The sequence below is a fragment of the Stomoxys calcitrans genome, chromosome 3, assembly GCF_963082655.1.
Source record: "Stomoxys calcitrans chromosome 3, idStoCalc2.1, whole genome shotgun sequence".
Lineage (NCBI taxonomy): Eukaryota > Metazoa > Arthropoda > Insecta > Diptera > Muscidae > Stomoxys > Stomoxys calcitrans.
In genome coordinates this window covers 125,306,466-125,450,644 of record NC_081554.1, presented here as the reverse complement: position 1 = coordinate 125,450,644, position 144,179 = coordinate 125,306,466, and the positions used below count along the sequence as shown (strand labels likewise).

At 37.5% G+C, this 144,179-nt stretch overlaps 1 protein-coding gene across 1 annotated transcript; it reads left to right on the top strand.

Annotated features, from left to right (window-relative positions):
- The first annotated feature begins 27,515 nt into the window (after nucleotides 1–27,515).
- On the top strand, nucleotides 27,516–140,661 carry LOC106095117 (homeobox protein H2.0). Its single transcript, XM_059364806.1, has 3 exons — nucleotides 27,516–28,075; nucleotides 139,767–140,365; nucleotides 140,422–140,661. The coding sequence occupies exons 1-3, from the start codon at nucleotides 27,523–27,525 to the stop codon at nucleotides 140,659–140,661; spliced, it is 1,392 nt and encodes a 463-aa protein (XP_059220789.1). The 5' UTR covers nucleotides 27,516–27,522.
- The last annotated feature ends 3,518 nt before the right edge of the window (nucleotides 140,662–144,179 follow it).

The following is a 144,179-nucleotide window of genomic DNA, read 5'->3' as shown; positions in this document are numbered from 1 at the left end:
CTTTATGAAAACGTTCTCTTCTATTATGAACTACTGGAACATATCATATTTTCATATAAATTACAATTAGTTCATACATTTCGAGCAAATATGTTCAAACTGTATTAACTTCGGTTCACAAATGGAAACATTATTGCAAATTACCCAAAATTTGACGAACATATATATGGGAGCTATATCTATATCTAAACCGATTTCGAGCAAACTTCTCATATAATGTGGTACTCGTCGATAAAAACGGTGTGCAAAACTTTGGCAAGATTGATCAAAAAATGGGTTTGCAGTGGCTCTAGAAGTGAAAATCGGGCGACATACATATATTAGAGCTATATCTAAATCTGAACCGATTTCTACGAAATTCATATATCGGGAATCACAAGCAAATCCTTCCTGCCAAATTTCTAAAGAATCCGTTAACAGATGACCATTTTATGGAATTTATACTGCAAATCGGACAAACATATATGTGAGGGCTATATCTAAATCTGAATCGACTTCTATTAAACTTCATAGGTGTTGTGGAAGTCGTCGAAAACAACGTTGTGCAAAGTTTTGGGAAGATTCGTCAATAAATGCGCTTGCAGTGGCTCCAAGAGTCAAAATCGGGCGATATATATATATATATATATATATATATATATATATATATATATATATATATATACTATATATATACTATATATATATATACTAGCTGACCCGGGCCCGCCCCGCTGTGCCTTCTTTTACTTTATATGGAAAAAAAGTTTCCTTGGAATATTTATTTTCGACAATTAAAGAGCTTTTAATGAAATACCATGCTACGAAAATATTGGACCAATAGTATATCGTTTGACTACTTGTTTAACAATATAAGTGCCTTTGTCCGAATCCCATATGACCTTTTTTGGTCTACGAATTTAAGTTTGGATGTAAGGTGTACTCCATTCTTTTCAGCCCGCTACTCTCATGATATCTGATTTAGGGATGTTTTCGGTGCTGAGGTGGTCCTCCAGGCACTTGACCCTGAAAAAATATCAGCATCGTGCTCTTATTTCAAATACCATTTATTTAAACCCCATATTGCCATCGGTTTAGAGGAGTTTACACGATGAGGCGTCCCACACATGGCCCAAAATATGTTATCAAATTCGTTTTCTAATCTTAAATACCACATAATGGCATGGTCGAAAAATGTTTACCCTTTGCGGGCTGTTTTGGGGAAGGGGTGATGCCCTTAATACATGCTCCTAAATTTGGATACCAAATTCGTATTCTACTCCCAAATACCTTTATTTGAGCCCCATTTTGCGATGGTCACTAAAAAATTGCTGCTTGTGGGGTATTTTGGGAAAGGGGTAGACACCAGAAAATTGGTCCCGAAAGTGGGTATCAATTCTTGCTCTACCCCCAATACCTTTCATTTAAGCTCCACATTGACATGGTCGGTAAATTTAGCCGATTCAGGGGTGTTTTTGGGGATTGAGGTGGTCGCCCAAACACTAAGCCTGGAAAATATATCAGCAACGTGCTCTATTCTCATATATCTATATATCATTTATTTGAACCCCATATTGCCATTGCCCTCAAAATTGGATATCAAATTCGTTTTCAAATCTCATTTAAACGAATTTATTGCTAAAGTCAGCAAATATGTCAGGTTTGGGGTATTAGCCCTAAAAACTATAAATATTTAGTTCCACTCTCTTTGCGACCCAAATTGTTTTGGTGAGCAAATACGTCCTATTTGGGGTTGTTATGGTGGTGGGACGTCCCCTAGACAGTTGGTCCCTAATGTTGATATCAGATACGTGGTCTACTCCCAAATACCTTTAATTTCAACCCCATATTTCCATAGTCGGCAAACCCCCCCTCCCTCCCCCCCTTCAGATATCAAAAATGTAGTACCCTATTTTCACCACGGGATCATTATGCACCATCTGTGAAAATATCAAGAAAATCGGTTCAGCTGTTTCTGAGTCTATAAGGAACACACAAACATACAAACAAACAAAGAAACAAACCTACAAACAAACACAAATTGATTTTTATATATAAGATATATACTGGCCGACAGACAGACGAACATAGCTAAATCGAATCAGAAAGTGATTCTGAGTCGATCGGTATTCTTATCAATGGGGGGTATCTCTCTTCCTTTTGGGTGTTTCAAACTAATTCACTAAGTTATAATACCCTGTACCGCAGTAGTGGTGTAGGGCATAAATACTCCCGGAAGGGAAAATTACATCCTTATTTGTAATCTGACACAAAAAAATTAGTATGGAAAACTAATTTTGGAGCAAATTTTCTGAAGATTATTACCATATATTTTGAGGACATGTCAGTATGAAGTTCATCAATCAAGTTTAATATAGAATTTTGTAGTTTACTGGGAATGAAAAATGTTATACTTGATCCTTTAAATATAGAAATGCACTTTAAGGCATTTTCAATGAGATCTTGTAATAGATGTACTTCTTTAAAAAACAGTACGCATTACTTTTTCATAAATTTCCCTTAACGAAACTAATTTCATTTTTATAAATTTTCTGCTTTTCCCTTAAAATTAAAAAAAAGGCAGGCAAATTACAAAGTTTGTCCGTTTGCATGGAATTGCAATCAACGTATTGTAAAGGGCTTAAGCGTAGGATTTTGTGTGTGTTTTTGTTGTTGGACAAGCATGTGTGTGTAGTGGTGTGTCGACCGGTAGCTGTTTGCTTTGTTATTTGGCAGTTTGCTATGTAACTTTATAAAATACGGTTCGTTAGAGAGCAACGGGAAAAATGTGACTAAATGTCATTGATAAGCACAAAAACAACTAAACAGGCATTAAGTTCGGCTGGGCCGCACTTGTGATACCCACCAACTTCGGTATATATGTAAACCACCTTTCGTCATAATCTGGTGAAAAATGCATTATTTATGCACAAATAGCAGCTGTATCCCAATATTGGGTTGCCCAAAAAGTAATTGCGGATTTGCATATAGTCGGCGTTGACAAATTTTTTAACAGCTTGTGACTCTGTAATTGCATTCTTTCTTCTGTCAGTTATCAGCTGTTACTCTTAGCTTGCTTTAGAAAAAAAGTGTAAAAAAGTATAATTGATTAAAGTTCCGCAATTACTTTTTGGGCAACCCAATATGAACCGAACTGAACCATATGGGATCTCAAAGCCAGACATAAGTCACTGTGTCAAAATTTCAGCGAAATCGAATAATGCATCTGCCTTTAATGGGGCCAATACCTTAAATCGTGAGATCGGTCTATATGGCAGCTATGGCAGCTATCTGAACCGATCTGGTCCAAATTTAAGAAAGATACCAAGTAGCCTAACACAACTCACTGTCTCAAATTTCAGCAAAATCTCATAATAAAAATGGGGCTTTTATGGGCCTAGGACCTTTAGTCGGCAGATCGGTCTATACGGGGCCCATACCAAGATAAAGTCTGATATAGCCCTTCTTCGAACTAAGCCTGCCAATGGACAAAGAAAGAACCTGTACAAAGTTTCAGCTCAATATCTTTATTTTTAAAGAATGTTGTTGATTTCAACAGACAGACCGACTGACGGACATGGCTAGATCATCTTAAATTTTTAAGACACTCAAAAATATATATACTTTATATACCCCCATCCTTCGGTGGTGGTTAAATAAGACAACAAAATGCCATTTTTTTAAAAGTATGACTATGAAATCAAATTAAGATGTAGACGGAAAATTAATAAATCGTTGCGGCAGTCTGATTTGGCTTTTGAAGGTGCATAATTCGAAAAGAAATTCAATTATTTTACTGAAAAAAATATCTTTTGATTTTCTCACTAAATTTACAGATTAGGTGAGAATAAATATATTTTTTACAACGACAAGTTACAACCACCACTTTTTAGACCCACCCATAGAATGAGGGTTTACTAACCTAGTACATAAAAGGGCCGAAAGGGTCTTGCATATGGCATATGACTGGGCTAGACCCAGAGGTCTCAATGTTAACAAAGAAGTCTGAAATTTGCCTGTTAACGAGGAAGACAAAGGTGAGCGAATTTAACACACCACGTTTCCTCAATAAGACGATTTAGATATCGGACAAGGTCAACTACTTAGGTCTGATCTTGTCACATTCAGGAGTGTACTGAGAAGGCTCACTGATGTTGGGCACTATGTAGACGGGCCGTAGGCTCGAAATGGGGCCTGAATCCTAGGAAAGTGCACTGGCTCTACAGGAGCGTGATTTGACCAATATTTACTTACGCGTCAGTAGTTTGGTGGACTGCAGGTTCAGAGAACATGTTGTCTTGGCGTAGGCGGAGCGATGAGGACCACGCCCACTAGGGCACTGGAGACTATTCTAGATATCCGACCCATTGACATACAGCTTAAGTGTGAGGCAGCCACTGCGGATATGAGACTTAAGGCGATGGAAGAATGGATTGAGGATGGGAGCAGCTCATACCATCGCGGAATAATCGAAGCGACGATAGGAAACCTAGAAGGATGGGAGGAGGTTTCCGATCGGATACCTGAGATGAAACTTAAAGTTGAGTGCGAGGCACTGCTGCCATCGCCACAGTCTTGAATTGACGGAACCCTAGTATTGCCATCTGGAAGATCATGTTACACGGATGGATCAAAGCTAGAGGACAGAGTGGGCCTGGGGGTTTGCATTGAGAACCCAGAGACTGAGATCTGTTTTAGACTGCCTGGCCAAAATACGGTCCTATTTAAATTATTTTAATTGTGTTATAATTACGTCAACTAATTGTTTTTTATGTTTTGTTTTCATTTTAGACATTCTAGGCGGCAAATCAAAACGACAAGTAACATTAGTTTTTTCCAGCAAGCATATATCCAAAGTATACGGATAATAACTCATAATTTTTGATATATATAAATGTTTTAGATTATTTAATTATAAATGCCGATGAAAATTAAAGTGCAAGTGTTATTAAGCAATTAATATGTATTTTAGCTTGACTTAGAAATTAATAACCATTATTCAAAGTTAACTTTTTTAATAATACTTTTAAACTAAAATTTATTACAACATATTTGTTAGCTGTGGTTAAATTATTCGTGGAAACGAGTTATTTATACTATCTAATGCAAATAAAGCTTTACTTTGACCTATTCTACTGATACCTATTACAACAAACAACAAATTTTGCCCATGAACATTCCACTAAGAAACAAGGGCAAACTTCTCACACATCAATGAGTGCAGTCCGATTCAAGTTTAAGTTCAATGATAAGGGGCCTCCTTATTATAGCCGAGTCCGAACGGCATGCCGCAGTGCAACACCTCGTTGGAGAGAGTTTTACATGGCATAGTACCTTACAAATGTTGCCAGCATTAGGAGGGGAAAATCACCGCTGAATTTTTTTTTTTTTTTTTTTTGATGGTCTCGACAAGATTTAAACCCAGACGTTCAGCGCCCTAGGTGGTGGCCTCCTGATGCGTTGATATTCTTTTGCACAAAACAGGAAAGAGATTGGTTTTTAAGAAATTCATAACTATTTCCAAAATTATATGTAATAAATAAAGGATTATCCTACAACAAATTTTTATGAAATTGGTATTAAAAAGCTTAAGAATTTTCCTTGTAATTATGTTCGAAGTATGTGGAAGTTAGTTCAGATATCCCAACCTCAAATTTAGTTTGAAAATTTCACTCGCATATGGCTAAAACCAGTAAGGAAAGGCAAAATTCGGGCGGTGCCGACTTTAAAATACCCTACACCTACCCTATATTTACAAAGTGGGAGCTATGCCTCATTCTGAAACAATTTTGATGGACCTCGCCGGATGTTTTCAAACGGGTTGTTAAACGATCCGTATCACATTTCGAGCAAATATGTTCAAACTGTAATAACTACGGTTCACAAATCCCAAAATTTGACAAGCATATATATGGGAGCTATATCTAGTTCTAAACCGATTTCGAGCAAACTTCTTAGATAATGTGGTACTCATCGATAAAAGCGTTGTGCAAAATTTTGCGAAGATTGGTCACAAAATGTAATTGCAATGGCTCTAGATGTGAAAATCGGGCGATATACATATATGACAGTTATATGTAAATATGAACCAATTTCTATGAAATTCATCTATAATGTCGAGAGTCAAGAGGAAATCCTTCCTACCATATTTCGAGAGAATCGATTAACAAATGACCATTTGATTGCAATATTAATGCAAATCGGACGAGCTTATATATGGGAGCTATGTCTAAATCTGAACCGATTTCGAACAAAGTTAATAGACATTGTGGATGTCGTCGAGGAAAGCGTTGTACAAAATTTTGGGAAGATTGGTCAATAAATGCGCTTGCAGTGGTTCTCCAAGATATATATATATATAATCTGATCCGATTTTGATGAAATTAATGTAATGTCGAGAGTCATTTGAAAATCCACCCTGCCAAAAATCGGTTAACAAATTATCATTTTATAGCAGTATTATTGCAAATCGGACGAACATATATATGGGAGCTATATCCAAATCTGAACCGATTTCTATGAAATTAGACGGTAAAGTCGAGAGTCATAAAAAAATTCTTCCTGCCAAATTTCGAGAAAATCGGTTAACAAAATTCCATTTTATTGCAGTACTACTACAAATCGGAAGAATCCCATATATATGGAGCTGTATCCAAATCTAAACCGATTTTTTCGAATTTCAATAGGCTTCGCCTCTTGGCCAAAAACATGCCCATACCAAATTTGAAGACGATCGGATGAAAATTGCGACCTGCAGTGTGTACACAAATTAACATGGACAGACGGACATAGCTAATTCGAATCAGAAAGTGATTCTGAGTCGATCGGTATACTTATCAATGGGTCTATCTCTCTTCCTTTTGGGTGCCACAAACTAATTCACTAAGTTATAATACCCTGTACCACAGTAGTGGTGTAGGGTATAACAAGGGATTTTGCATACCATAAGGAACAAGTAAGAGCGTGCTAAGTTCAGCCGGGCCGAATTTAATATACCCTCAACCATGGATCGCATTTGTCGAGTTCTGTGCGCGGTATCTCTTTTTAGGCAAACAAAGAATATTGAATAAGAACTGTTATGCTATGGGAGCTATATCAAGTTATAGTCCGATTCGGACCATAAATGAATGCTGATATTGTAGAAGTCATTGTGAAATATTTCAGTTCATTCGGATAAGAATTGCGCCTTGTAAGGGCTCAAGAAGCAAAATCGGGAGATAGGTTTATATGGGAGCTGTATCAAGCTATTGATCGATTCAGACCATATAAGACACGTAAGAAGGTCATGAGAGAAGCCGTTGTACAAAATTTCTGCCAAATCGGATGAGAATTGCGCCCTCTGGATGCTCAAGAAGTCAAGCTCCAAGATCGGTTTATATGACAGCTATATCCGGTTATGTACAGATTTGCACCATATTTAGCATAATTATTGGAAGTCATAACAATATACGTCATGCAAAATTTCAGCCAAATAGGATGAGAATTTCTCGCCCTAATGACTCAAGAAGTCAAGATCCAAGATCGGCTTATATGAAAGCTATATCAGATTATGAACCGATATGAATCATACTTAACACAGTTGTTTGAAGTCATAACAAAATACTACATGCAAAGCTTCAGTCAAATCGAATGAGAATTGCGCCCTCTAGGGGCTCAAGAAATCAAGACCCAAGATCGGTTTATATGGCAGCTATATCGAAACATGGACCGATATGGTCCATTTACAATTCAAACCGAACTACACTAATAAAAAGTATTTGTGCCAAATTTTAAGCGGCTAGCTTCGAAAGTTAGCGTGCTTTTGACAGATCGACTTAAAATGACATGACGATCAAGAATATAAAGGGTGATTTTTTTGAGGTTAGGATTTTCATGCATTAGTATTTGACAGATCACGTGGGATTTCAGACATGGTGTCAAAGAGAAAGATGCTCAGTATGCTTTGACATTTCATCATGAATAGACTTAATAACGAGCAACGCTTGCAAATCATTGAATTTTATTACCAAAATCAGTGTTCGGTTCGAAATGTGTTCAAATTTTGACAAATTTTGTTCAGCGATGAGGCTCATTTCTGGTTGAATGGCTACGTAAATAAGCAAAATTGCCGCATTTGGAGTGAAGGGCAACCAAAAACCGTTCAAGAACTGCCCATGCATCCCGAAAAATGCACTGTTTGGTGTGGTTTGTACGCTGGTGGAATCATTGGACCGTATTTTTTCAAAGATGCTGTTGGACGCAACGTTACGGTGAATGAACACATTTCGAACCGAACACTGATTTTGGTAATAAAATTCAATGATTTGCAAGCGTTGCTCGTTAGTAAGTCTATTCATGATGAAATGTCAAAGCATACTGAGCATCTTTCTCTTTGACACCATGTCTGAAATCCCACGTGATCTGTCAAATACTAATGCATGAAAATCCTAACCTCAAAAAAATCACCCTTTATATACTTTATGACGCATATTTCAAGGTGTTACAAACAGAATGACGAAATTAGTATACCCCTATCCTATGGAGGAGGGTATAATAAGAAACAAGAACATGATATGGTCCGGTTCGGACCACAATTAAATTTTATGATGAGCACCTGTATAAAATGTCAGCCAATTCGAATAAGAATTGCGGCCTTTGAGGGCTCAAGAAGTATAATAGAGAGATTGATTTATATGGGAGCTGTATCATTCTATAGACCGATTTAGACCATAATAAACACGTGTGTTGATGGTCATGAGAGGATCCGTCGTAAAAAATTTCAGGCAAATCGTATAATAATTACGACCCCTAGAGGCTCAAGACGTCAAGATCCCAGATCGGTTTAAATTAGCACAGGTGTTGGAAGTCATAGCAAAACACGTCGTGCAAAACTTCATTCCAATCGGATAAGAATTGTGCCCACCGAGGCTCAAGAAGTCAATACCCAAGATCGGTTTATATGGCAGCTATATCAGGTTATGGACCGATTTGAACTATACTAGGCACAGTTATTGGATATCATAACAAAACACGTCGTGCAAAATTTCATTCCAATCGGTTAAGAATTGCGCCGTCTAGAGGCTCAAGAAGTCAAAACCCAAGATCGGTTTATATGGCAGCTATATCATGTTATTGACCGATTTGAACCTTAGCACAGTTGTTGGAAGTCATAGTAAAACACGTCGTGCGAAATTTCATTCCATTCGGATACGAATTGTGCCCTCTAGACGCTCAAGAAGTCAAGACCCAAGATCGGTTTATATGGCAGCTATAGTTTATAAACCGATTTGAACCATACTTACGACAGTTGTTTGATATCAAAACAAAACACGTCGTGTAAAATTTCATTCCATTCGGATAAAAATTGCGCCCTCCTAGAGGCTCAAGAAGTCAAGACCAAAGATGGGTTTATATGGCAGCTATATCAAAACCTGAACCGATATGGCCCATTAACAATACCAACCGACCTACACTAATAAGAAGTATTTGTGCAAAATTTCAAGCGGCTAGCTTTACTCCTTCGAAAGCTAGCGTGCTTTCGACAGACAGACGGACGGACAGACGGACGGACATGACTAGATCAACATAAAATGTCGCGACGATCAAGAATATATATACTTTAGGGGATCTCAGACGAATAGTTCGAGTATTTACAAACAGAATGACGAAATTAGTATACATCCATCCTATGGTGGAGGGTATAAAAATGTGAAGCGCCAAATCATGGAAAATGTTTTACCATTTAGTCCATTTTTATTTAATTTGGGTTCATTTATATTGAGTGTAGAAAAAAAGTGGCTTCATAAAATTTAGAGGGCGGAATTTTAAATTCATCCCGCATAAATTCAATGAAAAATGTTTCCAATAAAGTTAAAATCTTGTATGCTTTCCACAGCGATTGCCAAACACTTGGAATTATTTCTTATTGTAAACAGAACCTACGAGTATAACAGTATAATTAGAGCCATAACAATTTTAGTCGCGCTTGGTTTGCCAGAGTCGAATCTTTTCTATGTTTTGCTCACAATGGATGGATTTATTAACAGGAACTAAAAAAGTATCTACATTGGTAAAGTGCACATTTTTGAGATATTAAATCAAGAGAGCACGATGGCCCTACACATCGTAACATGGATCGATTTTATCCATCCACATCAAAAGAAGTATTTATGCAAAAAAAGTTTGAGCGTCTACTTTAAATAGGTCGAAACTCTGCGTGATATTGAAAAAGACGGATGGACCAGGCTAAATCGACTTCAAATTTCATGACGATAAAATGTCGTGACGAAACGGTGTCCAGAAAAAGTGAATAAATTTATTAAAGCAAGGCCCGCTCATTTTATTCAGAAAGTTCACTTTACCTAGGGGGAAAAACAAGGTTTATTATTTCCAATTAAAACCTTACCTTGCAGAAAGTGGAAAGGCATTCTCATTTACCAAAAGTGATGCAAGACGCGTAGATTTCAGAGGGTAGAAATCTACTACAAATCCTAACGACCAATGTAGGAAATTATTGCCTTTGACCTAGAGAAGGGAGCGAGAAATAAAAGAAAGACCAAGTAATGTTTAGAGACGGGTAATTTTAATGTCACCTTCCTTTGTTGTTGTGTGCTCGGCTGTCGTTGATGAAAGAGGCCGAGTCGAATATAGTTAAGAGGACAACAAAGTAAAATTGCCAAGCTACAATATAGGATTTCCAGAGATGGGAAAAGTTAGTTAAATTCCTAATTTATTGTTCAACAAAGTTGAACACATTGATTTATTTATTTACGTATAGGGGAGGGTTATTGACCTTGCTAAAAAAGCTAAAGAGACAACAATAAGAAAAAAATTTCACATCCCAACTATGACAATAAACTAAGAATACTATTTGGCTTATTTTATGAAGACGAAAGATGTCTTCATCGCCCAGGACACTACGAAAGATAACCCACCCTCTACTCTTAATGAATTTCGTGTCCATTGGATTTTAATATTCAGTTCCCTAAATCGGTCTATCGGAATTTATCTTCGTGGTATTACTTTACCATATTACCATTTGTTTTGCGACGCGCCATTCCCATATCCGAAAATATGATCCACATATTTTTAGTTCATTACAATTTTATTCAAAAGAAACTCTTAAATCCAGTTTTATTTTAAGCTAAGGAAAAAATAATAAATCTACTATATATTTTAGTATACAAATAATAAAACAGTAAATTGAAATTGTGCTCATTCGAATGTACCTAGAGGTTACCATATACAACAAGCAAAATGGCGTTAAGTACGGCCGGGTCGAACATTGAATACCCACCACCTCGGGTATATATAAACCACGTTTCGTCAAAATCCGGTGAAAAATGCATACCTTATGCCCCAAAGCAGCTATATAGAAATATGTTCCGATTTGAACCAAATACTGATAAGTACAGGTAAAAATAAACCCATCTAAACCATATACGACACGGATGTCGAAAAGCCTAATATAAATCACTAAGTCATCTTGTAAATCGGATTGTTTGCAGAGTTGCATTTTTTAGCGCGACGCTCCTCTATACGCTCACTCTGTTCAGGCCTTTGGCGTGCTTTCGACAAGCAGACGTACATGGCTAGATCGACATAAAATGTCATGACGATCAAGAATATATATGCGAAGGGGACATGCTAGTTATTGATGAATAAATAAATACAGATATCGTACTTTACGGAGTCTCAGACGAATATTTCGAGGTGTTACAAACGAAATGACGAAATTTGTATACCACCATCATATAATTCCTGTTAATTAGTTCCTTTATGTTAAAAACATAACTTTGAACAAAAGTGAATAACTCAACAGCGCTATTCACAATCTTTTAATCCGAAAGTGCGAGGAACTATTCAATTATAATGATTCACTGACCTGCAATTGGCATATGTTTGTTGTTGTTTAAAAAAAACTGGCAAAATATAGAGACTCTGGGTGGATCGGGATGATATGACTTCTGTGATTTTATTAGACTAATAATTCTTTGCGAGTTTTAACCATATGTTGTCATATACAGTAAGATCAGAGAATACCTTTCTGTTGCGAATAGACCGCCGCACGTAAAGTCAACAACGATTTGGATAAGTGTAAATTTTTTTTTTGTATTATGATGTAATATTTCGCACAGATTAAAATAACCCTCAGTCATCTTTTAAATGCATTAATCACCATTTATCACAACGATTGCTAACTTAGTTAAATTCGCCAAATATAATAATATTTGACTAATTAGCAAAATTTTACTTTTTTCAATTTTTCTTGAAAAAAAAAATTAATTTTAATATTTTCCTCAATTCTAGAGATATGATTGACCAGCAGCGGATGTCAATGAGAGGACGACTCTTTTATGTCGACTCACATTTATGCACCCACGACTCACGTTTACGTACGAACGACTCAGGAGACACTCCCGCACAAAATCCCAAATCACGAGGCACTCATGAGTCACGGTTAAATAAATACATTTCCGTGAAGTGTATAATAATTTTGTTTTTCATTCGTCTCAAATCCTACAGCATTTGAACGTACGAAAATTAATATATAAAATGTATCAGTCCGCATAACCAGGTGTTTTATCTTTTCTTTTTTATGCACCTGCAAACAGATTCATACGTTGAAATAACGCATGATTTGAGAGCATGCAAAAAATTTTGATTTAGTTATTTCTTTAACCTTCAATCTTGATCTCCTCGTGAGTGTCTCGTGAGTCGTGATGAGTGTCGTGAGGATGATTTCACATCTCACGCACAGAGAATTTAAAATCAATCACGGTAATGCACGATCATGTGATTGGATTTTGGATCTCTCGCACAAAGCATGTGACTCACGCGTGATTCACGCGTTGGCAAAAAAAAACGATTGAGTGTTGGCGTTTTAAGCTAATACACATAGGACTATTTCCAAAGGATGGCTTGTTTGTTCATCATATCCGCACTGAGGATTACACCATCTGATGCACTGAATTTAATGCTACATCTAATGCCTCTGGACATTGTGGGGAGGCAAATAGGTGCGACGACTGCTGTAAGGCTAAAGGAGATTTCTCTTTGGTCACGTGGCGGCTACGGACATTGTGTTATACTTGATACAATAGAGTATGGACTACATATTGCCTGAGCCGCTTTTTGATAAAATACAAGTAAAAGCGTGCTTAGTTCGGCCGGGGCGAATCTTGGCAACCCATTACTATGGATTCTGTTAAAAAATTATACAAAATAAATTTTGTTGTAGGGCATAATTTTATTCTACATACCAAACTTCTTTCGAATCAGCAAATATTAAAGCTTCTAGGAACCGAGCAAGGATGATCGAGAGATCGGTTTACATAGGAGCTTTATCAGATTATAGATTTTTGCCGTATTTGGCACACTTGTTGGAAGTCGTAACAGAACATTCCAGGGACTCAAGAAGACAATTTGGGAGATCGGTTTATATGTGAGCTATATTTAAGTCTGAACTGATATAACCCATTTGCAATTCCCAAAGAAATACGTCGATATGAAGTATATGTGTAAAACTTCAAGCGGCTAGCTTTATGCTTTCGACCTCTATCGAGATTTCAACAACGGACGGATATGGCTACATCGACTCAGAACGTCGAGAAGATCAAGAATATATATAGACTTTACGGGGTATTAGACGAATATTTCGAGGTTTTACAAACGGAGTGACTAGATTATTAGTGAAAATATGAGATGTATATGAGAGCTTTATCCAAAACATAACCAATTTTTTCGAACATGGACAGACAGACGAACGTAACTTAATCTAATTAGAAAGTGGTTCCGAGTCGATCCGTACATTTATCAACTGGTCTAACTGTTTTCCCTCTGAATGTTACAAGCAAATGCACTAAGTTTTAATACCTTGTACCATACCTTGTGTAGGATTTAAATATATCATTTTCGATTGCTTGAAAAGTCGCGAATAATCGAATAATTGCACTATTAACCGAGTGTACACCCTAGTCATAACAGAAGCCATTGAACAAAATGGGATAAGAAAAACATAATCTAGGCGATCAGGAAATCTTATTGTAAGGCTGGTTTATATTGGAGCAATGTAACATCATTAATTGAATTGGACCGTACTTGCCAATGCTCCGCTGACGATATGTTTGTGGGCAATGTTGCTTTAACCAGTCTTGAACACATTTTACTTTTCTTTTGTATTAAATTCGATGAATGTAAGTGTTATTTCAAGCAAGTAAAGAAAATGTGTTTGAGGTCTGAGGATGTCAACAAATCAAACTATAATCAATTCCAATAAAACCAAACAAATTTTAACATACAATATAAGTTGCTCTTACATATGTACGTACATATGTATATTATGATGTTAATTTCTACACAACAATAAATGTACCTATAAATATACATGGATGCAAACATATTAGACTAGAACAAAACCAAAGCAATGTTTATTGTTGTGCGTGACAATTGTTTATTTAACATACAGGGTGGCTGATGAAAGCCGCTACCAAAAAAAAATGTAATAACTTTTTTTCTATTTAATAATAATAATTTAATAATTAATTTAATTAATTAATTAATTAATTTAATTAATAATAATTTAATAATTAATTTAATAATTTAATTTAACATGAATAAAAGAAAAATGTATTCCATACACCGAAAAAAAAATGTAGCAATATTCATCATTGTAGCAATATTCATCAGCCACCCTGTATTTGTTTTTTTCTTAGCAGTTGCGTACAAATTTATAGCTCAAGCAATTGTAAACAGGACAGAAATATCTTCATGTAATGGATATACCAAAATGTTTTGAAAATGAATGCCCAACCCCAAGACTTCGGAATATTTCAAATAACTACAGCTTTTTCTTTTTCACTTATTTTTTTAACTTATCAATTGTATATTATATAATATTTTTATATTATATTTAAAATGGAAACTGAAACGACATATACATGTGACCTTTCGATACTCAACCGATTTTTCTACAAAACCGACCTCGCCATATAACTTTTTGGTCTCCTACAAAAAGCAATTCCTATCCATATGAAAGATATGGATAAGGAGATATTTTTGTTTTGACCTGCCATTATCCTATTTTAGTTTCTGCTTGTCGTTAAAACCCTTGCAAGAACTTCTCAGCAAAAACTCTCATTACCAAATAACCAGAAAGGTAAGCTCATTCAAAAACGAATTACTACTTATTTTTGTGCATCGTTTCTAAAAATTTTTTAAAGCCATGTCCTAGAAGGAAAATCCTTCCGCGCAAGCATACCAATAGTTCAAAAATAAGTATTTATGCCTAAGCATACAAGTTGTCAAAAAATAATGACATATAATAATGTTTCTCTTTCGAGACGAGCTCAATGATCGAAGATGCAAATGGAAAAGGAAAGCCAAAGATAGCAACACACACCAACCACTATGGGACGCGTTTCGTCTTCGGTTAAAAGACTTTTCAACCATATTAGGTGTGATGGCTTCAAGAGCCGTGTGTTGGTATGTTGTATTTGAATCGTACTAATAGCGAAAAGGCATCTATGATACAATTACCACATTTACCAAACTCAACAACCCTGTCTATTAGCTGTACTTGTCCTAATGCATGTATTTTTGTGTAATGACAGATATTCTTTCGGTGACAAATTACACTTCTTCCGTACTACACATGATTTTGAACGTCGCTAAAAAATAATTACTTAGACTCAAATATGTTCGCTCCTTTCCCCACACCACCACGTTCTTTATGCTCAGTTTCTTTGAAGAAGACAAATTTTTTATGAATAATTCAAATTATAAATGAAACTAAAACTTTACCTTCATCGCAGCCGAGAGTTGAACCAAGAACCTTCCATTTTCATCCACATTAGCTAACAACAAAAAAGCAAGCTTCGATTCTATGTCATCAAAGATGGCCCTGCTTTTGTGTTTATGTTTGACATATTCTATTAATAAGCACAATATTCTAACAAATGGGAGTGATTCGAGTAGTTTAGTGGCACAGAGCGTACATCAGAAGATTTACAATACAAAGGTCCCGAGTTCGAATCTCGGACCAGCAAAATGATTTTTAAATTTTTTATTCCTTTAAAATTACGCTCACAGCATGCGGAACAATATTAATAACCCCACAGTATTTCCCTCCTAGTGCTTCTAAGTGGTGTCGCATTGCGGCAAGCCAATCGGAATCGCCAAATAAATTAAGGTTCCTTATCATTGAGTTTAACCTTGTAACGGACAGCACTCATGGGATATGAGATAATTTTGCCCGCAGTTTCTTAACGGCATTTTTATCAATACCAAGGTTATAATAATGTTTTTTTCTATTATTACAAATAAGTGCTTATTCTTGAGCTTCATAAAATGTTGTATGTAATGACGTTTGTACGAACGGTAACACAGATTCCTGTTGATAACTCGTTATATTTTAGCAGCTTGTAAATCTAAGGATAACGAGTTCTCCATTATTTTATATGCCAAAAATAATGGCATTAACTTACCAAGTTTTTGCTGGGTTGTCAAATGCTATCCATTGGGAAGGGAATATATATGTGTAAGATATGGCCAGGCCAAACTCAACACGCTTTTATTATTATAATATGACATAAAATTGCTGCTATTTAACTAAACCTTAATGTTTATCTGTGCTTCGTTCATGCTGAGTGTACGCAAGCGGTTAACTAAAAATATCTCCTATATCTACGTTTGAGAACTTTGAATGTAACATGGGTGTTGACAGAATTGTTTAGTTGTACACAAACAAAATTTCAAGTACCCGTTACTCTGCCCAATAATATGGGAGCAACCGTTTCCCGCTTAATTCTTATAATTATTTTGTTTTGTTAAATTGACACAGCCACACACAAGCATACTCTCCTCCCCCAGGTGGTAGGGGCACATGAGGCGAGTAAATCGAATATCAAATAAAATATGCAAGTTATCGCAGAGCTCAAGAGCAGCCAAGCAATAACAAAGCAAGTATTTTTGAAACGAAATCATTAATTTATTTGTTATGGCATTCACTTTTGATCATAATAATTAAATGTTGGTCTTAAAATAGCCCCAATAATCCATTCAATATTCAACACAGCCCCCCTTGGATTGCTCATGGCTAATGAACAATTGCATAGATATTTGGCCACACTCATAAAAAATTAATCAATACATACCTATATGTGTACAAGCATATGTAGTGTAGCTTCAATCTATGAACAATATCTATGATAGATCGCCATCGATCATTACTCACCAACCAATGTGCAATCATTTGTCCAATGTTCATTCGACGACGCCTCGTCAATATGGTGGTCGATTACAGTGAATGAATACCATTTGTTGTCGTTGCTTCGTGGAACAGAGTAAGGAGAGAGAACAACTCAGCGAGTGTTGGGGCAAAATAAGCCCCGCCTTAGGTTGGAGAGTATTCCGTATGGCTATTGGTGATCATTTGTGAGAGCTCTTCACATGCCATATGCTTTCTTCCCTCTACTTATCTCGCACCCATGAGTACACGGTGGGTGCTGGTCATATCGAACAACAAACGCATACGGTGGTAAAAAACAGCGATAGTAATATTGATCACTTTAGATGTGGGAAGTAAAATCTTTTAAACCGTACGGTGCACAATTGTTCAGATTTGAATTTTACTGGCCACATATCCAACTTTTTGTCATCATTGATTTCTACAATTTGAATTGAATTCTATAGTAATCTTTATGAAACCAAGACTGTCAAAAAATTAAAAGAAGACAAACATTTTATTGTATTTAATTTAAGTAAATCATGACAGTGGTTCAAAAGAAAAGAAGTAAAAACGTATAAAGATCGGCCGGTCCGAAATTTGGATAACCTCCACTTGGAAATATATGTATAAGATAACCACATTAACCTAGTATGGATATCAAAGGGCCTTACACCACTCACTAAATTTTAGCGAGTGGGGAGACCGGTGTATATGGCAGATATTTCCAAATATAGTCCAATATATATATATATATAGGCCTCTCGTAACACAACACAACGCTATGCCAAATTCAAGCGAAATCGGGTAACAAATGCGGCTTTAGTGGGCCTAAGACAGTTTGTGGGTAGTTCAGTCTATATCATAATACAGTCCCATGTAGTCTATCTTCGTATTTAACCGGCCTATGGACAAAAGAAGAACTGTGCAAAGTTTCAGCTTAATATCATGATTCTTAAAGACAGCAAAGATATTGCTAGATTCTCTTAGAATTTTACGACGATTAAAATATATAGGGTCGGAAATGGTTATTTCTATGTGTTTCAAACGGAAAGACAAAATGAGTATACCACCATCCTTCAGTGATGGTTTAAACTCTTGATTAAATGATTTGAGCAATATAAAATGTTCTGGGTATTTGTTTATGACGGCAAAAGTTTTCATAAGCATAATCTTTCTACAGGGCAAGTTACCGAACATCTTGAGGCTTTAACTTTTAAACAACTGAACCGATTTATATGATTTTTTTGCACTAGCTCTTATGTGACCATGTCGATGTATACGATTTACCGGGTTCTCTAACGAAGCGCTCCATAATATGTATATCTGTCAAACAATATATGACTGCTACATGATATTAGATTCATTGACAGCTCATTACATGGTTTACAAGCCACCAAAAGTATTTGCTTCTGAGTTTATTTAAAAACCAGTAGGGAAAGACAAAAGCATGGGAGCCAGGGACGTAGCAGGGGTGCCCAGGGCAAATAATTTTTTCAAAGGCAAAATTTCAATAAATCATGTTTTAATAGGAATTTCAATAAAATATTCTCAAAAGACAAGTACATTTTTATAAACACTAAATTTCAAAAATAAAAATCCAAAGGAATTTTAGAGATTTTTGAAATTTTTACTAAGGACAAAATTAAAATTTTCTTTTTTGAGATTTTTGACAACTCTTTTAACAGCAACACTCTTAAGCTATAATTTTCTCTCAAATTTCAAAAAATTTATTTTTTTAAAATATTAGAATTTTTTTTCTGTTGACACAACTTTAATTAATTTTTTTCTTAATGAAATGCAACTTTTCTGGGCAACACCAAATAATTTTTTCTAACGACAAAGTTATTATGATATTTTCTAAAGACAAAATGCTTTTGAAATACAGCATAATAATAACATTTTTCTATTCACAAAATTTTAATGAATTTTTTTGAACACAAAACTAAATTTAATTTTATCCAAAATTTCAATGAAATTATTTCTAAGGTCAACATTTTAATGAAATTTTTCTAGAGACAAAATTTCAGTAAAAAATTCTCTAAAATAAAATGTTGGCATATGCCCGGTTCTCTCTAAATAATTATTTTTTTTTTGGTAACGTCATTTAAATATTTCCTGAAGACCAAATTGTGCAAAGGCTGGTTTTAAATCACTATTTATATGAAACTTTTCTGAAAACAATAAAATTCTTCTACAAACAAAATTTTAATGAAATTATAAAAAAAGTCAATAACATTTTTTTCTTAAAGCAAAACTTTAATGTAATTTTCTCTAAAGACCAGGTTAGGTTGAAAAGAGGGTGCAGATATTAATCCGCCCCATGCAACTATGGACATACACCTTAGCCAGTTATCGGCTTGCTGTGCGCTCTAAAAACCATAAAGTAACCTCTAAAAAGAAAATTTTAAATTAGGAATTCCGTGCTACTTACAAAATCTCTAATTGTTTTCATTACCACTCCCCTAAGTTGGTTCATGTCTGGTATTGTGACTCCACCTAAGTGCCGGTATCTTTTAGACGCGAAAGCCGGGCAATGACAAAGGAAATGCTCCAACGTCTCATCATCTTCCCCACATGCTATCTTGGTCTTTAGAGACCAAAATGTAATAAAATTTTTTTAAAGAATAAATATTTTAGATTTTTTAAGCAAAATATTATTGAATTTTATATTATTTCTTTGAATTTTATTATATTCATGTAATATTCTGAAAAAAAGGTGTATAAAAAAATTTTCTCGAGAGGCAAACATAAAACTAAATTTTCTCTATGGCGGAAGTAGACCAGTCAAATTCCCAAAATTTTGAGTTCTATATTATAGGCATAAAAGCATAGTCATATGCTTTTATGGTTCTAAATCTTCTTTGTTATACCCACCACCGTAGGACACATCGAAATATCAATTTCCGACCCGTCAAAGTATATATATTTCGGATCGTTGTAAAATTCTAAGACGATTTAACGATGTCCGTGGGTCTGTCCGTCTATCCGTCTGTTGTAATCAGTCTACAGCCTTCAAAAATTGAGATATTGAGCTGAAATTTGGCACAGATACGTCTTTTTGATGCACGATGGTTAAGTTCTTGAACGGGCCAAATCGTACCATATTTGGATATAGCTATATAGACAGATCTCCCGATAAAGGGTCTGAAGCCCATCAAAGCTTTCTTTCTTACCCGATTTCCCTGAAAATTAAAACAGTGGGTTATTTTAAGCCTCCCGACATCTGACCTTAATATGGATTAGTTCGGTCCACATATAGATATAGCTGCCATATAGACCGATCTCACGATAAAGGGTCTGAAGCCTATAAAAGCTTTGTTTTTAACCGATATCGCTAAAATTTGAAACAGTGAGTTATTTTTAGCCTCCTGACTCCCGACTTAAATATGGTTCAGATCGGACTATACTTAGATATGCCGATAAGGGGTCTGGAACCAATAAAAGCTTTATTTATTACCCTATTTCCCTGCAATTTGAAACAATGAGTAGGTTAAGACCTTTTAACATTCGACCTAAATATGGTTCAGATCGGACTATATTTAGATATAGCTGCCATATAGACCGATCTGCCGATAAGGGGACTGAAGCCCATAAAATCTTTATTTATTACCAGATTTCGCTGTAATTTGACACAGTGAGTTTTTCTGAGCCTCGCGATATCCGACCTTAATATGGTTCAGATCGGTTTATAATTGGATATATCTACCAAAGAGACCAATATTTTGTTCTAAAAAATTGAATAGTGACATATATATTAGACCACTCAATGTCCGTGCCGAATTTGGGTGCTGAAATTATCCAATTTTCACCGGATTGTGACGTAATGGGATTTACGCGAGGTAGTGGACATGTTTTTTCTTCAAATATTAGCAAATTATAGGCACATGGAACAATATTTTTATGCAATTTTTACCCTATCTATCCAAAAAGGATTTTCGGTCGATTTTAATGAAATTCGAAGGAGAACTTAATCGCGTCATTCCCACTCTGTTCGAGTGAGAAGTATTTTATGAAAATATATAGCATTTAAAATCGATTGTCGAAACCGGGAAAATATCCTGTGGGAATCATATAGCCAATGTGAGACTAATTAATATTAGCGCAAAATATAAATTTTTGCAGTATTTATCAAAAGCAAAAAATCGTCATCAAAATTATAGCCAGAGCTAAAAGTTCCAAAATGTTGGATACTGAACATTCACTTTGATTTTTAATATAATAACTTCTAACATAGAAGCTTTTATTTTCTTCTTACTATGTGTTTTACAAATCTCAAAAGGAAGGGGGAAGTAACTTTTGCAATGGTACTGTGGCGAGTAATCACTGAATATGAACGGCGTTCGAGATCTATTAGCGTACATGCGATACAGTTTTCAAATTGGCAAACAGAATACAAGAGCGAGCCAATCAAGTCAAGAATGTTATTTTTGCAAAAAGGTGGGTCGTCAAAACTGTTACAAGTACAAGACTTGGAAGGCTTAACAAGGAAACGCATTCAACAGAATAAATTTGGCTCAAGAGAATTTTTGTTCAAAATCGGTGAGAATATGAAATTGTGTTGGATGGTTGATTTAGGAGCATGCAGTTAGCGAGAAAGAGTTTTTCAAAGTACATCTAGAGAAAAGTTGATACCATTCGTGCTCATTTCAGTAACATACGGTATTGGTAGTAAACCAACACCGTATGGTACAAAAACAATAACGGATGGCATGGATGAAACATAAAATGATTAGTACCGTTTGATACTAGCCTTATTACCGAACTGGTATAGGTTTTAATAACAACCTGTTATTGGTTTTAGCACCAAACTGTTATTGGTTTTAGTACCAAACCGTTATTGATTATTCCACCCCCTAATGAACAAAAAACAAACACAGGCCATTGAAAATAATTTGTTTCTAATTTTTATTTCGATTATCTATGTTTATAATTTCAAAAAGTAATGTTACACCATGACCGACCTCAATTCTTTGTATTTAACAATTAATTTCATATCCAGTGATTCCCAGAAGTGGTTTTCATATGAACAGCATCGTTTTTCACAAAAGAGACTATCATGTTTTTGATGTAGTGCGTCCTTAGACTTTGAACCAATGATTAAGGTCTTCCAGATAAACATCCTCCGCAGCTAGACAGCTACACACGGCAAGTGCAAGATTCATAATTAATTCAGGAGCTATAGGCGACTCGGAACAAAGTTTTTCTGTACTGAACCATATCAACTACCAATTATTTAATTAAACCCATTATCCACAGGATACGAGGGGACTCACGGAGACACCGGAATCTTGGTGATGTTGATGTTGATCGAAGGTTTATAATTTCGGAATTTATGGTGAAGGAATCCTTGAGGAACTTTATACCATATAAGTTACACGGACCTGATGGAATATTTCCGGCGTTACTACAAAAAGAGACAGACTATCTGGCGCTCTGCATGGCCAACATTTTCACAGCGTTCCTAAGACTTACATAGACAAGAGTGGTATTTATACCCAAACCCGGCAAGGAAAGTTATGCGACGCCAAAGGCCTACAGACCTATAAGCCTTACGTCCTCTCTACTCCAAACCATGGAACGCATTGTGGACACCATGAAAAAGAGTAGGACAGCCAGCGAACTGCTCAAAAACAAACAGCATGCCTATGTCAAGGGAAGGTCGGTGGAGATTGCCCTGCACGAGGTTGTGCATATAATAGAAGAATCCTTCGATGCCAAAACGTACACACTGGCGGTATGCATTGACATCGAGGCGGCTTTTAACAATGTACGGACCGACACACTGATTCAATCCTTAGACCAGTACCGGTTGGACCCGGTTCTTAGAGACTGGATAAACCATATTCTAAGGAACAGGTGCATAAATTGTGTGTCCCATGGTATAAATATAAGAGAGAAAGTGGCACAGGACAAGCCATAGGGGGCATTTTATCGCCACTCCTATAGGTGACCACCATAAATGACCTATTATGGATGCTGACTGAGGATGGATTTGAACCCGTCTGCTACGCAGACGATGTTATAATATTTCTAAGGGGTAAGGATCCGAACGAGCTATGCAGAAAGGCCGAAAGGGTCTTGCATATGGCATATGACTGGGCTAGACCCAGAGATCTCAATGTTATCCCAGAGAAAACTGAAATATGCCTGTTTACGAGGAAGACATAAGTGGGCCAATTTAACGCACCACCCTTTATCAATAAGACGATTTTGATATCTGAAAAGGCCAATTACATGGAAGCGTCACATTCAGGAGCGTACTGAGAAGGCTTACAGATGTTGGGCACTATGTAGACGGGCCTTAGGCTCGAAATGGGGCCTGAATCCGAGGATAGTCCACTGGCTGTACAGGAGCGTGATTACACCAATACTTACATACGTCTCAGTACTTTGGTGGACTGCTATGGAGAAAAAGTGCAACACAAGGACCGTACAACAGGTTCAGAGAATAGCATAGGCGGAGCGATGGGGACCACGCCCACTAGGGCAGTGGGGACTATTCTAGATATCCAACCCATTGAGATACAGATTAAGTGTGAGCCAAGCACTGCGGCTATGAGACTTAAGGCGATGGGAGAATGGATTGAGGATGGGCTCATACCATCGCGGAATAATCGAGGGGACTATAGGAAACTTGGAAGGGAGGGAAAAGGTTTCCAATCGGATACCTGAGATGAACCTTGAGAACCCAGGGACTGAGATCTGTTTTAGAGCACCTGACCATAATACGGTCCTGCAGGCGGAGATCCGAGCGATCACGGAATGCATTAAGTGGTGTGGTATTATCGCGACGACGTCGACTATAAACATCTTTACGGATAGGAAACAGGCCATAGAGCAATAACAATCAGGACGGTTAGATCACAAACAGTCTTGGAATGTAAGAAGGATATTAAAGCCTTCTCTGAGGATGAAACGATCCACATCGCTTGGGTGCCGGGCCATAGCGAAGTAAGGGCAGACGATTTGGCAGTGAAGGCCAGAGAACTGCCGTCAATAAACTTGGTGATCCCGAAGCCTTTCGGGTCGACGCAGTCCGAGTTAAGGGCGTGGTTGACGAATGCGCATGTAACCATGTGGAGCAGCGAAACCATCGCTAGGATAGCGAAAATCGTATGGGGAGATCCAGATCGTGAGAAGACGAGGCTATTACTGAAAGATAGGATGATGGAGGTGAGTATATCTTCCGTATAATAACGATACACAAAAAATTGTGGGATCTGGGCTTTAAAAATTTTGAACTTGAGGGGTTTTCCAATTTTTTGATAAAAAACTGCCTATTTTAAAGTACATATAGCGCCCTTTTGGTTCACATAACTTGTCCAAATTTCACTTAAAACGTATCTTCAATATGTTATTTTCATGTAAAAAAAGAAAAAAAAAATAAGGTATTGAAGCAAATTAGTTCAATAAGTCTAATCAACGAAAATACTTTTTTTGACCAAATGTACAAAAATACGGCTTTTTACATTTTTTGACTTCCGAAATGTATAACTTTTAGCTGAATAACCAGATATGGACACTTGTCAAGGCAAAATCGTTGTAAGCTTTGTCACGAATCCAAATCATGCATAAAATAGATAATTGAACAACAAATGCCTTCGCAAATTGCAACATACAAAGAAGATCTCGGTCAAAATCGCGCAAAAAAAAATTAAAGTCGAATATCTCCGAAACCAGTGGAGATATTGTAGACGTCAAGCGGACTTTTTGTAAGGATTTTCGTGCTCTATCCGGTAAAAAAAAATTGAAAACCAGACCATAAATAAAGATTTGGCAGCTCAAATGTGTTTCGAAATACCGAGTGACCAACTTTATGGCCCTGGCAAAAGGCGCCCGGACAACCTATGGACTAGAAATTTGCACACGATGTCGTTAACATCTCAGCTCCAACCGTTCTTACACGGCATATTTTTTACTAGTTTTTTTTCGATTTTCTCCCACTGTGCATTGGAGCATTTCCTATGTCATTGCTCGGCTTTCGCGGCTAACAGATACCGGCACTGAGGTGGGGACACAATACCAGATATGAACCAATTTAGGGGAGTGACATAGAAAACAATTAAGGATTATGTAAGTAGCACGGAATTCCTATCTTAGATTTTCTTTTTTGAGTTTACTTTTTTAGTATTTTGAGCGCACAACAAGCCGATTTTTGGCATATGTCCATAGTGGCATAGGGCGGATTAATATCCCAATTCCAATTTTGCTGTGTATTTTTCTACTCTCAATACCTCTTATTTAAACACCACGTTTTTGTTTAGGGGTGTGGTGGACACCCAGAGACTTGGTCCTAAAAGCGAAAGTCAATTTTGAGCTCTACTCCTAAAAACCTTTCATTAAAGACCCATATTACCATAGTCGGTTGATATGTCCAACTTCAGGCGTTTTCATTGGGGGTGGGGTGACCCATGAAACACTAAGTCCCACAATAGGATATCAGATTCGTTTTCTGCTCTCAAATACCTTGAATTTATCCGATAGGAGGCTTTTGTGGGTGGGCACCCCACTGCAGATTTTGCTACCAAATTTTTGTTGTTAGGTTACTGTAGGTTTGGTTAGGTTGAAAAGAGGGTGCAGTTATTAATCCGCCCCATGCTACTATGGACATTCACCAAAGCCAGTAACCGGCTTGTTGTGCGCTCAATTTGAGCCCCATATTTTGATGGTCAAGTGTTAGGGGTGGTCCCCCTAACACTCGACAATTGGATATCAGATACGTTTTCTTATCCATAATACTTTTCATTTGAGTCCCATATTGTCGTGATTGGTCTAAAAATACGTTTGGTAGGTTTTAGGGTGGGGCGGCCCCCCTAGGTACCCCATACGAAATTTAGATACCAAATTTTTATTTTTGGGGTACTATATGAGAGCACACAAATTTTCGCTTAAATCGCACCACCCATCTCCCAGATCTGACGCTTCTGAAAATTAGGGTAAGGGGGAGGGTCCGCCCCCCTTCAGACATCAAAAAATTTAGTACCCTATTTTCACCACGGGATCCTTATGCACCATCTGTGAAAATTTTAAGAAAATCGGTTCAGCCCTTTCTGATAAGGAACACACATACAAACAAACCAACAAACAAACACAAAAAGGTTTCACAGCCTACTAATAACTATTGGGTTCAATGTATACGTATACTTAATTACTTGAAAACAACTTCAGACTATAAATTTAAGCTGAACAACCCCAATCAACATGAATAAATTGGATACGCTGATGCGAATTGGGCGGAAGAAAAATCTGATAGAAAATCGAACAGTAGGTGAGTTTTATATTATAATGGATATATATTTATAATGGAGGAACCATAAGTTCGACATGCCAAAAACAATCACTTGTGCCGTGGGCACGCAAACATTTTGATCGTCGACTATGGACGCACTAACGAGATTTTGCACAGTCACATATAGCACGCGTAAGCCACAAAAATCTAAAAAATCATGTTCCGCACTTCATTTCGTTCACACAGTGGCTGTCTAATTCGCCAGATGCCAATGCTCATTTGAGACAGAAATGAAAGGACTAAAAACATTTCAGTATGAATGCGCTGAAGGAAGCCATTGTACGGGAATGGGCCAAAGTACCGGTAGATTACATTCGTGCAGTTTGGAACCCGTTTTTAGACCGACTCAGATTAATAGTCAAGGCAAAAGGTGACCATATAGAGCAAAAGTGAATGGATTATGGAATTTATATTACTTGCACAATCAATCAATAAAAAATATTTGCACACAAAAAAATGTGATTGCTTCAATTGGTAATACTTCGAGCTATCTTCCCTGCATAATGATTAAAACAAAAATTACGGGACTCAAAGAAATGTATTCGATTATAATCGAATTAACACAATCTGGCATACATTGTCCCACTGTGGCCATGCCAGTGATAGCGATGGCTGCTGCAGAGATTCCCCATGTGCAGCAACTACAATCACAACAACCAGCAACAATCTCAGTTTGTGTATCAATTTGTTGTATACACAGAACCCCCAATAAATGAACGAATCGATCGATGATCGCTGCTGTAGGCATTTCAGTGCGTTGTGGGACGTCTCACAAATCGATTTGATCTGTTGAGTAATACCAGCGAAGCGGAAAACCAAAACGGAATTTTATTGAAATTGTGATACAATCGGATATTGAAGTTTCATTGGCGACGGCAAAATCAAAACAGAATTTGGAGACAAATTTTACGAATTAAATAAATAGTGAACAAGTGATGAAATTGCATATAGGAAAATTTTGTAGAAAATTCTGAGTGAAATGATATCAAAGCAACAACAAAATATGGCAATTCTTGATGATGAAGTTAATTTTGTGCAAAACTCCAACATGCAGGAAATGCCTACAAATCTAAGTTTGGATAAAAATCAACAAAATTGTGATAGCCCAGTGAAAAATCAAGATCAAACAACCCATACAATCCAAAATCTTGTGCCCTTGGAAGATTTCAGTGATAAAGAGAAAATCGAAAGCATCAATGAAAATGTCCCCCTGAAAACAAATTCAAATCAGGATGAAATGAAAGAATTTTCCAATGAAACTAGAATTCAGCTTAGTTTTAGTGTTGACCGTTTGTTAAGCAACAAAACTTCACTAAACGAATCTTCTCAACAGCATCATTATCATAAAATCTCCACTCAAAGTAGTGATGACAATAAATGTTGTAATGAATTGAATAACAGCTACTCATGTTGCTCCCTGCCTAATTGTCTCGTGAATACAACAACGGTAAATTCCTCCGCGTCGTTGCGTTTTCCTGCTGAAAATGCCTTTCAGAATACCGAGGATATACATATGATGACCTCTTCTCAAAATGTTATGGATTTTAAATCAATTGTACGGCCAACACCGATGAGAGCAATGGGAAATAATTCCGATCAAGGTAATTTGCCATAAATGTCGTTTGTGAAATTAAACAAATTCTCACCTTGGAGTCTCCTGTGGCTAAACAAAATCGCAGGAGCAAAAAGTTTGTTTTTTAGAAACAAAAGCCATTCGTTTCATGTATAAATCACCAAAAACTCAATCGAATCAAAAAACTAACCACAAATATGCATACTCGTATAAAGAATTTTCTGTAAGTCCGTCTGAAGTCATGCTATATATAAGGGTAGATAGGATTACGTTGCAATTCATCATTTGCAATCACAATAATTAAGAAATTTGTTGAAAATAACTTAGGAGTTCGGAAGATGGCGTGATTCTGAAGACCGCCACACAATGACGCCATGCGCCCAATGAAAGAAGAACGAATGAAGATATCCGCTTGAATTTTCCATAGTTACTTCTTATTAATGTAGGTCGTTGGGGATTGCAACTGATGCTAGGATTCGAATCCACGTGCTCAGCATTATGGGCGGACATGCTAAACTCTCCGCTATGGTGATCATATCGATTGGGATATAGCCCCCATGTAAACCAATCCCCAGATATGATTTCTTAAGCCCCTAGAAGCTTGAATTTTTAACGATTTGGCTGAAATCAGGTATATGAAGGAAGTACATCAAAAAGGTAAATAAATAGATATAGCCCCAATATAAACCATATCCCGGGTTTTGACTGTTGGGGACTCTAGAAGGATCAATTACTTGGCATGATATCTACAATACAATTCAAATAGAAACTAATATTTTGAAGCAGAATTTTTACTTATAAATTAATTTTGGGCCTTGCTTATGTTTATGTATACTCTTTTAAATTTTAAAATAGATTGTGCATATTGAAAAGGCTATCAAGTTCAATTTAACGTTGTCACACAATTCTAACACAAACTTTTACCAATTATAAGCGGATCACAGTTGGTATTTCAAACTCTTCCAGAATATATTGGGATTTATTTCGATTTTATGATAATACATTGATACACAATTATATTAAAAACCTTCCATGTTGTTGGAATGATTTTTGCCATTGGACGTACTTATCAATCACTGGTTTTACGCTTAAATACGCAACCTCTCTCTCTCTAGTAGGAGAGACATAATAGAATAATTATTGGTCCGCTAAAGTCAAGGCTATTCGGCGGATAGCCCAACTTGTTTTAGCCGATATGTGAGAGCGCGCGTTGTCATGGTGAACAATGATCCGTCTTCTATCGTTAATTTTTCGAATTTCTCCCAAGCCTTTATGCAATCAAATTGTGTTGTACAACTAAGAATGGACCGTCATGCGGTTCACAGTGTTGCCAAATCTAATAAGTTTGCGCAATTGAGGAATCCTAGTAGGTCCAGAATCTGTTCCATCGAGCATGTCATATTTTGAATTGCTTGCAAACAGTCCTTTATAGGCCGATTGGCTTGACTGTAAAACCCTACAAAAAACGTTCCGAAATGTATATTATATCTCTAACGGTTTATAAGTTATTAGACCTACAATAAAACTTTTTTGAAATTTTAGTCAAGGTATCGTTAGTATTTCTGTAATTGTGGGACTATTTATGAACCGATTGAATCTTTTTTACATCGTTCGAAGGGTTGCAATATTTTCTACGAGTTAAAAAATGTTTATGCCAATTGTTTGTTCCTATTAAAAGTTATAAAAGTTATTCGCTTCAGAATCTAAAAATTCCGAAAAAATTAAAATTTGGTTCTTTTTTGTACAAATGTAAATTTATATCCTTCATAAATTTTTATTTCTTCCAGTATATGTTATTTTCTTTTTCGTATTTTAAAGAGGACTAAATGTAGATGCGAACAATGCTGGAATACTCCCGATTTGGCCAACCAATGTATATGTTAAGGCCGTGCCAAAATTGACAATTTTTAGACAAACAATTTTTCCCCTCAAAAAAGTCTATCAGCCTATTAATGACTATTTGGCAAGCAATTCAAAATTTGACATGCCCGAGGTGACCAACTTTCAAGCCCCATAGATCAGCCTCTGGACCCCAAACTTTCGATTTGGAAAACACCTCAACATTCGTTTCGTTCAAAAGCTATAGAATTATTTCCACCACTCGTCGATTTGGCAACACTGGGGGTGCTTAAAAGCAACACCACCAGTTTTGCCAAAGAAACAGGAGACCATTTGCCTCGATGTGCTTCTTCCACGAACAACTTTCGTAGGTTTCGGCCCGTCTTCGAAAATCCATACGGTGGATTGTTGTTTTGTTTCCGGTTCAAACGCATAGATCTATTGTAAACGTGATGGTATTTTTTCATCGTAGAAATCGATCATCCTCGTTCGGTTCCTAGAAGCTTTGTTTTTTGCTGGTTTGACAGAAGTTTGGTGTGTAGAATATTTTTCGTTGAAATGTACCATTTTTTGATAAAAAAAAAAACAAGTAAAAGCGTGCTAAGTTCGGCCGGGCCGAATCGCATTTGTCGAATTCTTTTCCCGGCATCTCTTCTTAGCCAAAAAAATGATAAAAGAAAAGATTTGCTCTGCTATTAGAGCTTTATCAAGATATGGTCCGGTTCGGACCACAATTAAATTATATGTTGGAGACCTGTGTAAAATGTCAGCCAATTCGAATAAGAATTGCGACCTTTGGGGGCTCCAGATATATATAGGGAGATCGATTTATATGGGAGCTGTAGATGGCTACAGACCTATTCAGACCATAATAAACACATATGTTGATGGTCATGAGAGAATCCGTTGTGCAAAATTTCAGGCAAATCGGATAATAATTGCGACCTCTAGAGACTCAAGAAGTCAAAATCCCAGATCGGTTTATATGGCAGCTATATCAGGTTATTGAACGATTTGAACCTAATTTAGCACAGTTGTTGGAAGTCATAGCAAAATACGTCGTGCAAAATTTCATTCCAATCGGATAAGAATCGCGCCGTCTATAGGCTCAAGAAGTCAAGACCCAAGATCGGTTTATATGGCAGCTATATCAGGTTATGTACCGATTTTAACCATACATAGCAAATTTGTTGGATATCATAATGAAACACGTCGTGCAAAATTTCATTCCAATCGGATATGAATTGCGCACTCTAGAGGCTCAAGAAGTCAAGACCCAAGATCGGTTTATATGGCAGCTATATCAAAACATAGACCGATATGGCCCATTTACAATCCCAACCGACCTACACTAATAAGAAGCATTTGTGCAAAATTTCGGCTAACTTTACTCCTTGGAAAGTAAGCGTGCTAGATCGACATAAAATGTCACGACGATCAAGAATATATATACTTTATGGGGTTCAGACGAATATTTCGAGTAGTTACAAACAGAATGACGAAATTAATATACCCCATCCTATGGTGGAGGGTATAAAAATTATTGGGATAACCAACAATTCCATAACTCATGAGCTAAACCTTAGTTTTTTAATAGCAATCCTTCAAAATTAATAACATTGTACGACACCAGTCGATTTTTCCAGTTTAGTGGAGTAAAAACAAGTAAAATAGTGCTAAGTTTGGCCGGGCTGAATCTGAATTGATTTTGCTAAATATTTATACAAAATAAAATTAGTTGAAAGGCATAATTTTATTCGACATACCAAACTTCTGTCAAACCAGCAAAAAACAAAGCTACTAGGAACCGAACAAGGATGATCGAGAGACCGGTTTACATGGGAGCTATGTCAGGTTATACACTGATTTAAACCGTGTTTGGCAAAGTTGGAAGTCGTAACAGAACACCGCATGCCAAATTTCAGCCAAATTGGACAAATATTGCGGCTTGTAAGGGCTGGAGATATGGCCCATTTGCAATCCTCAACATCGTACATCAATATTAAGTATCTGCCCAAATTTCAACCGGATAGCTTTAAGCTATCGTGATTTCGACAGACGGACTGACATGGCTAGATCGATTCAGAACATTGTGACTATCAAGAGTATATATACTATATGGGGTCTTAGATGAATATTTAGAGATGTTACAAATGGAATGACTAGATTAGTGTATCGCCATCCTATGGTGGACTTGGACTTGATAGGTCGAGTAATGCTGGTTAGGTTTAAGTGGCAGTCTGCCATCAACCTTACTTAGACGTTTTCGTCCATTGTGATACCACAGGAACAGAAGAAGCAAAGAAAGCTTTACAAAGCCCAACAACTTGGAAATCTAAACATCCGCTAAATCAAACAAGTTCTCAAAGAAATGAAAACCTAAAGCGGAAACCCGATATTCTCACAGCTTCTGCAGAAGTCGTTACTGCCAACCTTCAGTCGATTAGACAGTGACCTGTCATGACGGACACAATGTCTGAGACGTCTGTTATTGCCATTGACAGCAAAGCGGTAGATCTCTTCAAGTCTAGATTAGCCCACATAGTTTTGGAGTGCTCACAGCCCCCTCTTTGTGGCCATTCATAGATCCCAAGCCTCCCGTAATATATCTTTTAGTAAGTAAGTTTTTAATAAACTTTAGGGAACCCAGCCAGTAATATTAATTGTTTATTTCCAGGCTGGCTACTACTAAATCTTCAGTGCATAGCGACGGAAGAAGAAAAACAGTTAGGCTACTCATTGCAAGAATACAGGCTTTATGTCTCCCATTCCACGTACCCTTGAGTAGTTTACATCCCGGAATTCTTAGTCCACGAACCATTCCTCCACATACCCATGGTTCCTGTATAAGAACCACACCACGTCAAATCCCCCTGCCATCTGGAGGACCTTAAGTTGCGCCGAAGCGGCTTTACGGTGGTGAAGATTTATCTGTAGAAACCGGACCATATTCAGGATTCAGAACTTCCACCACTGTTGTGTTAGCCTAGTCTTCGGATTCTGCCAGGGGTTCATCCTCACAAAATTCATTAGATCCTGTACGCATCCAGGGACAGTTGAGAAAGCTGTGGAACCACTCTTCCTCAGAACACTGAACACTTGCGGTGTGGACGATTCCTCCTTAGAGGCTTCACTGGCTGCTGCCGTCGAAGTACTTTTTGAGTTTCGTCCTTCCCCGCTTGCGCACACCAAGAATTCAGCAACAACTGCGGAGTCGTCTCCTGATTCCCCAACCCCACCGCTTCTATAGACCTTCACTTTCAACTTGTTGGATCCGTAGGATACAACTCCTTCAGACGGAGTTTAGTTCGAATACTGCATGTCTCCGGTCACCATCATCCTCATCCAATCTACCAATCTTGAAGTCGGTGTTTAAAGATTGGCATTAAATTCCTTTAGTTTTCCAAGACAATTGGTGTTTCCTGAGCTTGAAACTTATAAAGCATCTCCCGTATTGCAAATTTTGCCCATGAGCATTCCATTACGAAACAGGAGTAAACTTCTCTCATATCAACGAGTGCTGTCCGATTCAAGTTTAAGCTCAATGATAAGGGGTCTCCTTTTTATAGCCGAGTCCGAACGTCGTGCCTCTGTGCGACACCTCTTTGGAGAGAAGTTTTTACATGGCATAGTACCTCACAAATGTTGTCAGTATTAGGAAGGGAAAACCACTGTTGAAAATTTTTTCCGATGGTCTCGCCAGGATTCGAACCTTAGATGGCCTCCACATATCCCTCGTATTAGAGTATACAATTACCTTTCAAACAAGTTACACATTTGCCGAGATCCGGACGAACACTGTTATTATGCACATTTTACACACAATTTACAGTCTACAACTACAGTTTAAAAACATTGGCAACATATTCTTCAATTTGTTACCCTCAAGAGCTTTATCCATTTGTTTCATTATAATACACTTCCAACTTCATTTATGATATGCAAATGTTTTTTTATACCCTACACCATAGGATAGGGGTGTACTAATTTCGTCTTCCGTTTGTAACACCTCGAAATATGCGTCTAAGACCCTATCTTATATATAAAAATCAAATTGTGTTTTTTGTCGATTTGTTTGTTTGTTTGTGTGTTCTTGAAATTTTCACTGATGGTTCATAATGATCCCGTGGTGAAAATAGGGTATTATATTTTTTGATGTCTGAAGGGGAAGCGAACCTTCCCCCCTACCCTAATTTTCAAAACCTACCAAATATATATATACACCAATCACGACAATATGGGAATCAAATGAAAGATATTTAAGATTAGAAAACGTATCTGATATCCAAATGTTTGGGGACCACCCCAACCCCCAAAACCCCCTAAATCGGACATATTTACCGACCATGGCAATATGGGACTCAAATGAAAGGTAAGTGCGAGTAAAATACGAATCTGATATCTAAATTTGGGACAAAGCTTCTGGTGGTCCACCTCTTCCCCAAAACACCCCCCAAACAGGACTTTTTTACTGACCATGGCAATATGGGGCTTAAATAAAAGGTATTTGAGTGTAGAATACGAATCTGATATCCAGATGTGGGCCACGTGTTTGAGGGGCCGCCCATCACCGAGAACATCCCCCAAAGAAGACAAATTTACGACCATAGCAATATGGGGCTCAAATGAAAGGTCTTTGGGAGTAAAGCACGAATCTGATATCAATGTTCGGGAAAAGTGTTTATGGGTCCAGCCCACCCCCATAACACCACCCAAATATGAAGTATTTGCTGACCATTGCAATATGAGACTCAAATAAGAGATATTTTAGAGTAGAACAGGAATCTGATATATATTTTCAAAGCCAAGTCAAAGCCCCTCAACCCGGTCATGTTTGCCGACTATGGACAAATTGAGCTCGAATGAAGGGTATTTGGGAGTAGACCATCACTCTGACATCAACATTCGGGTCCAACGTCAACAACGGGGTAGAGCAAAAGTTGACACCCACTTTCGGAACCAATTTTCTGGGGGTCTACCCTTTTCGCAAAATACCCCACAAACAGATATTTTTTACTGAACATCGCAATATGGGGCTTAAATAAAGGCATTTGGGAGTAGAATACGATACGGGCCAAGGGTCTGGGGGACCACCTCACGCCCGAAAACACCCCTAAATCAGACATCATGAGATCGGACTGAAATAAAGTATTGTAAGAATGGAGTACACCTTACATTTAAACCTAAATTCGTAGACCAATCATATGGGATTCAGAGAAAGACACTTATATTGTTAAACTGCGATATACTATTTTCGTAGCATGGTATTTCACTGAAAGCTCTTTCATTGGCAAAAATAAATATTCCAAGGAAAATGTTGTTCCATTTAAAGTAAAAGAAGTCGCAGCGGAGCGTGCCCGGTCCAGCTAGTAAAGTATATATATTCTTGATCGTCATGACATTTTAGGTCTATCTTGCCATGTCCGTCCGTCTGTCGAACGCTTGGCCCAATGACGTCGTCGGCATGTAAACCGTACCAAACAGTTGTTTTTTGTTGTTGAAGAGTTAATTCGTGAAGCACATGTGGATTTTTTCCTGACCGATAAGGCATATTCTGCTTTTAACGAAACCATTAAGCCAAAAATGAGCTTCGTTAAAATTAAAGTGAACGATCTAAAAGTGGCGATCACAAACTCCGAATTTCGGTAGTGAATTTGAATTCGTGTACTTTTCCATGATGAAAATGTTGCGTTTACTGAAGTAATTGACAGTGACATCTAGTTTATTAGTTTAGGAGTGCTTTCACATTTTTGGTTTTTTTTTTTGTGGCTAGACTAGGCCCCTTGACAAGTATACCAATCGACTCAAAATCACTTTCTGATTCGATATAGCTATTTCCGTCTGTCTGTCAATATTAATTTGTGAAAAGTGTAGATGCCTATGAAATGATAGCAGCTGATTTAAGTGCGACATTCTACACCGTAGACTTGGGACGGTGTAGGAATTGCAACATTTTTCACACTATGTAGGCAACACCATTACAAACGAAAACTAGACCCAGTGGTGGGATTAAATTTTTTGAGATGAACGAACAAAACATTTCGATTTCATTGCGACTAATAAATATTTTGATGACAATTTTTATTTTGTTAAATATTGTAAAAATTTATAAAAAAAAATCATTTTTCGTAAAATTGTTAAATAACAAAAGCATCATGTGTATTTATTTTATGTATTAAAATGAAAAAAAAACCATAACAATATCAATACTTAAAAAAATTCAAAATCTCAAAAAGTTGTAAATTTTTCCCCTAATTTCCCCTAAATTTCCATAAAAATATATACTTTAACGAATTTTTTATAAATGCGTTCACATTGGCCACTAAATTACTATACAAATATATATTCCATTTTTGCAGGAATTATTTCTAAATCTCAAATAAATCTATCAATAAAAGTACCATAACATGCAATAGTTTTCAAGAAGTGTGTATGGATGAGTGTGATGTGCACATTCATACACACTTTTGCTTGTATGTACGCAGTTAAACGGACAGGATTCGCTTTGGATTTAGTTAAATCCAGATCAAAAAAATTTCAATGTAAAGGTGCTATTATTTTTCTAAAGGTAAAATCTTCAATTTTACCTTTAGAAAATAATTTGAATTAAGATTTTTTTTTTAAATTTTTTCTACAAAAAAGAATTTAGTATAAAATGCTTCCGTTTGAGGAGACATGTGCAAAATTTGTCTCTAGAACAAATTGCATTAAAATATTTTCTTTTGAGAAAATTTCATTAAAATTTTGTCTTAAAAAAAATAATGATGGCCCAGGCTTAGGCCAAATTTGTATGTGTCTATGAAATAAGTCCCCATTAAATAACCCCCCAAAAACGAAAATTAAGTCCCCAAAATGTTATATAGAAAGTAAAAACAACTATTTTGGGAAAGTTATTTCGTTTTTTGGTGATTATCCTAATATTAATTTTCTCAATTTCCTCAAATATGAAAGAACCCCCAAATTAAATTCTTGGGGAGTCATTTAATTTGTATACCCTGCACCATAGGATGGGGGGTATACTAATTTCGTCATTCTGTTTGTAACTACTCGAAATATTCGTCTGAGACCCCATAAAGTATATATATTCTTGATCGTCGCGACATTTATGTCGATCTAGTCATGTCCGTCCGTTTGTCCGTCCGTCTGTCTGTCGAAAGCACGCTAACTTCCGAAGGAGTAAAGCTAGCCGCTTGAAATTTTACACAAATACTTCTTATTAGTGTAGGTCGGTTGGTATTGTAAATGGGCCATATCGGTCCATGTTTTGATATAGATATAAACCATATAAACCGATCTTGGGTCTTGACTTCTTGAGCCTCTAGAGTGCGCAATTCTTATCCGATTGGGATGAAATTTTGTACGACGTCTTTTGTTACGACATACAACAACTGTGCGAAGTATTATTCACGTCGGTTCATAACCTGATATAGCTGCAATATAAACCGATCTTGGGTCTTGACTTCTTGAGCCTCTAGAGTGCGCAATTCTTATCCGACTGGAATGAAATTTTGCACGACGTGTTTTGCTATGATATCCAATAACCGTGCCAAGTATGGTTCTAATCGGTCTTTAACCTGATATAGCTGTCAGCTGTCATATAAACCGATCTTGGGTCTTGACTTCTTGAGCCTCTAGAGTGCGCAATTCTTATCCCATTGGAATGAAATTTTGCACGACGTGTTTTGTTACGACATACAACAACTGTGCGAAGCATTGTTCACGTCGGTTCATAACCTGATATAGCTGCAATATAAACCGATCTTGGGTCTTGACTTCTTGAGCCTCTAGAGTGCGCAATTCTTATCCGATTGGAATGAAATTTTGTACGACGTGTTTTGTTACGGCATACAACAACTGTGACAAGTGTGGTTCAAATCGGTCTATAACCTGATATAGCTGCCATATAAACCGACCTTGGGTCTTGACTTCTTGAGCCTCTAGAGGGCGCAATTCTTATCCGATTTGACTGAAATTTTGCACATAATGTTTTAATATCACTTCCAACAACTGTGCGAAGTATGGTTCAAATTGGTCCATTACCTAGTATAGCTGTCATATAAACCGATCTTGGGTCTTGACTGCTTGAGCCTCTAGAGTGCGCAATTCTTATACGATTAGAATGAAATTTTTCACCACGTGTTTTGTTATGATACCCAACAACTGTGCCAAGTATGGTTCAAATCGGTCCATAACCTGATGTAGCTGCCATATAAACCGATCTAGGATCTTGACTTCTTGGGCCTCTAGAGAGCGTAATTCTTATCCGATTTGCCTGAAATTTTGTACGACGGATTCTCTCATGACCATCAACATACGTGTTTATTATGGTCTGAATCAGTCTATAGCCCGATACAGCTCCCATATAAATCGATCTCTCTATTATACTTCTTGAGCCCCCAAAGTGCGCAATTCTTATTCGAATTGGTTACCATTTTACACAGGTCTCCAACATATAATTTAATTGTGGTCCAAACCGGACCATATCTAGATATCGCTCTAATAGCAGAGCAAATCTTTTCTTATATCCAGTTTTGCCTAAGAAGAGATGCCGGGAAAAGAACTCGACAAATGCGCTTCATGGTGGAGGGTATATAAGATTCGGCCCGGCTGAACTTAGCACGCTTTTACTAAAAAAGTTAAGTTTTTAGTGATCAAAGGCGTAGCAGTGAGCTGTAGTACGTCATAGATCAAACATATAAAAAGGTATTAAATTCGCCGGGCCGAAAATTTTATACCCAAATTGCAAATTTTGCCCATGAACAATCCACTAAGGAACAGGGGCAAACATCTCACATATCAATGAGTGCATTCCGATTCAAGTTTAAGCTCAATGATAAGGGGCCTCCTTTTTATAGCCCAGTCCGAACGGCGTGCCGTAGTGCGACACCTCTTTGGAGAGAAGTTTAACATGGCATAGTACCTCACAAATGTTGCCAGCTTTAGGAAGGGAAAACCATCGCTGAAAATTTTTTTCTGATGGTCTCGCCAGGATTCGAACCCAATGTGGACATGCTAACCTTTTCGCTACGGTGGCCTCCATATTATACCCACCACCACGTATATATAAATATAAAGGGTGATTTTTTAAGAGCTATAGTAAAGTTAAAAAAAAGCACATAGAATTCAGAAAAATGCATGAATTCTTTCTTTATATAAATCGATAGTACGGTCCATATAATTTAGTGTTTAAAGATTATTCCATGCAAATGTTGATCGTAACTGCGCCTCAAATGATCCATCCGCTTAGTCCAATTTTGGAATACTTTTCCAACATTTCGACCGGTATTTCATGAATAAATTCTTCAATGTTGTATTTCCAAATTTACAATTCTGCCTATTTACGTATCTATTGAGCCAAAAATGAGCTTCATCGCTGAAGAAGAAGAAGCGCGCGATGAACTTTGGTAGCAGTAATGAAATTCAATAATTTGCAAGCGTTGTTCGTTTGTAAGTCGATTCATGGTTAAATTATAGACCGAACTGAAGATGTTTGACAGTGAAACAAACCACGAAACCCTGCTGAACACCCCCGCTAAAATCAATCAAAATTAGTCCAGATTTAGATAAATTCAATGATTTGGCCGAATTTGAACTTACAGTGTAATGGCCTTATTCACAAAACTTAATGAAGCCTTAAAGTGTTTATTTGAGAGTTCTGTAAAGGAAATCTGCTAACTTAATCTATTTTAAATCTACATTGAGATTTGTGTATACCGGTATAAGTGTATAGTCTAAGATACTTTCCCTTGTTTTACATTTGCAAATTTGTCCATTGACATTTCATTTAGGAACAGGGGCAAACTTCTAACATATCAATGAGTGCTGTCCGATTCATGTTTAAGCTCAAGATAAGGGGCCTCCTTTTTATAACTGAGACCGGACGGCGTGCCGCAGAGCGACACCTCTTTGGAGAGAGACCTCTTTGAAGTTTTTACATGGCATAGTACCTCACAAAACATTAGGAGGGGATAACTGCCGCTGAAAAATTTTTTCTGATCTTCTCGCCAGGATTCGAACCCAGGCGTTCGGCGTCATAGGCGGACATTCTAACCTCTTCGCTACGATGGCCTCCCATAACGTCTCCTCTCCCATATTTGGAGAGGAGATGTTATTCGATATATATCAACAAACGAAAATTTACAAAAATGTCGCTTACATCATTTTCATGGGAAGGCCTCGATATTACCTCGTTAAACTAATCATGATTCATTTATTCATTCACCTATTCACAACAATGGGTATGCATCAACAGCAGATATTTCAAATAATTTAGCTAAAGCGTATGCAAATTGTCTTCATCAGTCGATAAACAATGCGAAGCACTTAATTTGTATGAAATGGTAACAGAATATAAAATTGTTTCATCTTTATTTGCAATGCTGTGTGGCACCACTGCAAGGCGGATCCTCAAAGATAAATATTTCCCCACATTGAATGCATATCATCAGCAGTCGTAACCGAGTAGTGTTACAACAGTAAACCATTGAACGATGAGGAAGAGTAGCCGCCAGTGTTAATTATATTGATCCACATCATATGTGGCCATATTGTGGGGATTAGGAATTAAACTATCGAGAAAAATACCATTCGACTGGCCGACCGCCCAATTGTCGAGACCACCAAACTGGACCAATTGGTTATAATGTTTCAATTTGACGATAACAATGGAATTCTTAAACAACAACATTTGTAGAAAAAGAAACAACAACCTAAATTCAAATAAATGTCTTCCTGCTGTGCGGACATCAAAGAAGATCTTTAGCGTTTGTTTCACTTGGAATTGCTCACAGAGAAAAATTGCTGGCAACAAGATCGCCTGAACTGTTCCTTCGGTCTGCTAATGAGGGATGTTTGTTTCGATTGCCTTACTTCAATGCTTCCACAGTTGTGGTTACACACATTTCTCGCTACATTCGATTTTGTTTACTCTATTCTATTCGTTTTCATAAATAATCAATAGAATATCATACCTCCTTATTATTAAGACATCAGTCCACTTGGTTCTTTATTTGTTTCATTGAATTGTGAATTGTGGTTGCTCTTGCTTGGTTACCACCACAAATGGGTGGCTAGGTGGAGGTATTGGAAGCGGTGAAGTTTTCACCACTTGCAGAAATAAACAATATTTTTATTGCCTCGAAAGAATGTTATCAAACATTTGTGGCAGTTTCCTGTACGATAGAACCTCATTGGAATATTATTATGACCAAATGAAAACATTATATGTTATGATTTTGAACTCTGTATTTTTTGCCACAACATCATTTCATTGACTTAGATATACCTTCACTCGTAGGTATGCACTTCCGCAGGAAAAAATTGTTGCCAATCAGAAAATATTTGAAAAAATAATAAATTGGATAATACTTATACGCGTAACTTCAAATTGTAGATCCAGCCAACAAAACTTTTTGGAGGGCATCATCTAAGAAAACAATCTGTGTAACAAGACATGTTGGTTTACCAGCGCACTTTATGAAATTATTTATCTACATATATGAACTAAAATTGGTATCGGATGACCGTACACATATTTGTAATGACAAATTGCACACAGCTGAGAAAAACCACACTCCACCTAAATCTCAAGAGTCAAATTGTAATATTACGTCATATAAAATTAATATCAGATTGTATAGAGGGTGCCCCATAGAGCCTTACTTTTTTGAAAAAACTCTCGAATAGAGGGTTTGGCGGAAAGGGGAGCATCTGGAGAGGGAAGTCCCAAAGTTTGTTTCTTTTTCCAGTCAGCTGCTCATGCTCTGGTATATTTCTAATGGTCGTTCACTTGTTGCTACGCAACGTGCCTTCCGCGCTCACTTTGAAATTACTCCTCACAGACTCGATCCTAGTCGTTATTTGATTCTGTCGGGGGTTAACTCTTTTCGGGAGTGTGAAAGTGTCGCTATGCTCAGAAATGGACTTCAACTGACCATCAGAACTCTAGAGAATATCGAGAGAGTGAGGCAATATAGGGATCTAAAAGTCGATTTTCTATTAATCGACTTGTTGAGTAAAGTCGAAAAGTCAAATCGACTTTAACTGTTTAAAAAAGTCGAAAAATCGACTTTGAAGTCGGAAAAAAATCGAAAAAGTCGAAAAATCTAATAAAAATTCGGAAAGTTGAAATAGATTTTGTTTAAGATGGATTTTTGCCGCCGATTGTTTTGACCTTTTTATACCCACCACCGAAGGATGGGGGTATAATAATTTGTCATTCCGTTTGTGACACATCGAAATATCCATTTCCGACCCTATAAAGTATATATATTCTTGATCGGCGTAAAAATCTGAGACGATCTAGAAATGTCCGTCCGAAATCACAGTACAGTCTTTAAAAATAGAGATATTGAGCTGAAACTTTGCACAGCATTATTTTTGTCCATAAGCAGGTTAATTTCGAAGACGGGGTATATCGGACTATATCTTGATATAGCCCCCATATAGACCGATCCGCCGATTTAGGGTCTTAGGCCAATAAAAGCCACATTTATTATGCGATTTTGCTGAAATTTGGAACAGTGAATTGTGTTAGGCCCTTCGACATCGTTCGTCAATTTGGTCCGAATCGGTCCAGATTTGGATAGAGCTGCCATATAGACCGATCTCTCAATTTAATGTTTTGGGCCCATAAAGACGAATTTATTGTCCGATGTTGCCGAAAATTCCGACAGAGTGTTAATTTAAGCCCCTCTACATATTTCTGCAATTTGGTCTAGATCGATCAAGATTTGCTTTTAGCTGCCATATAGACCAATATCTCGATTTAAAGTCTTGGCCCCATAAAAGGCGCATTTATAATCCGATTTAACTGAAATTTGACACAGTGACTTATGTTTAATATTTTGTTATACACAATCGAACAATGACTTCTACTTATTAGTATTTGGTCCAAATCGGAACATATTTCGATATAACTGCTATGGGATATAAGGTATGCAATTTTCACCGGATTTTGATGAAAGGTTGTTTACATATATACCGAGGTGGTGGGTATCAAAGTTCGGCCCGGCCGAACTTGACGCCTTTTTGCTTGTTTTACCTACGGTTGCAATAGTTACAAAAGTGATCTGTGCAGCGAAAAATACCAAAAATTTCTCGGAATGGAGCGTTTTAAAAAAGAAAGTCAATAAAATGTGTGAACAATGTGGATATCAAATGAATATCTTCCAAAAAGACATATTGGACGTTCATATCAATAAGGGGCTTAAATGAAAGCTATTGGGGATTAGATCACAAATATGATACGAACAAAAAAAAAACCCAAAAGAGCATATTAGTCGATCATCGCTATATGGGACTCAAATAAAAGTTATTCGAAATCTATTGAATATGGCGTTAGCATTTGTGTACGAATATCTAGATGGCGCTTTACCTTCTAAAACCTCGTAAAACCACCTCAAACAGGTTAATAGAGAGTAGAAAACGAATCTGATATCCGCTTTTGAGTCCAAGGGTTTGGAGGTCCCACAATACACTCTAAACCGTAGATATTTACCGATAATGCCAACATGGGGCTAAATTAATGATATTTGGAGCGAAATGTATGAGGGGCTATCCCACCCCCAAAAATTACTCCTCATTGCCTTTAGTTACCTGAAAACAAAAATTTGGTAACCATTGTTCGGGTAGGTTGCCGGGTTCCCATAACGACAATATGGGACTTAAATGAAAGGCAGTTGAGAGCAAAAAAGTTAAAGCGCAATAAATTCGACCGCGCCGAATCTTATTTACCCTCCACCATGGATTGCATGGTACAAAATCTTTGAATGAATTTCCCAAATTCTTAGGAGCTATAGCAAGTTATGTGCCGATATTGACCGTGCTTGTAATGTCTGGTAAAAGTCATAAAAAATATCATGATCACAATTCCAGTCAAATCGGCTTGTGATTGCGCCCTCTATAGACTCAAGAAGTCTATTCGGTCGATCGGTTTATATGTGAGCTACATCAAGTTATGAGTCAATTTAAATAATACTTAGCGTAAACATTGGTCGAAACTCTGCATTCAAAATTTTAGGCCAATCCGATAGTAATTGCCCCCACTAGAGACTCACGAAATCAGATAGAGCGATCGGTTTATATTGGAGCTATATCAGGATATGGACTGATTTGGTCCATTCAAATTCCCATCTGACCTAAGCTCATTAGAGATATTTGTGCAAAATTTCAAACGCTTAGCTAAAATTGGCTTGTCGAAAGTCGGCAATTTGTATACCCACCACCGTAGGATAGAGGGTATATTCAGTTAGTCATTCCGTTTGCATCACATCGCAATCGTCTTAAAATTCTAAGACGATTTAACGATGACCGTGCGTCTGTCCGTCTGTTGTACTCACTCTATACCCTTCAAAAATCGAGATAATGAGCTAAAATTTGGCATAGATATGTCTTTTTGATGCAAGCTGGATAAGTTCTTAAAAGGGTTAAATGAAACAATATGTGTATATAGCTTCTATATAGACCGATCTGCCGATAAAGGGACTAATGCCCATAAATGATTTATTTTTTATCCGATTTCACTGAAATTAATTACCTGATTTCGCTAAAATTTGAAACAGTGAGTTGTTTTGAGCCTCCCGATATCCGACCCTAATATGGTTCAGATCAGTTTACATTTGAATATAGCTGCCAAAAAGACCAATATTTTGTTCTACAAAATTGAACAGTGACTTATATTTATTAGACCACTCATTTATTTATTAGACCACTTTCGTGCCGAAGGGGGTTTACATATATACCTAAAGTTTGGCCCGGCCGAACTTTGGATACCCACCACCTCGGGCATATATGTAAACCACCTTTCATCAAAATTCGGTCAAAATTACATACCTTATGTCCCATAGCAGTTATATCGAAACGTGATCCGATTTGGACCAAATACTAATAAGTACAAGACATTGTTCAATTACGTATAACAAAATATTGGTCTTTTTAGTAGCTGTATCTAAAAATAAACCGATCTGAACCATATACGACACAGATGTCGAAAAGCCCAATATAAGTCACTGTGTCAAATTTCAGTGAAATCGGATTATAAATGCGCCTTTTGTGGGGCCAAGACTTTAAATCGAGATATCGGTCTACATGGCAGCTATATCCAAATCTGGACCCATTAGGGCCAAGTTGCAGAAAAATGTCGAAGAGAATAACACAACGCACTGTCCCAAATTTCGGCAAAATCGGACAATAAATGCGCCTTTTTTGGCCCCAATACCTAAAATTGAGAGATCGGTCTATATGGCAGCTATATTCAAATGTGGACCTATCTGGGCCAAATTGAAGAAATACGTCGAAGAGCCTAAGTAAACTCACTGTCTCAAATTTCAGCGATATCAGACAATAAATGTGCCTTTTATGGCTCCAAAACCTAAAACCGAGAGATCGGTCTATATGGCAGCTATATCCAAATCTGAACCGATCTAAGCCAAATTGAAGAAGAATGTCGAAGGGTCTAAGACAACTCACTGTCTCAAATTTCAGCGATATCAGACAATAAATGCGCCTTTTATGGCTCCAAAACCTAAAACCGAGAGATCGGTCTATATGGCAGCTCTATCCAAATCTGGACCGATTCGGACCAAATTGACGAACGATGTCGAAGGGCCTAACACAACTCACTGTCTCAAATTTCAGCAAAATCGGATAATAAATGTGGCTTTTATGGGCATAAGACCCTAAATCAGAAGATCGGTCTATATGGCAGGTATATCCAAATCTGAACCGATCTATCCAAATTGAAAAAGCATGTCGAAGGGTCTAAGACAACTCACTGTCTCAAATTTCAGTGATATAAGACAATAAATGCGCATTTTATGGTTCCAAAACCTAAAACCGAGAGATCGGTCTATATGGCAGCTATATTCAAATCTGAACCGATCTGGGCCAAATTAAAAAAGGATGTCGAAGGGCCGAACACAACTCACTGTTCCAAATTTCAGCAAAATCGGATGATAAATGTGGCTTTATGAGCCTAATACCCTAAATCGGGGGATCGGTCTATATGGCAGCTATAACCAAATCTGGACCGATCTGAACCAAATTGAAGAAGGTTGTCGAAGGGTCTAACACAAATCACTGTCATAAATTTCAGAGAAATCGGATATTAAATGTGGCTTTTATGAGCATAAGACCCTAAATCGGCGGATCGGTCTTATGGGTTCTATGTCAAGATATAGGCCGATATAGCCCATCTTCAAACTTAACCTGCTTATGGACACAAAAAGGCTCTGTGTAAAATTTCAGCTCTATATCTCTATTTTTAAAGAGATATAGAATCTTAGATCGTCTAAGATTTTTATGCTGATCAAGAATATATATACTTTATAGGGTCGGGAATGGCTATTTCAATGTGTTGCAAACGGAATGACAAAATGAATATACCCCCATCCTTCGGTGGTGGGTATAAAAAATAGTTAAAAAAAATTTTATGAAAATACTACGTCAATACAAATGCTCTAAATAATAAATGTATGAAATTCCATCCAAATCTGACAAGGGAATCGAGGGTCAAGCGTTAATGGATTAGGACCGTTCAATATGGCAGTTAAATTTAAATAGGGTCCGATCTGGCCAAGTTCGGTTCGGTTATCGGAAGGCTCAATAAAACTGTATTAAATTTCAGCGAAAAGAAAAGAGCTAGCCGTTTGAAATTTCAGCGAAATCGGATAATAAATGCGTGTTTTATGTTCTCAAGACCCTAAATCAGGACATCGGTCTTTATGGCAGCTATATTCAAATATGGTACGACTAACATTGTACACTCAATATTGAGGTGTAACTGTATCGCAATTTTAAGAGCTTTAGCCTAATCCTCAAAGAAAGTAACATTTTTAAAGTTTTAGTGCCTAAATGTACGATTTAAAGAAAAAAACCCTAGTCGGCCAATATATACGGTTAAAGTGTAAATATATCGCAATTTTGAGATCTTTACCTCCATCCGTAAATAAAGTACCATCTGTACATTTTAGGACCTAAATGTAAAATTTCCAAAAAATCTTCTAGTCATCCGGTACATACTGTCAAGATGTGTAAGTATCCTAAATTTCAGAACTGTACCTCAGTCTGAAAAGAAAGAACGATTTTGTACGGTTTTGTACCAAAACATATTGCCAAGATGCACCCCAAATTTCAGAACTGTAGCTCAGTCTGAAAAAAGTACCATTTTGTACGGTTTAGTACCAAAATGAACGACTATCCAAAAAAACTTTAAGTCGCCCGGCACAAACTGCTATGATATACCTGTACACTAAATTTCAAAGCTGTAGCGCAGTCTGTAAATTAAGTACAATTTTGAACGTGTTAGTACCAAAATGTACGAATATCAACAAAATCTGTAGTTCAATCTATAAAGGAAGTAGCAAATAGTACCAATTATAGCATTAAAGTAAGACTTCTTCCACTCTTGGTACGATCGATTTCAGCATTTCGTGTTTGGTACAGCTTATCGATTTTTTGTCAAGACTACGATCATTTTTACCAAGTTATTTAATTTTTTTTTTTGTACGTTTTAGTACCAAAATGTACGAATATCAACAAAATCTGCTAGTTGCCCGGTGCATATTGCCGAGATGTGCAGATTTCAGATCTGTAGCTCAATCTATAAAGAAAGTACCATATATTACCAATTACAGCACTAAAGTACGTTTTCTTCCACCCCTGGTACGATTGATTTCAGCATTTCGTATTTGGTACAGTTTATCAATTTTTTTGTCATGATCACGATCTTTTTTATCAAGTTATTAATTTAAACCTTCTCCGTTCACTGTAAATGTAAATAAGCAATTTCGTACTATATAGTACTTTTTGGTACCAAAATGTACGATTTGAGAAAAAACACTTAGTCAGCCAACATATAGTTTTTAGTTGAACATACATGATAAACTTCAGAACTCTAGTTCAATCCGTAAAGAAAATACGAATGGTACTAAATACGGTACTAAACGTCCGTTTCTCCCGTTTCCAGTGCTATTTTTCATATTTTTCTATCTACCACCTTTATTTTGCAACAACAATCACTTAAGGCAAATTTCGAAGTTCTAGCTCTACCCGTTCGTCCTATTCAAAATTCACCTATTTCGTACCTTTATGGTATTTTCTAGTTCTTTAATGTACAAAATTCCAAAAACCTTTTTTGGCCTCCCGATATAGTTTGCCATAGTGTACTAAAATTCAAAGATCTAGCTCAATTAACAAAAGAGGTACCAAAAAGTACCAATTGCGATACTCAAAGCACTATTTCTCCAGCTTCCTGTATGATTTTAGGAAATTTTTTCATTAAATCTTAGTTTTTCGAGGCGCTCTTTTATTTGAGCAAAAAACATTTTCCTACCCCTCTCCGTTCGCGCTGGGCAAACATTAGCCATTTCGTACTTTTTAGTACCTACAAGTACGAATATCACCAAATTCCGTCTATGAGGCAAAAACAACATTCATGTAAAGTTTCGTGATTCTAGGTTTGTAAAGTTTCTAAATACAGATTTGGCCCGTTCAAGAACCAGCGTATGGAAAATATATGGATTTGTGGCAAATTTAAGCTCAATATCTCAATGGAGCCGTAGCGTGATGAATATACCCTTCATTCCAATAATTTAACGCACTTAAATTATTGCGTTAGTTTAACCCCCTAGGTTTTTAGTGGTCATGCCACAGAATTTTCTGTTGCCAAGCGTGATAAGCAAATCCGTTGCTTTAATCGACTTTACATGTCACAAATCGATTATTTGTAAAGAAACAAACAAAAGCGTGCTAAGTTCGGCCGGGCCGAATCTTATATACCCTCCACATGGTGGATCGCATTTGTCGAGATCGCAGTATCTCCTTTTAGGTAAACAAAGAATAATAAGGATTGTTATGCTCCAGTCCATTCGGATAAGAATTGCGCATACAAGCCGCATTTTTGTCTGATTTGGCTGCACGTAGTGTTCTGTTATGACTTTCAACAACTGTGCCAAGTACGGTCCGAATCAGTTTATAACCTGATATAGCTCTCATGTAAACAGATCTCTCGATCATCCTTGTTCGGTACCTGGAAGCTTTAATTTTTGCTGGTTTGACAGAAGTTTGGTATGTAGAATAAAATTAAGCAATTCAACTAGATTTATTTTGTATACATATTTAGCAAAATTCATGGTGGTGGGTTCCCAAGATTCGGCCCGGCCGAACTTAGCACGCTTTTACTTGTTTTATTTACCAGCCTCAAAAAATAAAAATCACAGACAAGTTATGCGACAGTTATAAAACACACACCATGCTGAAGAATACTGGTTTTCTTACTCATACATTCTCAAAAAAAGTAAGAAAGATGTGACTTAGTATTATTCTTAAGAGCCAATTTTGTGGCAAAATATCGAATCGGATAAATGACTCTTTTTGGCCATTAGATATATTAAAAATAAGTGTGAATTTCGCTTTGCTGCCATTTATGTAATTCAAGACTACCGTTTAAGAAAAAATGCAAGCGAATTTTAACGTCATCGTACTAATCGAAATGTGAAATAACTTGGGTTAAAAAAAAACAATGCTCGGTAGAAAAATCAGAGATATATCAAAATATGTATTTATGATGCGAATATTTAATAATCCAGATTCTTTCCCATAGAAATAACTTTTTTTCTTGTGCAGTTTCAGTTTAATATAAAAGCGGGATTTTTTCAGAAAAGAGATTTTCACTTAAGCGAATTCAATTGCAATGAATAAAACCAAAAATGTATGGGATTTTCTATCAAGTTTCACTTAAGCAGGTTTTTTCACTAAAGCATATTACAGTTATGCGGTCTTGACTGTATATCTAGATTTGAACCGATTCCAACCATACCTGGCACATCTGTTTAATGTCATATAGAACGTCACAGCACAAAGTTTCAGACAAATCGGATAAAATTTGCGCTTTCTATAGGCCTACGAAGTATAATCGGGAGATCGGTTTATATGGGAGCTATATGTAAATGTGGACCGATATGGCCCATTGATAATCCCAACCTATGTACATTAATAGGAAGTATTTGAGCCAAATTTCAAGGGCCTACCTTTACTCCTTTGAAAGTTAGTATGCTTTCAACGGAAAGACAGATAGACGCACATGGCAAGATCAACTTTAAATATAATGGCGATAAGAAATATATATACCTTAAGGGGTCTTAGACCAACTTTTCCATGTGTTACAAACGGAATGATGAAGTTGGTATACCCCCATCCTATGGTGGAGGATATAACAATAACTGAAGTACTTTTGCATTTATTGACTTTTCATATAAGCTAGTTTCTCTGACGCACACTGTATATAAAGGATGATTTTTTAGCTATTAACTTTCTGGCAACACTGGTATAAACAGCCAGACACGTTTCGTGTTTTGTTGCACTGTCAAACATCTTCAGTTTGGTCTATAATTAAACCATGAATCGTAATACAAACGAACAACGTCTGCAAGTTATTGAAATTTATTATCAAAATGTGTGCTCTGTTAAGAAAGTTCATCGCGCGATTCTTCATTTTTGGCTCAATGGGTACGTAAATAGTCAGAATTGTCGATTTTGGAGTGAAGATCAGCCAGAAGCATTGCAACATCTACCAATGCATCCAGAAAAAGTTATTTTGGTGCGGTTTATGGGCTGATGACATCATTGTACTGTACTTCTTCAAAGTTGACATGAATCGTAACGTAACTGTGAATGGTTAGCGCTATCGTGAGATGATATCCAAATTTTTTTGACCAAATTGCAAGCGCTTGACTTACAGGACATGTGGTTTTAACACCACGCGTAATAGCACTTATTGATAGGCGAGTTCGGTGAACATTTTATTTCACGTTCGGGACCGATCAATTAGCCGCCTAGACCGTGCGATTTAACGTTTATAGACTATTTTTTTGTGAGAGTTAAAGTTTATGTCTATAGAGAAAAGACCGCTTCAATTGACGCATTGGATAACAATATTGAAGCATTTATTCGTGAGATTCTGGCCGAAATGTTGAAAAAAGGATGGATGGAGCATTTGAGGCGCAGTCACGGTCAACATTTGCATTAAATAATCTTCAAACATTAAATTATACGGACCGTATTATCGATTCAAATCAAGATTTCATGCATTTTTCTGAGTTTCATGTGTTTTTTTTTTTTTTTTTTGAAAAACTTTCCTATAGCTGTTAAAAATTCACCCTATATATACAATTTAATCAAATCGATTTTTATACCCACCTCCATAGGACAGGGGGTATATTCATTTTGTCATTCCGTTTGCAACACATATTTATTTCCTACCCTTAAAAGTTTTTAATCGGCTTAAAATTCGTAGACGATATAACCATGTCGGTGTGTCTTTCTGTCAGTTGTAATCACGCTACATCACAGGGCTCTTAAAGACGACTTGATTCTCACGCGCAATAGAAAACAAGTCAAAATTTCTTCTCTTATTAAAACCCAACTTATCCAACAATGCCAATAGCAACAAGCACAAAAATCTTTTGCGAAACTCTTGCTCTTCGCACGACGATCAACCAACGCACAGTGGGAGAAAATCTAAAAAATAAAATTTGGAATTTTTAGGGCTGAGTTAGCGAGATTGTGAGCAAAATAGAAAAAACTGAAATTTGGAATGGTTAGAGCTGAGTTGTTAGCAAGATCGTGAGCAAAATTTCTCCCAACGCACAATGGGAGAAAATAGAAAAAACTGAAATTTGGAATGGTTAGGGCTGAGGTGTAAGCGAGAACGGGCGCCTTTTGGCAGGCCCCTCTGTAGTTCGAAAATTTGTTGGGGCTGCCAAATTCTTCGTTTGTGGTCCGATTTCAAAATTTATTTATGCTGAATAGTTCTGAAATATTCATTTTCTCCACTGGTTTCGGGGATATTAAACTTTTGATCTTTTTTGCAATTTTGACCGAGACTTGCTTCATATTTTGCAATTTACGTAAGCATTTGCGATGCGGGTTTCATTTTTATGCATGATTTGGATTTGTAACAAAATTTACAGCGGAAAATGCCCACATCTGATAATTCAGTGAAAAGTTATAAGGTTTAGAAGACAAAAATGTGAAAAAGTGTATTTTTTGCATTTTTTTGGTCTTATTTTTGCAAAGAGGACATATTGTAGATGCTCTAAAATGAAAAAATGTCATCTTCAAATAGGCAATTTTTAATAAAAAAAAAAAATTGGAAAAATCGCTCCAGTTCAAATTTCCAAAGCCCAGGTATGTCACCTAAACCCATGCAAAAAATTTTTTGCACCTAACAATATTTGTAGCTAAAAAAAATGGCAATTTGAAAACCGTCTCTGCCCGAAAGGGGTATTATGGGGATTTTTGTAAAAAAATGGACGTTATTAAGATATCTCTATTCGTCTAATTTTTAGAACTTTTTCAATCTGTAGCAGAAATTTGCATTTTTTCCCGTATTTGTTGTTTTTACACATAACATGTTTTCCATATTCCTACCTCTGACATTCATATCGAAAATAGGGGAAAAATTTAATTTATCTGAAAACGGAAATTCAAATTGAAAAAAAAAAATAAAGGAATTAAGATATCTAAGCAATTCTTTTTGAATTATGCAAATATTGCAAAATCTAAAAATAAACCTTCCCCCGAACTTTTTACAAAAATCCCCAAAATACCCCTTTTGGGCAAATATGGTTAAGTCTTTCAGTAAATTTGCTGTGGCGGCAACAAATATTATTAGGTGCAAAAACATTTCTTGCATGAGTTTAGGGGACATATGAAGTAAAAAAGAAAGTGCCCAATTGGTGGATCTAGACTTTGAAAATTTTTGATTCAAGGGATTTTTCCAATTTTTAATAAAAAATTGCTATATGTAATGCAATTTTGAAACCATTTTTGACAGAAAGAGGAATTTTGGGGATTTCGAAAAAAAAATCGGACAGAATTTGTTTCTAGTTTTTTAGGACTTTTTTATCTGCAAAATTCAAAAAAAAATTCTAAGATATCTCTATTCATTTTTATACCCTCCACCATAAGATGGGGGGTATACTAATTTCGTTATTCTGATTGTAACTACTCAAAATATTCGTCACAAACCCTATAAAGTATATATATTCTTGATCGTCGTGAAATTTTATGTCGATCTAGCCATGTCCGTCCGTCTGTCCGTCCGTCCGTCCGTCTGTCTGTCGAAAGCACGCTAACTTCCGAAGGAGTAAAGCTAGCCGCTTGAAATTTTGCACAAATACTTCTTATTAGTGTAGGTCGGTTGGTATTGTAAATGGGCCATATCGGTCCATGTTTTGATATAGCTACCATATAAACCGATCTTGGGTCTTGACTTCTTGAGCCTCTAGAGTGCGCAATTCTTCTCCGATTGGAATGAAATCTTGCACGACGTGTTTCGTTATTATATCCAACAATTGTGCCAAGTATGGTTCAAATCGGTTCATAACCTGATGTAGCTGCCATATAAACCGATCTTGGGTTTTGACTTCTTGAGCCTCTAGAGTGCGCAATTCTTATCCGATTGGAATGAAATTTTGCACGACGTGTTTCGTTATTATATCCAACAACTGTGCCAAGTATGGTTCAAAACGGTCCATAACATGATATAGCTGCCATATAAACCGATCTTGGGTTTTGACTTCTTGAGCCTCTAGAGTGCGCAATTCTTATCCGATTGGAATGAAATTTTGCACGACGTGTTTCGTTATTATATTCAACAATTGTGCCAAGTATGGTTCAAATCGGTTCATAACCTGATGTAGCTGCCATATAAACCGATCTTGGGTCTTGACTTCTTGAGCCTCTAGAGTGCGCAATTCTTACCCAATTGGGATGAAATTTTGCACGAAGTGTTTTGTTATGATATCCAACAACTGCGGCAAGTATTGTTCACATCGGTCCATAACCTGATATACCTGCCATATATACCGATCTTGGGTCTTGACTTCTTGAGCCTCTAGAGTGCGCAATTCTTATACGATTTGAATGAAATTTTGCACGACGTGTTTTGCTACGATATAAAATAACTGTACCAAGTATGATTCACATCGGTTCATAACCTGATATAGCTGCAATATAAACCGATCTTGGGTCTTGACTTCTTGAGCCTCTAGAGTGCGCAATTCTTATCCGATTGGAATGAAATCTTGCACTACGTGTTTTGTTATGATATCCAATAACTGTGCCAAGTGTGGTTCAAATCGGTCTATAACCTGATATAGCTGCAATATAAACCGATCTTGGGTCTTGACTTCTTGAGCCTCTAGAGTGCGCAATTCTTATCCGATTGGAATGAAATTTTGCACTACGTGTTTTGTTATGATATCCAATAACTTTGCCAAGTGTGGTTCAAATCGGTCTATAACCTGATATAGCTGCCATATAAACCGATATTGGGTCTTGACTTCTTGGGCCTCTAGAGGGCGCAATTCTCATCCGAATAGACTGAAATTTTGCACATAGTGTTTTAGTATCACTTCTAACAACTGTGCTAAGTATGGTTCAATTCGGGCTATTACCTGGTATAGCTGTCATATAAACCGTGCGCTAGAGTGCGCAATTCTTATCCGATTAGAATGAAATTTTGCACCACGTGTTTTGTTATGATATCCAACAACTGTGCCTAGTATGGGTCAAATCGGGCCATAACCTGATGTAGCTGCCATATAAACCGATCTTGGGTCTTGACTTCTTGGGCCTCCAGAGAGCGCAAATCTTATTCGATTTGCCTCAAATTTTGTACGACGAATCCTCTCATGACCATCAACATACGTGTTTATTATGGTCTGAATCGGTCTATAGCCCGATACAGCTCCCATATAAATCGATCTCTCTGTTTTACTTTTTGAGCCCCCAAAGGGCGCAATTCTTATTCAAATTGGCTGACACAGGTCTCCAACATAATTTAATTGTGGTCTAAACCGGATCATATCTTGATATCGCTCTAATAGCAGATTTTTCTTTCTTTCTTTTCTTATATCATTTTTGCCTAAGAAGAGATGCCGGGGAAAAGAACTGACAAATGCGCTCCATGGTGGAGGGTATATAAGATTCGGCCCGGCCGAACTTAGCACGCTTTTACTTGTTTTTATTGAAATCTTCGCCGATAATTCTTGGTCGAATTTGAAATCGCGATACGGATAGCCAGTCAAATGCTTCTAGGAACACCACACTTTTGCTAACTTTGAAATGTTTTATTTTTCTATGCTATTCGTTGGATAGAAAGCATTATTAAACAATAGTCTGAAGCCGAACAATATTCTGCAATGGAATCTCAATAAAATGCTAAGACCGAAAAAGGAAAACGCAAACAGACAAGGTTTGGGCTATTAAGCAGAGCAGCGAAAACTTATGTCACATGTGGCCAGGGGTTGCATTTATGGACGATTCTGGACTCTTGGCTGGTCGAATATTCTGGTCCTCTTTCGTTGATTGCTCTTTTCAATTGAATCAATTTTGTTTAGGACACTCCACGGTTTTAGACAGTTCAAATTAAAGAACCAGTAAGGAAAGGCAAAAGTCGGGCGGTGCCGACTTTATAATACCCTACACCTACCCTATAGGTACAAAGTGGGAGCTATGTTTTTTCTGAACCAATTTTAATGGACCTCGACGGATGTTTTCAGATTAAACAATCCGTATCACATTTAGAGCAAATATGTTCAAACTGTAATAACTACGGTTAAAAAATGACAACGTTATTGCAAATTACCCAAAAATTTAAAGGGTGATTTTTTTGAGGTTAGGATTTTCATGCATTAGTATTTGACAGATCACGTGGGATTTCAGACATGGTGTCAAAGAGAAAGATACTCAATATGCTTTGACATTTCATCATGAATAGACTTACTAACGAGCAACGCTTGCAAATCATTGAATTTTATTACCAAAATCAGTGTTCGGTTCGAAATGTGTTCAAATTTTGACAAATTTTGTTCAGCGATGAGGCTCATTTCTGGTTGAATGGCTACGTAAATAAGCAAAATTGCCGCATTTGGAGTGAAGAGCAACCAGAAGCCGTTCAAGAACTGTCCATGCATCCCGAAAAATGCACTGTTTGGTGTGGTTTGTACGCTGGTGGAATCATTGGACCGTATTTTTTCAAAGATGCTGTTGGACGCAACGTTACGGTGAATGAACACATTTCGAACCGAACACTGATTTTGGTAATAAAATTCAATGATTTGCAAGCGTTGCTCGTTAGTAAGTCTATTCATGATGAAATGTCAAAGCATACTGAGCATCTTTCTCTTTGACACCATGTCTGAAATCCCACGTGATCTGCCAAATACTAATGCATGAAAATCCTAACCTCAAAAAAATCACCCTTTATAATGTGGTACTCGTCGAGAAAAGCGTTGTGCAACATTTAGGCAAGATTGGTCAAAAAATGCCCTTACAGTGGCTCTAGAAGTGAAAATCGGGCGATATCCATATATGACTATATCTAAATCTGAACCAATTTCTAGAGAGAGAAAAGAAATTCCTTCTTGCCAAGAGAATCAGTTAACAAATGACCATTTTATTGCAGTATTATTGCAAATCGGACGAACATATATATGGGAGCTATATCCAAATCTGAACTGATTTTTTCTAATTTCGATAAGTTTCGTCTCTAGGCCGAACAAGTAAAAGCGTGCTAAATTCGGCCGGGCCGAATCTTATATACCCTCCACCATGGAGCGCATTTGTCAGTTCTTTTCCCCGGCATCTCTTCTTAGGCAAAAAATGATATAAGAAAAGAAAGAAAGAAAAATCTGCTATTTGAGCGATATCAAGATATGATCCGGTTTAGACCACAATTAAATTATATGTTGGAGACCTGTGTAATATGTCAGCCAATTCGAATAAGAATTGCGCCCTTTGGGGGCTCAAAAAGTAAAATAGAGAGATCGATTTATATGGGAGCTGTATCGGGCTATAGACCGATTCAGGCCATAATAAACACGTATGTTGATGGTCATGAGAGGATTCGTCGTACAAAATTTGAGGCAAATCGGATAAGAATTGCGCTCTCTGGAGGACCAAGAAGTCAAGACCCAAGATCGGTTCATATGGCAGCTATATAAGGTTATCGACCGGTGCAAAATTTCATCCCAATTGGGTAAGAATTGCGCACTCTAGAGGCTCAAGAAGTCAAGACCCAAGATCGGTTTATATGGCAGCTATATAAGGTTATCGACCGATTTGAACCATACTTAGCACAGTTGTTAGAAATGATACTAAAACACTATATGCAAAATTTCAGTCTAATCGGATAGGAATTGCGCACTCTAGAGGCTCAAGAAGTCAAGACCCCAGATCGGTTTATATGGCAGCTATATCAGTTTATGGACCGATTTGAACCATACTTGGCACAATTGTTGGATATAATAACGAAACACGTCGTTCCAATCGGATAAGAATTGCGCACTCTAGAGGCTCAAGAAGTCAAGACCCAAGATCGGTTTATATAGCAGCTATATCAGGTTATAGACCGTTTTGAACCATACTTGGCACAGTTGTTGGATATCATAACAAAACACGTCGAGCAAAATTTCATACCAATCGGATAAGAATTGCGCACTCTAGAGGCTCAAGAAGTCAAGACCTAAGATCGGTTTATATAGCTTCTAGAGTGCGCAATTCTTATCCGATTGGAATGAAATTTTGTACGACGGATTTCTCATTACCATCAACATACGTGTTTATTATGGTTTGAATCGGTTTATAGCCCGATACAGCTCCCATATAAATCGATCTCTCTATTGTACTTCTTGAGCCCCCAAAGGGCGCAATTCTTTTTCGAATTGGCTGAAATTTTATACAGGACCATATCTTGATATCGCTCTAATAGCAGAGCAAATCTTTTCTTATATCCTTTTTTGCCTAAGAAGAGATGCCGGGAGATGAACTCGACAAATGCGATCCATGGTGGAGGGTATGTAAGATTCGGCCCGGCCGAACTTAGCACGCTTTTACTTGTTTAGACAAAAGATTGCCAGACGCGCAAAATATAATTTTTTAGCCCAATCCCTACTTTCGTTTTTAATTCTACTACACCATAAACAAATGTTGTCCTAACTTTAAAGTTTTGAGCCAATGACGATGAACTTAATTTAAATATGCCCAATTTTCTACTATTTAAGGAAACTTTTCCTTTGGAAAGAAAAGTTTGTAATTGGACTTTTCAAAATGAGTATCATTCAGAGATCGAAATTCGTAACAATAAGTTGAGTCCTTTAAAATAGGCCAACGAAATAACCCACGATGTGAAAAACCCCAAAGTAAAAATGAAAATTAATGAAATGTATAATCCCAAACATAAATGAAATAAACCCTAAATCAATATAATCAAATAAATACCTAACTTATGGAAATAATGTACAAATTAAAAATTAAATACAGTCCAATGTTCTGGTTGTTACTTCACTATGAAACAATCTCCAAACAAAACAATTTATGAAATAATACCCAAATAAATGAAACAACACCTAGATTTTAATTAAATTCACTATAATTTATTTATTTTATCACATCCACTAAATCAGACGTGTTCTCAAAGAAATGAAACCCTAAAATGGATTTGTGTTCACTGTGACCACTTTTTGACCTACCTGATCACTTCGCGCGTGATCCTAAAGATTTCCAGTTCCCCTGAAAAGTGAAAGGTGCAAGGATCTCTGCTTAATACACACTTCAGTGAGCGGCTCAGGCAATGTGAAGTCCACACTACCTGGAACATCAGGCATTGTATGAAGGATAACACTGTGTCCATAGCAGCTACATATCTAAAGAGATAGCTCCCTTAACAATGTCCAGAGGCATAACGTGTAGCATATAACTTAGTGCATCAGATAGTGCCGTCCTCAGTGCTGCTGTGATCCACAAACAAGCCGTCCTTTGGATCCGGCTGAGTATTGAACAGTAGGCAAACTTTTGAAGTACCGTCCACCAGACCATAACACCATATAGCATTATAGGTCTGACAACTGCAGTATATATCCAGTGTATGACACACGGCTTAGACACCCCTACCCTCAATAGCCACCGCACCAGCATACGCAACCACTTTTACACCTTTTTCTTCCAGAGACAATAATAATTGTTAATGGCAATATTTCAAATTAGTGGACACAGTACATCACCTTGAGGAGTTCCTCTGCCAACCCATATTTTTAGATCTACAGATTCCAAGCTTGCCGTAATGGATTTATTAGTAAGTAGGTTATAAACTAGCTTTCTTACGGTAGTGTTGATGCCTAGAAACACCAACAGCTCCTTTATAATTGAAGTCAGGTTTTCATTATAAAAGCACCCTCAATGTCAAGAAATTGTACCGATGTATAATCCTTGAAAGCGAGAGACAACGACAATTCAAGAAAGGCGACAGGACGACATAGGCAAAAGCCGAGATAGGCGAAAGAGCAAAGATCCCTGGAGGATCTTTGCCCTATAATATGTTTCTATCAACATTTGTGAGGTACTATGTCATGTAAAACTTCTCTCCAAAGAGGTGTCGCATTGCGGCACGCCGTTAGGACTCGGCTATACAAAGGAGGTCCCTTATCATTGACCTTAAAACTTGAATCGGACTTCACTCATTGATATGCGAGAAGTTTGCCCTGTTCCTTAGTGGGCAAAATTTGCAAAATATTTTTTACTGAAAATTTTTTATAGCACAAAATGTTATTATTATGAAAGACAAAATTCTGAAAACTATGGTTCAAATACCGTTGAACATTGTTGTTTGAAGAAACAATATTGTTGGTAAAGAGGCAGAGAAGACTTAATATTTGAACACTAAAAAGAATTTTTTGTGCAAGTGCTTAGCTCTACTCCTTTAAAAGTAAATGTTCTTTCGAGACAGACGGACGCACATGACTAAATCGCCTTAGAGTGGCAAGACGTTCCATAAACTGATAAAGCTCCCCTATAAACCGACCTCCAGATTTTTCATTTTGTTTTCATTAATCTTTAGTTAATTCGATCATCAATAACTTGAAGTGTTTGTACATCAATAACAATTTTGTGTTATTTCTCATTTCTCCATGACGGTAATTAAGTGCAACTATGTCCGCACGAATATTTACATCTCAAGCACACTCTCTCACCTATAAATATCGATGCAGCGAGTGCTCAACACCCACAGCAATGCATTTACATACACACCCATCATGAAACAACAAGCACTTGTTCATCTGTGTTTATAAAAACATCAAACACAATTATACAAGTGCAATATCGTTAGTGGGTGTGAAGTACATATTTGTGCGCTCAAAAAGACAAGAGCCACTGTGCAAGTTAAAACCGGAAGAAGATGATGAAGCGTACAACTACAGGGCGGGCAGCACTATGGCACTGTGTAATGTAACACATTGCCAGGTAATTGGGGTTGTGTTTACACAATTGGATGTAGGTGTATCGTATGTATGTATGTGCGTTCACACACTCCCGCTCAAAAACTCGTTAACTGTAATGAACCGACAATGATGACGAGGATAATGTTAATGAGAATGATAAACACTTGAGGTGAGTTGAGATGGGTTGGGATATTTGGTGCTTGGCATCTTTGATGGCAAAATTGTGTCAGAAAACAAAAACCAAATGCCAACATGGCAACGAAGAAATTAGAAATGGACTTAGGTTATTACAAGGACACCCTATTATATGGCTCAATTAATATAAAATACAAGGAATAAAATTGGTCCTCATCTAAGAAGTTGTATTTAGTTGGCAGACTATTTTAAAAATTGAGCAGATCTTTCGAATTTTTGTACATTTTTTGGTGTGGAATATGCAGTTTCAAGAAAGCTACATTCTGAATCTATTGTGATTTATTGATTCTATCGGAATAGGATGGGACATAACCAACGTTGTCGTCCCAATTTGGCTATAGAATGGCATATCCATATATTAAAAGAGTGATTTGGATTCCCACTCCAAAAGTGGTTAAAAGAAGACATTGGAAATAACTTTATAGGACTGCTTGCTAAATCTGAACATTTCGATGCACACCATCGAAGGAAAGTATATATTAATTTGTGATTTACTTTGTAACACATCGAAATATTCATTACCAACCACAGAGGTTATATATATTCTTGATCATCGTAAAACTCGTAGACGATATAGCTGTGTGCTTCCGTCTATAAGTTATAATCACGCAGAAGTCTTTAAAAGGATTTTTTGCTAAAATTTAACAATTATTTGTATCTTGGATTCTCGATGCCAGGAATGGTCCATGTCGGTCCATATAAACCGATCTCCTGGGCTCACAAAAGGCGCATTTATTACCGAATATCGCTCAAATTTGGCACAATGATTTGTATTGGGCGTCCGATATTATTGCAGAGTATGGGGTATGTCGGACCATATATGCGAACAGCTGTCATATAGAGCGATTTAAATCGAAATCGTATTCATTACCCGATTTCGTTGAACATTAAGCTGTGTTAGACCCCTCGATAACCGTGCTAAGCATGACCATTTCGAACCATTATTGGATATATGTAACTGCAACATTAAGAGATTTCCCGATTTAGGATATTGGGCATAAAATGCGCATTTTAACGCTATATCGACGAACTTCGAGCAAGTTGATTGGAACCCATGAACTTCATTATTTTTATGTTGCTGACCTATTGCGTGTTTCTACTTATCTGATTTCCTATCTTCATCGATTACAAGTCTATAGACAAAAAGACATCAATATAACATTTTAGCAAAATACATCAGAATGGCATATTACATCATACACCCACAGTCGAACAGAAAAATCAGTATAGCTAGATCGTCTTTGAATTTTACGACGATCAAGGATATAAATAACTTTAAGGTCAGAGATGAATACTTTGCTGTGTTCTAAACGGAATGACAAAACTAATATACTCCCGTTGGGGGCCTTTTTCCAAAATCAAAATTCAACGAAATTTTTATTGTTAACACAAAACTTTCCTTCGGCCCGGCCCATGGATGGTTTTTTCAATGAAATGTTCTTTAAAGACAAAATTTCAATAAAATGTTTCTTGAGTCAAAATTTCAAATAATTTCGTTTAAAGACAAATTTCCGATCAAATTTTTTCTAATAACAAAGTTTTAAAATATAATTGTTTCCCCTATTGTCTGTTTTTTTATACCCTCCACCATAGGATGGGGGGTATAGTAATTTTGTTATTCTGTTTGTAACTACTTGAAATATTCGTCTGAGACCCCATAAAGTATATATATTCTTGATCGTCGCGACATTTTACGTCGATCTAGCCATGTCCGTCCGTCAGTCTGTCGAAAGCACGCTTACTTCCGAAGGAGTAGAACTAGCCGCTTGAAATTTTGCACAAATACTTCTTATTAGTGTAGGTCGGTTGGCATTGTAAATGGGCCATATCGGTCCATGTTTTGATATAGCTGCCATATAAACCGATCTTGGGTCTTAACTTCTTGAGCCTTTAGAGTGCCCAATTCTGAAATTTTGAATGAAATTTTGCACGACGTGTTTTGTTATGATATCCAACAATTTTGCCAAGTATGGTTCAAATCGGTCCAAAACCTGATATAGCTGCCATATAAACCGATGTTGGGTCTCGACTTCTTGACCCTCTAGAGTTCGCAATTCTTATCCGATTGGAATGAAAAAACCAGTTTTGTTATGATATCCAACAACTACGCTGAGTATGGCTTAAATCGGTCCATATTTTGATATAGCTGCCATATAACCGATCTGAGGTCTTGACTTCTTGAGCCTCTAGAGGGAGCAATTCTCGTCCGATTTAACTGAAATTTTACATGAGGTGATTTGTTATGACTTCCAATAACTGTGCTATGTAAGGCGTAAATCGATATAGAACCTGATATAGCTGCCATATAAACCGATCTTGGATCTTGACTTCTTGAACCTCTGAGGGCGCAATTCTCATCCTGAATCGATCAATAGCTTGATACAGCTCCCATATAAACCTATCTCCCGATTTTGCTTCTTGAGCCCCTACAAGGTGCAATACTTATCAGAATGAACTGAAATATTACACAATAATTTCTACAATGTTCAGCATTCATTTATGGTCCGAATCGGACTATAACTTTATATAGCTCACATATATAAAGTAATACACATATATAAAGTAGTCCTAATATTGGAACATCGGACAGTGCAGGGATGGTAGTTTCATTACAGCCTAACGAACAGGGATCCGATAGTGGAACCATTACCGACTTTCTCAAGATTCAGAAGACTAGGATAGGAAAATATCCTAATATAAAAAGATAAAGCAGTGCAGTGACGGGAAACTCAATGCAGCCTAAAGACGATGATACCATCACCCACTTCCAAGAAGCCCTTATAATGGAGGACCAATGATTGAGGTCATCCAGATAAGCCTCCGCCGGAGCGAGACAGATACACACGCTCTGATGGAGAAAACCTGCAAGGGCAAGATTCATATTGCCTTAATTTGAGAGATACGGACGTCCCGGAACAAAGTTTCTGGGCTGAACCATATTAATTACCAATTATTCTATTCTAACACCGGTACTCGGCCGAGGACCTGCGTTATTTGTCAAAAAAAATTAAATTATATGTTTTCCCCAGAGTTTTCAATGTCGGACGCAACAGGAATGAGACAGAGAGACGGTGTAGCATACCAGGTATCACTTTATCTGCCTTTCGATTCTCCGATACCGCCACCCACGTTAGAGCTGCAACGGCTGGTGAGGAAGGCAATACAGACAAGAAATGAGGTACTAATAGGGTACGATGCGAACTCTCAACACATTTCGTGGTGTAGTACCAACATAAATAAGTGGGGACAAGCCCTGGCAGAATTCTTGAATAATAACGACCTGATAACTAAATATTGGTAACTCCGCAAACTTTGTTAATAGGATTAGGGAGGGGATTTTAGATGTGACAATATGTTCGGAAAATCTGGTTGGTCGATGAGGTCTCCAAGGAGCACCCCAACTCCTCCTCTGGTCATGGCTACATCAGGTTTAGCATAGCACTGACAGCGGCAGATCCGATAAGTTTCCGTAATAAGTTAAAAGCCATCTGGCCAAAATTCGGAAGACTACTCAGAAGAATTGGGCAAGATAGTATAGGTTACCCAAGCATAGAAGACATTGACGACAATGTCAACAGGACTACGACTGCAATAGTGGGGTCTTTCGAAAGTAGTTGTCCTCTTCGACAAAGGAAATCACCCCAAGAAAAACTCTGGATGACCGGGGAAGAGGTCCGCAGACTTTACAACAGAGAGAAATCCCAGAAGTTTACTGGAATGTGAACTACACACGGCTCAAGGAATACAACAAGCAAAACGTGCCTCCTGGAAGCTTTTCTGCGACCAGGTCGATAGCGTTAGTGACGCCGCCATAGACGACATGGGAGTGAGAGCAGAGACTACGGAGGACATGTTGAGGCTTTTGATGAAAACTTATTTTCCAGAGTATACGACGGGACTCATGGAGACGCCATGAAATGTATTGTGGACACCATGATAAAGAATAGCACATCCAGCGAACTGCTCAAAGAGAAGGTCAGTGGAGACTGCCCTGCCAAAGGTTGTGCATAAAATAGAAGAATCCTTCGATGCCAAAACGAACCCACTGGTGGTACGCATTGACATCGAGGGGGCTTTTAACAATGTGACACATTGATCCAATCCTCAAAAACTGCATAAACCATAAACACATAAACACAAGGCACGCCACAGGGGGCATTTTATCGTCACTTCTATGGATGACCACCATAAATGACCTATTACGGATGCTGACTCAGGAGGGATTTGAATGCATCTGCTATATAGACGATGTTATAATACTTCTAAGGGGTAAGGATCCAAATCAGTTATGCAGAAGGGTCGAAAGGGTATTGCTTATGGCATATGAATGGGCTAGACCCAGAGGTTTCAGTGTTAAACAATGCTAAAGACGAAGGTGGACCAGTTTGACGCACCACGTTTCCACAATAGAACGATTTCGATATCGGACAAGGTCAAATACTTAGGTGCGATCTTGGACAGGAAACTGATTTGGAAATATCACATTCAGGAGTGTACTGAGAAGGCTCACAGATGTTGGGCACTATGTAGACGGGCCGTTGGCTCGAAATGGGGTCTGAATCCGAGAATAGTACAATAGCTTTACAGGCGTGTGATTAGACCAATACTTACTTACGCCTCAGTAGAAAAAGTGCACCATAAGGACCATACAACGGGTTCAGAGAACATGTTGCCTTGGCATAGGCAGAGCGACCCCCACCAGAGCACTGGAGACTATTCAAGATATCCGACCCATGGCATACAAATTAAGTGTGAGGCAGCGACTGCGGCTATGAGACTTTAGGCGATGGGGAATGGATTGAGGATGGGATAAGCTCATATCATCGCAGTATAATTGAGGCGTCAATGGGAAACCTGGAAGGAAAGGAAGAGGTTTCCGATCGGATACCTGAGATGAACCTTGAAGTCGAGTGCTAGGCACTGCTGCCAGCGGAACAGGATTGGATTGACGGAACCCTACTGAACTTTTCATTTGTCATTGCCCGCCTTTCGCGTCTTACAGATTCCGGCACTTAGGTGGGAACACCATTCCAGGCATGAACCAACTTAGGGGCGTGATGTGGAAAACAATTAAAGATTTTGTAAGTAGCACGGAATTCCTAACATGAATTTTCTTTTTCGAGGTTACTTTTTTAGAGCTTACAACAAGCCGATTGCTGGCTTAGGTATATGTCTATAATGGCATGGGGCTGATTAACATTTGCATCCTCTTTTCAACCTAACCTAAATTTAGTTGAAGGCGTATTTTATTCTATAAACTCATGGAACAATTAAAAGGTAGCGCCATTAGCACAACAACAAAAATATATCTCCAACGAAACTACCGTGAGTGGCAAATGCCATAAATAGAAGTGTCAAAGTGATTTTAGAAATAAACTTTTTTTTACAGCTTATCTTCAATATAATACTGTTTTTTGCTTATGTATGGCATATCTTATCAAATAGAACATATTATTAAGATTTTGGAAAAAATCGCAGCTGTTTTATTAAGCCTTTGACGTTTTGATTTACTGGAATAATAAAACAAAAATAAAAAGAATTATACTCATATGTTCGCATGAACTCACCTTATAAGTGCATCCTGCTATATGACAAACTTCTGTCAAACCTGCAAAAATTAAAGCTTCTTTGAACCCAACAAGGAAAATAGAGAGACCAGTTTAAATGGGAGCTATATCAGGTTATAGACTGATTTGGACTGTACTTCGCACAGTTGTTGGAAGTCACAACACAACACTATGTTCAAAATTTTAGCTAAATCGAAAGAAAATTGCGGCTTCCAGGGGCTCAAGAAGTGAAATCGGGAGACCGATTTATATGGGAGCTGTATCCAAATCTGAACCGATATGGCCCATTTGCTAACCCCAACTACAATCAATAGTTAATATGCTACATCAATAGTTAATATCTACCCAAAATTTCAAGCGGCTAGCTTTACGCGTTCGACCTCTATCGTGATTTCGACAGACGAACGGACACGGATAGATCGGAACAGGATGTCGAGACGATCAAGTATATATATACTTTATGGGGTCCTAGATCAATACTTCGAGGTGTTACAAACGGAATGACTAGATTAGTATACCCCACTCTTATGGTGAAAAAAGAAAAGAAAAAAAAACAAGTAAAAATAATTTAATAATAATACATAATAATAAAAACAAGTAAAAATAATTTAATAATAATAAAAATAAGTAAAAATAATACCTGAACATGATCGTTCATTACTCTCTTGTATTCCCTCCACCATAGGATGGAGATATACTAACTTCGCTACTCTGTTTGCAGCACCTTGAAATATTGGTCTAAGATCCCATAAAGATGGGGGTATACCCCCATGAGATGGGGTCTATCTGTCTATTTGTCTTTGGAAAGCACGCAAACTCTCGAAGGAGTAAAGCTAGGCACTTGAAATTTTGCACATATACTTCCTATTAGTGTAGGTCAGTTGGGATTGTAAATGGAAAATATCGGTTCATATTTATATATAGCTCCCATATAAGCCGATCTCCAGATTTTACTTCTAGAGCCTCTAGAGAGCGCCCAAACTCTCGAAGGAGTAAAGCTAGGCACTTGAAATTTTTGCACAAATACTTTCTATTAGTGTAGGTCAGTTGGGATTGTAAATGGAAAATATCGGCTCATATTTAGATATAGCTCCCATATAAGCCGATCTCCAGATTTTACTTCTTGAACCTCTAGAGAGCGCAATTCTTATCCGATTTGGTTGAAGTTTTGTAAAGTGGGATCTACTATTGTCTTTAACATCCACGTCAGGTATGGCCCGAATCGGTTTATAACTTAACATAGTTACAACAGCATAGCAATTCTTATCTACTATCCTTTGTTTGCCTATAAAGAGATATCGGGCAAAGAACTTGACAAATGCCATGGTGGAGGGTATATTAGATTCCGCACGGGCGAAATTAGCACGCGTTTACTTCTTATTGTTGTAATAGTTGTGTTTGGGGCTTCAACAGTGATATTTGTTTGTGAAAATTTCAAGACTTTTCCAATTTTATTTGGAGTAGAACTAGCGTTGTTAATAAGTGATATTGATCATTTTCACTGTTTATTGTTTGTGCGTGTATCTAGTTTTACGTGGTATAAAATTTGCCTGCATATTTATAATCTACAAAACTACTGTGGTACAGGGTAGCACGAGTAGTTTAAATGCAGACACTGAGCCCGTATTCGTGCAAAGAGTAGTCTAAATGTTTTTATTCTCCCGTCGCTATGAACTGAGGATTCAATAGAAGCCAGCCTTGAAATTAATAAGTCATATTACGGTCTGACTTTCTTATATATGGCACACGATTAAGATGCCGCCTTCAAGCCTTAAGTTGCTTGTAGAAACCGCTTTTATAGGGAAAAATAGGGAAGTTCGGATATCAACGCAATCAGAGAATATCAACTGAGGAATAGTGTGTGAATGGGAAGTGTTGGATGACAACAGATTTTCTGATTATCGTTACATTAGCTTAAGCCTTGGGGAAATTACTGCAGAAGTGGTCCTTCAGCTAAACGAAGAAAGCCGGACTAATTTCGGTACACACTGCACTACTATCTTCTTTTAGACCTAATAAGGAAGCAGAAACCAAGGCCCTGAATGACTCGCTTATGTCAGCATGTCCTAAAGCCAAACCAAGGGGCAAATTGCGAGCGCATGATGGACCCCAGAACTGATTTGTCTAAGAAATAGCTGCAAAAAACTATTAAAATGGGCGAAAGCCACAAGTGCATCGCACGATCTGGATGTCTCTAAGGCTGAGCCATGAAAATACAGGACGAGCTAAAAAAGGCTCAGAACAAATCCTGAAAGGAATTCTGCAGCTCCGTGGAGGATTGATCTGAGGCCTCTAGTCTAAGAAAGATCCTATCCTCGTGACCTATTGTACATATACTAAGGGCAATTTTCCAGAAACAGCCCTACACGACGACACGATAGTGGCCGACATCGAACTCTCTTTCGGTGTCAAGAAATAAACAGTGGTAGCATTTCTTGACATTGAGAGTGCTTTCATAACGTAAAAACAATGTGAATCGTGACAATATTGAGCTCCACTTTACCGTTACGAAGTTTATTAAGAACTTATTTACATAAAAGAGGGGTCAGCAAAGGAACACTTTAAGGAGGTTACTGTCTCCTCTACTTTGGAATATAGCCATTAACAATATATTATTGTCTCTGGAAGAAAGGCTCAAAAGTTCCTTTAAAATAAAATAAATAAATAAAAAAAAAAATGAAAATAAAATAAATAAATAACATCTAAATGAGTCTGATGGCAGACTGCCACATATACCTTACCTAAGTTAACAATACAGTTCGTCTATAATGCTTTCGGCTCCAAACCACTTCTTTCCAAACCATAATGAAATATTATTTAAAGATGTTATTAAATCAATTTCCTTGTATGTATTTACAAACGAAACAAATATATGTGGGCATACTATTATTTCGTAATTTGATAGTTTGTTCCCTGTAGTTCGTTTTACATTCGAAATCTTAATATATTACTTAGCTTTTGTAAATTCACAACATCATATAAACCCCTCGGTGTGATTCTGTCACCAAAATATCCCACTGTGACAATATTCAATTACGCAAAAATGGCTATAAACACCACATATTAAAAATGTTTTAAAAGATAACGACAGGTAAACGTATGCGTTTCAAAGACAAGTCGCTTAAACATGTGTGATGACTTGCATCCACTTATTAACCTTTACCTCACCCACGATGGTGGTGGTCATTGGGAGAGGAAATTTATGGCAAAGTATGGAGAACTGCATGCCAACAGGTAAATAAACTGAAATGCCAGATTGTATGCCAATACATAAAATTCAATTTAGTGTAATATCAACAAATAATAAGGAGCCATATAAAAACTGAATGGATAGAGCAAAACTATACAAAAACAGGGTTGCAATTGTCAACATTCTAAATTCAAAAAAAAATCCATTGTGCAAATTTGCATATATGCCCAAAAACATTCCATAAAGGAACAGGGGGAATATTCTCACATATCAAAAAGTGCTGTCTGATCCAAGTATAAGCTTTTTATGTCATGCGATGGCAATGATTCGAATTGCTTCAGCACTCACCTAATTCGTCAGATGAAGCTCCTTGGGATTATTTTTTAAGATTAGATGTCGATATTTATTGACATAGTACAACAAGACGAAATATCGTATAATTGACTGCACTAGAATCAAAAGCGTTAACAATTCTAAACATTATATAATAATTTTATAACGATTTAGCAGCCATAATGAGGCCGATCAATTTATTTTTTTATTTTCCTCTATTGGATCTTGCAAATTGTAAACGGTAGCGATAGGGAGGTTCTTGTGTATTGTATGTATTATTGTATGCAGTTGCAATCAGGGCTGCGGAATCGAGTAATTTAAACTCAACTCCGACTCCAGGCAACTTGCTCGACTCCAACTCCTACTCCGAAGTCGACTCCTCGCACTTCTTTTGTAACACCTCGAAATATTTATCTTCGAGCTTAGAAAATATATGCATTCTCAATCGTCTCAGCATTCTATTCAATGAAAATTTTTCTAAAGACATAGTATCGATTCTATTCAATTTGTATACCCACCATAGGATAGGAGGTATATTCATTTAGTCATTCTGTTTGCGACACATCGTGTATATTCTTGATCGTCGTCTGGCCGTACGTGTACGCTACAGCTTTTAAAAATTGTGACATTGAGCTAAAATTTGGCACAGATCCGCAGTTTAAGTTTTGAACGGGCCAGATCGGACCAAAATTTCGAAATAGCTGCCATATAGACCGATCTGCCAATTTAACCCTGCCATAATCCGACCCTAATATGGTCCAAATCGAAACATATTTTGATAAAGCTGACATATAAACCGATCAGCCCACAAAGGGTCTAAAGACCGTAAAAGACGCATTGGTTATCCTATTGCGCTGGAATTCGAAACAGTGAGTACTAAGACTACTACTGTACTAAGACTTTCGAAATCCGACCCAAATATGATCTAGATCGGACTATGCCTAGAAATAGCTGTCGTATAGATCGATCTGCCGATTTAGGGTCTTAAGCCCACAAAAGCCGCATTTATGATTCAATTTCGCTAAAATTTTAAACTAAGACCCCAGTCATCCTACCCGAATATGGTCCGGATCAAACCATATTCAGATATAACAGTCATCTAGACTCATCTGAGATTGAGAATTGTATAAGATTTCTCGCGATGTGAATCAAATATGATCCAGACCAACCCATTTTTGGATATAACCAAGGATATGGCCACGGAATTATAATAAACTAGGATTATTAAAATATCCATATTGGTGAGAATTCAAAGTTCGGCACGGCCGAACTTAACTCTTGTTACTTGTTTTTAAATACAAAATTTTAATAAAAACTACAATTTTGAAGGCCTTTTTTTTAAAAAAATTTTCAATGAAATCTTTTTTTCAATTTTCTATAGACAAAATTTCGATTAAATTTTATCTAAACATAAAGTTTCGATCAAATGTTCTATAAAGAAAAAAAGTCAATCAAATTATTCTCTCAAAAAATGTATATGGTCAGATCCAATAATATCTGGGATAAGATAAAGTTGGATCTAATTAGATCCAAATGAGTCTGCCATAACCAATTATATATAATTATATCTGATGCTATATATAACTATATCGTGTAGAAGATATAACTCGATATAGGACCAGATATGATTGTCTCTGCAATATATAATTACTTCCAAAGAGATATGCTATATATAAATAGATCTCATCTTGGATATAATTATATCTGGCCTTAGATATCATAATATCTTTTGCTATATAAATGTATATCTTGCGCTACAAATAACTTAATTTGGTTCTTTCAGCGTTTTAAAGAAGAAATACCTTAATGTTATTTTAAATTATAAAGCAAATAATACATATATATATTTGTAATATATTAGTAATCCTAAAGTATTAGGCATTTTACTAGCAAAAAAAACTGAAAAATACAAATTAAAAATTTGATATTTTAAAATCATGTAATGCATATCAGGATAGGTACAGGATGGCATAAAACATTGTGCATGTTTAAGTTATGGTGCCCAGAAAGTTGGAGAAGTCAAAAGTGGTCAAATTTTCCACCATGTATCAATGATATGGATCTACAACATTCTGTTTGTAACTACTCGAAATATTCGTCTGAGACCCCATAAAGTATATATATTCTTGATCGTCGTGACATTTTATGTTGATCTCGCCATGTCCGTCCGCCTGTCTGTCGAAAGCACGCTAACTTCCGAAGGAGTAAAGCTAGCCGCTTAAAATTTTGCACAAATACTTCTTATTAGTGTAGGTCGGTTGGTATTGTAAATAGGCCATATCGGTTCATAACGTGATATAGCTGTCATATAAACCGATCTCGGGTCTTGACTTCTTGAGTCTCTAGAGGGCGCAATTTTTATCCGATTTGAATGAAATTTTGTACGACGGATTCTCTCATGACCACCAACACATGTGTATTTTATGGTCTGAATCGGTCTATAGCCCGATACAGCTCCCATATTAATCGATCTCTCTATTTTACTTCTTGAGCCCCCAAAGGGCGCAATTCTTATTCGAATTGGCTGACATTTTACACAGGACAAGACAATTGAATTAGTTACTTTTAGCCGATCATATAATAAGCGAGTGTTTGGCTGAGTTGATAGCGCAAATGACTAGCAAATGAGAGGAACAGTGTTCAAACTCCACTAGCGGCAAAAAGACTAATATTGAAAATGGGAAAATAAAAGTTTAATTAAAAACAACAACTTTTAAATGCATATTAAACAAAAAAAACAACATCATTTTTTTTTTAATTTAACATTTTATATCCAGTTAGATATTTTTTATATAATTGCATCTGATCTAATTAAATACAATTAGATTCCATTATATATAACCATTTTTCGGATCCAATTATATCTGGCATCAGACCATATCAACTTTTTTTTACTCGGGGAAAGACAAAACTTCGATCAGATTTTCATTTAATACAAAATTTGCTATGAAATTTTCTCTAAGACAAAATTTCAATGATATTTTTTCTAAACACAAAATTTTAATCAATATTTTTCTAAAAACAAAATTTCAATAAAATTTTTCTAAAAACAATACCATTTTTTTTTAAATATTTCAATGACTTTTTTCCAAATACAAAATTTCAATGCAATTTTCTTTAAAGACAAAATTTCAAAGTAATTTATTTCAAGACAAAAATTCAATGAAAGTGTTACTAAAGACAAAGTCTCCATGATTTTTTTTTTTTAAATGCAAAATTTCAATGAAATTTTTCCCAAGTACAAAATTTCAATGAAATTTTCTTTAAAGACCAAATTTCAAAATGGTTTTCTTCAAGGAAATTTTCAATAAAATTCCTCCTTAAAGCAAAATTTAAAATTTTCACATACGAAATATCATAAAATATTTAAATAAAAACCGGAAAGACCACGAAGTTAAATAAAAAAAAAAAAAAAAACAAGTAAAAGCGTACTAAGTTCGTCCGAGCCGAATCTTATAAACCCTCCACCGTGGATCGCATGTGTCGAGTTCTTTTCCCGACATCTCTTCTGAGATCGGTTTATATGACAGCTATATCAGGTTATGAATCGATTTGAACCTTACTTGACACAATAGTTGAAAGTAAGAATAAAATACGTCATGCTAAATTTCAGCCAAATCGGATAGGAATTGTGCCCTCTAGAAGCTCAAGAAGTCAAGTCCCCATATCTGTTTATATGACAGTTATATCAGGTTATGAACCGATTTGAACCATACTTGGCACAGTTGTTAGATATCATAACAAAATACTACGTGCCAAAATTCATTCAAATCGGATAAGAATTGCACCCTCTAGATGCTCAAGAAGTCAAGACCCAAGATCGGTTTATATGACAGCTATATCAGGTTGTGGACCGATTTGAACCATACTTGGCACAGTTGTTGGACGTCATAACAAAACACGTCGTGCAAAATTTCGTTCCAATGGGATAAGAATTGCGCACTCTAGAGGCTCAAGAAGTCGAGACCCAAGATCGGTTTATATGGCAGCTATATCAGGGTATGGACCAATTTGAACCGTACAAGACACAGTTGTTGGATATCGTAACAAAATACTACGTGCCAAAATTCATTCAAATCGGATAAGAATTGCACCCTCTAGATGCTCAAGAAGTCAAGACCCAAGATCGGTTTATATGACAGCTATATCAGGTTGTGGACCGATTTGAACCATACTTGGCACAGTTGTTGGACGTCATAACAAAACACGTCATGCAAAATTTCATCCCAATCGGATACGAATTGCGCACTCTAGAGGCTCAAGAAGTCAAGATCCAAGATTTGTTTATATGGCAGCTATATCAAAACATGGACCGATATGGCCCATTTACAATAATAACCGACCTATACTAATAAGAAGTAGTTATGCAAAATGTCAGGCGGCTAGCTTTACTCCTTCGGAAGTTATTGTGCTTTCGACAGACAGACGGACGGACGGACGGACGGACATGGCTAGATCGACATAAAATGTCACGACGATCAAGAATATATATACTTTATGGGGTCTCAGACGAATATTTCGAGTAGTTGCAAACAGAATGACGAAATTAGTATACCCCCATCCTATGGTGGAGGGTATAAAAAAAACAAAATTGAATACAAAAGTCCAGTATAAAAATATCATCGTCTAAACAACCTTTTGAAACATTTTCTTTTTATTTTGTTCGCAGTTGGAGTCGAGATAATTTTCTCGACTCCGGGAAAATTTGCTCGACTCTGACTCCGCAGCACGAATGGTTTTCCATTTTGATTTTCTGTCCACAGCAGATTTAAACTTCTTGCTGTAATACTCGTATTTGCAAATTTGCCCATGAACTCAAACTTGTCAGTTATCATTGCCTGCACTCTGATTCAAGATAAGCCCAATGCGAGGGACTCCTTTTTATAGCCGAGTACGAACGACGACTACTGTAGGAAGAAGTCTTTACATGGCAAAATACCTGACAATGTTCCAATGTTAAGATCTTTGGTTGTGGTCTTCCAAATCTTGAGTAAATGGGCTTCTTGGGAGTAGGTTATGGTATCATCGTCTGCTCCCTGTGTGTTAGGCGGCATTGAGTTCTCTGTCACTGCACTGCCTGATATTTCAGAATTAGGATCTTTATCCATCCTAGTCTTCCTTATCTCGAGAAAGTCGTTGATGGTTTCGTCGTTGGGTCCCTGTTCGTTAGGCTGTGTTTGGTCTCTCGCCCCTGCACTGCCTGATGTTTTAGTATTAGGATCTTTGCTTATCATAGTCTTCCCAAAATTGAGAGAGTCAGTGTTTGTCTCGTCGTCGGCCCACTGTCCGTTTGGCTATATTGAGTGTCCCGCCACAGCACCGCTTGATGGGTCAATATGAAGATATCTGCCAACCCTAGTCTTGAAAAAACGGTCTGATCCCGTAGTATACTATGCCTTTAGTCTTAGCCAAACTTGTCACGGGGACTTGATGAATGGATAACCACCCATTTCTCCACGACCGAACCTTAGTTTTGCTGTTTTAGGACTTCCATCATGCGTCTCGCCGCAATTTCGCCGCCCACATCCTTGATGAAGACCATCGACTTTGTGAGCTGTCCACCTTTCTCAAGGTGGACCCTTGCGCCCCAGGGAGTGTGAATACTTCCAACGAACTTTTTGACGGTATCAATACATTCCGCTCGCGTAAAGCGCAGCGTTAAGATGTCCCATCTATACTCGCAGCTCATAATTCATATGAGTGGACCGCCTTCAGAGTTCAACACATGTTCGTTAACCCATTCGTTTACCAAATGCCTCACCAGGGCCGATATCGATAACTGCATAAGTCATCTCATCTCTGTTGTGCTTTCTTGCCACTCCGGCGTAAGAGGGCGGATCCTTATCTTTCTCAGCAGCCATCTTCCCCTTCCGTGATGGCTGTGGCATCCTTTTGGAAGTCACACTCCTTCGTTTTGCACCGGATCTCTTTCCCCGTTTGTTTGTGAGCTTAGCAAAGCCATCGCTCACTTCTGCCGTCATCCCGCTATCCTTATCTCTCGATTCGACTGCGATGACTGTTTCATTGACCTTGTCGCTGTCTGAATCTGAATCAGAAACACCACCTTTACTTAAAGGCTGGGAATGAACTGTACATCCCTCTGGTTTATCAGTCTCTTCCTCTTTCGTTAGTCTGACGACTGGTTGTGTGCTTGAAGCATTACTCTTGACTACAGGTGCCAAAGCACCCATACCTATAGAAGGGGAGGACAACATGCTACAGTCTCATGCCACCACCACAGCTGTTGGTACTTTGGAGTCCATGTTGAGCACACTCCTGAAAGGCTTTAACATTTTTCGTAATAGGTACCTATTCCGAGATAGAAATTGTTTTCGGTTGCTATAAGAAAGCAAGGTAATGTAATTATAGGTAGTAGGAAGGAAGTACATAGGAAGTTGGTAAGTAATTGTTAGGTATATAGTAGGTGGATAGTGATTTTAATATTTCATTAATCTTAAACGATATTACACAGACTTTCGGTCATAATTGTTGTGCTTTTATAGCCTTTTACAGTAATTATTTTTACTAATGACAGTAAATGAAAGTAATTTTATTGTAATGAAAAGAGTTGGTTACGTAAAACAGGAAAAAAAAGTTAGAGTCATATTTGTAATTCGTTATTTTTCATAATATTTCAATTATTTTTTTTTTTTGGTCATCGATGTTGGCAAAATTAAATATTGATATTTCTGAAATTATACCGATATTTATTAACTTTGTGATAAACTAGATTTGATGGTGTTTACATTTAAATCTCGATATAAATTATTTATAAGAGAATTGTTTAAATATAAATAAATAATATCCTCTTAATCGTATTTTTAGAGATAAATATTATGATTATATAGATACCCATTTGTTACTTAAACTATTGTATATTCTTATTTAAAAACTTGTCTATACTAACTGTCTATTTGAGAAATATTTTTTCTATTGAACCAAAATTATTAAGCAATTCAATAATAATCTAAAAATACAAAATAAAAACCTTCATTTGAAGGAAAATGTGATTAGATCTCTGTACACAGAAAAAAATAACTCTAGAAAAAACCAACTACCAAATTTGTATGTGAAATTTTAAATTCTCAACGAATTTTAGCATTGAATCGAAGACATTATTTGCTGAAGTACATATGTATGTAAGCCTCAACCAGATATTTAACAGACAAAATTATTGAAATTTTGTAGACTTTCAACAAATTCTTTAGTTGAGGTAGTTGTTAAAATAGGCGAACTACCATGTAGCGCACAAAACTCCCATGCTATTCATGACTTGCAAATACAGGTCCGAGTGACCCGGTCGGTCAAAACAAATTGAATTTTTTTTTTTCCGGTAAATTTATTTTGGAAAATTCGGCATAAAAAATATGAATTTCGTATTCGACAAACAATTTTTGGAGTGGTTTTTACTTTTTTAAATTTAATTAATTGAGACACTTATTACTATGCAACAGTACTTATTGAGTTATTTCATCACAAAGAAGATGATGTCGGTAGGCTAGTGATGCGTGCAAGACTACCAAGCTTGTGATCATGAGTTCAATCGTCTGCGGCACCAAAATTATAAAATTTTGTTTTTAAGGGTAATAGTAGAGAAAGTGATAGAGAAAACCCCGAGAGCAGCAGTAAAACGAACGAGACTAAGCAGCGCGAGCCTAACAAAGAAAATAATAAAAACACCACTAGCCGAAGCAAAACAAATACGGCGGGCTGGTATATGGATTTTTGTCTTGCTTATGGATATATTGTTGTTGTTGTTATATGTTGGCTTGCAAAGCGTGCCTTCCAACAACAAATTTCTGGCAATTCGGTGGTCATGAAGATCAAGAGTCAAGAACCCAGAGCCCATCCAGCGAATCGTAGCCACCAAATATCATGCCGTCGCTTTGGTCTGTCAATGAAAGTAAACTTTATCAACGAAAGTTCAACACCTACCCTTATATTTAAGAACTAAAGGGTTATTTTATAAGAGCTATAGTAAAGTTAAAGTTAGTGTTTGGATAATTTCGTTGTGTTTTTCAAACCTTTTATTGATGAGCATAACCACTGAGGTGATACGTATTTAGAGAGTCGAGGTGTTTCGAAAGTGCTTTCAATGAAGGGATTATAAATGAGATTTGAAAACGGTATCAAATATAGTCAAAAAGGTATTTTTCCCTCAAAAAGTACTGCTTTTGCTACAAAATGGGAATCGCCACTGGAGACCATCGTTTCAGATAGGTAAGCATAGCTTAGCGCATGGGACGCTTATTTAATTGGTCTATGTCAGCGATGGGCAAATACACACAATATTGCACATTTTGTAAACTTGGATAAGAACATAAACCCATGGGCTTGGAAATATTATCCACACTAACACAGATGCCTAACGCCGGTCTGGACCTTATGTGAAAACTGTACACTCAACCAAATTTGTTATTTAAAACAGAAAAAAATGTTGGCTAAATTGGCAGTTTTTGTCTGCGGAAATGGGAAAGCAGATATAACTGCTGGTTTATTAAACATAGAGCTGCTTTATTAGCAAACATTTCTTACCGCTGTTTCAAGTAACTAAATCTACTGTTTTATGTATACAAGTCTGCTGAAAAAAAAGTGTATGCCACTTTTTAAGGTTGCCTGTTACTTTTTTGAATACATAAGATTTTTTTTTAGAAATTTTGTTGGAAGAGATGATTTTAATTTGTGGAATATTACTGTAAAGAAGCTATCTGATCCATCCATTGGTATACAAATGTTGCTGAGCTAGCTCGCAATTTTTGTTATTGCTCTACTAATATACACACGACTGGCATGGCCTTTTGTATCTAAATTTAAAGAAAAAAGATTATGGAGTATATACATTCAGTGGTGATTATAAAAATCCACTGAGACACACATTTATATATGTGTTGACGCGTAAACCGCTGCAACATCTCGCCGACCAAACGGCGACACTTTTTGAATCGACATGGTCGTTCTTTATGCTTCTTCTAGTTCTTTTTCGCTTTTTTTTTTGGAACTACTCTTTTCTGTTTTGTGTTTTCGGGTCTCACAGGTAGATTTATTAAGCTTAGGTGCGGAAAAAGAAAAAAATAAATAAAAGACTTGAAACGTTCACCCTTCAACCGTGTTTTGCTTTGTATTACGGAATCTACTCTTGCCTCAGAGGCTGCCAAAATTATTCCCGTTACCCAGGAGCTGTTCCAGAAACCCCCAGGCCTGAAGTTATTGTTTTGTTTTCTTTATTAGGTCGGTTACCTTAAGGACCACCTGTAAACAAATCTCCCCAACACGGAAGATACAGAAAACACTAGCTACAATAAAATTTCATAATGGAGCATATCATACACCAAATCGTTTAAAAATACGAACCCCCGGACAATTCAAATGATACTGATTTTATTAGCATTCATTCCGATAAATGCTTCTAAATAATTACAAAAACACGTGCCAGAGCTAGAACCATGGCTCCGGAAAGGAGTCGTCAACTCTGATCAAAAGCACTCATTAGACTTTAGTCTTCTCTAGATTCAATAGGGTTTAGATTTGTAAACTTATTGTCATTTTCCTTTTATGAAATATTCAATAAAATATAATAAGGAAAAAAAATTTAAGATGACCGGACGTAAACTGCGATTTGAACTTTGTACTCAAATTAACATGAATTAGACAGACGGACATCCTTTAACCAAATCAGAAAGTGATTCTGAGAGGGTCAATATACTCATCAATAGGTATATTAACCTGACTTCTGGGTTCTAATACTTTTTACCATACTTGTGGTGTAGGGTATAGGAATATACTCAAATAAGAAGTATTCAAGGTTTCCAACATAAAACAAGCAAATAAACCTTAAACCATTAACGCTGAATGTAAAAAAAAATACCGAACAATAGAGAAAAATAATAGGCTTCGTAATGCAGCATATGTCATTGTATAAAGTGAATGAAAGAAACTAGTGAAATTAAATTGTTCTTGTCATATAGGCTAATATCTTGTCAAATAGCAATATCTAGAAATTGTAGCCCAGACCGAACAGCATGCCGCAGTGCGTGGAGGGGATAACCACCGCTGAAATTTTTTTCTGGTGTTCTCGCCAAAATCAAATATTGTCAAATACTGTACTTATCTTAATATTTACAATAGTGCAGATGGATCATCGAAATAGATTTCCAAAATGGATCAGTATAAACTCACCATATTCTTCTTTTACTTAATCAAAACTAAGAACTCCAAACTTCTTAAATTATTACCATAGTTTGCATTGAATACCTTTGCCATCATCTGTGGTTTTTGTTTGGACATAATGATCCTCATTAAACAATCAATGAATAATACTGTCAGTTCAAGAATACATTTCACTGTTTATAAATATTCCAGGTTTTTAACTTTCAATCTCCCTACTGCGCACTTTACCACAGCCAACAACCATCAATTGAGGCAATATTTGTTCCAATGAGTTAAGATATTCAGCATCTCGTTGTGTTTCCATTCCATTTACCTTTCAATTTTCTCCTGGAAATCATTGTCCGCGCTCATTCTTTGTTATTACGTTCATTTTCCAAAAATAAATACATATAAGAAATATTTGGTATTTTTCACTGTATTGATTTATAAACATAAATATTTATTTGAACAATCTTAAACCAAGGAGCTTCAGCAACATGGCCCAAAATATTGAAAGAAAAACACCTCACTTCTCATTAAAATACATTTCTCATCGATTTATGAAGAATATGATGATTGCTTATTAAAACACAAAGCAAATATTTTAATGAGTTCATTCGCAAACAATCATTCAGTTGTACAGTGGAGCGAATATATAATCAAGAAAATCTCTCGAGAAAATACTAAAAAAAAAAACGAAAAATTTAGTCATTCTACATTGACTCGTTTTGCTTATGTCGTTTTGAAAAACTAATTGAGATGTTTTGGAAAGTGCACTTTTTCACACTCCAACATAATTGTTATGATGCACTATTGTAAAAATCTATTTTTTCTTGTTTTATCTGTAAAATTTTGTTGATTCTATATATATATATTTGTTTTTTTTTTTTTTTTGAAAAAAACCGATTTTTATTTTTTAACATTACTCAACACTTTGTTTGTTTAGTAAAATTAAGGCATTTATTTGGGCTCACATGCTTTGAATGACTCGTTTTTGTGGCAAACGAGTCGTTTTGCCTTTATAAATTGTAAAGAGAAAACGAGTCGTTTTCAGAACATTATGAGGAAAACACGAGTCGTTTGCTCAAAACAGCTTTGGAGTGAACATAGTATTAAGTAAAGTTTATGTGGCAGTCTGCCATCAGACTCACTTAGACTTTTTTCGTCCACTGTGATTGGACTTGTTTTTCCTAATGCTATGTCTACATAGACTCGATTTGCTTATGTCTTTTTGAAAACCATCTCAACATTTCACACTAGTTGAGATGTTTTGGAAGTTGCATTTTTTCCCACTCCAACATAAATATTATGGCGCACTATTATTAATATTTATTTTTTCTTGCTTTCTCTTTAAATTTTTGTTTATTTTATATTTTTTTTAACACAATTTAGGCATTTATTTGGGTTCACACGTTTTTAATTGTTTGCTTTTGTCTTCTTCGAGTCGTTTTGCCCTTATAAATTCTAAAGGAAAAATGAGTCATTTGCGGAACATATTATATCCAAATTGCTTGAAACAATGGGCCAAAGAGAAAGTCACAACAATTTGCCTAGCCAAAATGTCCATAGACATTAGGTGTAGCATTAAATTCAGTGAATCCGATGGTGCCATCCTATAGATCCGGCTGAGTATTGATCAGTAGCTGGACTTTAGAAGCACGGTTCACCAGACCACAACAGAATACAGGATTATAAATCTGACAACTGCAGTATACACCCAGTAAATGGAACATTCCCTCCCCCAAGGAGACAGGTGCTACTGTATCTCCTGCTGAAATAAACTATTTTATCTTGCCCGGATTTACACACGGATTAAATAGTTACTTTCCAAAGTAGAGAAGACAGTACACATCCTTGAGGTATTCCTCTGTTAACCCATCTGTGTAGATCTACAGATCCCAAGCCTGACGTAATGCATCTTTTAGTAAGAAAGATATTAATAAATTTTCTTGCAGTAATGTTGTTGCCAAGAAACTCTTGCTTCTCATGATTGGCATTGGTTTTAAATTACGAAAGCACCCTTAATGTCAAGAAATGCTATCATTGTTTATTTCTTGACAGCGAGAGCAAAATCTCTCTCGGCTACTTCGTGAATGTTTTAGTGGACTTGCTCCTACTCTATACAGCGGTCAAAAAAAGTATTCATCATTAGCAAAATTGATAATAAATTCACTTATTTTGGGTAATTGAAGAAAATTTAAAGTAAACAAATAATGCAGTTTTATGCAATAGTTTATTTTTCATAATATGTTTTAAAATAAATTTAAAAAATAAATTTAATTAGCGCAAAAAATGCAATTTTATATAATAACACCAAAAACAGAACAAAAAAAGTATTCATCATTGATGTGCTATCATCAAAGTCAAATTCAAATATTATTTGGGAATCCCCCTTTTCTGTTTTATTTAGTAAAGGAGGCTTTGCCCTTGACAGCAAATATTTAATTTCATTGAAAATATAGTTTTTGTCAAAATGGGTCGTAAGCAAAACGAGGTTTCTGATGAGGTAAAAGTTTTGATAATAAAACACCACAGGAATGGTTTAACTCAAAAAACTATCAGTGAAATATTAAATAGACCACGATCTACTATACAATCCATCATCAGAAAGTGGACAGAAACGAAAACTGTTGACAATAAACCAAGATCTGGTCGACCAAAAGCACTTTCAGTTGGAGATGTGCGTTGGCTAGTGCGGCAAGTTCAGAAAACTCCGAAGACAAATGCGACCATTCTTCGTAAAAACACTATGGAATATTTAGGGAAGGAAGTTACTACACAAACAATTCGAAATACACTCAAAAGGCATAGTTACAGAGGAAGAACTGCACGTAAGAAGCCCTTTATAAATAAAATAAACCGAGTGAAAAGGCTAAACTTCGCAAAAATGTATGTAAAACAGCCCGAATCATTTTGGAAAACAGTCATTTTTGCAGACGAGAGCAAGTTTAATCTTTTTGGGTGCGATGGAAAGGTCATAGTGTACAGAAAACCAAATACAGAGCTTGAAGAACGAAACACAGTTGCTACTGTAAAACATGGTGGAGGTGGTTTAATGGTTTGGGGGTGTATGGCGGCTTCAGGAGCGGGAAATCTTGAAATTATTAATGGAGTAATGGATCATAAGTATTACATTGACATTTTAAAGAGGAATTTAAAAGATAGTGCTGTAAAACTTGGGCTTGGTAATAACTTTCAATATTATCAAGATAATGACCCCAAACATTCTGCTTTAAATACCAAGATGTGGATGCTGTATAACTGCCCCAAAGTCATTAAAACTCCTCCTCAAAGTCCCGACTTGAACCCAATTGAACATCTTTGGGAACATCTCGAACGCAAATTGAGAACGCGCAATTTTTCGAGCAAGAGTCAAATGCAACAGGTGATAATGGAATGGACTAATATAGACCAATATAACCGCTAAATTAGTCCAATCGATGTCAAAACCGTTTAAAAGAAGTTATAAGACGCGGTGGTCGAATAACAAAGTATTAATTTTTTTAAATTATGTTATTTATTTTTTGTTTTTTTGCAATGATGAATACTTTTTTTGTTTAATTTTTTGTGTTCAGCTGTAAAATGGCCCTTTTTGTTCCAATAAATACTATTTTTTTCTTTAAAAACAATGAAATTGTGTACATATATATCACACAAGCACTACTGCATCATTAGTTTAATATGTTTTTATTCCAATTGTCTTTTGTAGACTTATTAAAAAAAAAACATTGAATGATGAATACTTTTTTTGACCGCTGTATATGCTGTTGAGATCTTCAGGGATCTTTGCCATTTGATATGTTTCTATCAGCCTCTCTAAATTCTTTGGAATAAAGGCTGATAGTACGGTACGACTTCCCTGCTTATGAAATGAATATGATCTTGGTGTCTCCTTCTATCCCACAGGTATATATGACACGCTGAGGCAAGCAGAGTATATCTCCTTAAGCTAACGAGCCAGTCTATCGGTCAGGGCCTAGCGACTGGCGAAAGGAGTAAAAACTTTTAATCGCCCAAAATATTTCGAATCAGACATAATTTCACCAACAACTTCCGTCGAATGCATACCAGTGACAACCTCTTCCGACGCCACGTTGTCCGTGGGAGAGTTACCCGGGAAATGTGTGTCAACGAGTAGTTCTAGGGTTTTCTCTCTAGACATTGTCCATACACACTGAACTGATGTATCCTCCACGGAGTTGCAGAATTCCACACAGGAATTGTTCTGAGCATTTTAGCTTGACCTTGTATCTTCCTACCTCAGCCTTATAGATGTCACAATGGCTTTCGTCTTGTTAAAGAGTCTTCTTCAGCCCTTCCTTAGATCAACGAGTTCTCGGGTCCACCATGGCGGTCGCTGTTTGCCCCTTGGTTTGGCTCCAGGACATGCTGATGCAAACGAGTAGTTCAGCGCCTTAGTGATCCGCTTGACTATTGTGCCTATGTCCTCCGCAGTTTCCATTTCCCATTCACGATAACATAAATGAGCTCTAAGTCCTATATATCCCGTTAGAATACCGAAAGCTATACTCATCTTCTTCTTATCTCCTTCTCGTCGTACTACCGACCATTTCGCTGTTCTATAGTGATATATGCGTTGGTCGCCCACGCCCTGAACTCGGACTACGTGGACCCGAAAGGCTTTGGGTTAACCAAGTTTATTGCCGGCAGTCCAAGCCTTCGCTGCAAAACGTCTGCTCTTTCGTTCCAGCTCACTCTGCTATGGCCCGGCACACAAGCTAAACGAAACGTGCTACCTTAGAGAAGGCTTTAATCTTCTTCTTACATACCAAGACTGTTCATGATCTTACCCATATTGCCCTGATGACCAGTTTACTGTCTGTAAAGAGTTTCACACTCGACGTCGTCGCGTTAACACCACACCACCTCACTCATTCCGTGATCGCTCGGATCTCCCTCTGCTGGACAGTATAATTGACAGTCCCTGGAACGTATAATCTCAGTCCCTGAATTATCAATGCAGACCCCCCAAGCCTACACTCTCCTTTAGCATTGATATATCTGTTTAGCTTGATTTTCCAGATGGCAATACCAGAGTTACGTCATTCCAAGACTATACCGCTGGCAGCAGTGCCTCGCACTCGACCTCAAGTATCGTCTCAGGTGTCTGGAAAACTATTTCATTCCTACCATATTACCTATCGTCGCCTCGATTATACCGCAATGGTATGACCTGCCCCTATCCTTTATCCATTCTCCATTCGCCTTAAGCCTCATAGCTGCAGTCCCTGTCTTACACTATATGTCTATGGGTCGGATATCTAGAATAGTTTCCAGTGCCCTAGTGGACCTGGCTCCGCTTATGCCAAGACAACATATTCTCTGAACCTGTTGTATTATCCTTACGTAGTACTTGTTCTCCTTCGCAGTCAGTGGACTATCCTCGGATTTAGGCCCCAATGCGAGCCTACGGCCCGTCACTACAGTGCCCAAAATCTGTGAGCTTTCTCGGTACGCTCCTGAATGACACTTCCAATTCAGTTTCCTGTCCTAGATCACGCTTAAGTATTTGACCTTGTCACATACGGAAATCGTTGTATAGAGGAAACGTGGTGCATCAAATTGGCCCACCTTCGTCTTCCTCGTGAACAGGCAAATTTCAGTCTTTTCTGGTTTAACCTAGGTCGTATGCCATCTCCGCAACCTTTTTGTCACTTCTTCATAGCTGATTTGGATTCTTTCTCTTAGAAGTATTATAACATTGTCTGAGTACCAGTCGGGTTCAAATCCGTTCTCAGTCAGCATGCGCAATAGGTTATTTATTTATGGTGGTAAACCAAAGAAGTAGTGATAAAATGCCCCCTATGGCGTTCCGTGTGCCAACTTGTCCTTTATATTTATGTCATAGTACCCACAATATACCCACCTGTTCCTTAGCATGTGGTTTATCCAGTCTCTAAGGACCCCGTCCACCCGGTACTGGTCAAAGGATTGGATGTGTCGGTCCGTACATTATTAAACGCCACCTCGATATCAATGCATATCGCGAATGTGTAAGTCTTGTCACCGAAGGATTTTTCTATTTTATGCATCAATTCGTACATAGTTTTAGAAGGGACGTAGGCGTATGTTGCAACCTTACACCTTATTCCAAGATCCCGGTGTATCCGTGACTCCCATTGTATCCTGTGGAAAGAGCGTTTTTTATCAAAAGACTCAACGTGCCCTGCTCTCACTCACATGTCATCTAATAACATTTCAGTTTGGACATGGGTTTTTGAGAGAAACTTTTTCATCTTGGTGGCATCATTAGCGCTATCGACTTGTTCGCAGTGATAATCTTATTGCATTCCTTTAGCCATGTCTAATACATTACAATTACAGTCGGAATCCTGTTGACATTGTCCATGTCCATGTGTTCTATGCTTGGACAATCTAAATTATCTTGCCCTAATCTTCAACTTAGTAATCTTCCGAATTTTCCAAAATTGAAAACTTATTCATGACCATTCCATTACGGAACAGGGACAAACTTCTCACATATTACTGTGTGCAGCCTGATTCAAGTTTAAGTTAAATGATAATGGGCCTCCTTTTTACAACCGACAAACGGCGTGCAGGAGTGATACTTTTGTTTGAGGAGAGGTTTTTATATGGCATGATACCCCATAATTGTCACCTGCATTAGGAGGGGATAACCTGGTAATAAAGGTCGGTTTATTGCAACTTATAATTTATTCGATAAGCAGCGCACCCATTTTCTTCGATATTCGATCTTCGCCATATCTGGTAATGTGCGTTAACATCACTTCCTACAATGAGATACTTTTTCCCTGCAGAAACGGTTTCAACTTAACTTCAGCAACTTAAAGGTTTGAACTCTGCATCTCTTAATCATGTGCCATGTATAAGGAAGCCAGCCAGTAATGAGACTTATTCATTTCAAGGTTGGCTACTACTGAATGAAGGCAGGCTACTACTGAACATGAACACTACTCTTCGTAATTTAAATTCAGGAATTCTTAGTCCACGAACCATTTCTTCACACAACTATGGTTCCTTTATAAGAACAACGTCAAATCCTCCTGCCATCAGAAGGACCTACAGTACTGCCTTACAATGGTTTATCTGCAGATACCATAGTCAGGATAAAGACTTTCCACAACTGTTGCTTTGGCCTCATCTTTTGAGTCCGCTAGTAGCTCATCCTCACAAGATTCGTCCGATCTTATCATGTTGAGTTTCCTTTCGCATCATCCTCACTAGATTCGTTTAATCTTGTCATGATGAGTTTCCTTACGCATGCAGGGACAGAAGATAAATCATTGAAAACACTCTTCCTCAGAACACTGGACACTTGCAGTGTGCACGTTTCCCCCTTAGATGATTCACTAGCTGGTACCTTTTAAATTAAGTCCATACCCTCTGACGCATACATTGAGCCCAATCCATTCGGATGACCCACCCACACAGAGCTTGTCGGGTCCAGTCTCGACGCCTTCTCATTCTCTTCTGATTGTGGTAGGTAATGCAGATAGAGATTAAGCTTAAACCCTTGTTTATATGTATAAGCAAGAGTCTGAAATCGCTAAAGCAATAAAATAAATGCATAGAAAATCTTCTAATTTGGACTTATTTATATACATCAATCAAATTGGTATTTTACGTATGAGTTATTTGAATATGAAGTACAAGGCAGATATTACCGCATTACGGAAGTGCGACGGACGGGGAATGGCGTCACAACAACAAAGCCACATGGCCGTCACCCGATCAAAACACGAGAAACCAAGTTGATCACGTGAAGCGAATATACATTCGGATCATTACCTTGTTGCAGCAAAGGTTCGCACACATTTGAACATGGCGAGGAAAGTACGATCTGACACTGCACGGAAGCTCGACATTGAAAAGCTGCAAATACAACAGATGGCAACGGCATACTCAACTGGACCGACCCAACTGCTTAATGAAAGCACTCCTTGTTTCGTTGATATAATGGAGAAGTGGCAAACCATTGCCCACTCCATTGAAAATGCCGCGAAATCCGTACTTGGGAGGCGACACGTTGATAAGGCGTATGCATCAGCTTATCTGCGTAATCTGGCTGGTAGAACACATACCCGATGATTGGAACCTCAGAATACTATGTCCCATACACAAGAAAGGAGACAAGACGGGATGTGCCAACTACAGAGGAATAAGTCTTCTCCCCATCGCACACAAGATACTCTCGAGAGTACTGTGTGAAAGATTAAAACCTAAATTCAATGAGATAATTGACCCCTATCAATGCGTCTTTAGACCTGGTAAATCCACCATAGACCAGATATTCACACTGCGCAAAATCCTGAGAAAGATAAATCAACACCTACTATCTCTTTATTGACTACAAAGCCGCTTTCCATACCCCTATACCTTCAAAAGTATTTCAAGCCATGTCTGGGTTTGGTATCCCTGCTAAATTAATAAGACTCTGCAGGATGACACTTGCTGATACGCGTTCCTCAGTAAGAATAGCAAAGAATCTCTGCGAACCATTTAATACCAATAATCGATTATACAAGACACCGATACTACCCCTATTGTTATATGGTTCCGAGGCATGGGTACTTGTGAAAGTAGACGAGGCAGTTCTTGGAGTGTTTGAGAGAAAGATTCTTTGTAAAACATATGGACCACTTTGCGTTAATGGAGAATATAGGCTTCGTATGAACCACGAGCTGTTTGATGACTATGGCATAGTTACACGCATCAAAATACAACGGCTGCGTTGACTAGGTCATGTTGTCAGAATGGATGAAGAACCTCCAGCAAAGAAGTGTTTTGAAGGCAAACACGGTGGTACACGCAAAACGGTACAACCCAAAGCCCGATGGAAAGATCATGTGGTGGGAGGAACCTCGAAAATTGGTGGCAGAGAAAATCGAGGCGCTTGGAACGCTATTTTACGTTTGGCTAGTGGAACAAATGTTCTGTCATAGCCATTAAAGTAAAGTAAGTTATTTGAATTTCGATTTACGTCGCGATTTTTTGGAACTAATCACTACGTATGTTGAGGTATTACTGTATAACATAAATATGTAGTATATCTTGAATAATGCATATCGACAAAACAATGAAGTAGACAGTGTGTTAGTTTATGTCACCATGGAAATGTTTAAAAAATGGAAGGCATACCCAACACAGAAAACGAGGTGTCGATCGGTCAATAATATCGACGACTTTAGATTTGGCACAATGATTTCTACTATGACTAGAGTAATGCTCCAAATCGTGTTATAAACGTATAAAGCCTTTTTGGTATCCCGAGTGGATAAGTTTTTAACTTCTGCTTCTAAATACACACCGTCCAAAGATAAAAGTCTTTATTGTAATGATTGACTTCAAACTTGCTTAAGAACTTACATAGGTTTTGTGATGATGCTTTTAATTGAAAACACGAAGGAAGAGCTTTAAGGAGTTAACTATCCCAGTATTCGGCACGATCTAAACCCAGTTCTCACTAAGCTGAATCTTTACGGTGTCAGTCACATGAATCGAACTTTTCCAGACATTGTTGGCAGTTTTTCTTTCATTTGGATTTCTATTACTTGTGTTTGCGTAATTGTTTCATGTATATATACCACCCATAAAATATAATTTGTGGTCATTATTGTTATTTAAACAAATAAAATTAAATAAAAAAGTACACAAATAAAAACCAAAACAATCTAATGACTAACAGGTGAGGAAAATTTTTATGAAATATTTTTATCACCTATATTTGTATTCAATACAGGCATGGACTTGAAAAATCATTGGGTATCCTGCTGGGCAATTAAATTAAGTATAGCATGGTGTGATTCTATGAATACGAAAATGTTATTTACGCAATTTGTACTTATTAATAATAATGATAGTATTTTTATTGCATACTGAAGTTTTGTAAACAACAGATATGTATGTTTATTTTGACAATACATTGATTTTATGCTCGGTATATATAAAAAACGTCTTCAAAAAAAAGTTTTATTTAAATTGTATATAATGTCAAAATGGACTATTCTTATCCTTGCATTTTGTATTTTCGTATCTTGTAACGGGCAATTTGTTTAGAACGTTTTTTGGAAAACACTGCTTTTGTCAGTTCAGCTCTTCTGTGCCTTGTGTCTGTGCCATTCATGTTCCTTTCGGGCTATAATATAAACTCTAACTAGAAACTGAACTGGTTTCCTGAAGTCTGATTCCCAATAATTTTCAGAACAATTTTTAATTGAATAGACGAGTCAATTTTTCTCTAAAAAAGACTTATGTATAAAAGTGTGGTTTTCAATGTCGGGACACTTTATTCAGAGTTGTTCTTTTTTAAAAACTGCTAATTGTTTTATGAACTTTTGGATTGTCATTTCAAATACTGCAAAAAATTGTTACAAAATTGCGCGTCTTGTCTGGAATTTATTCAAGCCAGCCACGATGCCTACTTGCCCGAAATAATTTTTTTTACAAGGTTGTGGGACCCCTTATTTAAAAGCTAAAACTTAATTAGTAAAATTGGATATAATAATCAAAAGTCAACTCAAGTACACACAAATCGCGCTTTTCGAGTATAATAGTTTTATTGGACCGTATATGGACCGCACCTCCGTTTAAATATTTGTGCATATTAAAAAAGTATTTAATTATTTATTTATTTTTATACCCCCCACCATAGGATGGGTGTATACTAATGCAACGGCTCGTGAGGAACGCAAAACCGACAGCAAACGAGGTACTAATAGGGAGCGATGCGAACTCTCACCACATTTCGTGGGGTAGTACCAACACTAATAATCGGGGCCAAGCCCTGGCAGATTTCTTGAATACTAACGACCTAATAACACTTAATATTGGTAATACCGCTACCTTTAGGGAGGAGGTATTAGATGTGACGATATGTTCGGAATATCTAATCGATGAGGTTCAGGATTGGAGGGTCTCCATGGAACACTCTTTCTCTGACCATCGCTACATTAGGTTTAGAAGAGCACGACCAGCGTCGAATCCGATAAGTTTTCGGAATAAGTTGAAAACCAACTGGACGAGATAATTTAGATTGTCCAAGTATAGAAGACATTGACAAAAATGTCAACAGGTTTATGACTGCACTGGTCGGGTCCTTCGAAGATAGTTGTCTTCTTCGGGAAAGGAAATCAGCCCAAGAAAAACCGGGGAGATTCGCAATATTGGGAAAGAGGTCCGCAGAATTTTTAACAGAGCACGTCGTAAAAAATCGGAAGTTTATTGGAATGTGTATTACATACGGCTCAAGGAATACAATAAGATTACCAGAGTGGCAAAACGTGCCTCCTGGAAGCTTTTCTGCGAGCAGGTCGATGGCGTTAATGACGCCGCCAACATAAAGAAGTTTCTCTCAAAAACCCATGTCCAAACTGAAACTTTAGTAGACGACATGGGAGTGAGAGCAGAGACAACGAAGGACATATTGAGCCTTCGATGAAAACCGATTTCCCACAGGATACGAAGGGACTCGAAGGGAGACACCGGAATCTTGGAATAATGACGTTGATCGAAGGTTTATAATAACGGAATTTATGGTGAAGGAATCCTTGAGGAGCTTCAAACCATTTAAGTCAGCCGGACCTGATGGAATATTTCCGGCGTTTCTACAGAAAGAGGCAGACTATCTGTTACCTCATCTGGCCAAAATTTTCACAGCGTCCCTAGGACTTGCAGATACTCCGAAAACCTGGCAGCAGGCAAGGGTGGTGTTTATACCCAAGCCCGGCAAGGCAAGTTATGCGACACCAAAGGCCTACAAACCAATAAGCCTTACGTCCTTTCTACTCAAAACCCTGGAACGTATTGTGGACACCATGATAAAGAGTAGGGCATCCAGCGAAATACAAACAGCAAGTCTATGTCAAGGGAAGGTCGGTGGAGACTGCCCTGCACGAGGTTGTGCATAAAATAGAAGAATCCTTCGATGCCAAAACGTACACACTGGCGGTATGCATTGACATCGAGGGGGCTCTTAACAATGTGCGGACCGATACTCTGATCCAATCCTAAGACCTGTACCGGATGGACCCGGTCCTTGCAGACTGGATAAACCATATGCTAAGCAACAGGTGGATAAATTGTGTGTCCCATTGCATAAATAGAAGGGAGAAAGTGGCATAGGGCACGTCACAGGAGGGCATTTTATCGCCACTCTTATGGGTGACCACCATAAATGACCTATTACGGATGCTGGCTGAGGACGGATTAGAACCCGTCTGCTACGCAGACGATGTTATAATATTTCTAAGCGGTAAGGATCCGAGCGAGCTATGCAGAAAGTCCGAAAGGGTCTTGCATATGGCATATGACTGGGCTAGACCCAGAGGTCTCAATGTTAACCCAGAGAATTCAGAAATATGCCTGTTCACGAGGAAGACGAAGGTGGACCAATTTAATGCACCACGTTTCCTCAATAAGACGATTTCGATATCTGGAAAGGTCAAATACTCAGGTGTGATCTTGGACAGGGAACTGAATTGGAAGTGTCACATTCAGGAGCGTACTGAGAAGACTGACAGATGTGGGGCACTATATAGACGGGCCGTAGGCTCGAAATGGGGCCTGAATCCTAGGATAGTCTACTGGCTCTACAGGAGCGTGATTACACCAATATTTACTTACGCCTCAGTAGTTTAGTGGACTGCTATGGAGAAAAAGAGCAACATAAAGACCATACAACAGGTTCAGAGAACATGTTCTCTTGGCATAGGCGGAGCTATGAGGACCACGCCCACTAGGGCACTCGAGACTATTCTAGATATCCGACCCATTGACATTAAAATTGCCATAAGGGCAATAACAACCAGGACGGTAAGGTCATGAACAGCCTTGCAGTGTAAGAAGAAGATCATCGCCTTCTCTGTGGATGGAAAAACCCGCATCGTTGGCCCGCCGGGCCATAACGGAATAGGGGGGAAATGAAAGGGCAGACAATTTTGCGGTGAAGAACAGCGAAAATCCTATGGGGGATCCAGATCGTGAGAAGACGAGGCTATTGCTGAAAGGAAGCAAGAAGGAGGTCAGTATAGCTATTGGTATCATAACGGCACATAGGACTAAGAGCTCAATTAAGTAAAATCGGTGCGGCAAGTGGTAGCATGTGTAGGACATGCGGGGAAGATAATGAGACGTTGGAGCATTCCCTTTGTCATTACCGGCTTTCGCGTCCAACAGATACCGGCACTTGGGTGGAGACACAACAAAGTCAACATAAGTACACACAAATCACGCTTTTCGAGTATAGTTTACTCCATATTTGGACCGCACCTCCGACTAAACGTTTGTGCCTATTAAAAAAGTATTTATTTATTTATTTTTATACCCTCCACCATAGCATGGGTGTATACTAATTTCGTCATTCCGTTTATAATACCTCGATATGTTCGAGTAAGATCCTTTAAATTGTGTATATATTCGTGATCATCATGACATTTTATGTCCATCTAGCTTGTTCGTCCGTCTATCCCTCTGTCTGTCCGTCTGTGGAAAGCACGCTTACTTTCGAAGGAATAAAACTAGGCACTTGAAATTTTGCACAAACACTTCTTATTAGTGTAGGTCACTTGGGAGTGTAAATGGGCCAAATAGGCCCTTGTTTGAATATAGCTCCCACAAAAACAGATCTTGGGTCTTGACTTCTTGAGCTTCTACACGACGCAATAATTATCTGATTTGGCTGAAATTTTCCACATGGTGTTATGGTATGACTTCTAACAAATTTCCCAGTTATGGTCTAAATTAGTCTATAACCTGATAGGATACGTATAGCTGCCATATAAATCGATCTCCCGATTTGACATCTTGAGCTTTTGGAGGGCGCATATACCGCCCGATTTGGTTGAAATTTTGAACAATGACTTTTTCTATGACCCTTAACATACATTCCATTGGTCTGAACCGTTTCTTAACCTGATATAGCTCCCTTGCTTGGATGAAATTCTGCACAATGGCTTCTGCTTCAAATATGGCTTGAATCGGTTTATAGTCAATTGCAATCTTTATTCATTATCCTTTGTTCACCTATTCTTTTACCGGGCAAAGAATTTGACAAATGTAATCCATGGTATATAAGGTTCGGCCCGGTCGAACTTAGCACGCATTAGTTGTTCAAACTAAACTAACATATGAAAATCACTTTTCAAAATAGCACATGTAAGTTTTTCGGTTAGAGCGTGCTCTATTCCTTCTGACAAAAGCATTTTTGTTGTCAGTCCAATAAAAGTAACCGTAAATTATAATGTTTTCACAAATTTATGATTTAACCTCTAAACTTTAACAATTTTTACGCATAAAAAAATCAGCTTTTGCTCAAATTTTTAGGCTATGTCATATCAGGTGTGATAACAACCTGACAAACAAACATTTTCAATTACAGTGACATGCGACATGTCATGTCACTGTAATAGAACCTTAAGTAAACTGTTAAATATTACTCCCAAATCCTCGCCTTTTAAATCACTTAAGCTAAAAGCTTAATTTATGGTTTATATCAGTTTTTTATTGCATATACGCTGTAAAAAACATTTCCCTTTACGAAAATGTCAAACATGTTCTGATCTTTCCCAAAAAAGGACTATTGCTACAAAAAGTCTAATTTTAGGTTGTGTGAAATAATAGGAACACTAAGTAATTTCGTTTAAATAATGCTAAAATATCATAAAAAGCTGTGGCTTAAAGTGAATAAAAAAACAGTAAGTTGTTTGTAGAAATGTTTAAACAGCAATCAATCCTTTTATTTTAATTTTAGTTTTTCTACTTTAAACCTAGGCCATTATAAGCGATATAGGTTTCAAAAAAAATATGCAAAAGTTACTAAACTTGGGAAAATTCTCTCGAAAAGAGTCTGAATGGTTTGAAAAATTCTGATGAAAAATGTTGTGAAATGGATACACAAATCAGAAGCTTGGGTCAAGAAAACGAAAATTGTGAGGCAAAACATGGAACGACTAGAAAAACCTGTTTACATCGTCAATAAAGAAAAAAGAAAACTTTATAAAGTATTAAAGTTTTTACATCTATTCCTCAAAAAACATTAATTCTTGAAAGTTTATAAAATAAAGGATGTCTATGTTGTCAAAATAGATTTTTCAATAAGGGTTGATATATTCGAAATAGTCAAATATGATATTTTCGTCCGGCTACAAGACGAATAGCGCAATATTCTTTGATCTGATAACTAAAACCTTTTTTATACCCACAACCGACGGATGGGGGTATATTCATTTTGTCATTCCGTTTGCAACACATCGAAATATCCATTTCCGACCCTATAAAGTGTATATATTCTTGATCAGCGTAAAAATCTAAGACGATCTAGACATGTCCGTCCGTCTGTCCGTCTGTCTGTTGAAATCACGCTACAGTCTTTAAAAACAGAGATATTAAGCTGAAATTTTGCACAGATTCTTTTTTTGTCCATAAGCAGGTTAAGTTTGAAGATGGGCTACATCGGACTATATCTTCATATAGCCCCCATATAGACCGATCCGCCGATTTAGGGTCTTAGGCACATAAAAGCCACATTTATTATCCGATTTTGCAGAAATTTTAGACAGTGAGTTGTGTTAGGCCCTTCGACATCCTTCTTCAATTTGGCTCAGATCGGTCCAGATTTGGATATAGCTGCCATATAGACCGATCCTCCGATTTAGGGTCTAAGGCCCATAAAAGCCACATTTATTATCCGATTTCGCTGAAATTTGGGACGAGATTTGTGTTAGGCCCTTCGACTTCCTTCGTTAATTTGGACCAGATCGGTTCAGATTTGGATATAGCTGCCATATAGACCGATCCTCCAATTTAGGGTCTTAGGCCCACAAAAGCCAAATTTATTATCCGATTTTGCTGAAATTTGGAACAGTGAGTTGCGTTGAGCCCTCCGACATCCTTCGTCGATTTAGCTTAGATCGGTTCAAATTTGGATATAGCTGCCATATAGACCGATCCTCCGATTTATGGTCTTAGGCCCATAAAAGCCACATTTATTATCCGATTTTGCTGAAATTTGGGACAGTGAGTTGCGTTGAGCCCTTCGACTTCCTTCGTTAATTTGGACCAGATTGGTTCAGATTTGGATATAGCTGCCATATAGACCGATCCTCCGATTTAGGGTCTAAGGCCCATAAAAGCCACATTTATTATCCGATTTCGCTGAAATTTGGGACATGGATTTGTGTTAGGCCCTTCGACTTCCTTCGTTAATTTGGACCAAATCGGTTTAGATTTGGATATAGCTGCCATATAGACCGATCCTCCGATTTAGGGTCTTAGGCCCACAAAAGCCAAATTTATTATCCGATTTTGCTGAAATTTGGAACAGTGAGTTGCGTTAAGCCCTCCGACATCCTTCGTCGATTTAGCTTAGATCGGTTCAAATTTGGATATAGCTGCCATATAGACCGATCCGCCGATTTAGGGTCTTAGGCCCATAAAATCCACATTTATTATCCGATTTTGCAGAAATTTTAGACAGTGAGTTGTGTTAGGCCCTTCGACATCCTTCTTCAATTTGGCTCAGATCGGTCCAGATTTGGATATAGCTGCCATATAGACCGATCCTCCGATTTAGGGTCTAAGGCCCATAAAAGCCACATTTATTATCCGATTTCGCTGAAATTTGGGACAGGGATTTGTGTTAGGCCCTTCGACTTCCTTCGTTAATTTGGACCAGATCGGTTTAGATTTGGATATAGCTGCCATATAGACCGATCCTCCGATTTAGGGTCTTAGGCCCACAAAAGCCAAATTTATTATCCGATTTTGCTGAAATTTGGAACAGTGAGTTGCGTTGAGCCCTCCGACATCCTTCGTCGATTTAGCTTAGATCGGTTCAAATTTGGATATAGCTGCCATATAGACCGATCCTCCGATTTATGGTCTTAGGCCCATAAAAGCCACATTTATTATCCGATTTTGCTGAAATTTGGGACAGTGAGTTGCGTTGTGCCCTTCGACATCCTTCTTCAATTTGGTTCAGATTTGGATATAGCTGTCATATAGACCGATTCTCCGATTTATGGTCTTAGGCCCATAAAAGCCACATTTATTATCCGATTTTGCTGAAATTTGGGACAGTGAGTTGCGTTGAGCCCTTCGACATCCTTCATGAATTTGAACCAGATCGGTTTAGATTTGGATATAGCTGCCATATAGACCGATCCTCCGATTTAGGGTCTTAGGCCCACAAAAGCCAAATTTATTATCCGATTTTGCTGAAATTTGGAACAGTGAGTTGCGTTGAGCCCTCCAACATCCTTCGTCGATTTAGCTTAGATCGGTTCAAATTTGGATATAGCTGCCATATAGACCGATTTTGCAGAAATTTTAGACAGTGAGTTGTGTTAGGCCCTTCGAAATCCTTCGTAAATTTGGCTCAGATCGGTCCAGATTTGGATATAGCTGCCATATAGACCGATCCTCCGATTTAGGGTCTAAGGCCCATAAAAGCCACATTTATTATCCGATTTCGCTGAAATTTGGGACAGGGATTTGTGTTAGGCCCTTCGACTTCCTTCGTTAATTTGGACCAGATCGGTTCAGATTTGGATATAGCTGCCATATAGACCGATCCTCCGATTTGGGGTCTTAGGCCCACAAAAGCCAAATTTATTATCCGATTTTGCTGAAATTTGGAACAGTGAGTTGCGTTGAGCCCTCCGACATCCTTCGTCGATTTAGCTTAGATCGGTTCAAATTTGGATATAGCTGCCATATAGACCGATCCTCCGATTTATGGTCTTAGGCCCATAAAAGCCACATTTATTATCCGATTTTGCTGAAATTTGGGACAGTGGGTTGCGTTGTGCTCTTCGACATCCTTCTTCAATTTGGTTCAGATCGGTCCAAATGTGGATATAGCTGCCATATAGACCGATTCTCCGATTTATGGTCTTAGGCCCATAAAAGCCACATTTATTATCCGATTTTGCTGAAATTTGGGACAGTGAGTTGCGTTGAGCCCTTCGACATCCTTCATCAATTTGGCCTAGATTGGTCCAAATTTGGATATAGCTGCCATATAGACCGATCCTCCGATTTATGGCCTTAGGCCCATAAAAGCCACATTTATTATCCGATTTCGCTGAAATTTGGGACAGGGATTTATGTTAGGCCCTTCGACTTCCTTCGTTAATTTGGACCAGATCGGTTCAGATTTGGATATAGCTGCCATATAGACCGATCCTCCGATTTAGGGTCTTAGGCCCACAAAAGCCAAATTTATTATCCGATTTTGCTGAAATTTGGAACAGTGAGTTGCGTTGAGCCCTCCGACATCCTTCGTCGATTTAGCTTAGATCGGTTCAAATTTGGATATAGCTGCCATATAGACCGATCCTCCGATTTATGGTCTTAGGCCCATAAAAGCCACATTTATTATCCGATTTTGCTGAAATTTGGGACAGTGAGTTGCGTTGAGCCCTTCGACATCCTTCATCAATTTGGCCTAGATTGGTCCAAATTTGGATATAGCTGCCATATAGACCGATCCTCCGATTTATGGCCTTAGGCCCATAAAAGCCACATTTATTATCCGATTTTGCTGAAATTTGGGACAGTGATTTGCCTTAGGCCCTTCGATATCTTTCTTCTATTTGGCCCTGATCGGTTCAGATTTGGATATAGCTGCCATAAAGACCGATCTCTCGATTTAAGGTTTTGGGCCCATAAAAAGCGCATTTATTGTCCGATGTCGCCGAAATTTGGAACAATGACTTGTGTTGGGCCCTTCGATATTTGTCTCCAATGTGGCTCAGATCGGTCCAGATTTGGATATAGCTGCCATATAGACCGATCTCTCGGTTGAACAATGACTTGTACTTATAAGCATTTGGTCTAAATCGGATGATATCTATAGAGCTGCTATGGGGCATAAGGTATGCATTTTTCACTGGATTTTGACGAAATGTGATTCATATATATACCCGAGGTGGTGGGTATCCAAAGTTCGACCCGGCCGAACTTAACGCCTTCTTACTTGTTTATTGTTACTTTCAACAACTATGTCAAATAAAGTACAAGTCGGTTTATAACCTGATATAGCTGCCATATAAACCGATCTGGGATCTTGACTTCTTGAGCCTCTAGAGGTCGCAATTATTATCCGATTTGCGTGAAATTTTGTACGACGGATTCTCTCATGACCATTAACATACGTGTTTATTATGGTCTGAATCGGTCTATAGCCCGATACAGCTCCCATATAAATCGATCTCTCTATTTTACTTCTTGAACCTACAAAGGGCGCAATTCTTATTCGAATTGTCTGACATTTTACACAGGTCTCCAACATATAATTTAATTGTGGTCCAAACCGGACCATATCTTGATATCGCTCTAATAGCACAGCAAATCTTTTCTTATATCCTTTTTTTGCCTAAGAATTGATGCCGGGAAAAGAACTCGACAAATGCGATCCATGGTGGAGGGTATATAAGATTCGGCCCGGCCGAACTTAGCACGCTTTTACTTGTTTTATAAACCGTCAATCATTTTTAGTTGGAAATATCATGGTTTGGGAAATGTTTCTATACAATAGAGTGGGCCTCAAAGTTTATGTATCCTTACATTATCTGAAGACTATAGGCAAGTCAGATAAATCTTCCAACTTTAAGCCCACTTCTTAATACAGATAACCTTGGTATAGGAGCAATAAAATATCGGTCCTGGAGTGGCACCTAAAGTCTCCGAATGTGAAATGCGATTAAAAATTAGTGGAATATCGTCAAAACTCAAATAAAAGGTCTTCCATACAACTCAGATGAATTTTGGTTAATCATTTAAGCTTCGTAGGCACTTACACCCGTTTCGGTTCGCCAGAACTGAACCGACTCTATGCCTATGGTGATTCTAACCATTTTGAAAACAATAGATCGTTAAGTAACTAATGAGCTGTTAGAACACATTTTGGTAACTCAAAACTTGCCTTCCTTTTTCTAATTTTGCAGGTATTCGTTCGTTAAATTTTGACATTATTTTTAAAATGGATGTCAAATAAAAAGAGCTGCACTGTTTGTCATTTTCGTTACGGAAATTGTTTTTGCAATAGACATTGATGTAGCCCGATCTATCTCTCATTTTACGCGATTTTGAATCATTTATTTGTCTGTCTACCGTTGTCCCTATTTTTTTCACATAACTGTATACCCAGAAAAAAAGTTCAAGTATTTTATGAATAGTGTTCATAAAGGGTAGCCAATGTTCGGATTTCTGTATTTTATGAACACAGTTCTTAAACCAATAAATACAGGTTTGTTGCGCGAGCGAATAAAAATATGAACGCGTACATGGTATATATGTAATTCCAGAAGGGTAAAATATAAACTGATTCATGCATTTAAGATAGTAATTTTTAATAAATATGAAAAGTTTACATTTATTTCAGAACCCTCTACCACAGGATGGGGGTATATCGATTTCGTCATTCCGTTTGTAACACCTCATATGACCCCATAAAGTATATATATATTCTTGATCGTCATGACATTTTAAGTCGATCTAGCCATGTCCGTCCGTCTGTCGAAAACACGCTAACTTTCGAAGGAGTCTTTACTTAATTAATTTTGCACAAAAACTTACTATTAGTGTAGGTCGGTCGGGTCACAACGGGCCATGTTTTGATATAGCTGCCATATAAACCGATCTTTGGTCTTGACTTCTTGAGCTTCTAGAGGGCGCAATTCTTATCCGATTTGGCTGAAATTTTGCACATATTGTTTTGGTATGATTTCCAATAACTGTATAAAGTTTGGTTTAAATCAGTCCATATCCTGATATAGCTGTCATAAAAACCGATCTCCCGATTAGATTTTTGAGCGTCTAGAGAGCGCAATTGTTATCCAATTTGACTGAAATTTTGCACATATTGTTTTGGTATGATTTCCAATAATTGTATGTCAATTAACAAGTATGGTCTAAATCAGTCCATATCCTGATATACCAGCCATATAAACCTATCTCCTGATTCGACTTCTTGAGTCCTAGACTGCTAGATGCAATTCTTATCCAATTTGACTGAAATTTTTAACATGTCGTTTTGGTATGACTTCCCTCAACTGTGCCAAGTATGATCTAAATCGATTCATAACCTGATATACACTATCGGACAAAATAAAATGCGATTGTGTACCCTTCTTCATTAATCCTCAATATTTTTCATCTAAGTTTATTATTCACTGTTTTTATTGCCCCGTTATTTGTTGGAGTGCCTCAATTATTTCTATAAACATTTGAAATTTTAAAACTCGTTCGTTCAGGTTTATGATGTAAAAATATTGTGGTTTAAAAAAGTCTTCGCGACATAATAAAGTGCGTTATTTTATAAATCGTGAAATTATCAATATATTCCTGATTTTTTTATAAATTTGTGGTAAGTTATTAAAAAATAATAATTTGTAGCAAAGTACGTATCTTTTCGTTCAATATCACTTAAATATATAGAAAATAAGCATGGACAATTACTTTTTCGAAATGAAACCCTTAACCGAAACTCAAAAAGATATGTTGGTACAAGATCGCGAAAATGGGATAAAATTTAAAGCTTTAAGTTCCAAGTATAAAATATCAGAATCTGGGGTCAGAAAAATTATTGCTTTGTATAAAATAAGGAAGGCAAATAATGGTTTGAAAAATTTATGTGGCAGAAAACGTAAGACGACGAAACTTGAGGATGATAATATTGCAATTCTAGCAAAGAGAAATTCTTTTACGATAGCAGTATATAGGTATAAAAGAGAAGCTAGAATTAAATATTTCGACTCGAACTGCCCAAAGAAGACTTACTGAAAGGTGTTTAAAAAGGTGTTGCCTTCGCTAAGAAAAAAAAAACACTCCTACGAGCAGCCAATAGAATCAAGTAAAACGTCATTAAGTTAGGCCGGGCCAAATTTTTGATACCCACCATCTCGGGTATATATATAAAGTGGTCTAATAAATATACAATATTCGCATATAGACCGGCATATGGGTCTATATGTCATATAGACCGATATGCCGGTTAAGGGTCTGAATCTCATTAAAGCTTTATTTATTACCCGATTGTGTTTAAATTCAAATACAGTCCGATCTTTACCATTTTTGGATCGGATGGTGGGTGGCCTAAAACTACTCACAGTTTCAAATTTCAGCGAAATTGGATAAAAAATAAAGCTTTTATGCGCTTCAGGCCATTTATCGGTAGATCGGTCAATATGGCAGCTATATCTAAATATAGTCCGATTTAGTCAAATGTCGGGAGCCCTAAAACTACTTACTGTTTCAAATTTCAGAGAAATCGATTAAAAAATAAAACTTTTATGGCTTCAGACCCTTAATCGGGAGATCGGTCTATTTGGCAGCTATATCTAGATATAGTCCGATCAGAACCATATTTAAGTCAAATATCGGGAGGCTTAAATTAACCCGCTGTTTCAAATTTCAGTGAAATCGGGTAATAAATAAAGCTTTATTGGGCTTCAGACCCTTTATCTCGGTCTATATAGCAGCTATATCCAAATATGGTCCGATTCCGCCTGTTCATCAAAAAAAGGTATCCGTGCTAAATTTCAGCTCAATATCTCAATTTTAGAGGGTTCTATAGTGATCACAACAGACGGACGGACAGACACACGGACATCGTTTAATCGTCTTCGATTTTTACGACGATCCAAAATATATATACTTTGTAGGGTCGGAAATTGATATTTCGATGTGTTAATGAATATGAATATGACTTAATGAATATACCCCCTATCTTACGGTGGTGGGTATAAAAAAACGATTGGCTTTTGCAAAAAATTATATTAATATGCCTGAATCATTTTGGAATAAATTTATTTGGACAGACGAATCAAAATATGAACTAAAAAATTGCAAAAATTGGACAAAATCTTTGGGCTATCCTAGATGACAAAACCACGATGGAATTCAGATCAAATCTTCAAACATTTAGGGAACAATACCAAGTGAATGGAGGGCACTTCCAACAAATACTTTGAAGAACCATGTTTTAAGTATGCCGAAAAAATTGAGGGAAGCTATAAATAACAATTGAGGAGCAACTTCGTACGGAATTTAAAAGTTATTTAGTTTTTTATAATATTGATTAGAGAAGTGTTACTTTATTTTGTCACTTGCAATTCCTTATGCGCCATATAATTTGTATTATAAATAGAAAATATAAAGTAAGAATTCAATGTTAAGCTCATTATTTGATAAAATATTAACCGAATTAAAAATAAAACTAAAATGTATAAACTTTTGAAAACAACAAATATATGTTTCAGTCAAAAAATTAAAAATATTTAAATTGTCCGACAGTATAGCTGCCATATAAACCAATCTCCCGATTTGACTTTTTGAGCTTTTTGAGGGCGCAATTAATATTCAATTTGACTTATTTTCGAGGTCAAATTTTTCTATGACTTGTACGGCATGACAAGTACGGTCCATATTGGTCAATAACTTCATATAGGTCATATATATTTGAAAAAGTAATTTAAAGAACTTGACAAATGCGATCTATGGTGGAGTATATAAGAATCGGCGCGGCCGAACACAGCATGCTTTTAGTTATTTTTCCTTATTAAAGGAATAATTATTTCCTTTTCAAATGAAACTCTTTTATAAAAAATACCCATATCAAAGTATTTATTTAAAAAGAAATATTTATGTATTTTTTGTAGTATTTCATCAGAGATTAGCCAGTTAGTGACTGAGAAAAATATCCTGTAGATTGTTTATCATTTGTTTGGTGTTTCTTTATTTGTTTTACTATCGTCTGTTACTTACCAAATATTATGCCTGTACTTGATGGAATGACTTGTGCATTTTTCTGTATTCAGGAAAAAACTAACTCTAGGGATCTAAAAGTCGACTTTCGATTATTTGACTTTTGTGTAAAAAAGTTGAAGTCGACTTTCTCGGTTTAAAAAAGTCGAATAATCGACTTTGAAGTCGGAAAACTCGAAAAATCAAAAAGTCGACTATTTTTCCAAACCTGGGATCCCTAAACGCTACACAGCACATTTGATCTGCTTCTAAGCGAAAGACCACCATTCAAGTGGTATTTCTCTGCAGGAAAGTACAAAACTTTCCAGTGGGAAAATAATCAAAAAATAAATAAATTATTTATCTTCGAAATTAATTTATTCCGCTGAATATAAAAAAGCTAATAATCTATATTATTACTGTTATTATTAAACATAACATTGGGATTTTAAACACCATTTAGACTTTAGAAAAATTTGCTTATTTACGAGGCAAGAAGTTATTCGGGAGATCAATCTAAATGGCAATTGTACCCAAAGATGTGAGGGCTGTAGTAAAAATTTCAGCAAAATCAGGTCAAATGGCAAAAATGGTCTGATTAGACCTTTCATTCTGCACATCGTAAGGCAAACTAAATGTATGTATGTTCCTTAACGCAACAAGAAAGCAACAGCAGATAACGGAATTCCAAATGAAAAAGAATAACATTCCAATTTTTTTTCATTCGGTATTATACGCGATAATCAATGTGCAATTTTTGTCAAATGAAATTACCCTCTTTATTCTTTAAGATATCTTATAACTTGTCAATTATATTATACTAAAACAAGTAAAAGCGTGCTAAGTTCGGCCGGGCCGAATCTTATATACCCTCCACCATGGAGCGCATTTGTCAGTTCTTTTCCCGGCATCTCTTCTTAGGCAAAAAATGATATAAGAAAAGAAAGAAAGAAAAATCTGCTATTAGAGCGATATCAAGATATGATCCGGTTTCGACCACAATTAAATTATATGTTGGAGACCTGTGTAAAATGTCAGCCAATTCGAATAAGAATTGCGCCCTTTGGGGGCTCAAAAAGTAAAATAGAGAGATCTATTTATATGGGAGCTGTATCGGGCTATAGACCGATTCAGACCATAATAAACACGTATGTTGATGGTCATGAGAGGATTCGTCGTACAAAATTTGAGGCAAATCGGATACGAATTGCGCTCTCTAGAGGCCCAAGAAGTCAAGACCCAAGATCGGTTTATATGGCAGCTACATCAGGTTATGGACCGATTTGACCCATACTAGGCACAGTTGTTGGATATCATAACAAAACACGTCGTGCAAAATTTCATTCTAATCGGATAAGAATTGCGCACTCTAGAGCCTCAAGAAGTCAAGACCCAAGATCGGTTTATATGACAGCTATACCAGGTAATAGCTCGAATTGAACCATACTTGGCACAGTTGTTAGAAGTGATACTAAAACACTATGTGCAAAATTTCAGTCTAATCGGATGAGAATTGCGCCCTCTAGAGGCTCAAGAAGTCAAGACCCAATATCGATTTATATGGCAGCTATATCAGGTTATAGACCGATTTGAACCACACTTGGCACAGTTATTGGATATCATAACAAAACACGTAGTGCAAAATTTCATTCCAATCGGATAAGAATTGCGCACTCTAGAGGCTCAAGAAGTCAAGACTCAAGATCGGTTTATATTGCAGCTATATCAGGTTATAGACCGATGTGAATCATACTTGGCACAGTTATTGGATATCGTAGCAAAACACGTCGTGCAAAATTTCATTCAAATCGGATAAGAATTGCGCACTCTAGAGGCTCAAGAAGTCAAGACCCAAGATCGGTATATATGGCAGGTATATCAGGTTATGGACCGATGTGAACAATACTTGGCACAGTTGTTGGATATCATAACAAAACACTTCGCGCAAAATTTCATCCCAATTGGGTAAGAATTGCGCCCTCTAGAGGCTCAAGAAGTCAAAACCCAAGATCGGTTTATATGGCAGCTATATCAGGTTATGAACCGATTTGAACTATACTTGGCACAGTTGTTGAATATCATAACAAAACACGTCGTGCAAAATTTCATCCCAATCGGATAATAATTGCGACCTCTACAGGCTCATGAAGTCAAGACCCAAGATCGGTTTATATGGCAGCTATATCAGGTTACGGACCGATTTCAACCATACTTGGCACAGTTGTTGGATATCATAACAAAACACGTCGTGCAAAATTTCATTCCAATCGGATAAGAATTGCGCACTCTAGAGGCTCAAGAAGTCAAAACCCAAGATCGGTTTATATGACAGCTATATCAGGTTATGGACCGATTTGAACCATACTTGGCACAGTTGTTGGATATCATAACAAAACACGTGGTGCAAAATTCCATTCCAATCGGATAGGAATTGCGCACTCTAGAGGCTCAAGAAGTCAAGACCCAAGATCGGTTTATATGGCAGCTATATCAGGTTATGAACCGATTTGAACCATACTTGGCACAATTGTTGGATATAATAACGAAACACGTCGTGCAAAATTTCATTCCAATCGGATAAGAATTGCGCACTCTAGAGGCTCAAGAAGTCAAGACCCAAGATCGGTTTATATGACAGCTATATAAGGTTATGAACCGATTTGAACCATACTTGGCGCAGTTGTTGGATATCATAACAAAACTCGTCGTGCAAAATTTCATTCCAATCGGATAGGAATTGCGCACTCTAGAGGCTCAAGAAGTCAAGACCCCAGAAGTCAAGACCCAAGATCGGTTTATATGGCAGCTATATCAAAACATGGACCGATATGGCCCATTTACAATACCAACCGACCTACACTAATAAGAAGTATTTGTGCAAAATTTCAAGCGGCTAGCTTTACTCCTTCGGAAGTTAGCGTGCTTTCGACAGACAGACGGACGGACGGACAGACGGACGGACATGGCTAGATCGACATAAAATGTCACGACGATCAAGAATATATATACTTTATGGGGTCTCTGACGAATATTTCGAGTAGTTACAATCAGAATGACGAAATTAGTATACCCCCCATCTTATGGTGGAGGGTATAAAAAAACATTTTTATCGAAATGATAACATTTTTGACTTTTTTCACTGGTTAATAAAATGCGTATCTATGACTTGCTTTTACTGGAATTTAAAGCAGTGATTGATACCACAGCCCCCACATCTATGCCAAATACATTCTCAATCGGACCAAATTGCCACATAAACCGATCTTCCGAATAATTTCTTAATAAATAATTAGATTTTTTATAAAATCATAAAAATTATAATGTATTTTAAAATTATAATGCATTAGTTATAAAATTAATTCCAAATAGATTATTAAACAATGTATATTCAAAAATACATTGTTTAACAATCTAATAATAATACTACAATTTAATAATAATACTTCCATCGAACATTTAAAAAGATATTATTCTCTTTCTATCGTGTTAAGTGTAACGTAGTCTGGAATCAAAAGCTGTAGAAGCTATCGATTACCTTCTCATACCCCATTGATTACCTTCGCCCACTGGGTTGTTTTTGTTTGATATTATTTGTATTGGTGCGTTCCCTTTTAACGGGAAAAGTCGCATTGTACAAAAATTCCATATAGCTTTGTAGGAAATCAAGTTGTTGATCCACAGAGACCAATGTGTACAATCCATTCCATTTGATAAGAAGTCACAGAATACTAATACGGGCTCTGTAACCGTTGTGGAACAAGATGAAATTTCTGACTTTTTTAGAGTCAAATGGCTTTTTTGAGTGTTATTTCGAAATTTATACTTTCTTCAGACCTCTTCGGGTTCTTTTCGGGTTTCTCTAAGTTATGGGGTGAGTTTCTTATTTTCTTTAAAACCGAGTTTCGAGATATTTGTCTTCGCTTTATGTTTCGGTCTCTCCTGTCTGTGAACCGCAAGGTGTTTATTCGCATGGCTTTCTTGTTGATGCAACATCTATAATTGTTATAAGACCCAGTCAACGTCCAGTTTTCTAACATCGTTTGGTATTGAATGGTTTCGAGTCGTTACTTATTTATTATTTTACAAAAAAAAAAAAAAAAAAAAAAACACAGACATGCCTCAAAATTCCCTGAAATTAGGAGGCTGTTCTTAGCTTCTTTATTGGTCGATTATAAGGTGGGAGTTATCTATCTGTTAGACCTGGAAATGACTTAGTTCTCATATCTACTAGACGGTGATAAACTTGTCAAGTCTAAATCAACACGGATATGATCCAATTAATTCATTGATTTTTGATATCAAGTTCCCCAAGGACATCCAATAGGATGTTATCCTCCTGGACTCGACTTGTTGCCACTTTTTGAGTCGATCTATAATTGAAATCACTTTGGATTTAAAATTTAAATAATGTGAACATTTGTCAATCGATCTTCTTCAAATTCGGCACATAGGATTCTGTCATAACTTTAAATTTTACTGGTTACATTCAGATTTAGATGTTACTGCCATATACGGGGTAACTGATACAAAATGTTTACAATTTAAATGACCACATTTTTTTGGTGGAAATATTTTTTACTGTTTCAAATGACTAATATGTGCAACTTTAGTTCAGAATGCATTCACATTTGCTAAATATGACCAGCTTTTGCCATGAAAATTGTTCTGGGTCGGTCATGTAATCTGCCGTCATTTTGACCCTGTCCCGAACAATGGTTTTCTTCAGTCCATACTGGCATAGTTTTAAGTCCTTATTTTGCTGTCTAACATGAACCAAATAGAAAAGTCCATTGTATTGGCGTCTAGTAAATTGGACAGCCACTGCCTTAACAAAATAAAGTGCGGAAAATAATTTTTTATACCCTCCACCATAGGATGGGGTATACTAATTTGTCATTCAGTTTGTAACACCTCGAAATATGCGTCTGAGACCCCATAACGTATATATGTTCTTGATCGTCATGTCATTTAAAGTCGAAGGAGTTAAGCTAGCCGCTTGAAATTTTGCACAAACACTTTTTATTAATTTAGGTCGGTTGGAATTGTAAATGAGCCAAATCGGCCCATGTTTTGATGTAGCTGCCATATAAACCTCTTGGGTCTTGACTTCTTGAGCCTCTAGAGGGCGCAATTCTCGTCCGATTTGACTGAAATTTTGCACGTGGTGTTTTGAAATCACTTCCAACAACTGCGTTAATATGGTTCAAATCGGTTCATGTTTTGATATAGCTGCCATATAAACCGATCTCGGGTCTTGACTTCTTAAGCTTCTATATGACGCAATTCTCATACGATTTTACTGAAATTTTGCACGTGGTGTTTTGGTATCACTTCCAACAAATGTGATAAGTATAATTGAAATCGGTTCATAATCTGGTATAGCTGTCATATAAACCGAGCGCAATTCTCATCTGATTTGGCTGAAATTTTGCATGAGACGTTTTTTTATTATTTCCAATAACTGCGATATGTATGGCGCAAATCGGTACATAACCTGATATAACTGCCATATAAACCGATTTGGGATCTTGACTTCTTGAGCCTCTGGAGGGCGCAATTCTTATCCGATTTGGAAGAAATTTTGTACAACAGCTTCTCTTATGACCTTCAATATACGTGTCTAATATGGTCGAATCGATCAATAGCTTGATACAGCTTCCATATAAACCGATCTCCCGATTTTTCTTCTTGAGACTCTACAAGGCGCAATTCTTATCCGAATGAACTGAAATATTACACAATAGCATATTCCTATTAAATATTCTTTGTTCTGCCAAAAAAAGAGATACTGCGCATAGAACCCGGCAAATGCGATCCAATTTTCAAAAAAAAATGATGTATGCAAAAAAAATTGTATTTTGTTTTTAAAAAATTTCATCATATAAAAGTGTTTTTTTAGAAACAATTTTTTTTAATTTGGTCATAGAAAATATTTGATTAAATATCATAAGTTTTCTAAAGATAAAATCTTCATTGATATTTTGTCTTACGGATTTTTTTTAATTTAGAAAAAAATTTATTGAGATTTTGATTTAAAATTTTTTTTTGAAATGGACCGTGCCAAATTTTGTCTTTAGAGGAGTTTTCACTAATCTTTTGTCATTAGAGAAATTTCAATTTAAAATTTTGTCTATAAAAAAATTGACAAATTTAGAAAAAGTTATTACAATTTTGTCTTTAAAAAAATTAATTGCAGTTATGTAAGTTTTCATTAAGATTGTGTCTTTTAAAAACTTTATCTTAAAATTTGTTTTGAAAATATTTCATTCAAATTTTCATAACAATTTTGTATTTATAACGTTTCAATACAATTTTGTCTTGAAAAAACTAATTTCGAAGGGGCCGCCTGGGCCAAATTTTGTTTTCGCAGAAAATTATATTGAATTTTTTTAAAATACTTTTATTTATATTTTGTTTTCAGTGATTATTTATTTTGTCTTTAGAAAAATTCTATTGAAATTTTATTTTAGTGATTTTATTTAAAATTTTGTTTTTAGAAATGCTTTATAAAAATCTTGTCTTTAGAAAAAAATTTGTCTTTAGAGACAATTTAATTTCATTTTGTGATCAATATTTTTTTATTACAATCTTGTGTATAGAAAAAATTGCATTACTTATTCGTTTGTTTGTCTTTCGAGGCGAGCTCAGTGATCGGAGACTCATCGGCCATATACACCTTATATGGCCGATGAGTCTCCGATCACTTATACACCTTATATGGCCGATGAGTCTCCGATCACTTAAAGGCTTAAAGGCCATACACTGGTATGGTCGTACTTTTGTCGAATACTTATATCGGGGTAGTAAGCACGACCCTAACACAAGTCGGACACCTTTCACACTAGCTATTCTTTTCTACCGCATGTATTTCCTTGTAGTGATAGACTTCATTTCTACACAACTACTTAGCTTCCATGGCATACACATGTTATCCGTGTGCATCTTTTGGATATTGTATCGATCAGAAAAAATGTGTGAGGTACTATGCCATCTAAAACCTTGAATCGGACCACACTCATTGATATGTGAGAAGTTTGCCCCTGTTCCATAGTGGAATGTTCATGACCAAAATTTGCATTTTGCATCCAACAGATTCCCTTTACCTGTAAATTATTCTAAAAATTTATCCATTTTAAGATGGTCCGTACAGCATTTTTCTATTTGGACTTTTCTTCACTTTGGGGGTAGTTATACGGGGTAACTGATACAAAATGTTTACAATTTAAATGACCACATTTTTTTGGTGGAAATATTTTTTACTGTTTCAAATGACTAATATGTGCAACTTTAGTTCAGAATGCATTCACATTTGCTAAATATGACCAGCTTTTGCCATGAAAATTGTTCTGGGTCGGTCATGTAATCTGCCGTCATTTTGACCCTGTCCCGAACAATGGTTTTCTTCAGTCCATACTGGCATAGTTTTAAGTCCTTATTTTGCTGTCTAACATGAACCAAATAGAAAAGTCCATTGTATTGGCGTCTAGTAAATTGGACAGCCACTGCCTTAACAAAATAAAGTGCGGAAAATAATTTTTTATACCCTCCACCATAGGATGGGGTATACTAATTTGTCATTCAGTTTGTAACACCTCGAAATATGCGTCTGAGACCCCATAACGTATATATGTTCTTGATCGTCATGTCATTTAAAGTCGAAGGAGTTAAGCTAGCCGCTTGAAATTTTGCACAAACACTTTTTATTAGTTTAGGTCGGTTGGAATTGTAAATGAGCCAAATCGGCCCATGTTTTGATGTAGCTGCCATATAAACCTCTTGGGTCTTGACTTCTTGAGCCTCTAGAGGGCGCAATTCTCGTCCGATTTGACTGAAATTTTGCACGTGGTGTTTTGAAATCACTTCCAACAACTGCGTTAATATGGTTCAAATCGGTTCATGTTTTGATATAGCTGCCATATAAACCGATCTCGGGTCTTGACTTCTTAAGCTTCTATATGACGCAATTCTCATACGATTTTACTGAAATTTTGCACGTGGTGTTTTGGTATCACTTCCAACAAATGTGATAAGTATAATTGAAATCGGTTCATAATCTGGTATAGCTGTCATATAAACCGAGCGCAATTCTCATCTGATTTGGCTGAAATTTTGCATGAGACGTTTTTTTATTATTTCCAATAACTGCGATATGTATGGCGCAAATCGGTACATAACCTGATATAACTGCCATATAAACCGATTTGGGATCTTGACTTCTTGAGCCTCTGGAGGGCGCAATTCTTATCCGATTTGGAAGAAATTTTGTACAACAGCTTCTCTTATGACCTTCAATATACGTGTCTAATATGGTCGAATCGATCAATAGCTTGATACAGCTTCCATATAAACCGATCTCCCGATTTTTCTTCTTGAGACTCTACAAGGCGCAATTCTTATCCGAATGAACTGAAATATTACACAATAGCATATTCCTATTAAATATTCTTTGTTCTGCCAAAAAAAGAGATACTGCGCATAGAACCCGGCAAATGCGATCCAATTTTCAAAAAAAAATGATGTATGCAAAAAAAATTGTATTTTGTTTTTAAAAAATTTCATCATATAAAAGTGTTTTTTTAGAAACAATTTTTTTTAATTTGGTCATAGAAAATATTTGATTAAATATCATAAGTTTTCTAAAGATAAAATCTTCATTGATATTTTGTCTTACGGATTTTTTTTAATTTAGAAAAAAATTTATTGAGATTTTGATTTAAAATTTTTTTTTGAAATGGACCGTGCCAAATTTTGTCTTTAGAGGAGTTTTCACTAATCTTTTGTCATTAGAGAAATTTCAATTTAAAATTTTGTCTATAAAAAAATTGACAAATTTAGAAAAAGTTATTACAATTTTGTCTTTAAAAAAATTAATTGCAGTTATGTAAGTTTTCATTAAGATTGTGTCTTTTAAAAACTTTATCTTAAAATTTGTTTTGAAAATATTTCATTCAAATTTTCATAACAATTTTGTATTTATAACGTTTCAATACAATTTTGTCTTGAAAAAACTAATTTCGAAGGGGCCGCCTGGGCCAAATTTTGTTTTCGCAGAAAATTATATTGAATTTTTTTAAAATACTTTTATTTATATTTTGTTTTCAGTGATTATTTATTTTGTCTTTAGAAAAATTCTATTGAAATTTTATTTTAGTGATTTTATTTAAAATTTTGTTTTTAGAAATGCTTTATAAAAATCTTGTCTTTAGAAAAAAATTTGTCTTTAGAGACAATTTAATTTCATTTTGTGATCAATATTTTTTTATTACAATCTTGTGTATAGAAAAAATTGCATTACTTATTCGTTTGTTTGTCTTTCGAGGCGAGCTCAGTGATCGGAGACTCATCGGCCATATACACCTTATATGGCCGATGAGTCTCCGATCACTTATACACCTTATATGGCCGATGAGTCTCCGATCACTTAAAGGCTTAAAGGCCATACACTGGTATGGTCGTACTTTTGTCGAATACTTATATCGGGGTAGTAAGCACGACCCTAACACAAGTCGGACACCTTTCACACTAGCTATTCTTTTCTACCGCATGTATTTCCTTGTAGTGATAGACTTCATTTCTACACAACTACTTAGCTTCCATGGCATACACATGTTATCCGTGTGCATCTTTTGGATATTGTATCGATCAGAAAAAATGTGTGAGGTACTATGCCATCTAAAACCTTGAATCGGACCACACTCATTGATATGTGAGAAGTTTGCCCCTGTTCCATAGTGGAATGTTCATGACCAAAATTTGCATTTTGCATCCAACAGATTCCCTTTACCTGTAAATTATTCTAAAAATTTATCCATTTTAAGATGGTCCGTACAGCATTTTTCTATTTGGACTTTTCTTCACTTTGGTATAGGCTTTCAATAAGTCGCCTTTACCTGACTTTGAGACATTATTTTTTTTTGTACGTCTATGCTAAAATTCTCAACGGTAACCTGCCAACGGGATTTTAAAACGGATATCGGACATAATTTAGCAAAAGAAGCCGTAAAGCTCAAAACCGCAACACTGTATTATGCTTAAGTGCAATATATATCGCTTTATTTGAACTTGATAGAAAGAACACTTAATTTTTTGTGCTATCCAATACAATTGAATACGCTTTAGTCAAATATTGCTTAACTGAAAAAGAGTTAAGAAAAACTCCCGTCATTCATAAAATTTTCAAAAGCATCTCCCGTCAACTCACCCTTTAGTGTCTCTGACTTTTGAATAGTGCTACAGAACATTCAACTTTTTGAACTAAAGTTTTTTTTTATACAGATTTTATTTTATTAGTACGTTGGAGTGAGATTCACTTATGCCTGGACTGGAAATGAAATTCACTTATTACGAACTACGCTTTACTGAAAATTACTCATAGACTAATATTATAGGGTTTCACATATCGTTTTCGACTGTATTACAAAAGGATTAGGTCAAAGGCAGCACCATGGATTTAGAAATGGTAGTTTAAGGCGAAAAATTATTACCTATATTAGTCTCAAATCTCTTTCTTCTCTGTAAAGGTTGGTACTACGTTCGCTTTGCGCGATGAAAATCTATATTTTTGTTCACTTCTACTTTTTAGTAAGACATTCCCACATTCCTAAAGAAAATTTTCATACAAGTTTTATGTTATCATTGAGATTTAAACGCGAAATAAGGATTTTCCACTGTGGATAAAGGATAATAAGTAGCGATTGATTTGTTTATATTGCTGTGGGATGACATGTATTTTCATTGCTTAATTATTTCTTACTTACTATTCACATTTTTGTTCGTGTACAAATTGGGTCGTGACAAATTACCTTTACAGGAACAAGGTAAAGCTCAAACATTCACTTAGTAACCCTTAGTAAACCGATCAAATGATGTTCGTTTCTAAGAACTAATAACAAGTCAGGCATCACATAAACATCTTTAATTAGCAGCGCAAACTTTTTAAAAATTTGTTTTAAAATCACTTAACAGTAATAACATTCATATAGTGATGGAAACAAAAAGAAAATAATCGAACAAAGTACAATACAAACAAAATGCTAAGCAAACCAACAATTCAATTACTTAATGGTTTTATTCACAATTTAACACCCATTTATCTTCATCTTCAACTCATGTTTTTTACTGAAAAAAAACTTAAAATTATTGAGGCAAAAATCAAAAATCGGTCAGTTAACTGTGTGGAGGAAAGAGAAGTTTTTACTGAAATTTTCTTTTTCAAACACCTCAAGTGGCCATATAGCATTGAAAACTAAGCATTTTTGTGATTTTGGATAACTACAGCTATGAATATAAATATAGCAGTGATCGTTTTAAGAGAAAACACACTTGTTGGTTCTATTTTATCTGGGGCCGAATTAACAAATGAGATTTTGCCACGCATCGAATGGATGTATTGCCGTACTGTCGTATCGAAATTTTTCAAATGGCTACCGATTATTTTTGTATCAAAGTTGATTTGAACAAATGAGATTTCGTCACGCATCGAATGGATGTATTACCGTACTGTCGTATCGAAATTTTTCAAATGGCTACCGATTATTTTTTGTATCAAAGTTGATTTTAACATTTGAATAATTGTGGCAAAAGACAATTAACAATTAGCATCTTCCCGGCTTTTGTAAAAAATATGAATCTATAGAAACAAATGTGAATTTATAAATAAGAGCGTGCTAATTTCGGCCGGGCCGAATCTTATATACCCTCATCCATGGATCGCATTTGTCGAGTTCTATGCGCAGTATCTCTTTTTCGGCAAACAGGGAATATTGAATAAGATTATGCTATTGTGTAATATTTCACTTCATTCGGATAAGAATTGCGCCTTGTAGGGTCTCAAGAAGCAAAACCGGGAGATCGGTTTATATGGGAGCTGTATCAAGCTATTGATCGATTTAGACCATATTAGACGCGTATGTTGAAGGTCATAAGAGAAGCCGTTGTACAAAATTTCTTCCAAATCGGATGAGAATTGCGCCCTCCAGAGGCTTAAGAAGTCAAGATCCCAGATCGGTTTATATTTAAAATTCCAACCGATCTACACTAATAAAAAGTATTTATATAAAATTTAAGGCGGCTAGCTTTACTCCTTCGAAAGTTAGCGTGCTTTTGACAGACAGACGGGCGGACGGACAGACCCACGGACAGACTGACGGACGGACATGGCTAGATCGACTTAAAATGACATGACGATCAAGAATACATACTTTATGAGGTCTCAGACGCATATTTCGAGGTGTTACGAACAGTATGACGAAATTAGTATACCCCCATCCTATGGTGGAGGGTATAAAAAGCATGCTTACATTGCTTTTGTTGTGCTTGTCGTCCTCTGATTCTGAAGAGGACAATAACTTTATGCGTATTCGAAGATAAATGACAGGTAAAAGTGATCCAATGTCGCCGAATGCCGAATAAAGGGTACTTAAATAATCTAAATAAAACATTAATATTATTAATAACAAATGCATGTTATTTAGATTTACCTGGAAGCTGAGAAACGACCACGATTTTTGTGGTGAAAATATTTTAAATACGATTTAAAATACGAAAATATGAAACCATTCACTTTTGCGCGAGATGACCACATTTCCATTATCATTTGTTCTGAGTCGTTAAAGAAACGAATTGCAAGCAGCACGAATGTAATCTGCCGGTAAGTTGGCCTAATCCCGTATAATGTATTTCTTCAGCGCATCCATATGGGCATATTTTGTAGTCCTTGCCTTGCTCTCAAAAGTGTGCTTAATAAAAAAGTCTGTCGGATTGGCATGTGGGGATTGGACAGACACTCTGTGGTCCAAATGAAGTACGGAATAAGATTTTTTTCCTTTCTTGGTTTACGCGTGCTAAAGCATGTCCCCGTCTTGTTGTGACGATGCTGTGTCTTGTTGGTACATCCATGGTCTCTACCGACATATATATGCTTGCCCACGGCTCCACAACAGCGACCAACATGTTTAACGATAATAAATAACTTTTCCTTTGATTGATTTGATTTGAGCTAAACTTCAAAGGGCTCATGTCCACCAGGGTACCACCAAAGCTCCAATTGGCCGTTTCTTTCCCCATTTCTCCACGATTTGGCATCATTTATTCTTTAGATGTTGCCTTCCATAAATTATTCCTAAATACGAAAAAGTATGTATTTATTTATTTCATATTATAAAAACAAACAAAAACTTAAATTTTTACTTTTATTTTAACTATTTATATCATGTAACAATTCTATTCGATTGCTCCAGAGCTCACGAGTGGATTTCGAACAGCTGATACTCGATTATGCTCTCTTTAACGAATGCCATAATTTCGAATGTCGAAAGTGCTTATTCGTTAACGAATGCGGCAATGCCAACAAAATTTTTTCGAATAATTTTACTCGTTCACGTATGCGATAATTCGCCCCTGTTTTTATCCGATCACAATTACATTAATTTTCATTAATGTAGATCGGTTGGGATTGTAAATGGGCAAAATCGGTGCATGTTTAAATATAGCTCGCATATAAACCGATCTCCCATTTATACTTCTTGAGCCTCTAGAAGACTTAATGCTTTTCCGGTTTGGCTGCAGTTTTGCACGATGACTTCTCGTATGACCTCCAATTACGTCAAGTATAATCTTAATCGGTTTATGTTAAAAATAACGTAGATCCCAAATATCTATCGATTTGAGATCTATCGATTTGAGATCTCGGTCAACTACAGAAAGTAATTCTTACTCAAATATAAAAAAATCAATGAGGATTTCTTGTTATGACCTTCTACTTTCTTTCTTAAGCTTTTGCCTATAACGAGAAACGGTGCAAAGAACTTGACTAGCTCGATCCCTGGTGAAGGTATGTAAGCTTCGACCCAGCCGAACTTAACAGCCGCTCACTTGTTTTTACTCAACTAAATTCCGAAAGGGTAAACCGCTGGCAGGCAACAAGTGAAGTTGATTCCGATTTGTCAACGAAATCTATGGGTTATTAGAAAAGGTTATGCATTAACCCGTGTCTATGCTGCCACACAAAAATTTTTTTGTCGATTTCATTTGTGCAAACAACCAAACTAGATTCTTCCCTACTTGTTACAAACCTTAAAAACTAATATTTTGTGGTCACATATATTTTAAACTTATTGAAAATATTTTTCAAAGTAAGAAATCGGGAGTCATTTGTGAAGTAGGTTGAGATTCGAAGCAGATCAATTATTTTGATTACTACAATTTTGCACATTACTTGAACGAGCATTTCATCTACATGTAGTCCTCGGCGTCCAGTGTATGTGGTTGATGCAATTTTATGATGTGTGATGCGATCTAATCAATCAATAACTCCCATATGTCCATCGTTTAGCCACTCGAGAACTAAACACAACCAAAAACATTGGCAAAATCAGCAAGTACCAAGCAACAGCAGCCACAACAAAAAGAAACATCTGGACAGACGGTATAAAACTAAACAAGACAACTTTCAACGCCGCATATAAAAAATCCATAAACAAATTTATAAAACTTACACATCTATACATAGATGCAAATGAGGCCCATCGTTGAGTAACATATATTAAGGGGGGTTAATAGGAGTTAACAGTGGATGAAGGCCTTGAGATTGGAGCGAGGGTTCTCCCCTACGGACACTGCGTTTCTCTGTATAAAATATGGATTAGAACTACACCAATATACCTGCCATGGTTGGAGACTAGATGACCATCAGAGAACTGCAAAAGACCTAATATTTGGCACTCAATAGACACTTATGAAAAACTCTCAATGGACACGCATGTTTTGTTTGGCATGTCACTTAGAAATTAAGTTATATCCTAATTTTTAAGTTACAACTTAAAATAGTATGCCACCTTAAAATTAAATTATAACTTAATTTTTATGTTATATGTAACTTATTTTTGTGGTGACATGCGAAACAAACATAAGAGTCTATTCAGTGTTTTTCATAAATGTCAATTGAGTATCAAATATAAGGCCTTATACAGTTCTCAGATAACCATCTGAGTTTTAGGTGTACTCTAAAGGTTGCATATCTTAGAGTCTTCGCACAAGAGGTATTTTGCCTGCTTAGATGGTCCACATTAAAACTAAGGAGACTGACTGACACATTTCGTAATTCACCATTTTGACAGGTCTGAAACCTATTCCACTCCATGTCACTCAATTGACCGGCTAACGTAACATAGTCATTGAGGTTTCTTTATCTGCGCCCTCAGTTGCTGCCATCAAATGACTTTCTTTCATACTATTTCTTATATTATCGCTAATTACATACAGTACCTTGTGTGGAGAACTTGTAAAGGCTGCCTCGGATATTCATTAACTGACGCACTTCCGCTAGAAAATTTGGTGGCGGATGTCCCAATTTTCCTTGCAGCGAAATAAGTGCCAGAATATCAGGTATCCGAACTTTGTTTTTTATTATCCCTTTGTAATATTGTATTATATTTAATTGATTTTGACTCCACTAACCCTTCAAGTATAGAACAGGGAAGCTGACACGAAGTCCTACCAATTGAAACTACAAAGTTTTTTTTGAGCAAGAATATATTTTTATTGATTTAAATAACAAAAAAGGTGTTGAAGTAATCTAAAGTTCAGAATCCATTCAATTTTGCTCGATATGACCTTTTGCCTTGACTATTGATTTGAGACTTTACTTTAATTGACTATGACAGAACATTTATTTCACTAGTCGAACGTAGAATAGCATTCCATGCACCTCGATTTTCTGCGCTCATTTTATAAACTCTGACACCATCTTTCGAGGTGTCTCCCACCATCAAAAATCAAGTTCCATCGGGCTTTTGGTCAACCCGGTTTGCGTGTACACCGTGTTTGCCTTCAAAAGACTTCTTTGCTGAAGTTGCTGACTTGTTGTTGCTGAAAAAGTTGTAGTTCCCAACTTTCTCTATTTTCTTTATATGATCGGTTAAACAGAGCATTTTGGGAGTAGATGCCATCCATCCGTCGGCATAGGCGAGTAGCATTTGTTGTCTTCTGAGTAGTGTGCCATATCCATTCACATCGGCATCTCGTACAATCTTCTCCAGCAGGATATTAAAAAGATCACACGATAAACTGTCTCCTTGTCTTAAACCTCGTTTGGCATTAAACGTATAGTACGTCTTGATTGGTCCTTCTTGGGTTTTTTCCAGGATTTGGCGCCGTGTGAATATTTGGTCTAGGGTGGAGCAGGTCTATACCCGCTTTGAATTTATCACACAGTTCGCTCGAGAGTATTTTGTATGCGAAATAGTATGCTGAGGTTCCAGTCATCCGGTATGCGTTCTTTCAGCCAGATTGCGCAGACAAGCTGATGCATACGAATTACAGCGTGTCGTCCAGTCTTAAATAGTTCAGCGGGTAACCCGTCGGCTCATGCTGCCTTGTTGTTCTTCAGTCGGATCATGGCTACTTGGACCTCATTCTCACTAAGAGGTAAACATTCAATGCCATCATCAGTTCTGCGGCATCCTCTTAGCCGCGAACGTAGGACACTAGCAGCTGGACAAAATCAGCACACTATATGTGTCAGTTACCAGATTTCCTTCTTTGTCTCTGCAGGAGGATGTGCCTGCACCAAAGCCATCGGTTTGATGTTTAATTCTTTGGTAGAACTTCCGGACTTCATTCTGACTGCTTACATCTCAATTCGCTCACACTCACGTCTTTCCATTTCCTTTTTCATTCTGCGGAAAAGACGTTCCTCCTCTCTCTTTCTCTCCCAATACCTCTCCTTCATCTGGCGCGTTGCTCCTGATTGCAGGGTTGTTCTGTATGCCGCATTCTTGGCTTCTGAAGTATCTCGATACTCTTGGCCGTACCATGGATTTCTTGAGGGAGACTTCTAGTACCCAAGTACGGATTTCGAGGTATTTTCCATGGAGTAGGCAATGGTTTGCCACTGCGCCATTATATCATCGGAACAAGAAGTGCTTTCATCAAGCAGTTGGGTCAGTCGAGTGGAGTATGCCGTTGCCATCTGTTGTATATGCAGCTTTTCAATGTCCTGCTTCCGTGCAATGTCAGATCGTACTTTCCGCGTCATGCTTAATAGGGTGCGAACCTTTGCTGCAAAAAGGTAATGATCCGAATTTATATTCGCTCCACGGATCGATCATACATTTAACATCTTGATGAATGCTTTCCATCTATCACAACGTGATCAATTTGTTTCCACGTGTTTTGATCGGTTGACAGCCATATGGCTTTGCTAATATTTTTATGTTTAATCTGGTGCAGCTAAACATATTTTTTTGGCGCGGCGAAATCTTTTAGCCTGAACCCATTACCGGACATTATCTCGTGGAGGCTAAACTTTCCGACTTTTGGACCAAAGATGTCTTCCTTTCCTATCTTCGCATCCGGATTGACTCGATGAAATCCTTCATCGCAAGCGCTGCCGCATCAGTGTACAACACACTGCTACAACAACAACAAAATCAAGTCTACAGCCAAATTCATGCTCGTATTATGGCATCTATAGTTTAGTAGTTCCCGTTTGGTGTCGTTGTGATGCCATTCCCGGTCCAACGAATTACCAGTAAGGCGGTGGTATCTGCCTTGTACTTCCCCAATACATCCATCAGCGCGTACACCTTGCACCTCCTCTGTGGAGAATGCGGATATTCCAGGTGCAGATCCGCAAATCATGACTTTCTTTCGTTTGCGTGGGTCGTCAACGTTAGGGGAGTCCGTTTTTACTATTAGTTTGTTTCTCAGAGTGATTCTTATAGTTTTCCGGTGGCGGGTTATTGGCCCAGCGCCTCAACCGCATGGGTTTTGTGGGATCGCACATGTATCCTTCGTTGTCGCGAGCCGTTTGCTCCAAGATCCAACTTCAGCTGCCCCTAGCCTGGTAACAGACGCTGATGTTGGCCATTGGTTATTTGAAGGCGCCAATAACTCGCCTTGTCGAGTAGCATTGCCACTCAGTATTTAATTAAGAGCCAGTGCCGTCTGACCCCTGACGGAGAGTCTCCAATCGAAATCGCTGACTGCCCGCGACTGCATTTGCAGCTACTCCACATAAAAACAGAGCTTTCCACCATCCGCAGCCTGTGGACGCAACCGTTAGCGTTCAGCTTAGCTTCCGTGATAACGATGGACACCACACAAGTCGGAGCTCAAAGCTCCAGCCTGTGTGGTGCTCGTAGTTATCCCGTGTCTGCCGGAATTGATTTGAGACTGTAATCCGATAATTGGTCATATTATTAAAAATGTCATTCCCATGAAAAACACCACATCCATGCACGTTCATCTTGACCCTCTTTAATGTGCGATTTGCCATACATATTTACCTAAATACCATCAAATAATGATCATTATAATGATCACCAAAAGTAGAAATATCCAATAAATGCTTAATGACTTTGTGAGTAATTTGAAGAAATATCTTCCACACCACAGGTGCTTAACATGCTGTGCACTGGGTTAGCTGGGGTGATGTGGGGTCTTCGATTGGTTCGTAGGGGCTATTGTATGGTAGGTATATCAACCATAATGCAATCGCATTTCCCTGGCCTCCCCAACCGTAACTACACCATGACGGTGGTATACTGAGGTGGTGACCCCTTTACAGTCAAGTCCATGAATAAAAAATGATAACGAACTCATCTGATGGTGAGGAGAGGGTATTTTTTGGTGTCTAAGGCTTCCTGACTAAATGATTGTATGGTCATAACTGTGATGTTATTGATGCGATTACTGCAGCAACTAACAGCTGAGCAAACACATTTATCGCATTCGATCAGTGTTGCCGCTTTTGCCTTTTTCTAGCCAATGTGGTGGTTGGTGAATACTGTGTTTTTTTAGTCCTATGCGGTGCAAGTCAGATGTTCTGGATAGAATATCAGCGCAAAGTTGTAGTGGTAGGCTATCGATATCATGCGAAAACCGATAATAAAAAAGACCAATCGTACTAAAATAAACCACAGTAGAAGTTCATCTACAAATGTTAACTTCATCAATTGCTGTGTTTTATTTTAATATTATGTAGTGCAAATCACGACTATTCGGTTCTTATTACCTGTTATCGCATGACATCGATAACTAACCAGTACATCTTTGCACTGATATTCTATGCAGAACGTCTGCCTTGCACAAGATAGGACGGACTTAAATAAAACACTGCAACTATTGCACAAGATTTCAAAAAAACTAGAAATTGTGTCTACCTTAATTCTGGGGCCATGGAACAAAGTTTCTGGACTGCACCATATCAGCTACCAATTATTCTATGCCAACTCGACCGAGGACCTGCGTTATCTGTCATAAAAATTTAAATTATATATTTTCCTGTCGGGTGCAACAGTGATGAGATAGGTAGACAGTGGAGCATACCTGACATCGCTTGCCTTTCTACTCTCCCTTACAGCCACCCATGTCGGAGCTGCAACGGCTGGTGAGGAAGGCAAAACAGACTGGAAATATGGTAGTACAAGCATTAATAAGCAGGGCCAAGCCGTAGCAGAATTGTTAAATACAAATAATTAGACCAATACTTACTTATTGGCAACACTGCTACTGCTACATATGTAAAATATGATAAGGGAGGAGGATAAGGTTGTAGATGTGACAATATGTTTGGAAAATCTAATCGTTGGGTTTCACGATAGCAGGATCCTATTAGAGCACTCGTTATTTTACCATCGCTACATTAAGTTAAGAATAGAACGACCAGTGTCAAATCCGATAAGCTTTCGAATTAAGTTAAAACCCAACTAGACAAAATTCTAAAGACTACTCAGATGAAGAGTTGGGCAAAATAATTTAGATTGTCCAAGCATAGAAGACATTGACGACAATGTCAACAAAATTTGCAATAGTGATCTTGGACAGGAAACTGACAGATTCTTATCGCACTGAGAAGGTTCACAGATGTTGGCACTATGTAGACTGGCCGTAAGCTCGAAATCGGGCCTGAATCCGAGTTTAGACCACTGGATCTACAGGAGCGTGATAAGACCAATACTTACTCAGGCCTCTGTAGTTTGGTGGACTGTGATGGAGAAAAAGTGCATCGTAAGAATAGTACAACAGGTTCAGGTAACATATTGTCTTCGCATAGGCGGAGCGATGAGGACCACACCCACCATGACACTGCAGACTATTCTAGATATCCGACCCAAAGATATACAGATAAGGTGTGGGGCAGCAACTGCGGCAATGAGACTTAGGGCTATGGGAGAATGGATAGAGGATAGGGGCAGGTCGCACTATGGCGGTATAATCGAGGCGACGACTGGAAACCGGGAAGGATTGGAAGAGGTTTTCGATATCTAAGACGACACCTGAAGTTGAGTGCGAGGCACTGCTGCCAGCGGTACAGTCTTGGATTTACGGAGCTGTGGTATTGTCATCTGGAATTTCATGCAACGCAGATGGATCAAAGCTAGCAGCTGTATGGACCTGGGGGTCTACATTGAACCCAAGGACTGAGATCTGTTTTCGACTGCCTGGCCATAATACGGTCATCCTGGCGGAGTTACGGACGATCACGGAAAGCGGAGGGGGTGTTGTTTGAATTCAAGGACGTCGAATGTGAACGTCTTTGCACATTGAAAATGCAAATTTGCCCATGAACATTTCATAAAGAAACAGGAGCAAACTGCTCAGACATCTATGAGTGCTGTCCGAGTCAAGTTTATACTCAATCATACAGGACCTCCTTTTTAAAGCCGAGTCCGTCGGCGTGTCACAGTGCGACACCTCTATGGGAGAAGTTTTTACATGGCAGCCATACCATTTGTACAAATGGCATAGTTCCTCACAAATGTCGCCAGCATTAAAAGGTGATAACCATCGTCTTGGGCCATAGCGGAGTAAGGGGGAATAAAATAACAGTCATATTTGGCAGTGGGAGCCAAAGGACTGCCGTCAATATACTTGGTTAACCTGAAACCTCTCAGGTCTACGCCGTCCGAGTTGATGGAGTGGGCGACGAACGCGTTCGTTAGTCAGTATAGCTTTTGGTATTATAACGGGACACATAGAACCACGAGCAGGGCATGTGGGGAAGATGATGAGACGGTGGAGCATTTCCAGCAGAACTAATGATAAATAATTAGTTCTTAGTACAAATACTGAAGTGCTATAAATAATGATATACCTCTAAACATTCCGAAGCATGGAAAATAATAGCTTCGATTTAATAATAATTGTTCCCTAAAAATAATGGTTGAAATGTATTATCTACTCGCGGTTGAAATGTATTATCTACTTTTGGGAATAGGGAAGAGCTCGTTCTGATCCTGTTTTCTAAACTTGCTATTAAAAATCCAAATTCAGAATTGCGTAGAGAAGGCGGGTAGGCAATAATCTACCACTATATCCTATTTCGAAATTCGATTTTTCCTGATATTTCGCACACCCTCATGATTCGAATTCAAAATAACGAATCTGAAGGTCGTTTTGGTTTTCATACACAGGCGGCCTGAAACCAGAAAATGGACACAATGCCGTCTAGTACAGGAAAGTAATGGAAATTTGCAATTGATTACGAATCTACGTGATATAGTACTCAAATGAAAGGAAATTAGGACTGCGAAAGTGGGCTCGGGAAGGGTCTTGAGTCTCTTCTTTACTTCTAAAGCTAGTTTTATAAAAATTTTAAACGATTTTATGTTTGTGAGCGTATGTTTGTTCCATATTGGCTCAAAATTATTGAAGATATATCAAGAACAGAAAAGTGTGGAGAGTTACCTCTGAGTTTTATAGATAAGCACTTAGTAATATTGTAATGAATTTAAGATTTAATAGAATTCTTTTTGTTTTCATTCTTTTTGATTATTGCCTTATTTAAGGTCATCCTTTAACTTTTTATTACCAATGTAGTTTAGTGTTTCCCAAACATCCCATTATGGAACAAATTAGAGGGAAACTTACTTCTTATATTATCAATTGAGTGCTGCCCGATTCACATTTAAGCTCAATGATAAAGGGACCTCCTGTTTTATGTCGAGTCCGAACGGAGTGTCATTGAAAAGTGACACCTCTTTGTTGAAAGTTGTGCATGGCTGAAATACTTACAAATGTTTCCAGCATTTGGTGAGGGGATAACCACCGCTGAAAAATGTTTTAAGGTGTTCTCGCCGGTGGGAATTGAACCCGGGAGTTTGGGCACGATATGCGGGCATGCTAATCTAGGCACCACGGTGGCTCCCAACTTTTTATTTTCAATAAGTAATTATTCAACTCATTATATGCAACCCATTATATTTTAATCTAAGGTAATCCAACGAGTATTAAAATTTTGATTTCTGTGGTTGAATTCAGTAAAGTGTTTTAACGATAACAGAAAATGGCTTTAGAGTATTTTCTCTTGTTATACCCTCCATCATAGGATGGGGGTATACTAATTTCGTCATTCTGTTTGTAACTACTCGAAATATTCGTCTGAGACCCCATAAAGTATATATATTCTTGATCGTCGTGACATTTTATGTCGATCTAGCCATGTCCGTCCGTCCGTCCGTCTGCCTGTCGAAAGCACGCTAACTTCCGAAGAGGTAAAGCTAGCCGCTTGAAATTTTGCACAAATACTTCTTATTAGTGTAGGTCGGTTAGTATTGTAAATGGGCCATATCGGACCATGTTTTGATATAGCTGCCATATAAACCGATCTTGGGTCTTGACTTCTTGAGCCTCTAGAGTGCGCAATTCTTATCCGATTGGAATGAAATTCTGCACGACGTGTTTTGTTATGATATCCAACAACTGTGCCAAGTATGGTTCAAATCGGTCCATAACCTGATATAGCTGTCATATAAGCCGATCTTGGAAGGCGCAATTCTTATCCGATTATATTGAATTTTGCCACGACGTGTTTTGTTATGATATCTAACAACTGTGGCAAGTATGGTTCAAATCGGTCAATAACCTGATATAGCTGCCATATAAACCGATCTTGGGTCTTGACTTCTTAAGCCTCTAGAGTGCGCAATTCTTATCCGATTGGAATGGAATTTTGCACAACGTGTTTTGTTATGATATCCAACAACTGTGTCGAGTATGGTTCAAATCGGTTCATAACCTGATATAGCTGTTATATAAACCGATCTTGGGTCTTGACTTCTTGAGCCTCCTCTAGAGGGCGCAATTCTTATCTGATTTGAATGAATTTTGGCACGACGTGTTTTGTTATGATATCCAACAACTGTGGCAAGTATGGTTCAAATCGGTTCATAACCTGATATAGCTGCCATATAAACCGATCTGGGATCTTGACTTCTTGAGCCTGAAGAGGTCGCAATTATTATCCGATTTGCCTGAAATTTTGTACGACGGTTTCTCTCATGACCATCAACATACTTGTTTATTATGGTCTGAATCGGTCTATAGCCCGATACAGCTCCCGTATAAATCGATCTCTCTATTTTACTTCTTGAGCCCCCAAAGGGCGCAATCCTTATTCAAATTGGCTGACATTTTACACAGGTCTCCAACATATAATTTAATTGTGGTCCAAACCGCACCATATCTTGATATCGCACTAATAGCAGAGCAAATCTTTTCTTATATCCTTTTTTTTGGCTAAGAAGAGATGCCGGGAAAAGAACTCGACATTTGCGATCCATATTGGAGGGTATATAAGATTCGGCCCGGCCGAACTTAGCACGCTTTTACTTGTTTTTTCTTAAAACATTTCGGATATGTGTGTGTACAATCAATTAATAAGCGTGGTAGCGTGTGTTTCTTAATATGAAACAAGTAAAATGGCATTAAGTTCGGCCGGGCCGAACTTTGGACACCCCCACCTTGGGTATATATGTAAACCCTCATTCGTGACAATTCGGTGGAAATTGGATAACTTATCCACCCAAATTCACCACAGAGATTGAGAGGTCTAATAAATATAAGTCATCGTTGAATTTTATATTTCAAATTTCAACAAAATCGGGTAATAAATAAAGCTTTTATGAGCTTCAGACCCCTAACCGGCATATCGGTTCATATCTAAATACAGTCCAATCTGAATCATATTTAAGTGGGATATTGGGAAACGTAAAACTACTCACTGTTTCAAATTTCAGCGAAATTGAAATAACAAATCTTTTATGGACTTCACACCCAAATTTCAGTCATTATCCCAATTTTTGAAGGCTGTAGAGTGATTAAAACAGACGGACGGACAGACACACTGACATCTTTAAATCGTCTTAGAATTTTACAACGATCCGAAATATATATACTTTGTAGGGCCGGAAATTGATATTTCGATGTGTTGCAAACGGAATAAAAAAGTCTTATACGAATAAAATGGTATTGATACGTGTAGTAGTTTTCTAAAATAGGTTTGTATATTTTATTTACATTTGTGATGTTTTTAAATCAATAAAAGAAGAATTTCAGGCTATGAAAAGCAAAGAGGGTGAGATAATACAAGAGAGGGTTTCTGCTTTGTCTTCCCCGTACCGTAAAATAACATGCGTTAAAGACACAACATTTTCCATGTATTCCAATTGGAATCACATTGAGGGTTGCAACATTTTCGGGTTATTCTGTTTTGATTCGGGCATTCGTTCGAACATTTTTCGTATTTTGCTTTGTTTCGTTGCAACCGAAAGTTGGAATAAAAGGAAAAACGAATTATCGTAAGCAACTCAATCATGTTGTGTCTTTAACTTTTGTCACTGGCCATGCTGTATTTCGCTCTAATGCCAACTCTTTTCTCACCCTCTTTGATGAAAAGAATTATTGATTATTTTTGTCGATTCCTCTTTGTATTTTTCTTGTTTTTGTGTAGAGTTTCCAAAGAGAAAAAATAGATAACGATTTCTATTAACGAGGAATTAGAGAATGAGATAATGATTAGTGCAAACGATTTTTTTTGTCGAAATATATAAAACTGAACGATTTTCGTTATAGGTTACAGAATTGCGGTACTGGCTTTCCAGTGGGTAATGATAGGTGCTTACCTAGATTTTGCTGGGTTTCAATTGCAAAATTTTCCCATTTTAAGCAGAGTTTACATATTTTCAATTATTCAAAACAAACAATGACACATTGGAATATAATAAATTGTTAGAACCAACTTTTGTTGGTATGGCAACACTGATTGTAATGTGATGCTCATCATTGGCCTCTATTGCCACGATCATCACCCGTCTTTTGAGACAAATCAAATATGCGTGGCTTATTTTTGTTGTTGTTACAAATCGCCTTTGTGGCGCTGACTTTATCAGTGCCAATGAGGCGCCCCATCTATCATTGAGTTGTGTTTGTGCGTCTATATGAGAGTGGGGAAGTTGGTTGGCGATTGGATGATTGGCCTGTGGGGCGGCGGCAGCAGCGATGGCATTGTTGTTATTGTTTTGTTGTGATTTGTGGGTTGTGTTGTATTGTGGTGATTGTTTAACTCATCTCATTTTAAAGATATTAATCAGTCTGTAGTTGTTGCTGTTGTTTTATCGATCGGAACAATTAATTACTCACGTTAATCGATTTTCTTTGATTTTTGTTGCTTTCATTTTTCTCCCCATCATTGTCCATCTCCCTCACCGGCCTTTTTTTGGCCTCTCCAGCCACTATAGACGCATCGAACAGCATCAGCAGCTAGTCCACGTTGTGAGCAACTGCCCCCTTTGTGCCGTTAATCGACCCGTTTAGAGCAACATAAACACCTCGTAAATGGGGGATTGATTGGATTCTTTCTTAGTGATTTGTTTTGGGGGGGTTTATTGGCATTTTATTTTAAATAGTTGCTCGTTTCGTTTGGCAATAATTTGTTTAAATGATGTTTTCCATCATTCCCACTGAATTGTGATTAATTGCGCGATCTAAATTTGCCCGATCATTTGATGTGTTTATTTTATGGTCGATTTCAACATAATTACCAACATTTAATTAAGGAAATTAGGTGAAATAAGGGAGTGGATGAGTGGCTAATTAAATGAACCAATACGGAGATGTTATTGGCGGAGGATATTTATATATGGCATTTAAGCGAAAATTCGAGTGAAGCAATTTTTAAAATATATGTTAGTTTTAAACTTGCCAAAGATGTTTCAAATTTTAATCTTCACCACCTCCTATAAGTCTATATAGCCATTTGCGTGGGTTAACATCTTTTTTCAACGAATAACCATAATAGCTTGAAGTTCTGCACCGATGCTTCCAATTGATGTAGGTCCCTGGTAAATGCAAAGTGTCACTGTGGTGTATATTAGGCAGTGACATTCAGCCGTTAGACTCACTTAGACGCTTTCGTCCAATGTGATATCACAGGAACACGAATGTCGTATTTAACGCAGATGCCTGCCATCACGGGGCAAACCTGCGAGGCCCAAGGATGAATACAATGCGTCTACCAACTCCCCCACATTTCGTTATCCACACATGAGTCAATAACCTGATATAGCTGCCATATAAACCGATCTTGGGTCTTGACTTCTTGAGCCTCTAGAGTGCGCAATTCTTATCCGATTGGAATGAAATTTTGCACGACGTGTTTTGTTATGATATCCAACAACTGTGGCAAGTATGGTTCAAATCGGTTCATAACCTGATATAGCTGCCATATAAACCTCTAGAGGTCGCAATTATTATCCGATTTGCCTGAAATTTTGTACGACGGATTCTCTCATGACTATGAACATACGTGTTTATTATGGTCTGAATCGGTCTATAGCCCGATACAGCTCCCGTATAAATCGATCTCTCTATTTTACTTCTTGAGCCCCCAAAAGGTGCAATCCTTATTCAAATTGGCTGACATTTTACACAGGTCTCCAACATACAATTTAATTGTGGTCCAAACCGCACCAATTTGATCCCACGTATTTGGACGCGTTCACCTCCTTGGTTAGGAGCGGAGAACTACCTAAAACTCCTTCTGATCTATGGGTCACGGCGGCCGGTTGAAAACGCAACGCGAGCTTATGCTCTACCCGCGATTTGGGTGCAAAACACAGCCACCACGTTGCTCCCCACTAAGGCCTCACCATTGCCAGGCTGGAACCGAAATGCCAGGGGCTCCTGACACCCGTGGGACCAGGTTAAAGTCTCCGGTCAGGCTTCGTAGCCTAAATAGACTACTACTAGTTGAACTCCAAATAATTCCGGACTGGTCACCTGGAAGAAAGGAATCGCCCTAAGCCGACCTAATGTCAGCACGAATGTATGCACCAAAAACAACATACATCAGAACGATATACACAAACAGGACACGGCAGCCCTCACGGGCTACGCCACACATGGCACTCACAATCAGCGCGGCCACCCTCACGGATGACCGAAAACAACCACAAAAGATACGGGAAACAACGATGGGCAAACGCCGCAACATGGGCAAGGCAGGTGCCAGGCCATGTCATACGCAGCACCAAATCACTCGGTCGCGCCAGTACAGCAACACCTCGTTATGGCTAACTAGCGTGTATTCATGCCTCCACTAAGTCTTGTCCGACTCCTATGAAATACTTACCGAGAAAAGGTGGCCAGCATTGCAACATTCGTCTCGTCTTCAAGAGCCCTACGGAAATTCCGCACCGCCTCGATCTCCGTCGCGCCTAAATCTTTAATGTCTGCATAGTACGGGCATTCCGTCAGTACATGCCTCCAGTCCTCACAGCATCTGCAGAATTAGTTACTTGCAATCTTTAGTCTGCCAGCATGTTGTCCGATCAGACAGTGACCTGTCATGACGGACACAATGACGTCTGCTCTAGCCTTCGACAGCAGAGCGGTCTTTCAAGCCTAGATTAGGAAACTAACACCAATAGCCACGTCATCAGCATATGCAACCACTTTTATATCTCTTTCTTCCAGAGACAATAATTTAATTTTGTTAATGACCACTTTCGAAAGTGGAGGAGACACTACACCTCCTTGAGGTGTAACTCTGCTGATTTATTATGGAAAGCACCTTCAATGTAAAGAAATGCTATCATTGCATAGTGGTGGCAGTGGCAGAACCCTCTATGTAGGCTACTAGGTAGGGAAGGGCTGTTTCAGTGCACTTGCCCTTATTATATGCATGCTGTTGCCGAGATAGGCGATCTCCAGGGATCTATGCCCTAAGATGGTAGACTAATAATTAAGTAAGGTTTATTTGCTTTTGGAATAAAAATTACCTTTGTGACCTCCATCCTACAGGTATATACACATACAACTTGTTGATACAAGCAGAGTATATCTCCCTATGCCAAAGGGCCAGTCTACGGACATAGCTTGTATTTCAACTTTTGATTCAGCATTGGGGTCTGGCAATTCAAAGGTGTCAAAACTTTTCCACCCAGACACAATTTCCCCAATAACCTCCGACGAATGCATATCAGTGACAACCTCTTCTGGCACCACGCTGCCCGTTAGAGAGATTCCCGGGAAATGTGTATCAACGAGTAGTTCTGGTGTTTCCTCACTAGACGTTGTCAAAACATTCTGTGATATCTGAATATATCCCAGCGTAATAGGTTTCGAGGTAGGATCTTCCCTAGCCTAGATGCCTCAGATCTATCCTCCACAGAGCTGCAGAGTGCCACCCTGAATTTTACTGAGCCTTTTTCAGCTCGCCCTTGAATGATCTTAACTCAGCCGTATAGACGTCCCAGTCGTGTAGTGTCCTTGTGCCTTTCGCCCCGTTCTGGGGTCCAACGTGGCGGTCGCCTAGAACTTGCTGACATAAGCGAGTCATTAAGAGCTTTCATGATCCGCTTGACCATTATGTCTATGTCCTTCGCAGTTTACACTTTCACTGCGGAGGTCCACTTCTTTCCAGGTCTAAAAGGAGATAGTCGTGCCGAAAATTATACCAATTCGCCTTTCTTCTATTTAGCCGAGGAACCACTTCTGTAGTAGTCTCTCGAAAGCTAAAGCTAATATAACAATGATCAGAGATCGTGTGCCATATATAGGGACTCCTGCCAGTAATGAGACATTTTAGTTTCAAGGCTGCCTGCTAATAAATCTTCAATTCTTAGCGCCGGAAGAAGAAAAACATTTAGACTTCTCTTTGCAAGCATACAAGCTCTATGTCTCCCCGCCCCCTCAATAAGCCTCAGAGCGATACGCCTTTTATTGATTCAACCTCTTAAAGAGAGTATTGATTTGCCAACGAAAGCTGATATACTAGGCAAATTAAAGGTATGCGGGGATAAAATATGTTGGGCCTTGTCGAAACGGGTGTATTCGTCAAAAGCCATTGCTGACCAGTCTCTGTAGGCTATTGAAGCCTAGCGTTACCACTCCACTAGTCGAGGTCTCAGTAGTAGACAACATGCTACGGCCATTCTAAGCCTACTGCCGGGTTTTAGGTCCGCCGTTCAACTGGAAAAAGACTCAAATTATTAATTAACACAAAGTGGAATAGAAAAGAAAGAAACTAGTAAAGAATATGCCATTTGAAACGGACAGAGATAACTCTTTAAAATGGTTAAAACTGAGGTGCTATCGTGATCATGTGCAAAATTTCATGGCTCTAGGTGGTCCGGGAACCTCTTGGTAGGACCCTACATTTATTCATTTCGGCATTTCAAAAAAATGTTCGGGCAGCCAAATCTCAATTTGTGGTTTGATTTTCAACATTTCTTGCTGAATAGTGTAAAAAATCCTTAAAAAAATCGACCGAGATTGGCTTTGTATTTTGCAATTTACTATCACATTTGCGGTTTAATTTTTTTTTATCTGGGATGGTGACAAAATCCAAATCATTTTTTTTATTATTTGCCAACATACCACTATTATGCACAATGGCTCTGAGGTGTTTATACAAATGAATTGTAAGTTTTATAACGTATAAATAAAAATAAAAAAACCAGCAAATATTAAAGCTTCTAGGAACCGAACAAGGATGATCGAGAGACCGGAGCTACATAATTTCGCCGTACTTGACACCGTTGTTTGAAGTCATAACAAAACACTACATGCGAAATTTCAGCCAAATCGGACAAAAATTGCGGCTTGTATGGGCTCAAAATAAAATCTGGAGATCGGTTTATATGGGAGCTATATCAGGTTATAGACCGATTAGGATCATACTTGGCACAGTTTTTGAAAGTCATAACAAAACATTATATGGTTAATTTCAGCCAAATCGGACAAAAATTGCGGCTTGTAAGGGCTCAAGAAGTCAAATCGGGCGATCGGTTTATATGGTAGCTATATCAGATTATGGACCGATTTGGACCGTACTTGGCACAGTTGTTGGAAGTCGTAATAAAAAACTATATGCAAAATTTCCGTCATATGGAAGCTATATCAGGTTATAGACCGATTTGGACCGTACTAAGCGCAGTTGCTGAATGTCATAAAATAGCATCACATGCAAAAATTTCAGCTAAATTGGACAAAAATTGAGCCTTCCAGGGGCTTAAGAAGTCAAATCGGGAGATCGGTTTATATGGGAGCTATATCTATATATTGCAAGAGGATAGCTTTACGCGTTCGAGCTAAATCGTGATTTCGACAGACGAACGGACGGACAGACATGGCTATATCGATTCAGAACGACGATTTGATCTCGAATATAATATAATATTTTGAGGTGTTATAAACGGAATGCCTAGATGACTATACCCCCCTCCTATGGTGGTGGGTATAAAAATTAAAATGACTGTGCTGCAGTATGCGTCAACATCCGATACATAACTTAAAAGTAATACAATTTGAAAGTAAACAAAGTGAAAAGAATTTTTTGCATTTTTTGGTCAAACTAAATATTATCATTGATTAGTTTTTTTGGAAAAAGTTGCTCAACTACATTAACTTTTTCTTCTTCTTTTGTAAAGAGGTCATATGGTAGATGCGTACTAAGTAATGTTTGAACGAGATATGCGAACATATATGGGTGCAGTATTCATATTAAAATAAGCAACTTCTTATTAAAAGTTAAAAAAAACCACTCGAGTTCTCAAAATGAAAAGCCCAGATCCATCATTCGGGCTAATGTTTTTTTTTTACCTCTTATATGCCCTAAACACAGGCGAACAATTTTTTGCACCAAACATTATTTGTAACCTCCACATCAAATTTGCTAAAAAAATGCCGATTTTGAAATAATTTTTACTTAAAATTGGTATTTTGGGAATTTAAATAACAAAATTCGAGCAGAATTTATTTTTGATTTTTTTTAAGCATAAATAAGATATATCTGTTCTATTTTTTCTTAGAACTTTGAGCATAGAATACGAGAAAAATGATAAAAATGCATTTTCCACATGATACGACAGTACTCACGGAGACATCGGAGTCTTGGAATAATGAGGTTGAAGGCTTATCATTACAGAATTTATGGTAAAGGAAGCCTTGAGGAGCTTCAAACCATTTTAGTCACACGGACCTGATAGATTATTTCCGGCGTAACTGCTGAAGAAGGCCGACTATCTGGCCAATATTTTCGCAGTATGCCTACCACTTACACATACTCCGAAAGCCTGGTAGAAGGCAAGGATGGTATTTATCCTTAGCCCGGCAAGGCAAGTTATGCAACACCAAAGGCCTAAAGACCTTCAAGAAGGTCCGTTCTACTCAAAACCTTGGATCGTATCGTAGATACCGTGATAAAGAGTAGGACATCCAGCGAATTGCTCAAATACAAACAGCATGCCTATGTCAAGGGAAAGTCCGTGGAGACTGATCTGCACGGGGTTGTCCATCAAATAGAAGAATCCTTCGATGCCAAAATGAAAAATTGTGGGTCCCATGACGCAAATATAAGGGAGATAGTGACACAGGGCTTGCCGCGGGCGGATATTTTATCGTCACTCTTATGGGAGACCACCAGAAATAACCTATTACGGATGCTAACTGAGGAGGGATTTGAACCCGTGTACTACTCATACGATGTTATATTACTTCTAAGGGATAATGATCCGAATCAACTATGTAGAAGTGGCGAAAGGTTATTGGAGATGACATACGACGAGGCTAAGCCATGGGCTCTCAATGTTTACCCGGAGAAGATTGAAATATGCCTGTTCACAAGGAAGAAAAAATGGGCCAATACCTAGGAGTGATCTGGGCCAGGAAACTTAATTGAAAGCGTCACTTTCAGGAGCGTACTGAGAAGGCTCACAGATCTTGGGCACTATGTAGACGGGCCGTAGGCTCGAAATGGGGTCTAAATCCAAGGATTGTCAACTGCATCTACAGGAGCGTGATACTAATGATAGACCAATACTTATCTACGCCTCAGTAGTTTGGTGGACTGCTATGGAGAGAAAAAGTGCTACATATGGACCATACAACAAGTAAGGCACTGAATCTATTCTAGATATCCGACCCACACACATACAAATTAATTATGAGGCTGGCACTGCGGCTATGAGACTTAAGGCCATGGGATAATGGGTGGAGGCGACGATAAGAAACCTGGATGGAATGGAAGAGGTTTCCGATCGGATACCTGAAATGATACTTGTGGTCGAGTGCCAAGCAAGACGGAATTCTGGTATCGCCATCTGGAAGATCATGCTACACGGATGGATCAAAGCTAGAGGATAGATTGGGTCTGGGGGTCTACATTGAGAACCCAGGGACTGAGATCTGTTATAGATCGCCTGACCATAATACGGTCCTGCAGGCGGAGATCCGGGCGATCACGGAATGCGTGTGGTGTTAACGCGAGCACGTCGAGTGTAAATATCTTTACGGAAAGTAAAATTGCCCTAAGGGCAATAACAACCAAGACGATGAGGTCGCGAACAGTCTTGGAGTGTAAGAAGGAGATTAACGGCTTCTCTGAAAATGGCACGATCCGCATCGTTTGGGTGCCGGTTAAGGCCTTGATTACGGGCGAGGGCTACGAACGCGCATTTAACACTGTGGAACAGCAAAAGGGTCGGTAGGACAACGAAAATCCTATAGGATGATCCGGATCGTGAGAAGACGAGGCAATTATTGAAAATAAGTTAGAAGGAGGTCATTATAGCTTTCGGTATCATAACGGGACACATAGGACTACGAGCGCACTTATGCAATATCGGTGCGGCATATTATAAAATGTGTGGCAGGAGGAGAAGATGATAGGACGTTAGAGCATTTCCTATGTCATTGCCCGGCTTTTGCGGCTGATAGACACCGGCACTAAGGTGGGGACACAATACTAGACATGAACCAACTTGGAGCGTAGTAGTTAAGTTCTTTGAACTTTTTTAAATATATATGAGCTATATCAAGTTATTGACCCAAATGGACCGAACTTGTCATGCCGTATAAAAATATCACCTATTTATATGGCAGCTATGTCAGGTGACGAACCGATTTAGACCATGCTTGGCGCAGTTTGTTGGAAGTCATCCCAAAACGACATATGGAAATTGTCAGCCAAATCGGACAGAAATTGCGGCTTATTAGTCTTAGAAGTCAAAACGGGATATCGGTTTATATGGGAGCTGTATCAGGTTATAGATCGATTTAGACCGTACTTGACACAGTTGTTGGAAGTCGTAATAAAACACTACATGCTAAATTTCAGCCAAATCGGATAAAATTTGCGGCTTCCAAAGGCTCAAGAAATAAAATCGGGAGATCGGTTTATATGGGAGCTATATCAGATTATAGACCGACTTCTGCAAAATTTCAATCAAATCAGACAAACATTTTTGCTTCCAGGGGCTCAAGAGGTCAAATCGGGAGATCGGTTTATATGGAAGCAATATCTAAATCTAAACCGATATAGCCCATTTGCAATACCAAACGACCTACATCAATATTAAGTATGTGTGCAAATATTCAGAGCTCTACGCGCTCGACCGCTATCTTGATTTCGATAGACGGACGGACGGGCGGACATAGCTATTACGAATAAGTACGTCGAGACGATCAAGAAAATATATACTTTATGGACGAATCAAGAAAATATATACTTAGACGAATATTTCAAGGTGTTAAAAACGGAATGACTAGATTAGTATATTAGTGGTGGGTATAAAAAGATCATAGTCACCCATCATATTTTTCCTTGTTTCAGACCTCTAGCTCCATCTATAAAGGAAGTACCAAATGATACCAATTTTGGTAGCAAAATGTGTGAAAAAAAAATATATCATTTAGTTACCCATCATATATCTCCTAGTTGTATTTACATGCCTAATTTCAGACCTCTAGCTCCAACTATAAAGAAAGTACCAAATAGTACCAATTTTGTTAACGAAATTTTAGAATTGTGAAAAAATCCTTTAGTCGGGCATCATGTATTTCTAAGTTTTACCTACATCCCAAATTTCAGTTCTCTAGATTCATCCGCACAGAAAGTACTAAATGGTACAAATTGCGGTACTAAACGTACGTTTCCTCCCGTTACCAGTACTTTTTCCATTTTTTGTTTTTACCCTCATCCTTTTGCACTTTTGCCCATTTCGAATATTTTTGGTATTTTTTTAGTACCTAAATGTATAAACTTCTAAAAAGTCTTATAGTCACCCAATTATGGTTGCCAAAGTATACCTAAGTTCCAAAATTCAGAGTTCTAGTTAAATTTACCAGGAAGATATCAAATAGTACTCATTGCGGTACTGAACGTACTATTTCTCCCACTTCCGAGAAGCTTTTTTATTTGAGCCCAACAATGTGATTCTACCCCCTTCCGTTCGCTCTGGGCAAATATGTAGCATTTCGTACTCTTTGGAACCTAAACGTATTTCGAATTCACACTAGGCTACAACAAGAAGGTCCTTTATCAATGAGCTAGAAACTTGAATCATATTGCACTCATAGTCATGAGAGAAGGATCCCCCGTGTTCTTTAAAGGACTTTTTGTGGCCAATGTACAAATGCATTATACATCCGCAAACTGGCCTGCACTTTTAATGTATTCCCCATTGTTAAGTTTTTTAAAAAACCTTTTTCAAGTTATGGCCCAAAAGAGCAAATAAATGTTACTTTTGGCTCCAGAAAGTACCTTTCTGACTTGTTATGCCCTCCACCATAGGATAGGGGGTATACTAATTTCGTCATTCTGTTTGTAACTACTCGAAATATTCGTCTGAGACCCCATAAAGTATATATATTCTTGATCGTCTTGACATTTTATGTCCATCTAGCCATGTCCGTCCGTCTGTCTGTCGAAAGCACGCTAACTTCCGAAGGAGTAAAGCTAGCCACTTGAAATTTTGCACAAATATTTTTATTATTAGTGTAGGTCGGTTGGTATTGTAAATGGGCCATATCGGTCCATGTTTTGATATAGCTGCCATATAAACCGATCTTGGGTCTTGACTGCTTAAGCCTCTGGAGAGCGCAATTCGTATCCGATTTGAATGAATTTTGGCACGACGTGTTTTGTTATGATATCCAACAACTGTGCCAAGTATGGTTCAAATCGGTCAATAACCTGATATAGCTGCCATATAAACCGATCTTGGGTCTTGACTTCTTGAGCCTCTAGAGGGCGCAATTCTTATTTGATTGGAATGCAATTTTGCACGACGTGTTTTGTTATGATATCCAACAACTGTGTTGAGTATGGTTGAAATCGGTCCATAACCTTATATAGCTGCCATATAAAGCGATCTTGGGTCTTGACTTCTTGAGCTTCTAGAGTGCGCAATTCTTATTCGATTGGAATGAAATTTCGCACGACGTGTTTTGTTATGATATCGAACAACTGTGCCAAGTATGGTTCAAATCGGTTCATAACCTGATATAGCTGTCATATAAACCGATCTTGGATCTTGACTTCTTGAGCCTGTAGAGGTCGCAATTATTATCCGATTTGAATGAAATTTTGTACGACGGATTCTCTCGTGACCATCAACATACGTGTTTATTATGGTCTGAATCGGTCTATAGCCCGATACAGCTCCCATATAAATCGATCTCTTTATTATACTTCTTGAGCCCCCAAAGTGCGCAATTCTTATTCGAATTGGCTACCATTTTACACAGGTCTCCAACATATAATTTAATTGTGGTCCAAACCGGACCATATCTAGATATCGCTCTAATAGCAGAGCAAATCTTTTTTTAAACCCTGTTTTGCCTAAGAAGAGATGCCGGGAAAAGAACTCCACAAATGCGATCCATGGTGGAGGGTATATAAGATTCGGCCCGGCCGAACTAAGCACGCTTTTACTTGTTTTTTATATCATTTCGTCAACCCCATTTATCATCCCTGATGTCTAGGCGAATAATTGAATTCGACATAGGTAAACCGAAAAAGATTCGATTTAGAGCAATTGTCGTTTGTTCGTCTGGACTATTGTTCGACGTACACAAACAGGCTGTTAGTATGACCTAAGGCAAAAATAAATATATTTAGCCCTCGTACTGGCCAGAAAAAGAAATTCCGCTTTAGGTTCTCATTTCTTGTGTGTATTAGGGGTGCACAACTTATAAGGCTTTTTAAAGCGAACTGACTCCATCAACGGTAGGAACTAGGAGGAATCTTCCTTCTTCTGTTCCTGTGGCATCAACATTACCTAAAATGTCTAAAAGAATCCGTTTTTTTTTTTTGCTTAACAATGTTTTTTAATACTCTATCAACTTAATATATTTCAGCAATCTCCATGGCGGCGCCTTATACCGCAATGACACCAACCAATCTAATTCGATTACATCATGCCCAAATCCATCAGAAGCAAATGCATCCTCACCTACCTGCCCAAACGAATTTCTCACTGACAGCACTTATGAGCCCATTATGCGGTATTAAACAAATGCCAACAACTACCCAACAAATGGGTCTGCAAAGCTTTCCAGTACCCACACCAGTACCAAATAGTAGATATGCATCAAAATCTTCCATCAACTTTGACATTCCAGGAATGCGCCCTAGTATAAACTGTATACCAAATTTAAGACATCACCACCTGGTATCCACAGCCTCGAATGAGACTCATATGAACTTTGCGAACGTTAATACAACTGCAGGTCCCACAGGAAGTAATTCGAATGCGACAAATTCTCCAAACAATGTTCCTTCCCATACGAGTACGAACATAAACAACAGCAACGGCAAGCGGAAACGTTCATGGTCCCGAGCAGTGTTTAGTAATTTGCAACGTAAAGGACTTGAGATACAATTCCAGCAACAGAAGTACATCACAAAGCCCGACAGACGTAAATTGGCGGCGCGATTAAATCTAACAGATGCCCAAGTAAGTTGTTCACCGCTATCTCAAGCAATTTTTGAAGTACTCCCGTTTTTCTACAGGTTAAAGTCTGGTTTCAAAATCGTCGCATGAAATGGCGCCACACTCGTGAAAACCTTAAAAGTGGTCAAGAAAAACAACCCACAACCTCAGAGAACATTCAACCCAACAGTTGCCTCAAAGTAATCGTAGATGGGGCAGGAGATAATGGTGGTGGTCCAGGCTACTCCAGCGACGGATCCTCTAGTTTAGAAATGAGCGATTGTGAAGATGATGAGGATGAAATCGATGTTGTCGAATGATCTTTATTTTTATGTGCTATATATATTTTTTTTTGTAGTATTAATGACTATTTATTCTTAGTTTTTAGTAAAATGTATAACATATTCTAGAATTAAAAACTTTATAAATAACCCTGTAAAGTATTATGCATGTTTCTACAGCACCCACGAAAAGAGAGGGAAGAGGATGAACCTTCATGTTTATGAAAACAACTTGTTGTATATTTGAGATATGATCGTAAAAGCTCTGCCAAACCTTGTCTCAAAATTAAATGTTGAGTATTTTCATTAAAGGGATTAGGTTATTTCTCAAAAATTTAAAACCCAAAATCAAACTTTTAATATTTTTTTTAAATAACTACCAAAGGATGGGTCATATTCATTTTCTTACTCCGTCTGCACCACAGTGAAATAAAGATACTTGACAAGCATATTGGAAGTTACAACAGAAATCATCGTGCGAAATGGCAGCGAAATCGAATAACATTTGCTCCTTCTTAATTGAAAGATTAGTTTATAAAGGAGTTACATTGAAACATGATACATGTTGACCCATTCACTAACCAAACAGACAGAAGGTGAACAAGAATAGATCGATCGGAAATGATCAAAAATACATCGATTGCTTAATATGATAAACCTTCACCGGAGCGAGATAGCTACAAACGCTCTGATGGAGAAACTCAGCAATTGCAAGATTCATATTGCCTTAATTAAGGAGCAATGCACGACCCGGAACTAACTTTCTGGACGTAGCCATATCAACTACCTATTATTCTATCCTAATACTGGTACTCGACCGAGGACCTGCGTTATTTGTCATAAAAACTTAAATTACATATTTTCCCCAGTGTTGTCAACGTCTCCCTGCCTCATCACTGCTGCACAGAGACAGTGGAGCATACCTGGCATCGCTTTATCTGCCTTCCGACTCTCCGACACCGCCACCCACGTCGGAGTTGCAACGGCTGGTGAGGAAAGCAAAACAGACAGGAACGAGGTACTAACTGGGTGTGATGCGAACTCTTACCACATTTCGTGGGGTAATACCAACACTAATAAGCGGGTCGAAGCCCTGGCAGAGTTCTTAAATACTAACGACCTAATAACACTTAATATTGGCGTGTTATTTGTTAATAGGATAAGGAAGGAAGTCTAAATGTGACGCTATGTTCGGAAAATCTAATCGATGAGGTTCAGGATTGGATAGTCTCCATGGAATGCTCTCTCTGACCTACTCTCTCTCTCTAACTTACATCGCACTGACAGAGTAGAATCCAATAAGTTTCCATAATAAGTTGAAAATCAACTGGACAAAATCGAAGACTACTCAGATGAAGACTTGGCCAAGATAATTTAAATTATCCAAGCATAGATGATATTGACGAAAATGTCAACAGGATTACGACTGCACTTGTGGGGTCTTTCGAAGATAGTTGTCCTCTTCGAGAAAGGAAACCAGACTAAGAAAAACCCTAGATGACTGGGGAGACTCGCAACATTGGAAAAGAGGAAAAGAGGTTGGGATGTGTATTACACACGGCTCAACGAATACAATAAGCTTATCATAGCGGCAAAACGTGAAAGCTTTTCTGCGAACAGGTCGATAGCGTTAATGACGCCGCCAAGATTTAAAAGTTTCTCTCGAACAGCAATGTCCAAACTCAAACGTTAGTAGGCGTCATGGGTGTGAGAGCAGAGACAATGGAGAACATGTTGACGAAAACGCATTTTCTACATGATACGATATGACTCACGGTGACAATGGAATTTTTTAATAATGAGGTTGATCGAAGATTTATCATTACGGAATTTATTGCAAAGGAAGCCTTGAGGAGCTTCAAGTCACTCGGTCCTGATAGAATATTTCCGGCGTTACTACAGAAGGGGGTCAACTATTTGGCGCCCCATTGACCACTATTTTCACAGAGTGCTTGGACTTGCATACACACCGAAAGCCAGGCAAGAGGTCAGGTCTACAGACCTATAAGCCTTACATCCTTTCTACATAAAACCATGGAACGTATTGTGGATACCATGAGTAGAATATCCATCGAACTGTTCAAATACAAACGATATGCCTATGTCAAGGGAAGGTTGATGGAGAAGGACCTGCACGAGGTTGTGCATAAAACAGATGAGTCCTTCGATGCCTAGACGTACCCATTGTCAATATGCTTTGACGGGCTTTAAACAATATGCGGACCAATCCTCAGACCAGTACTGGGTGGACCGGGTCTTTAGAGTCTGAATGAACCATATGCTAAGGAACGGGTGGATAATTTGTGGGTCCCATGACATAAATATAAGGGAGAAAGCAGGACAGGACACGTGTATTTTATCACAACTCATATGGGTTACCACCATAAATAACCTATTACGATTGCTGACTGAGGGGGATTTTGGAATCGTCCATTTCGCATGCGATGTTATAATAGTCCTAGGGAGTAATGATCGGAATGTGCTATGTTGGAGTAGCGAAGGGGTATTGGCTATTGCATACGACTGGGCTAGACCTTGGGGTCTAAATATTTACCCAAAGTGGACTGAAATCCGCCTGTGTACGAAGAAGACGAAGGTTGGCCAGAGGCACAGTCTTGGATTGACAAAATACTCTGAATATTCTCTTCAGCTTCTTGATTCAAAATTTTGCTCGATTTTTAATCATTTTTGGCAAATAAAGTTCATATGTACTGAAATTAAAAGTTTTAATATGCAAATTACTTTATTTCATGCTGAATGCACCTATCAAAACAAACATTTTCATTCGTAATTGCAAAAAAAATTGTCCAACAATAATAGACCACCCTGTTACGTTCGGTGAGGAATGACAAAAATGATTAGGGCAACAAAAATATGGCTAGCAGGTAAAGAAAAATTTTATATTTGCGCGACAAATATATATCCACAGAAAGCAACAATTCCCAAAAGTAATATTTTTACCCTCCACTATAGGATAGGGGTGTACTAATTTCGTCATTCTGTTTGTAACACCTCGAAATATTCGTCTAAGACCCCATAACGTATTCTTGATCATCATGACATTTTAAGTCGATCTACCCATGTCCGTCCGTCTGTCTGTCGAAAGCACGCTAAATTTTGACGGAGTAAAGCTAGCCGCTTAAAATTTTTCACAAATACTTTTTGTTAGTGCAGGTCAGTTGGGATTGTAAATGGGACAAATAGGTCCATGTTTTGATAAAGCTCCCATATTAACCGATCTTGGGTCTTGGTTTTTGAGCCTCTAGAGGCAGCAATTCTCGTCCGATTTGACTGAAGTTTTGCACTTAGTGTTTTGGTATAACTTCCAACAACTGTGCTAAGTATGGTTCAAATCGGTTCATAACCTGGTAGAGCTGCCATATAAACCGATATTGGATCTTGACTTCTTGAGCCGCTAAAGGGCGCAATTCTCATACGATTTGGCTGAAATTTTGCATGAGGTGTTTTATTATGACTTCCAACAACTATGCTAAGTATAGTGCAAATCGGTTCATAACCTGGTATAGCTGCCATATAAACCGATCTGGGATCTTGAT

Excerpts from the sequence above, each read along its gene's own strand:
- LOC106095117 (XM_059364806.1), top strand. The coding sequence starts at position 27,523 with ATGCAGGAAATGCCTACAAATCTAAGTTTGGATAAAAATCAACAAAAT. Across the intron at positions 28,076-139,766 it reads GGGAAATAATTCCGATCAAG|CAATCTCCATGGCGGCGCCT; the intron begins GTAATTTGCCAT and ends AATATATTTCAG. Across the intron at positions 140,366-140,421 it reads TAAATCTAACAGATGCCCAA|GTTAAAGTCTGGTTTCAAAA; the intron begins GTAAGTTGTTCA and ends GTTTTTCTACAG.